The following is a 112,543-nucleotide window of genomic DNA, read 5'->3' as shown; positions in this document are numbered from 1 at the left end:
TGTTCAGCTCTCAATTTAAAGGGGAAGCCCACCACTGAACCCCTTCTTGCTCCAGCTGGGGTGGGTGAGGGGAACCCATCCCTAGTCACAGCCAGAGTTGTCTCTAGGCAAGCTCAGAGGGCAGTCTATTCTTCTAAGTTCCTGTAGCAGGCTATGTGTGTAGCCAAGGTGGATAATTCCACCTTGGTCCTATTGTTTGGTCTACTGTGGTAAACAAGGTCTTTCAGGCCTGCTCAAAGCTGGGGGGGAGGGCACAGATCTCAACTCCACTTCACTGCACTCGCTGCACTGACTCCCAACTGACTCTCTGTGCTGCTCTTAAAGACTTCTCTTTCCTGTGCCTGTTTCCTGAGAGTTGGGTCTATCTCTGACTCACTCTGTCAAATCTTTCTCTGACTCGTCACTTTGCTCCTCAATTAGACATCGCTTTCAAACATGGCTGCTTTCCTCAAGGGTGTGTCTGTATTCCAGCCAGAGGAATTAGAGGTATCTCTCATGTTTTCATTCCATCCAGATCACATGGTGTCTTTGGATGTGATTCCTTGCTGGAGTAGCCTTGTTGCTGGATTAAAATCCCTCTATACAGGGTAGCGGTCGTCTGGCCTGAGCAAACCCTGGCAGAGGCTACCTTTCCACTAGTCAGGCTTATGATGAGCCAGTTGAGATGACTAAAATATCCTTCACATCTTAGTGACAGAGCAAGGTCCCGAGACCAGGCTGACCACCACTGAGCCTAAGAGAAGGCCTCACCCACAGCACTGACACAAGTCAGACTGGAATGGAGAAAAAAGCTACAGAGCAACAGACATGGCAGTGAGCTGTGCCCAGACTGAGAACATTCCTCAGACCAGATGGTATCCCTGGCAGGCTCTTACTTTCCTTGGGATGCCCTGAACGTGTTCACACTAAACATCCAATGTCCCCAGTATAAGTACTTACTTATGTAAGTACAATGTCTTTACGGTCTGGCCTAAGAAATAGCTATCCTCACCTCTCTACCATTCTACTGGTCACAGAGGCCATGCACATCCTTGGATGTTATGATGGCTATTCCTAGTTGTCAGCTTGGCTACATCTGGGATGAACTACAATCCAGAAATGGAGGGCCTATCTGTGATCCAGATCTTGAGGCTGGAAGACTCAGGTTTCTGATCCGGATCTTGACATGGAGATCTTGAGGCATAGTGGCCTGGGCAAGGTAGTACACCTCTTTAATCCTAGGAGATTGAGGCAAGCAGATCTCTGTTTAAAGGCCAGCCTGGGAAAAAGCAAGTTCAAAATTCAGGCATACATTAAATCTGTACATACCTTAAATCTGGGCCACATCTTCTGCTGAAAGCCTACGTAAAAAGACATTGGAAGAAGGAAGTCTCACTCTTCTTTACCCGATTGCACTTACTTGCCAGGACATCTGTTGGACCTACTTCTTCAGGATTCCAGCTCATACAGAAGACCAGCTGAAACAACTAGCCTCGTGGGACTGAGCAATTACTAGATTTTTGGACTTCCCCTTCACAGCTGCCCATTTTTGGGTTAGTTGGCCTACAGACTGTATGTAAGTCATTACAATAAATTCCCTTAATATATAGAAACATTCCACAAGTTCTGTCACTCCAGAGGCCTGAATAATATAGAAGTGGAGAATATCTGGGGCAGTGTGGATTCTAGGAGACTCCTTCTGAACCTGGTCTACCTCCAGTACCTACTGCAGCCAAGAGGCTACAAACATTCAAATGTTTCTATCTATTTTGGTATCAAATGTACCAAAAACAAACAAACTTAATAGAAAACACTTTATAAAGGTATGTATTTAAGCTCAGTGTTCCACAGGATACACAGTCCCAAGGAGAAAAGGCATAGCAGGAGGATGTGGCAGCTGGTCCCGTCATATCCCCAGTCAGGTGGCAGAGAGATGGACTCTACTCAGATCATGTTCTCCAATCCTAAACCATGGACTGGGACCACCCACATTTAAGGTTCCTCTCTCCACTTGGATAACCTAATCTAGAAAATCCCTCACAGACGTGCCAAAGATTTGTTTCCATGATGATTCTAAATCCCATCAAGCTGACGATCAACACTAACAATCACACTGACAAAGCAGCCTTGTCCCCTGAACTTGACCAACTCTTCTCTCAGGCTACTCTGGCCTGTAGGGACTGGCTTCTTCCTGGCTTTGGGTGCCCACTCACATCAAAGGAAAGACCAGGGGGAGAGCATGCAGCTTGGCTTTGAAGGGCTCTGTCTGGAAGTGTTCCTTGTTCAGGCATTAGGCTTGTTTGTAGCATTTTCTCTTGTAGCCCAAGCTGGCCTTAAACTCATTATGTAGCTGAGGATGGCCCTGAATTTCTTATCCTCCTCCACCTGCTAAGTACTGGATTACAGGGTGTACACCCACTTTGGGCGGTGCTAGAGGTAAAACTAAGCCTTGTAAAACTGCTAAGCCAGCACATTCACACTCACTAGCAGCTGAGCTGCATTCCCCGGCCTCTAAAAGCCTAAGTCTCTGGACAGTTCAGTGTCTCCTGAATGGTGTATTGTAGAACCTTTGCATCATTCACAATCTACCAGACAGAAAGTTTACTTCCCACAAGCCCCAGTGCTCTGACCCATGGAGCAAAGGCAGGAACCTGGCCAGAACAGGACAACCAGCCCTTTCAAATGCCCTCAGAAAGGGGTTGAGCCAACACCCAGGCTGACCCTTGAACAACAGTGATGCTGCCACATGGCCACCTTTGCAGCGGGACAGAGCCCACTGACATTTTGTTGTCTCTCACAAGCCCCATTAACATTTGGGTGGGGGGTTGTTCATTGCAGTGTCACTTGAAGAGTTAGAATGGATATCCATATCCACACACCGTATGGTGATTGTGTCTCATCTGTTCCAGAGGCTCACGAGGCTCACCATCCCTGTGCAGCCAGCAAACCCACATGATGGTCAGTGTCACGTGGCCACTTGACACAGACACACATAGACAGACAGACAACCCTCCCCAAGAAGTGAAATACTTTTAAAGCCCAGCACAACAAAAATCCTTCTGGCTTCTCTAGGAGACAGAACATACATCCCAGGGACCACAGTAAGCTGAGCTTAGCCACAGGTCGACTGTGTTGCAGTCCCCACAGCTTCCGGCACTGGGGCTAAATGCCCATCCACTCTGTATGCACCCTGCACTTCACCAAGCCCCTGAAGAAATGTATCTGAGAGAAGCTACAACTCAAACGAGTGGCTGACTTTATTCATCCAGCTCTTGACAGATCCTTCTGGTATGGACAGATGTTGCTGCAGCTTCCAGCACTGGCCGAGGCAGAGGGTAGTTTGGGGAAAGTCCAGAAGGCATGGCAGACAAATTCCATGTTTACTGGACTCTTCTTGAAAACGAATGTGGAAGATTAGACTTACGTTCTCACGCCACCAGCTCAGCTTAAATACTTCTCTGACAAAAATAATAATAATAAATTATCTTCAACTCAGAAAATAAATTGTGTTCAGCAGGGTGACAGGAGGGTCCATTCGTTGCATTGCACCACAGGGCTACAGGAGAGGACAGACAGGCAGGACACCAACACAGGGGTCACAGGGCCCAGGGCCTGCCTGAAGTGAGTGAACATGTGCCTTTGTCCCCAGGCAGGTGGCAGCCCTGGCTGTGTCACCCGCAGGAAACGGGCCTCCTTCCTCCTCACGTGCGCCTGGTCTTCTGTTTCTTGGTTTGTCTCTTCATGTCTTCTGGGCCGCTGCTGTCAGAGGCCACCTGGCCAAGGGCTCTGACTCCCTGAAGACGACTCGTCAGCTGCAGCAGCAAAGGAATGATCTGGAATGAGAGAGACCATGAGCACCTGGAAGGCACTGTGCATCTCCTTATGGAAACCCAAATGCCTGCAGAAGGCTGGCAGGGAGGTTTTACACGGAGCCTGTAACTCTCTATAGCCAACACCTCCCTAAGGATTAGAAATGGTGTCACTGGAGTTAACACTGGAAGAAGATGTAGGAAGCTGCCTGGTCCCCTCCAACCTTAACCTTCTATAGCTTCTGTGACACAGGGCACCCTGACCCCCGCCTTCCCATGAGGCCTTGGCTTCCCTACCTTGTCATGGTTGTAGCCCGCCAACAGGAGCAGCAGCGTCAGGGGCAGGGCAATGTAGGACCCTTGCGCAATGTCTTGTTCGGGCAGCTTCCTCTGTAACAACACAGCCATGACTCCCTTTAAGTTCTCACTCATCGACCACTGTCATCCAGAGCTTCATCCCAGTCAGTCACCCACACTGGCCCCCAAGGTTACCCAGAATCCCTTGATATCCAAAAAGAAACTAACTAGGGTGCGGGTGTGAATCACCTGAGTCCTCCAAACCCTCAAGACTCAGATCTGGAACTCAGGCACGAGAAAACTCCAGTGGCCAAGAACTCTCCCTTACTATCACAAATAAACTCACTCAGGCTGAGGATGACCTTGAACCTGTGACCCTCATGTCCCTACCTCCTGAGTGCTGAGAGTAAAGGTAAGTACCACCATGCCTGGCTGATGCATGCTGGGGATACAGCTCAGAGCTCTGTGTGTCTAGACAAGGGCTCTACCACCAGCGCTCCACTCCGCACATCCTTGATTCAGCAACTCCCCTGTCAGTTCCAAAGACAGACTGACAAACACTCAAAAGCTTGCATGCCAGAGGAAAAAAACAAGCAGCTAGCTGCCTGTTCACCACCTGGGAATGAACTGGATATACTGCGCTGCTGTGGTTATGAACACTGTCTTCCCCAAATTCCTCTGTTGAGACCTGTCATATTTGAAATCAAGAGGACACACTGACAGAAGGGTCTGGGGACACCTGTGAATGGTGTCAGCGCCCTTTTAAGTCAGGCTGGGAGGAACTGGTTCAGCCACCGGTGGTGCGAGGCACAGCTATGGGCATCACTGATGGAATAGAGTGGAGCTGGGCACTCACTCACCGTGAAATCTCCAATCCAAGGCGCCTGAACTGTGCGGAGCAGTTGCTGCTTATAAGTGGCCTGCTCTAAGGTGGATCTCTTAGCAGCCTGAACAGTCTGAGACACACAGTGCCTCCACACAAGAACAGTGCAACTCTGAAGTCTAGTGCTCCACAGACATCTCAAAGAAACATGTATTAAACTCTTACTTTTCCCAGAAGCAATGAACAACTGTAAGGCCTTTCTTTTTCTAAAAGAATTTTTTACAGTGTGCGTGTGCACACATGCACACGCGTACATGCACATGCAGATGTCTGCACATGCCACGCACATGTGTGGTCAGAGGATAACCTGTGGGAGTTCCAGGTCTGAACTCAGGTCATCAGGCTTGTTGGTGAGTGCCCTTACCTGATGAGCAACCTCAATGGCACGGCTTCTCTTTTGTAAGACAGTCTCTGGGGCTCCACTCTCAGCCCCGACCATGTTCAGAGTCAATGATCCTAAGCTTGGACCTGGAACCTGCCTCTCCCCCCAGAGACATCTGTTAAGTTTACAGTGGTTCCACCACACACAAGCTTCCAGAAAAAAGTAAAATGATCTTCTGAATGTGGAACCCACTGGTTTTGGTGGGAGCAGTGAAGGGGCCTACTACAGGGGCTGATAAATTGACCTGGTTGGTTCTTTACCCAAGGCCATCTTGTCAACCTGCTTCCTGTTTTCCTGTTTTCCCTTCCAATGCACTGGTCAAATTATTCAGGCTGCACCGCTGTGCCCACGCCTGCTGAGATGTACACGCTCCCGTGTCTTCTGCATCGCCATGACGCTGCAGTTACTGCTACATGTTGGAGTCCTCATGAAGGAATGTAATGCCACCGGTCAAAGGGACACAGTGTACCTCTTCCTCAAATCCCAAGCCAGTGAATGACCTAAGCGATTCTGCTCGCACATGACTAGTTGCCTGACAGCGGGCATCAGTGCACAGAGGAAGAGGGAAGTGGTGCGGCAGGAGCAGATGCTGTGATCACAGCCCCCACCTAGGGTTTCCTTAACTTCCCACTCTTACTTACCGTGGGACTGAAAACCAGAGTGATGTGTTTGTGGTACCCTGCTGCAGTGAAAGATACTTGCGGCAGGACATAGTCGTATTGGGATCTGGGGAGTGTGGAGTCCAGCATCACAACGTAGTTCTGTGGATGTAGGACAGACAGCTCAGGCAAAGCAGGGGACAGGTGGCAGCCATGCACAGCAGTTCACATTTTGTAAAGAACCCATCCCCAGGCCCCAAGTCTGTGCATCCAGCCCAAGGTCACCAACTTTCAGGCTGTAAGAGACACGGCTTTCCGGTGGCTCTGGGCCTGCATCTTCTGGGCAGACTGTCAGGGCTGTGGCACATCTCTTTGAGCATATTAGGCCTGGGTGATTACAGTCCTTAAGGACCAGCTTCAAGAAACACAAGTTCTGACGAAAGAGGGTGTGATGGGCTGTGGGAGGCATCACTAACAGACAACGAGGCTGAGTGCTTGGGGTGTGACCTCACTAGCTCCTACGACGGCAAGTTCTAGAAAAGCAGCGTCTCTACAATGGTCATGGAGAAGATGGAGGTCTGTGTCAGATTCTGGCACCCTGGCTGTGACCATGGAAGCCTGCGGTGATCACCTCCATCTCACAGATAAGGAGTAACCATTATAAAACAGCATGTGGACACAGTGGGCAGCAACCTCAAGTTCCGTGGCAGCCTCCGCTAGTGACACATCGGGGTACCGTGCAGTAGCCCCAGGGTGGCAGGGAGCTCCAGGAGAGAGTACCATACCCTAGATTCATAGAGAACAGCCCCACTATAAAGCCATCAAAACCAAGTTCTCTGGCACGCCTGTCAAGTGAACAGTCAATAGCTGACATTGACAACAGTGGCTGGAAACCATCCGACTCTGGGGTGGAGGACAGACACCCAGACCAAAGCTCAGAAAATGCCAAGCAGGAGAACTCAGAGACACACTGTGATTGGATGCCGCTCAGTGTGACAGAGCTTGCCAGACATAGGTGAGACCCTGGTCCTATCCTTAGCAAAGGGGAAAAACAGAGTGGCAAGAGACTTGCTACACAAGAGAAAGAAGCACATCATGACACCAAGGAAGTCCAAGAAAAAGGTGGACAGCGGTCAGGAGAGCTAAGAGTCAGGGATGCCCGGTTCAGTCACACTTCCCTACACGGAGCCACAAGCAACAATTGGGCAGCATGTATTGAAAGAGCTGATGACAGGAAGCAGGTGAAGGACAGAACCATCCCTGAACAGCACTGATTGCAAACAGTGGACAGAACCGAGGCAGCTTTAAATCTGCACGATAACTGCACTTCTTAATACACACATGCACACACACAAATACATACATACACAGACACACTACATACACACAGAGACACAAACACACACCCTACACACACAAACACATATACAGACACACTACACACACACACACAAAGGCATACAAACACTACACACTGCACACACACATGCATACACATAACATATACATACACATGCACGCACACACATGTACACACACATTGAAAAAGACCCAAAGGAAGCCAATCAACATCCTCCCACTCCTTAGTTTGGATGCTGGCATTCTGTCTGACGGTTTTCATTTTTTTCACAAGTGTCCTGCTAGAAATATGCACTGCTTTGCAAACAGAAAGACAGTGAACTGAGAGACTCACCCTGCCCCCACTCTCCTTTGACTGACAGGCACTCACTTCTGGAGCTGTATTTAGCCTAAGGAGTGAGTCATTTGCAAAGCCAGCATGCCCCCAGCCTGCCTTACCTCGCCATCTCGGAGCAGCGGTGGGAAATGGAAGAAGAGAGACTGGCCCAGAGACACCGTCTGGATGGGGTTGTCGAGACTCTCGCTTTTGTACAGCTTCACCTGGGTGCAGAAAGGAAAGGGCCCAGCTTACCACACTGAGGTGACTTCATTGCACATGGGGCAGCCTCTCATGGTCAGAATTGGAGGATGTGACTGATGAGAAAGCAGCTGTTCCCTCCCAGCAGGCCTCAGGACACAGGCCTCACCCCAAGACTCCAGTGTGAGCAAGGCCAGCAGTCCATAATGTCTTGGTGGCAAAGAGGGAAAAGAACAGCTTCTGTGTGCCAAGCGTGCAGTAAGCACTTTCTCAACAATGTCACCCATCCTAAGGACATCACAGAGCTCCAGAGAGCTGAACACACCTGGGGTCACACAGACTCATCCTGAGGTAGCATACCCATGTGACCTAACTCACTGGGCCCTGAATTCGTGTGTGCTATAGCCTTTGAATCAGCAGCAGCTTCCGACAAGCTCCAGGTCTGCACTGATCTGCAGGAATAGTGGCCATCCTCTCCACCATGCACCGGGGCGCAGAAGGGAGCCACAGTCCCAGACCACATCAGAGGTTATGAGCCCATGGGACAGCTGCTCCTTATGCCTTAACCTGCAGCAGGCAGCTGTCCGGCCAGCTCGTCTTGTAGCAAGCTAAAGCCAGAGCCAGGTGGGACAAACATCTCTCCCGCCGACTCTGGGTCTTTTTCAGGACTCTTACCCACAAAGTAGACAGATATTCGGAGGACGTGATTACATTTCCACTCAAGTCAAACTGATTGATCTGCCGGAAAACTATGATGTTCACATCATCCACGTCATTGTTCCCAACCTGAAGAGAGAGGTGCACACTGAGCAGAGTGCAGGCTGCTTCCAAATGGGTCTGTCCCAGGCACACTCAGCAAGCAATGGGCAATAGCCCAGACACAGCATTATGTGAGGGTATTTGTTTTCTAAGTTTTCACTGCTTGCCGAAAACTCGTCTGGCAGCCCCAGCAAGGCAGAGCCCTGGCTGTCTGTGCCCACATCCCATGGGGACACCAGAGGGCTCACTGCTCTTTCAGACCTGCTTGACTACAGTCTACACTGTTGCCCAAGAACCTGGCCTGAGCATGAAAAGTAAAATCAAGAAAACTCTCTGGTGTGAGCAGCAGCTCAGCTATTTAAAATGGCAGAGACCATTGATCCAGCTCCCAGGTCAGCAAGCCGCACAGAGCCCACTACTCTGCTCCAAATGTCCCATTCTTCAGGCCTTGACAGGCAGTTCTGCACTCTGAAACCCTCCAGGCAAACCGGAAAGAACACTACTTTAGTGGTGTCTGGGCCAATTGCTGTGAATGGCATGGGCCACAAGCCCAAAGCTGAGAGGCTACAGGCCCTCGAGGGGAACTCACTATTGCTCTAAATGCGTATGTTTAGATACCACAGGTCTGTGCTACTCAGTGTGGCCAGGGCTTATTTTGCAGCGGACAATGGTCAGCACAGAGACGCACAGTCTCCCACTGCTGAGAACAGTGACTGTGAGGGCTCATGTCTAAATGGGACATCTGCATCAAGTCACCACCTCAGAGACCCAGAGGACACTGGAAAGAGGGGAAGAGAGTAGGAGGGGTCTGTGAAAGCTGCCTTCTGGACACTCAATGGCTGATGCTCTCACGAACTCACAGGAGCTGCAGTTACCCCAACATAACAAGCCAGTCAGAGCTGTTGCATAGATGAGGGGACAAGACCTAGCTCGGGAGTTACTGGCAGTGATGGCTCCTGGGGGAGGAAGAGTCGTTTTTCCTTTGAGGGTGTGGCCACCGGCAGGCAGCCCACGCTCCAGCAGATGGCCACACCCCACGCGTGTATAGACAGCACTGACTCAGTGGGTCACTGAAATAAAAAGGAGACATGATTTTGGGAGGGGCGTTGAGAAAGATTTGGAGGGAATCCATATGTACGTGACTAAAGTACATTGTACATATGTATGAAATTCTCAAAGAATAAATACAAAATGTTAAATAATTGGATTTTTGTGTTTCAAGGCAGAGTTTCTCTGTGTAGCCCTGGCTGTTCTAGAACTAGTTTTGCAGACCAGGCTGACTTTGAACTCAGAGATCCACCTACCTCTGCCTCCCGAGTGCTGGGCTTCAAAACATGCACTACTACCACCCATCTAAATAATTAGTTTTTTCAAAAGAACCTCTCCTAAGGGTTGTGGAGATGGCTTACTGGATAAACACTTGCTACACGAGTGTCAAAACTAACGTTTAGATCCCCAGAACCCATGTAAAAGGCAGGTGGGCACAATGGCCAGCCTATAATGCCAGCACTCAGGAAGTAGAGACAAGGGTTCCCCAGGATAAGCTGGCTGGCCGCGCTAGCTGAATCTGTGAGTTCCAGGTTCTGCAAGAGGCCATACCTCAGTAAGTAGAGGGCAATCAAAGAAGATGCCTGGCATCAACCTGTGGCTTCCACACACATCTTCACAAGTGTACACACCCATACACATACACATTACCACACATGTACACAAAAAAGACCACACCAAGAAAAAGCCCCTCTTCAGACACCACTCGCAAGGATGCGGAATTAGGATTTACAGCCCTACCCCGGAGAACACTAAGCGGAAGCCACAGCCCAGCCATGGCAGGAATGATGCTTACTTACCTCGATCACCCGATGGTGGGGCAGCGCCCGCTCGATGTGGTCATTGCCTTCTGCCTTCAGCTGCACGTGGTACATGCACCCTGGCTACGAAGATACCCGTTGTTACTTCTCTAAAGTCTGTCACATGTGACCTGAGAGTGACTTTGCTACAAGTGGTCACCCCCCCTTTTCCCAATCTGCACCATCCACTTTCCAAGGAGACCCTTTTAGAAGTGCACTGGTGACAAGACGCTGCCAGTGCTATAACCCTTTCTACCGCACTACACTCTCATTTCCTGAGAACAAGAATTTCCCTTATTCTTGTAGACTCTTCCTCCCTCCGCTCACCCCATCCTTGACCTGTTACAACTGACACATCCAGTTACAACTGGAACCACAATGACGATCCTTACAATGGACAGGATTTGAGGCTGTTTGTCTTTAAAAAAAAAAAGAAAGAAAGAAAAAAGAAAAGAAAAAAATCCTTAAATGTCCTTATTTATGTCTTTGTCTTATTACTCAAATTTAAAGGATTATTATTATGTACACTAAAAATACTATGGAAAAAACTCCGGTATCGACTCCCAGCCACCAACAGCACAGCTGTAAGGTCACGTTCTGAAGTACTGGGTTAAGGTCCCAGGTGTCTGTGTGCCTTTAGGAGAAGACCCCAGGGTGAAGAGTATTTTCCAGCCAGCACAGACTGGATAGCAGAGCTCTGATCTGCTGCTGCTGTGCAGCTCTGAGCATTGCCGCATGCCACGGGCAGAACGAGGGGCCTCAAGCATGGAAGGCGGTCCATGGGCCACGTTCCCTTTCAGGGTCATGTTACTTTTTATATGTTTCCTGGATTCTACAAAGGAGACACGAGATCTTTACAAGGACAATACATCTTTTACTTAAAAAAATAAAAATAAAAATATTGTGCCAAAGATGTCCCATAGACTTCCAAACCTTACAACATGGTCCCAGTGCTACTGGTCCCTGTCCACAGTTGATGGCAGTGCCTATTGCGAAGATTCCTCTTATGTCACAAAGCGGGGAGAAACACTGGTACTCGCCTGGAAGCGTCACTCTTGCTGCCTGGCTTATTAGAGCTGGAAGGTACCGTGCACAGTACCAGAGAGAAAAGCACTTACAAGCCTCACCTAACTGCAGAGCCTGCAAGCTGCAGGCTCAGCCTGTGTGCACGATGTGCCCGTTAGTGGGAGGTGGAGCAATGTCACAGGAGTAACCCATCACCGTTTTATCTTCTATAGTTTTGGATTTAGGGCCTGCTCCACAGAATGGAACCCATATCTGACACTGCTGCCGCTGCTAAGAATGTAAGTGTAGACGGTCGTGGGCCTGCAGGAAAGCCTACTACCACTATCATGATGGCACGTGAACACAGCAATACAATGACACAGAAATCCACAAGTGGACCACATGCAGACAGTAAGAGACTTGGGGTGCCCAGCCCTAAGGGAGTGTCTGTTGTCACACCCTTCCCTTACTGCCCAGGCGCCTGTGCAGAAAAGGTGTAGAAAGGCAGTAAGAGCCAGAGGCAGGAGATGATGTCAAGGAAACTGTTTTCTACATACAACCCTGCAGATGCACGTATGAACTCACAGAGTGTGACAGTGCCCACGGACCTTCAGCTTAAGCCAGACAAAAAGCTCAGCATGGAGGCATGGGCACAGAGACCCACCAGACCCAAGAAGCTACCTGTACCTGATGGTCTCTAGGAGAGAGAAGAATTAGTTTTCTTCAATTAAGTGACACTGAGGACCATCAACCACTCTAGAGCAGGCCCTTGCTCAGGAGCAGTCGGCCGGCACACACCCACTCCCACGCTGTACTTCAGCTCCCTTGTCCTTGTTTCTGTTTGCTTGTTTGTTTGTTTGTTTGTTTGAAGAAAGAAAAAGAACAGCGTTGGGCAAGTAAGAAGGTGGAGAGAATCTGGGAGAAGTTGAAGAGGGGAAAGGATATCAAAATATAGTGTGTGAAGCTCTCAAAGAATAAAACATTATTAAGAATAAGTAAAACACTGTGTCGCCTGTTAAAGGTGAGGCCACAATTAGACACATGTCCAGTGAGCCTGGACATTCCAGTTAAACAGTTGTTTGCTCCTTGAGGGGAAGTCTCTCAAAGAGAGGAGATGGTACAACTAACTCTGGAAATGGTGGCTACTGCCACTCATCCCAGTGCCAGGGCCAGCAGGCTACATCCTTGAGGAACCTTCTCAACTCTTAGCCAGCCGTGCCGAGGATTTACCTACAGCCGTTGGCAGCTGTGCTGGCCAGCTCTGCCAGCAACACAAGCTAGAATCATTTTGGAGGAGAAAATGCCTTTATCAGATTTGGTTGTGAGTCTGTAGGACATCTTCTTAATCAGTGGTTGATATGGAAGAAACTCACCCACTGTGGGACTGGTGGTCTTGGGTTCTATAAGAGAGCAGGCCGAGCAAGCCAGTAAGCAGCTCCCCTCCACGGCCTCTGCATCAGCTCCTGCCCTGTTTTTCTTGCCCTGTCGTCCTTTGAGGATAAGCAGGGATGTGAAATAAAGCCTTTCCTCTCCAACTGGATTTTGGTCATGAAACAACCATAACTGAGAGGGCAGTCATGCCTTGTCAGAGATGTCTCCACAGGCACCCCTGGCTAGCTAAGTGAATGGAGCAAAGGCAGCCAGGGCTCACTAAAGTGGATCGGAGATCTTTAATCTAAGAAGGCATCTGCAGCTGTGGTGGTTTGAATATGCTTGGCCCAGGGAGTAGCACTATTAGGTGTGGCCTTGTTGATGTGTCAGTGTCGGGGTGGGCTTTGAGACCTTCCTCCTAGCTGCCTGGGAGTCAGTCTTCTCCTGTTTGCCTTCAGAACAAGATGTAGAACTCCTCTCAGCTCCTCCAGCACCATGCCTGCCTGCACACTGCCAAGCTTCCTACCTTAATGATAATGGACTGAACCTCTGAACCTGTAAGCCAGCCCCAATCAAATGTCCTTTATAAGACTTGTCTTGGTCATGGTGTGTCTTTACAGCAATGGAAATCCTAAGACAAGTTGGTACCAGGGACTGGAATTGCTATGATAGGCTTGACCATGCTTTTGTTTGGAAGAATGTGGACTTGGGGACTTTGGATTTGGAAAGTGATGGAATGCTTTAAGTGGGGCCTAATGGGCCATCCTAGTAGGAATATGGGAGACGTTGGTGCTGAGGGTGATTTGAACTACAGATGCCTGCTGGTTCAAGAGATTTCAGCACTAGGCAAAGCTCTGCCAATCCCTCTTTAGGGGCCTTATTTTCCCACAGAACAAAAAAGGCATATTGGCTAAACATACATCCTGTCAGCCAAAATAGGGACATGGGAATTCCAGAGTCTCATCTCCAGCCTGTTGGCTCAGGCTATCCCACAAGGACACCACTGACAGCAAGAGGGAAATACCCAACAAATCGCACAGCCTCACCAGAAGTCCACGTAACCGGAACTTTCCCTCCTCGTCTGTCACGGTGTCTTCTCCATAGATGCTACAGTCCTTCTGCCCCACAGCTTCCACTGCGACACCCTGCTCTGGCTCTCCGTTTAACGAGGACACTGTGCCGTAGCAGCTGGTGTGACAAGAGAAGAAAGGGACTATGACACCTTCAGTCCTCTGAAGCACAGGGTGCTTGTTTACCAGCGGTTCCAAACCTGCTTGAAGGAATACTTCCACCGCTGGTACTTTGCAACTATGAAACACTGGATAAAGTAAATAACTCATGAGGATTTTCATCCCACAGAGTCAGTTGAAATGATCCCCTTTTCTACACCTAAGCTGATTATCTTCCATCCACAGTGCTTTGTAAACCCACACAAGCATTCATGTGTGTGTGCCTGCCCATAAGCACAGCTTAGTGGCCATCACTCAACTGTCTCTGAGAGTACTCTGAAGAAATGGAAATTCTGGACACCTCCTGGAAGGGGAGCTGGGGGGGGAGGGTCAAGGAGGCAAGAATAGAAAAGCTATCTATCTATCTATCTATCTATCTATCTATCTATCTATCTATCTAACTATCTACTTACCTATCATCTATCCATCAGTCTATGTATGTATGTATGTATGTATGTATGTATGTATGTATCTATCTATCTATCTGTCTATCTACCTACCTACCTATTTGGTGGAGTTTTGTTGTTGTTTTGGATTCCATTTAATTTGTTTGGTTTTTGTTTTTTTAAACAGGATCTCTCTGTGTAGCCCTGTCAGTCCTAGAACTCACTATGTAAATCAGGCCTGGCCTCAAACTCACAACCATGCCTGCCTGTGTCTTGGATTAACGGTGTGCACCACCACATCCAGCCAGAAAGCTAACTTTCCATTATCAACACCTGCAAGTTCTGTTCGTTATTATGTTTCCTCCTCTTAAAAATGTAATCATATTTCAAACATTTTTAAAACATACATTTTTTTCTTAGCAAGGCACTAGGCTGCCACAGACACGTTTTCAGAGCGAATGCTGGTGAGTGGGCAGCAGGTGACATACTGGAAGGAGGGCAGGAAGTGGGGGGAGGAACAGTGGAAGGAAGGTAGTAGTTACCATCGCAAGAAAGAGCAGAGTCACCTTTCTGCCCTCTACCTTACCTCAAATTCCCACCCCCAAATTCAGTCAACATGTAACCTTGGGGCACATTTCTACATCAGAGTCCCAGTGTGGCCCACCAGCAGCCTGTGGGAGGGCACACACCTGCAGCCTGTGGGAGGGCACACACCTGCAGCCTGTAGGAGGGCACACACCTGCAGCCTGGGGGAGGGCACGCACCTGCAGCCTGAGGGAGGGCACACACCTGCAGCCTGGGGGAGGGCACACACCTGCAGCCTGGGGGAGGGTACACACCTGTACGCAGTTCGGAAGCCAGTGATGGTGATCCTCAGGTTCTGCCCCTCCTGCACTTCTATCATCTGCGAGGATGGCTCAAAGCGGAACTCCTTCATCATGGGTTTAAAGTAGTACTGACCAGGACTCTGCCAAGAAACAGGCACAACTGAGATGGCTGCCACACTTCGAATGCCTACAGTCAGGTTACAGAGCAGCAGAGCCTCTCAGACACACAGAAATGGCGGCTCTGTTCCTACATATCGTAAACAGGGAGTTGTTACCACCTTTAACACAGTGGAACAGAAGCCACGCCTCTTTTAAGAAGAATCAGAACCAGCATAAACAGCGGGAAAGGACTCAGCAACAAATAGCAGGGGTGAGCAGACGCTGGGCGTGTGAAAGCTGTGCCTTCTATGTGCAGCAGGCCTATGTCAGCTCAGGAGTGAGCAACTGTCAACGCATGTTCCTGCACTTCTGAACCCCACTGCTGTGGCCTTGGATGCCACATCAGATGAAAACTTTGCACCTCACCCCCTTTATACATGGAGTGGACCTTGGCAAAGAAACACAAGTAAGCCAGCCTCTGCTGTACTCCCCTACACACAAACACACACACACACACACACACACACACACACACACATACATACACACCAACAACCCCAAAAACAGGGTCTGTGGAAAACAAAGGGCTGCCTAAGGGAGGAGCTGCTGTGGTCAGGCAATTAATTATACTGCCTTGGTGTAAAAGAAAGCATAGGTCAGAAGCATCAAGTCCTGAGTAAGAGCCATGCTGTGACAGGTGCATCCCTAGAGCCTCGGCATGGTTAACTGTTCTTACACTGTCTAGCTACACATCCAGTCACCCGTGCTGTGTCCCCACTGGGGACTTGTAGAACATGGCCTTACCAGGTTTGAGAACGTCAGAATGCCATTGTCTTGGGTCAGGAGGTTGGACCGAAACACGCCACCACTGAGAGATAAGAGGACCCCAGGGAGTGGCTGGTCATCTTCAGCTTTAATCTGGAAGAAAGAAACTGATCAGAACATTCTAGGACTGAGACCAGCAATCCACAGCAGGCTGGCCAGCTGCACACTTCTGTAGTACAAAAGGGGAGACGAGCAGAATGTCCCCAAACATGTGGATCTTTCCTTGAGCAATCAGCCACTAGGACTTGCTGTACCATTTAGTCTGGTATGGTCTGAATGTAAACGTTGTCCACAAGCTCACAGGCCTGAACACTTGGTCCCCAGCAGGCAGGTGACGTTTTAGGAGGATGAGCAAACTTTGGGAGGAGCCTTGCTGGAGGGAATGGGTCCGGATGGAGGATGGACAGGACTTGCCTGCCTTTCCTCTGCCTCCTGCTCTATGCAGTGTGAGCACATGGCCCCCTGCTCTATGCAGTGTGAGCACGTGGCCCCCTGCTCCAGCTGCTACAGTGGCTCCCACCAACATGGACTTGAACCCTCAAATAATGAACCTAAAGCAACCCTTTCTTCCTTAATGGCTTGCACTAGGTAGGCATTTTGTCACAACAGTACCATAAATTATCTTTGCATGGCCAAATAGGTTCACCCCACAAATATCTCCCTGGCGCTTCCTTAATGGCTGCGGAATCAAGAGTGTGTCCATCTTCCATCTTCCTAGCCATTGAATTGCTTCCACGAATGGCCGTCCATCTGTGCTGTGTTCTCAGTGATCTAGGGGTATCTTATAAACCACGGTATCATCTGTGGTGCACACAGTTCTTCCATGTCTGCACCTCCTCTGGTCTAACACACGCTCAGCAGTGACATCTCCATCTGCATGTGAAGTGCTCAATAGAGTCACTCACTGCTGTACCACACCCCACACAGAAGACAAGAGGGACACTAGGCACCACCATGGGGACACAGAGCAAGTGAGAGTGACAGCCTAGGACATAGGGAGGGCGCTCAATTGCTTGAGTGCCTGCCCAGCACACACAACGCCCTGGGCTCCATCCCCAGTACTGCGTATACTGAGACTGTGTTTTGGAATTTGGTAGAGAGAGAAAGGAGGATTAGGAGTTCAAGACTACACTCTGTACTACACAGGGAGTTAGAAGCTTGGAGGCCAGTCTGGGCTAAACACCCTCCTTCCAAAGTCAGGGGAAGACAACTGACATTCAAATCCACAGGAAAGTCGGTATCTCTCCAAGGGTTACCCAAATAAAGGAAGCCAGCTCCATTTACACAATAAATGCTCTGGGACATGGAAAGAGGAGGAAAAAGAGTCCTTCAGTGTGAAGGACTATGCTATTTTGACTACGCTGTATGGTGTTCAGCCATGTGTAAAACTGACTGTGTACTTCCTGTGTGCTTCCTCATCATGTGCATTACCTCAGGGAAGTGGCCTTTCAAACACCTTACCTCGAAGCTCACACCGGCCAAGGCATAAGCCTTGAAGTCTCCCACAGTTCCTTCCACAGCAGTCAGCACATAGCCCTCCTTCTGTGAGGTCACAGTGTACTCCAGGTCACTGTGTAGGGGACCAACACTGCGGGAAAGAGAGCCAAACGCTACAAATGGCTGTGTCCCACTTTGAAGGAAACAAAGCCCTCCCCCAGGAAGCCCAACCTGCCTCAGGAGGTTCCCTGAAGCCAGCAAGTGGTTTCCCTTTGGAGACATACCTGTAGGCACCTTTGTCGTCAGTGAAGACAGTGATCAAGGGTGAACTTGCTCCCTTCTCACTGATGACAATCTCGACTCCCTCCAGCTCTGGATGGATCTGGCCTTCCAGGAACAAGCCCGCCTTCCCATGGATTTCAATCAACTTCCCTGGGCAGCTTTCTGAGAAGGAGAACAAGAGGGAAGAGAGGCATCCAGCTGGAGTTTTCTGATCAAAGAGAGACCTAAGATTACTGATGAGGAGCTCAGGCTGGAGAGATGGTTCTGTTCTGCAAGCATGAGGACCTGAGCTTGAAGCCCAGTACACATGTAAAAAGCCAAGTTTAGCCATGTGCCTGTTGCCTTGGCCCTGGGGGATGGAGGCAAAAGCATGGCTGTGGCTTGCTGGCTGCCAGTCTAGCTTAGGTTCAGTGAGAGACCCTGTCTCAAGAGTAAAAGCAAGCCACATGAAATCTTCTCAGGGAGTGCTGTTCCACCTCAGACCCAGTGTGAAGATGGCAAGGGGAGGGGAAGACACAGCAGAAACTCACTCTTCCAACATACTCAACTCTAAACACGCCATACAAATGTTCCCCAGGCAAATCACTGACAGCCCGTTCCTGGAAAAGACTTTCCCTCCACACCCGAGAACAGGAAGACCTCAACCATCAGAAGCAACTAGCTCAAGCAAGTTTGGCAGCCGATGGTGGGGCTCTTCCTCTGCTTTCTGGACTAACAAAATCAAAAGAAGACTAGTCCTCCAGAAAACACCACTGTAGCTGTCTGCTGCTTTGTGGGTTCTTGTTTCTTCCACCCCTTCAACCTCCCAACACTAGATCAAAGAAAAGAAAGGATAGAGAGGAAAGGAAAGAGATCCCTGAATAAAGTCAGGCCAAGTTAACACTGGACTATTCCCTGCTGACTGAGGGCAAGTTTGATCTTCACCTTCATGATATCCAATTTCTTCTTGTTGTTTCTGCTTTGTGCATAACTATTTAACAAACTATGACCAACAGCAACCAACAACCAACCAACAACCAACCAACAACCCACTACTACGGGCCCTAGCATTTATATACCCCCACAAAAGTCCCCAGAATTTCAAATGTCACACGATCACAGAAACTATCTGCAGTTGGCAAAACCATGCCTCTGTTAGAGCACGAGGCAAATCATAGTCATCTGCTGTGGACAGTCTGAAGCAGCCCCATATCCCATACCTGGGATTAAAACAAAAACATTCTTATAGTATTTCTGTGGGTTTTTTTAAAAAAGAAACCAAAACTCCAAAATTCTCAGTACACACCACCACACCTATATACAGACGTTACCTGTACTTAGACCATTCATTTATCCATCCATGCACTCGTCCATCCGTCCATTCATCCATCCATGCACCCATCCATCCATGCACACATCCATCCATGCACACATCCATCCATCATCCATGCATGCACACGTCCATCCATCCATCCATCCATCCATCCATCCATGCATGCACACATTCATCCATCCATCTATACATATATACATGCATCTATCTACTGGTGACATCAAGCACCAAAAGGCTTTTGGGTAGCTTACAGACATGGCTGCACAAATATAACACAAAACCCATCTAAACACAAAGAGAAAAACAAAGGCATGATAGCCGTTCATGGAGTAGACACGTACCTCCGCTGACTGTGGCTTCCATGGATGGCGGGTAAAAGAGGAGCTCTTTGGACGAGGGTGTAACAGTGATTTTCTCTCCAGACCTGAAGGAGTGAGAATGGTTCAGCTGGGCTGGTTGGCTCTGTCCCGGGAAGACAGAACACAATGGAGAGCCCAAGCGCTTACCGGGCCCAGTAGGAGAAATCGTAGGAGAAGGGGCCCTGTAACTCGTCCACCATCTCTTGCCCAGGAGGTCGGGCCCTGCCATCTTGGCCCTCTTCTTGGCCATTCTTCTCCCTCTCCTGCCTGCGCATCTCGATCTCTGCCAGCTGCTGTTCCCTCCGCAGCTCCTGTGCAGACTTCAGAGGTCCCAAGACCAAGGCTGGCTCGCTGTCGATGGAAGACCTGGAGGACACAGGGTAGGCTATGGGACGTGGTGCTCATTCTGCGTTAGATGGGAACCTGACATTTCCATCTGGGGACTCATGAGCAAAAGCCAGACACCTTAACAACGACATCACAGTGGCATAATCTTTTGTTCTAGAAACACAAATTAGGGAGCTGGAGAGATGGCTCAACAGCTGGTTGCTCTTCCAGAGAACCTAGGTTTGATTCCAGGACCTCTTCTGGCCTCTGCATACACATAGTACAGACATAACATGTAACATGAGGATCTTAACATGTAACATGAGGATCTTAACACATAAACATGAGGATCTTAACACGTAAACATGTCCCCAAACCCACATTTTAATCAAAGCCAGTTTTGGTGGCAGTGTGTTTATAATCCCAGTGCTGGGAGGCAGAGACAGGTGGACTCCTGGGGCTCCCACCAGACAGCATAATCTGAGCAGCAAGTTCCAGGCCAGTCAGAGCTCCTGACTCAGACAAAGTGTCTTGGAACAACACCCAAGACTGGCTGCTGATCTCTACACACACTTGCCGCTGCACATACATGTGTGCACATACATGTGTGCACATACAAATTTTAAAATAAATAAAAACTGAACATCAGCTGCAACATAGCAGCAGATGCAAAGAAGGCCAGAATAAAAGACCCTGCAACTTGATGGAAAGCCGCCAGCATGCACACGGTTCCTGGATGCGTGGTCCAGTCCTCTGCCCTTTCACACCACCTTTTACGAATCTGAAGAAGCAGGGAGCTTGGCAATAGTGGAGCACACCTTTAATCCTAGCACTCGGGAGGCAGAGGCAGGCGGATCTCTGAGTTTGAGGCCAGCCTGGTGCACAGATCAAGTTCAAGGATAGCCAGGGCTATACAGAGAAACCCTGTCTCAAAAACAAAAAAGAAGGAAGGAAGGAAGGAAGGAAGGAAGGAAGGGAGGGAGGGAGGAAGAAAGGGAGGGAGGGAGGGAGGGAAGGAGGGAGAGAGAGAAGGAAGGAATGAAGGAATGAAGGAATGAAGGAAGGAAGGAAGGAAGGAAGACAGGGAGGGAGGGAGGGAAGGAGGGAGAGAGAGAAGGAAGGAATGAAGGAAGGAAGGAAGGAAGGAAGGAAGGAAGGAAGGAAGGAAGACAGGGAGGGAGGGAAGGAAGGAGGGAGAGAGAGAAGGAAGGAAGGAAGGAAGGAAGGAAGGAAGGAAGGAAGGCAGGCAGGCAGGCAGGCAGGCATGCATGCACGCAGGCAGCAGCTGTGGGCACAGTGAGCAGAGTGCCACAGTGCTTGGTCAAGGTCCTTCTGGGACAGTGACACTGGCAAAGACCTGGCCTAGCTAGGAGTCAGGGTAGAGAGAGGCCTCAGGAAAGTGGATCATGGTGGGGTGATGTCCTCCAGGGGAAAATTCACTGGGTGTTCAAGAGACAGCAAGATCAGAAAACCAGGGGCAGAGGACTCATCGGAGTGCTGACAGGTCAGAAGGGGCCAGACAGGAAGCAGGGTCACACACCCTTCAAAGTCCTGTGTGGGCTCTAGGTGTGTCTGGAGTTTTCAGTGGAGCAGGACTGACCTCCACAGCAGCAGAATCTGGCCACTGTGGAGAGCACTGAGTCATGAGGCACAGGCAAGGCAGGGAAGAGGGACAGGGGGCTGCTGCAAAGGACCAAAACCACAGTGAGGGGAACGGTGCAGACAGTCAAGCACTGGACCGGGAAGAGATCTGAACGTATTTTTACTGTAAACACTGTAAAGCCTTGGTTGGGTTGGCTGGACCAGGGGGAGCAGAGGACAATGACCAAGGGGCAGGAAAAGGATGGGAGCTGCCATTTCTGAACAAAGGGAGACTACAGAGCAGGTCTACTGGTACAAGAGCCAGCAGCTGGGATAAAGCCTAGTGCGGTCAGTGTCCCCCAGAGGATACAAGAGGTAATGTCCAGCCAGAAACACAGCTCATAGCATCTGTCAGCACAAGCCCGTGACAGGAAGACACCTCCATCCCACTCCCAAAGCTGTACAAGTGAATAAGGAAGACGCACACTGGTGCCCCAGAGTCACTGTGGCCAATGATGACTGCTGAGCAAGCAGGACAAAGCCAGGGCACCTGCAGAGCCTGCACCCAGAGAATCAGCAAGGGACCCTCCCCACACACAACCTTGTTCCCACCCATCCAGCCCTGCAGTCAAACCGCTGGCAGCCTTCCTGTCACAGGCTCAAAGGTCAGACTCAAACACAGACACGGTCATACACTTAAGAGTTGTGTGTTTGCTTCCCCGTGAGATTGTCAGTACCATAGAGACATTTACAGCCTATGAAACCCGGGCTGCAACCCCAACAATGCTCAATGCTATTTTCTGGGTGCGAAGTCACAGGCTGGGCATTTCAGCTACAAACAATGCTGAGAGAGAAGGATCGATCACACAGCAAGTTCAAGGCCCGCTTGGACAACCTGACGGAAAATGAATAAGGACTGTGGGTGTGGCTTGGTGTAGAGTTTGCCTAGCATGTGTTAGGTCCTGCATTCTGGGTTCAATCCCTAGGACCAATTAATAAACACTACTGTGTTTGTGTTTGGATATGTGTGTGGAACGTGTATACATGAATGTATCTGTATATATGTGTTTATCTGTGTGTGTGTCTGTACATATCTGTGGGTATGTATGTGCACATGTATGTGTCTGAGTGGTGTTTTCAGCATCCGTGACATTGGGGCAGGAATCCGGCTGGAGACAAAGCCAACTTAACCAGAGGAGTGGGGTGAGTCCCTCAGAGTTCCTCTGTCAGACAGCCATGCCACCCAAAACTCTGTCACTTCCTAGAACACTGGGGTGTCAGACACACCTCACCAGCAGGGAACATCCCTTAGAAGGCCTGCCTCTCAAGGACCTTCTCCAACCTATACAGGAGCCATCTCTACCCTCAAGACCTCAAGAAAAGAGCTAAAAAAAAAAGAAACAATTTTTAAGTCACTAAAGCACTCGAAGTACAGCAAACAAACCCTGGAAGAGTTTTGTTTCCCCTGACGCCAGCTGTCAGAAAGCCCCTCCTCATGCAGTGGTGGCCGGGACCCTGCTGCTGTGTTTACCCCACTGTGTCACCAGAGTGAAAGAGAAGGAGGCCACTGTCGTATACACTTAGAGCAACCCCCACTTCCCACCCACACAGGACACTCATCTTACTTGATAGTCACTGTGACATCCATCATCTTGTCAGTGATGATAGTTCCAAGAACATGGTGACGAATGGCTGTCAGCGTCAGGATACTGGGTGAAGACCTATAAATCAAACAGAGAAGCCACTAGCAGCGACCCCCAAACAGACTCCAAGGGGTCGCATTACTGCCTTGGACCCTCCCAGACACACTGAGAAAACAGCCCACAGGTTGGGGTGGGTAAACTCAGGGTGCCTCACAGCACAATGCCCTAATTAGATTTTTGTCGCTTGACACAAGATGAAGCCATTTGGCAAGAGGGAACTTGAGTTGAGAAAATGCTCCCACCGGACTGGCTTGTGGGCAAGCCTGCGGTTCATTTTCTTGATTGATGACTGACATGGGAGGGCCCAGCTCACTGAGGGCGGAGCCACACCTGGGCATGTGATCTGGCGTGTGTAAGGAGGCAGGCTGAGCAAGCCAAAGGAAGCAAGCCAGTCAACAACACTCCTCCACGGCCTTGGCCACGGCTCCTCCAGGTTCTTCCTTCAGTCCTGCCCTGGCTTCCTTCCCTTCATGATGGACTGGGATTGAAACATGCAAGCCAAATAACCCTTTCCTCCCCAAACTGGCTTTGGTCATGGTGTTAACAACAGCAACAGAAACCTAAATAAGACATCCACCAAAGACGCCACACCTCCGAGCCCTCACTGATGGGAAGGAATGCTGGCTCTGGCCACCATGTTTTATACTTTTACAAGCGTATGTGGGATCCACTGAGGATAAGGGTATGATATTTTGAGAGTGGAATTAGTTCAGACTGTGTAAAGCATTTTGCAGCATGGCCTTCCAGAACTCTATTATTATCATTATCGTCGTGATTCTTATCAGGAGGGTGGAAGCTACAGAGAGGACAGCTGTGTGACTCCATTCTCTCCTTTCCCCTTGACACGGTTTCCAGGTTTGGAACTCTGGTCTCCAGGCTGGCTCAGCAGACACCTTTACTCAATGAGCCCTCTTGCCGGCCCGTGAATTACAGAATCCTCAGAAAGAAAAGTCTGCCTCCATTTCCTCGCTAACATCTTAGGATAACATAAAACCTATATTGAGAATTTCACTCAAAGGCCTAATCTTACCTCTTCCAAAAGAAAACAAGCAAACAAAACCCAACAGAAATATATGGTGTGTTCAGAAACAAATGAAGAGACAAAAGAGGAAAGCACACGCCCACACAAAGCACTGTCCCCAAGCTTACGTGTCATAGGTGTAAAAGGCTTGCTCAAACCGGTGGCAGGAGCGAGGAGTCACTTTGTACACACCTACAGAGAGAAAACCAAATGAACTGTCTGAGACTAGAAGGCACTTCCAACACGTGTGCCCGGGAGGCAGCACGCCTCATTTGAAAACTCAAACTCATCACAGACCGGAGGTAATGGGACTGAGAACACCAGGCAGGCTGCTCTCCGGTGCCACAGACCCCTCCCTTCACCCCCACTCAAGAGCGTTCTACCATCGTCGGGAACTTAATGATTCCCGGTGGCTGCACCTGCTCAGATGCAGCTAACATGCAAATGGTTACACACAGAGAATGTGCTTCGTACACACAACGGAATATAACTCGCAACAACAACAACAAAAAAGCACTGTTATACTGCAATGTGGCTCAACTCCAAAACCATGCCAAGTGTAAGAAGCCAAAGGCTGGGATCAGGCCACGGCACAAAACGTAACTAAGCTGCGGCCAGGGCTGGGTCTGTGGCAATGACTGAACACCCCGGTAAGCTTGCTAGCAATCATGTATCATATGTCTTAAGCGCCTGAACGTTGTTGTTTGTGTGGTTCTGGGGATAAGCCCAGGCTCTCCGTGTTCCACCACTAAGCCCTGAAGCAGGTGAGCTTCATGCTGTGTAAACTGTATCTCAATAGAGCTAGAGCGAGGCCGTGGAGAACGAGAGGCAAGGCAGGACATAGCTGCGAGGACAGGCCACTGGCAAGCAACATCATCTGAAGGTGAAAGGACCCTCAGGCCCAGGCTGGTGCCACACTCCCACCTCCCAGGCTCACCAGGCTTGGACAGGCAGAAGCGGTTGACTCCCCTGGAGAGATTGTAAATCCCCACATTCTCAGGGCCATTTCCATCCTGATGGAACTCCTGTGGGGCCATAGACAACACAATTCAGATTTTAATGTAGAGACAGCGTACTACAGGGCTTAGGGAGAGGGATGTCTAGTAGCTTATTCTTGACTGCATAGCAACCCAGCCCTGAAATAAAACGGGTGCTTCAGGGTTTGTAGCAGCTGAGGCAGCAGCCTGGCCTTGGAGACACCAGCTCAGGTCATACCAGTGTCACAAGCAGCCACACTGTGATCATTTGCCCAACTCTCTGCTGGGATCCAACAGTGACATTTGCTACTGCCCCTAAGAAAACTACAGAGAGAATCCTTTCCCCGAAGACTGCGGCCAAGCAGGCAGGCACTAGCCTACATTCCAATGACTTGGGAGGGAAGCAGGGCGACAGAAAGTGCGAGGCCAGCCTGGCCAACTCAGCAAACCTCAGCCTCAAAAATAGAAAGTAAAAAGGTGGGGGGTAAGGGGGGTGGAGAGATGGCTGGGCAGTTAAGAACACTGGCTGTCCTTCCAGAGAACCTGGTTCTGATTCCTACATGGAGACTCACACCCATTTGGAACTCCAGCCCTAGAGGGATCCATGCCCACTTCTGGTTTCTATGAACACTGCACACAGGCAATATAGACATACACACAGGCAAAACGCCCATATACACCAAAGAAAATAATAATACTCTAGGCTGGCCGTGGTACTGGCATCTTTAATCCCAGAACTAGGGAGGGATGTGAGTTTGAGGACAGCCTGATCTACATGGTGAGTTCCAGGACAATCAGGGCTACATAATAGAGAAAGCTGATCTCAAAAAATAAAATAATAAAAAATGGTTTAAGGACCAGGCATACAACACCCAGCATGTCTGAAACCCTGGATTTAGTCCCCAGAACTACAAAAAGAAAATAAAAGCAAAACAAGAGTAAGCGTGTGAGTGGGCTCTGCCCACAGGACGCAGCCTAGAGAATTCAGCTGCACCAATAAACAGCGTAACTGTGCACACCAAGAAAATGTCACATACAGCACAGCTTGCTGGGCCTCCCCACAGCCTGAGAAGTGGGCAATGTGATCCCAACACTGCAGGAAAACGCAAGGGAGCTTCTCAAACAGCACCACACGCACCGCACGCACCACACCACCCCAGAGCTGCCCAGCTGCCCTCGGGCTGAGGAAGGCCTGGAACACTGCAGGTATGAGGATGCCTTCCCTGGCAGGTGGAGCTCAGGGTAGAGAAGGGAACTGGGCTTAACTGTCATTACAAACTCTTGCTGTACCAGGGTCCAGCAATTGCGATAAGCCATTTATTTTCATCTGTGTGTGTGTGTGTGTGTGTGTGTGTGTGTGTGTGTGTGTGTGTATGTGTGTATGTGTCCATGTCTTTGGGGGAAGGGCACGTGTGCATTGCATGTATGTGTAGGTCAGAGGATAATTGCAAGATTTGGTTCTTTCCTTCCAATGTGTGGGTCTAGGAAGCTAACGCAGATCCGCAGCTTGGTAGCAAGCTCCTTCCTGAGCTGAGCCGTCCTGCCAGCCCCGTTGGGCACTGTCTCTGAGACCCTTCAGAAGCAGCACGTACCAGAGTGATGGCGTGTGAGAGCGCGCAGCGCAGCATGTAGCCGGTCTGCCTGAACTCCACCGCAGACACGTCGTCCTCCAGCACTTCCACTTCCAGACTCTTGTTCCTCCAGCACCAGTCCTCGTGCACGATGCTAACTGCAAAGCCAACACAAGGGGCTCAGGCCTTGCAGCACAGAGCAACTGGGGACCTGCTAGCTAACTGCAGAAGAGTACATGTGCTGAACACAAAAGTGTGCACTTGTAATCCCAGCACTCCGAAGGCTGCAGTACAAGGATTAAGAGTTCAAAGCCAGCCTGCGCTGTAGAGTGAGACCCTGTCTAAAAAGAAAATACACTTTTCATAAAAATACCTAATCAGGCAGCAATGTTCAGGACAGGTCACTGCCAAAGAAAAACTGACACCAGTGGCCACTGTCACTACCAATAAAGAAATCCGTCTAGGCCAAAGATGCCAGGTTACAAGATAGCCACGGGCCACTAGACTCTTTGCAGTTACTTTTCACTGTCTGTCTGATTTTTGTTGTTGTTTTGAAATGCTGCTTTGGCAGGTCTCGAACTCCTTGGCTCAAAAGCTTCTCCCTCCTCAGCCTTCCTGGGCTTCCAGTCAGCTTTGCGGGTCTGGGCTTCTGGACTCTACAGTGAGCTGTGAGCAGCAACAGTCAGTGTGTGCTCACGGGCGTGACAGGACTCCAGAAACTACAGAACAAGCCGGCGCTCTGCCAGCTTTCTGAGTCAGAAAGACACAAGCCCTCAAGAGAGGAGTCTACTTTCCATTAGGTACAAGTCTAGTCCCTGCCTCCAGCTATAAGCTGCTCCTCAAAACGGAGTCTAGAGCTGGCTTACCGAGGGCAGGAAGGGCACCAGCGTGGGGCACTGCCCTGCCCACCAGGCCTGTGCTTTGCTTCTTAGTCTCTCTTTGAGAAAGGCTATTGTACCATTTCACAGGTGACGTAACAGTCAGGGGAGGGGAACAATGACTGGCCAAGGTCACTCTAGCTAGACCTAAGTGACAGACATGAGAACAGAACAATCATGCTCTCTCTGGCATTTAGAAATAAAATTATTTGTGCCAGGGAACCCTCCCAGAGCAGATGCAGAGTGGGACCTTTGTGACAAAGGGATCTAACTTCGCAGGTCAAGGTCCCGGAACAGAGTTCCCTGGGAAAGGCCTACAATAAGCACAAAGTGGGGTGGAAGGAGAGGGGAGGCTTGGGATAGCTCACGAGAATATCATGCCCCATCTTACTTTTGTATTTCCCAGGCAGAACTCTGTCAAAGGTGAAAGTCATGGAGTTGACCTTGCCAGAGAGCTGGAGGCTACGCTTCTCACCCTGGCGGCTCAGGGACTGCAGGGTCACCAACAGGTCACCACAGGTGTCTGTAGAAGAGAGACAGGAGGACTTCACATGACTGCCGTCACAAACCCTGACAAGCTTCTGAGTGCTTAGCCTGAGCATCAAGTCCTGGAGGGAAGTTCAGAAGAAAGCCTGGAGGCCCCACTCCTTATGGTCAGTATAGTGAGTGACCCAGTTCCCAGCACCCGGGCTGTGGGCAGCAGCAGACAATGACACTCTGGCAGGGAATCAGGCCCCACCTCTGCTCGGCCCCTGTAGCCTCCCTACCAAGACAGGATAGGATAGACCACCTTTACCCCCACCCCATTCAGAACCGCCTGGTCCCAGCTCCTCCCACTGCGCACTCTGGCCATTGATACCTTACCCAGACAGGAGACTTTTCCTGAAACAGACGCCAAAAACTGCACGAAGGCCACATCCATCACAGGCCTGTTGGTCACAGTGAGAGGAAACGCCTGTGGCTTCAGCATCAGCCCGGCTCTGGTCTCGGCCTCGGGCACCACCACCTGCGAGCACACGAGATGCTGCAGCAGCGGTTCTCAGCCCTCCCAACACTGCGACCCTTTAATGCAGTTCCTCACGGTGTGGCGGCCCCAGCCGCAAACTCACTCTCATTGCTGCTCCGTAACTGTAATGTGCTGCTGTTAGGAGTCATAATTCAAGTCTCTGTGTTTTCCAATGGTCTTAGGTGACTCCTGTGAGAGGGTCATTCAATACCCAAAGGCATCCTGACCCACAGGTTGAGAACACTACACCAGAGATTGCAGGGAGCAGCTCTCCCCTGCCTATGAGGTACTAGAAGCTTCATCTGGGCCTCAAGCTAAGCAGGGTAAAGGTGTTCTTCCAGCCCAGATGTGTGATCACAGCAAACCTAAGAAGTAATATTTTTAGAGTAACACAGTCCTAGTCAGGCACAGCAGCACCAGCCTGTAACACCACACTCAGGAGGCTGAGGCACAAGGAACACCCAAGGTCTGAGTCAACCTGGGATGTGTAAAACCAAGTCTCAAAGAGAGAGGCTGTGTCTGATGTCCCTCAGAAGTGCCTGTAGAATTAGGTCATTCTCTTTTTCCATGTACTTTTCTTTTTCTTTCTCTTTGTTTTAAAGATGCTATTTATTTTATGTATATGAATACACCGTCACTCTCTTCGGACACACCAGAAGAGGGCATGGATCCCATTATAGATGGTTGTGAGCCACCATGTGGTTGCTGGGAATTGAACTCAGGACCTCTGGAAGAGCAGTCAGTGCTCTTAACCACTGAGACATCTCTCTCTAGCCTGTACTTATTTTCTTGTGTGCTACTTTAAGACAGAGACTATGTAGCCCAGGCTAGCCTGAAATTCACGGTCCTCCTGTTTCAGCCTCCCCAGTGCTGGGATTGCTGGTGTGTGCCATCACACTTGGCTCCTTTTTCTGTGTGTGTGCCTTTCCCAAACTCGGAAACAGACGCAGATTACTCCCAGTATGGAACTGCCCAACTCCAACCGTCTGACAGAATCTCAGAAGGGTGCTGCTGTGGCATCTGTCCTTCAGACTAACAATGGCAGCTGTCATCACAGCCCATCTCCACTTGTTCCTACAGAAGGAAGGACCCGCTCTAGAAGACCCAGGCTTAGGGAATGCTCCTTGGTCTCCCTGAAGAGAGTTAGGAGCAAGGGATGATTTGATTGGCAAGCCCTGCCAGCTACAGATACTCAGTCTTTCCCAAGTGCATAGGGCCGCTGCACCAGAAGGTGAACAGGGCAAACCTCTGGTTGTGTTGTCTCTCAGCCCAGCTGTGCTCGGGCCAACTCCCTTGTAGCGAAACTCCAGGCCAGGGGCTTCCCTGCTTCTCCACCTGATTGGGCAAGCTCCCTGGGGCCTGTTAGCTGTTGTGGAGTCAGGGTAGGGAAGCTCTTCCCTGGTCAGGCTCTCAGAAGCCGGCACCAGGACATTCTCAACTGCTTGAAGAGCTGGCTTTGCTCTGCTCTTGACCTCGTGGAAGTCCTAGAGCAGCCAGAGCCCAAGAAGGTACAAGAGGGCCTAAGCTCACTCCCAACCCTGCACACACACCCAGTAAGAAAGAACAGGCCTCTGTCTGTTCACGGCATCTACAGGCAGGAATGAGAACAGGTCGACATCAGGAGCCAGAAAATGAAAGGCTCCTTCTTGTGCCCTGCTATTGCTCCTAACACTCTGGAAAACCCTTGCTTTTTCAGTTTGGGGGCGGGCATGCGAGTGTGTGGAGACCAGAGATCACCTTGGGTGTTGTTTGCTCAGAAGCTACCCAGCTTGTTCTTTTAGATGGAATTTCTCACTGGCCTGGAGCTTACTCCAGTGACCCCAGGGGTCAGCCCGTCTGCTCCCAGCACCAGAATGATGAGCTCCTGCCAGCACATCTGGCTTTCTATATGGACTGTGGGGATGGAGGAGCCTTATCTGCAGCCGTCCTATTGCCCAAGCCACCTTCCCAGCCTTCCGACACTTTAAACCAAACACACCATGTACCTGGACTTTGTAGATCCCTGGTTTTGCTTTAAAGCAAAATGATCCATGAGCGTCAGTCTCCACAGTGACCAAAGCCTTGTCCTTGTCTTGAGAGGACAGGACTACTTTGTATTTACTCATCTGCTTGACGGTGTCGGGGGCGCGGATGATGGCTATCTGACCACAGATGCTGAACCTGTAAGGAGAAGCCTGGTCATTCCAGCAAGACTCAAATGTAGCAACCCTGAGACAAGTGCCCTTTGCACCCGCTGCAGACTTTGTGACATTCACTTTAGAGAACCACCTGCAAAAGTCTGTGCCTGGGCCCAGGGCAGGGCGGTGGGTGTACTGGATAATATACACCCCCTTCCCAGCTTCTGCAGAAGCCATGTGCAGGAAATCTGCAGGTAAAAGAAATGTTTTGGGTAATCAGATCACTAGGGTAACTTGGGTTAACTCTCAAAAAGGAAAGAGTTGTTAGCTGTTTGCAAAAATTGTGCCATTAACAGACCATAAAACTACCAAAGAGTCTTCCTTATTTATGGTTAGGTGCCCTGTGTGGTAAGACCAAATGCAAAGTTGAAACTAAACTCCTTAGGAGTTGAGAGCCACAAATGCCTCTCATAAAGGCAGAAGAACCCCACAAATGGAATGACTTGGATTGCAGCTTCTGGATGAATAGTCCCTCCGAGAAACACCGCAGGCCATGCTGCTTCGGACAGAATGATACTGAAGAACTTTCTCCTCTGACAGCCATGGGCCAGACTAAATGCTGGAGAAGCATGTCTGTCCCAACTGGCTAATCAGGGAAAAGATAAAGAAATGGTTTCGGTGCTGGAGAGATGCTCAGTGGTTATGAGTAGAGGACACCCGGCCTGAAACTTCTTTTGGTCCCAAAGAAACTCAGGACAAACAGCTGAAGGCAGATGCTGACGGCCAGGCTCTCGGCCAGGCTCTCCCAGCTATCCCATAGTCCTGGCTCCTCTCAGCACTCCCACCCTCCCCTATCCTGAGCTTTTTGGCTCCTCCAAACCCCAACTTCTCTTTCCTATAACCCAGCCATTTGGTTAGATGAGAGCCCAGACTCTCTTGGTTCTCTTGGCCCCTTTCTATTCTCTCTTCCCTCCCTCTTCCCCACCATGGCCTGATCTATTCTGCTGCCTATGTTCAGTCTGGTCTCTTCCAGATTCCCCTGACTGCTCTCTCCCTCATATCTACAATAAAACCTTCCATTTAACCAAACGTAGGGGTGGTCATGTCTTCATTTTCATTCAAGTCCAACTCCAGGAGGCCCGGTACCCTTTTCTGCCCTCCACGGGCACCATTTGCATATGTGCATACATGTGTGCATGTACACACACACACACACACACACACACACACACGGAAAGAGGGAAACGAGGAGAGAGAGAGAGAGAGAGAGAGAGAGAGAGAGAGAGACTGACTCATGCATAAATGAGTAAATGTAATAAAATTTAGAAAAAAATAAAACAGGGGCTGGGGAGATGGCTCAGCAGTTAAGAGCACTACCTGCTCTTGCAGAGGACCTGCAATTCCTGGCACCCACAAGGCAGCTCAAACTGCCACTCCTGTTCCATGGGACAGATGCCCTCTTCTGGCCTCTGCGGGCATGGCACAAACATGGTGTATAGACATACATGCAAGCAAGATATACTCACACGTATAAATAAATGTTAAGTATTTTTAAAATGTTTTTATAAATAATTTAAAAATAAATAAAAAAACACCAATGCATTAAGGAGGTGCATCTGAAGCTCAGAGATAGGACATCTGCCTGTACACAAAGGTCTAGGTTTGATTCCCCAACATCATCCAAAAATAAACGTAAATGTGCTTGGTTGGTCCCTGGGTCCCTCTAAAATGTAACGAGCTCTTCCAAACATACTCAAATGTCTTTTTTTCTTAACTTTGGTTCAAATACTACACTTTAAATAAGAAAATTAACAGATACACACACACAGGTGCACACATGCATGCACACAAACACACACACATATCAGTTATTGAACTGAGAGGCTGAGGCCTGACAGTACATGCTGATTGGCTCTCTGCATCTGATCATATATCAAATCCATCTGTTTCTCCTCTCCTCCCCTGCCAGCCCCTGGCTCTAAGGGTACCCCCGACTCTCATCTTCCAGATAACTGCCATGAGCTCCTATCTGCACCTCTGCCAACACCCTGGCTTCCCACCAATTCCTACTCACCCTCCCAGCAGCTAGAAAGGAAAAAAAGATTTTAAACGCCACATCTCCATCTCGCCCTTGCTGACCCAATCGTCAAGTGGGAAAGATTGTCCCTGCACCACAGGTACATGGTCAAAGGCTTCCTGCCCTTAGCAGCAGCCTCTGCCACACTGGCTCAGCTCCTCCTAACAGCCCCCTCCCATCTGAACTGCTGCCTTCCTGCCTGGGAAGCCCTGCACTTCCTCCCCTGGTCCTCCAAAGGCCTCAGAGTCACCACCCCCACCCCACTCGACCTAAGGTCTTCAGAGCTCCAATCTCTTCCTGGCACAATTCAAACTTGCGGGCCTTTCTCTTCAGCCATCCTCCCGGGGCTGACAGCCCTGTCCTTACTATTTTGTTCGATTGCTTGTTACACCTCTGTAGCCTTTGACACAGTGACCCAAAGCACCCACAGAGAACCGCTCATGGGAGTCCACAGGTAGCTCAGTGGTTCAGCTGCTTGCTTACCTAGCGTGGATTTTCCAGCACACAAGTAGTGAAGGGAAAGGAAAAGGACTTAAACCCAAGAATTAAGCTGACTGGCACAGCGGATCCCTGGTGACAGGTGGACTGAGTCTGCTGGGGCTCCGCTCCCTAACTCTGGTGTTGGTAGCCACCTTGTCACACAGTGTCTTAGTTCCTGTGCCCTTACCCACTTATGTTCCCCAGGCCTGCCCTGCAATGCTGGCAGGCCACTCTCAGTTGACAGGACACCTATGTGCCAATCATCTGGATGTACACAGACCCAAACATCTGGGAGAATGTGTGCTACCTAGTGGTCATGTGACACCAAACTTGAACCCTCATCACCTATCTGTAACACCACCTCTCACAGGCTGGGAGCCCTACATGTCTGTCCATTCTGTCCTTGATGTGCGTATCAGTGACTAAGTGATGAACTCTATCAATGACCAGAAATGCCTCCCAGCACACCCCACATCCACCACCGTCAGTGCACCCCACAAAGCCTTCCAGGGTCAGACAAGGAAAGTACTCACAAGGAGGGCTAACTTGAAAGATCTTTTGCCAACATAGACAGACAGACAGACAGACAGACATGTTTATTATGTTTGTACATGTGTGAAAGTCTGGGACAACTTGTCTGAGTCTGTTCTCATCTTCCACCCCGTGTCCTCCAAGAATCAAATTTAAGTCGCCAGGCCTGGCAGAAAGCACACTCACCATCTCCCTGCCTCTTCTCTTTCTACTTTAACAAATCCATTTTAACTTGAAAGCAAGAGAAAACAATTTTGTGTCTGACATGTAAGTGCCTGCAGTTATTAAGGCTCACCGCTCATCTTTCCAAACGGAAGCCAGCCCGACTCTCCACTGCCTTCTCAACGTGACTCCTGGGCAGAGACAGTCAGACCAAAGCTCACTTTCTTCTCCACAGCTGCCAAGGGAGCTGGGACGGACCCACGGCTGGCTAGTTTTATGTCCACTTGACACATGCTGGAGTCATTTGAGAAGAGGAAACCTCAACTGAGAAAATGCCACTACAAGAATGGCCTGTAGGTAAGCCAGTGGTTCATTTTCTTAAGTGACTGATGCGAGGGGGCCCAGCTCACTGAGGGCAGTGCCACCACCCACGAAGGTGGTCCTGGGTTGTGTAAGAAAAGAGGCTGAGCGAGCCTACCATGGCCTCTGCTTCAGTTCCTGCCGCCACATCCCTGCCCTGCCTTCACTCAGTGATGGGCTGTGATATGGATGTGTCTCAGTCCTAGTCACCAGGGATCCGCTGCGCCAGTCAGCTTTTAAAGACCAGCAAGTAAGTCATCCTTAGAAGATAATTCTTGGGTTCAAGTCCTTTTCCTTTCCCCTCTCTACTTATGTGTGCGGAAAATCCACACTAGGTAAGCAAATAAACCCTTTCCTCCCCAACTTGCTTTTGGTCACAGGGCTCCATCACAGCAATAGAAAGCCTTGGGCGGCATACTTACCCTGTAGCGATGAGGTCGGCCAGCTGTGGGGTGTTGGGTGCAATTTTGATGGTGACCATCTCAAAGTAGAGGTGCTCCTTCTGAGCATGGATGGTGTATGTCCCTGTTGTTATGTTCTCCAGGCGAAAGGAGCCATCAGCTTTCGTTTTGACTGTGAAACCAAAGCACGTGAACAAAAGATGAGCTGCCAAAGCTTGCACCCAGCAGGCACGTGAGGACACAGCGGTTGTATAAGGCCACTGAGCTTGTCCCTTGTGTCTATATCCTTCCATGAGGCAAAACAAGCCCTTTGAGCAAACTCAGGACCACCGTGCCGGCCCACCTTTTTTTTTTTTTTTTTTTGGTTTCTCGAAAAACCAGGGTTTCTCTGTAGTCCTGGCTGTCCTGGAACTCACTCTGTAGACCAGGCTGGCCTTGAACTCAGAAATCCGCCTGCCTCTGCCTCCCAAGTGCTGGGATTAAAGGCGTGGGCCACCACCGCCCAGCGTGCCGGCCCACCTTTAATCTGGTTGTTCAGGGTGACCACAGCTTCCGGGACACCTTCTCCATCAGGTCCATTCAAGACTCTCCCAGTGACAGAGAAGCCCATGACATGAAACACAGGCTGCAAAGTGAAAAGCAGGTGTTCACATGAGCATGCCACCAAGACCCCCTCCTGCCCAGCACCATGGCTCCATGTGTTGGCCCTGCCCCCTCTCACTGCCACTAACCTCTTGGCTGCATTTCCCCTGCATGAATGATCAGAGCTGAATTAAAAACAGCCTGCAGACTCACTTCCCAACTCACACAGGTCACTGCCTCTGGCTTGGGGGGTCTCCCCGGCAAAGGGCCCTCTCCTGCACCCTGTCCCCTGCCTCACTTATATATCCCCACTTGTCTCTAGCATCTCAAACACAAACTGCATGGCCTAGGACACCTGACCTGGCCCCGGCATCTCCTGGGAACCCAATCTGTCCCCTAGCATCTCCTGGGACCCCTCACTTGTCACCCCCAACATTATTTGGGACCTATGGCTTTTCCCTTCATCCGCAGCATGTTCCTCCAAGCATCACCTGAAACTCCTAACCCACCAATATCACCTAAGACCAATGGCCTGCCCTTTCCTTACAAAGTTCAAGAGCCCACGCCTAACAGTCAGAACCCAGGCCTAGACAGGTTCCTTCCAACCCACCCTTCCTCTTAAAAGTCGCTCACAACACAGCCTGGTGCCTTGTCTGTGTGTGCCCTGCTCGCTGAAAGCATCAAGCCTGGGCTCTCCCAGGAGGCACTGGGCTCCAATCTCCCTGAACTTTGGCTCCTCAACTGAAACACCACTAACTTAATTTCATATCTTCATCAAACTCCTCAGGGTCTGAAATGCCATTTGATTTCCTATACGTTATTCCTGTTTCATTAAAATGTAGATTTGGTAAGCTCAGTGAAGCCTATCCTGCCTCAGCTACCTGCTACACAGCAGGTACTCGGTAAGTGCTCCTGGATGAACAAATGCAGGCACTATGAAAGAGAGCTTGAAAGTGGTAAAATTTTAGCCTGGCATGATAAGACATTCACACTCTTATAATACAAACATCAGGTGTGACTGTGCAGGGCATGGTGATACACACCTGTGATCTCAGACTCAGGAGACACACATCTGTTATCTCAACACTCACAGGCACACACCTGTGATCTCAGCACTCAGGAGACACACATCTGTGATCTCAGCACTCAGGAGACACACATCTGTGATCTCAGCACTCAGGAGACACACATCTGTGATCTCAGCACTCAGGAGACACACATCTGTGATCTCAGCACTCAGCAGAAACACATCTGTTATCTCAGCGCTCAGGAGACACACATCTGTGATCTCAGCACTCAGCAGAAACACATCTGTTATCTCAGCGCTCAGGCAGCACACAGGAGGATCATAAGTTTAAGGCCATCCTGGGACACACAGTAGAACTGTCTCAAAACAAGAAAGGGAGCGTGTAGAGGAGAGACGAGGAGGAATAAGAAAGTGTATTCCTTTTTATTTAGGAATAATCCTTCTGAGAATAAGTGGTAAACCAGCTAAGGGTCCCCTTATTAACTCACATATCCAACAAACATTGTTCTTAGGCACTTACTATGTGCCAAGTGCTAAAGCACACAGGTGAGACAAGGATGCTTCCTGGCCTGATGGAGCGCTCCAGGCCCTCACTTGAAACTCCATGCTTTACTGGTTAAGACCTGCACTTGACCTCCATCTGGGTACTTTGCCCCCCAAGTCCCTGCCACACCCTTCCTGCAATGTTGTACAGGCAATAAAGGCTCAAGGCTCGTCCTGTTCCCACAGTCGGATGCCCTCTGCAAGCCTGGGAGGAGGGGCCAGCTCCTTTGACTCTGCACTATTTTAGCAGATTGCTTTTCAGTATGGTATGAACAAAGAGTGACTTTTCACTAACGCTATGCCAGGTGCCCCTGGGTGCTTCCTCCATATTGCAAGCTGCCAGCAGGGACCACTTGTCATCTGTTCTTAAAGACCCAGCAGGATGATGAAAACACATTTTACTGTGTTCTGAAGATCCCGCCACCCCTTCCTATCACATGGTCCATGCTCTCCTGTGTTCATGTGGCTATTACTACCCTGGCCTTGTAACTGGCTCCCCGATTCCACACTGGCCCAGGCCAGCTCTCCTCATCTCACCTCTCCTCAGTAGTTCCCAATACTCAGCAGTGTTAGAGGAAAGTGGCCACCAGGCTCTGCGTCATCACTTCTCCAAACCTCTGTGCCCTTCTCCTCCCTTCTCTTCTCCTCTCCCTCCTCACCTCCCTTCTCCCTTCTACTCCAGTCTCCCTGGCCTCCTCAGTGCCTCAGACTCTCCAGGCACACTCCTGCCTTGAGACCTTTGCATTCACCACAGTTTAGGTATAATTCACCTGCTCCCCTTCAGACTATAACTCAGTCACCTTCAGAGAGAACCTATATGAGATGCGGCCCTGCGGCCCCACCCTGAGCTGCAAAGCACTTCTTCTGTCCCAGAGAGCACTTACCACCTTCTAACACACTTGCTAACTTGCTCATCTCAACAGGCACTGGCTCCTCCCATCACTAAATCATAACTTCCAGGAAGACTGTTGCCTCCTTAAGCCCCTACTGCACAGACAATGTGGAACAGAACTCAAGACATCTCACTGAAAGAGCAGCCCTGACCAGGATCCCAGCCAGCTCCGCAAGATGAAGATGCGGTGTAAGAGGGAGTTTATCTATGGTACCCCATGCTACGGCACAGACTCCCACTTCCTCTGATAGCCATTCTGAACAGGCATTGATGTGGACATGTCTGCAACATCTGTGCCCTGGGCTGGGAACCCAAACACCTGTATAGAGCACTGGGAGGTCTCACCTCGATCCTCAGGCTGTCGTGCTCCACGGTGAAGTCAAGCCTGGAAGGCGCCACATCGAAGGTGATCCTTTCCCCTCTGTAGAACGGCACCTAGAAGGAGCAGCCTGGTGAGTAGGAAACATCTACACCACAATGTGGCAATCAGTGTTCGCCAGTCCTACTGTGACAGAGGAGCCCACATCTTGTCTTCAGTACGGGCTGTGACCCCCAGTGTAAACACGCTTGCAACCATAAGTATTTCTTACTTCAGAGCTGTTCAGGTGCCGGAGTACCTGCACAGTCATCGTGAGACACTTTATGAACAGGTCTAAGTCTGAATCCAAGATCCAGTACATTTCATACACACCTTATAGAGACACAGGCTGACAGCAAACTTAACAGTGTCCTTAGATTTTGGTGTCTCTTAGGTCTGGGGTTTTTAGTTTTAGGGATTCTTAATCTATCCTTGCTAGGCCGAGTGTTCATGGATGGCTGGCCCAACATTTGGTCATTCAGTATGTATTACTGATTAGGACTTTAATCCCCACAAAGTCCATGTTGCAGGAGAGCTATGGACGTGCCCCAAGACATCTGGGGACAGCAGGGTCATGCTGCAATGTCAAAAGGCTAGCCATTCCTGGGCTACAGGCAGGCTTATCAGCACTGCTGGGAGGTGCTGGCACCTTCAGGAACCAGGGCCTGACTGAAGGAGGTCACACCACTGGCAGCATGCCCTTGATGGCACGTCAAAATCCCAGCCCATCTGCTGTCCCCAGTCCTGTGCACTCCAGCCTCCATGAAGTGAAGAGGTTTCCCTACCAGTCAGGAACTGAAGCTAAGATCCAAGATAAGCTCTGCTCCTGTTTGTTTACTTCATCATACGCGTCCTCACTGGAAAGCTGACTCCCACCGCACCCAAAAGGCTGCCTCTTATCAAGCCACGGTGTCCCGAACAGACAGAGACCTGCCTACTCACCACAGTGTAGCCCCCGCTCGGCAAGGAATAGAAAGAAAAGGAGCCATCTTCTTTGGAGACCACATAGCACAGATAAACCAGGCTCTCATCTGGGGGCTGGAACCCGGACACTGGGGACACATTGCAGCCCAGGACATCCTATGGAAGGGAAGAAGAGATTTCCATTTCCATGTTCTGATCGCCACAAGCAAGGCCAGGCCAACTTGTAGAGATCAACGAACGGCTGGGTTTCTCAGGCCAGGTGACCCATGCAGGCAAACGGAACACAACTCTTTACACCCAGCTTCAGAAGTTAGAAATGAGCAGTCTTCTTAGGGACAGCAGTGAGGCTCCTCCCAACAGTAAGAAAACTGGCCAAGGACAGGAAATGATGCACCCAAGATGCCACAGAGCAAGGGTGTTCGTTAGAACACGATACTGTGTGAGCCTCCCCAAAGCCTGAGCATCCAAACCTCCATGGCTTCAGGGCGCCATCACTGGAGAAACCAACCACCATTGGTTTGATCAATGGCGGCCCTGCCTGCCGCTCCCCAACCTGATCCTGGTTCTTGACTTTTGTATGCTTACCTCCTTATTCACCAAAGAAGAAAAAAGAATAAACTTCACCCCTTTCATGGGCTCCCCGTCACTGCGCACAGAGCCGGACACATTATAGCCAGCCACTATGAGGGGACCAGCCGCGTTAGCATTGGAGTTTGTCACACGCACCGTTGTGCTTGCCTAGAAAAGAAAAAGGTCTTAGCTTTAATAGCACTAAATCCTGCCGGGCGGTGGTGGCGCATGCCTTTAATCCCAGCACTTGGGAGGCAGAGGCAGGGCAGGCGGATTTCTGAGTTCGAGGCCAGCCTGGTCTACAGAGTGAGTTCCAGGACAGCCAGGGCTACACAGATGAAACCCTGTCTAAAAAAAAAAAAAAAAAAAAAAAAAATAAATCCTGACAGCCCAACATAGTGGCTTACACCAGCAATCCCAGCACTATGAAGCTGGAGTGGGAAGATTATTGTGACTTAGAGGCTAGCCTGGGCTACATTGTGACAGTCTCAAAGAGAACTAGAAATCAAACTTTATATGATAGTTCAAACACTTAAAATCTTTTAAATATTCTTTGGGCTGTTTATTTGTTTGTTTGTTTGTTTGTAGACAGGGGCTCACTCTATAGCCAAGGCTGGTCTAGAACTCACTATACATAGCCCAGAGTAGCCAAGAAACTTACAACAATCCTCCTGCTTCAGCATTCCAAGTACTAGAATTATAGGTATGCACCATCACTCCCTGCTGCTAACATCTCAGCCACTTTTGATTAAAAGTTCAGATACAAAGCAGAAAAAAGTTGAAATTTTAAACCAAAAAGGAAATCACTGCTTTTTCTTTCCTTGAAATAAAAGGTTTTCTCTGGCTCACACACCAGCCTGACAGTCAGGGTGTGGCGGCTCACAGCCCATCCCCCTTCTCCTCCCCTAGGGTGTGTGGATAACAGGCCTTTAGAATATTTAGCACATTTATAGATTTTTGGTTTTGACAGGAAAACAACAAAAATTCACTGAGATCTTCTGATGTTGCCTTTACTCAAAGCAGTGACAGCGGTTTATAAAAAACCGCCACCCACAAAAGGCAAACACAGCAGCGGCACCACTGCAGCAGGGGAGTTTCCACTGGTAACACCGGCAGCTTCAGCACCCTGGTTCTTCCAAGACATCAGGAGAAACTGTGACTTCATCTCATGTCCTAAATCTTTCCCCATATTTGGTCCCAAACTGGCAGGCATGGGTCAAAGGTTACCTCCTTCAGCGCCCAGGTTGGGTGAGTTGCAAGGATTTCATAATCTCCGGGAAGAACTTTGAAAAACGCAAACCTGAGAAACACAAAACAGCACTCACTTAGCCCAAGTTTTTGACGGGGATGGGTGAGGATTACTGAAAGTCTCTAAGAGCTACTCAATCCAGTTCCGTCCAAACCCACTCACTGAACACTCCCCATGTGGCGGGAAGAAGGAAAGCTGCTGTGTGTACTCAGAGGGCCAACACTCTGGTGTCTCCTGGCACAGGCTCGCATCAGCAGGTTTGATTGACATGGACAGGAAGGAAAGAGGAGAGGGAGAGAAAAACAGCTAAAAGCTGAGAAGTCGGAGGAGGAGGAGGAGCTGCATGGCAGGAATCGAGCAAACCCCAGGCAGAGAGCTAGCACAGCTGACACCATGCCAGACATGGTGACGTCCACCTGGAATTCCTGTATTCAGGAGGCTGAGGCAGGAGAGCTGAAAATTCAAGGATGGGCATTAAGAGGTGTCTCAGCCGCTAAGAGTACTGACTATTCCTCCTGGGGACCTGGGTTTGGTTCCTTAACTGTAGGTGACTTCAGTTCCAGGAGATCCAATGCCCTCTTCTGCCTTCCATGTGCACCAGGCAAGCAAGTGCTGCACAGCCAGACACGCAGCAGAGGCACCCATACACATAAATTAAAAAAAAAAAAAAAAAAAAATCAAGGCTAGCCTGTACTACACTGTGATGCTGTCTCCCAAAACAAAACAAAAGCCAAATTAAATAAAAAACAAAAGGCCGCTGTTGAGGTAACAGGCTCTGGCTCCCTTATAAAAGGGTGAGATCTGCAGCCACCTGTTGCTGAACAAGCCATCAGTGGATAAGCAGAATTCTAGACACTCCAGGTAAAATAAGGCCACAGCTGGCTGAACTGGCAAAGCAAACACTACAGCCAGAGAGAGTCCTAGCAGGCTCAATCTGAACAAGGCCCCTGCCAATCTGAAGCTAATTCCAGCACAAGGCACTTACTACAGGGAGCATGTGTGTTCTCCCATGGTCTGCCAGATGCTGGTTGCACAGAGCTTGGGAACCACTGGCTTCTGGGATTATTAAGATTTAGCCTTTCTACTCCCTGTGTCCACACATGTGCTCTAAGCACGGCTTAAGACAGACCAGTGCAAAGGAGCTCAGAATGATTACGGTGACTCCAGTAAGGTCTGCAACAAACCACAGCTGGGACATCCCTCATTGTTAACATCAGAACTCCAAAACCCAGAACTTTTTGAGTACCAATATTATGCTACAAAAGTGGAAAACTCTAGACCATAAAATGGTTTCATGTAATACTGATGTAAAATTCAGCCTGCATACTTAAGATGTGCACCAGACATAAATGAAGTTCATGTTCAGACATGAGTCCCATCCCTGAAGGCTCAGGTGTTGAAGTCTTGGTTCTCCAGGGCAGAGTTCAGAGGTGAAGCCCTGGGAAGTGAGTGTGTCAGAAGGGCTTTGGCCTAACCAACAGATCAGCCTGCCGATGGACAGAGGACTGAATAAACTATTGGGAGGTAGTGGGGACCATGGTGGGAGGCGCCTCACTGCAGAAAGTGTGTCACGTGGGCCAGGGACCCAGAAAGATGATGGCTAAGTGACCATGGCCTGAAACCAAGAGCCAGATAGAGTACCAATTGTGCATATCAGCACTGAGAAACTAAGACAGTGCATGTATGAAAACATACCAAATTCTAGAAAACCTACATCAGAGGTCCTTCTGGTCCCAAGAACCTGGCTGAGGGACACTTGGCCTAGGCTCCGATCAAGGAGAAGCCATCAACAACAGTAGTTTTTAGGTTGGCTAAGACACCAAAGCTGACTAGGAACTTCAGCTACGGCTTTGGGTGGATTTTGTGAACTTAAGTAAACACGATCTGAACGGTTCCAACAGTCCCAGCTCTAATGTGCTAGGACGAATCCTGACACATCTCCCCACCTCACAGCTCAACTAAACAGCCCTTCACATTTCACTCCACATGGTTAGCTAAATAACCGTCAGGTCCAACTATAAATGGTTTCTGTGTAGATAACAAAATGTTCTCTTTAAATCCGAACCGTGTTAACCTGTGGTCAGCAACCGTCCAGTAAGCAGCAGGCTGGAACCTCTACATTATCTTCATCAACAACTTAGAGAAACAATGCACACAGAGGTGACTTGTCCCAAGTCCAAGAACGAACAGAGGCGCCCCGATTCAACCCTGGCAATTGGGCCCCAAAGCCAACCCCGGGTAAGCGTACCCCGGGTCTGGAGCATGGCCTTTACAGTCAGTAGCTGATAATCAATCGCCCACCTCCTGCACACCCGACACATGACCCCACTTCAAGAGGAACTCAGGTTCAGAAAGCATGAACTTTCTAAGAGGTCAGATGAGGGTCCGAGCCCAGAATCCCTCAACCCAAACCTCCCCACACACCTCCACAGCCCGGTCCAGCTGCTACTCACTTTCCGCCAGGCTGTGTGACCGTGGACTGGATCTTCGAGTCTGCGCCGGTGCTTCTCAGGGATACCTGAACTCCTGCGGGGCCCAGGGGCTGCCCTTTGCTGAGGACCTGTGAGGAGGAGGAGGACATTAGGACCCAGCGGGCAATTCAGCCAGCCAAGGCCCCTCCTCAGGAAGAAGTTGAATGCATGCTTCTGCTCCCCAAGAGGCACCTAAAACATTTTTCTATCAGTCAAGGGCCTATCTGAAGTGGAAGTAGTCAGGGAACCTTTGTGGGAGGCTGGGTGGAGAGGGGACAGTGACAGTGAAATACTGCCCCACTGAGTCTGAGATGGGGTTGGAGGCTGCTCAGGTGCACTCTCTGCAAAGGCCTGGCGTTAGGTTCCCAGCACCTTTATCAGGCAGCTTGTAACTATGGTAACTAACTCCAGCTCCAGGGGGATCCCATGCCTCTGGTCTCTAAGGACACACACTCATACACACATATCCACACATAGTTTAAAATAAATCTTGAAAAAAAAAAAAGTATCACTATTTTACAAATCTCTAAGAAAACATACCCAAGATCCCCTCTTCCAGTAAGAAACCCACACATGAAACAGAGCTGAGGGCCTCCTCACTCTCAACATAACGGAGGACCTGTAAGTCTACACATTGGTACCCACATTGGTACCTACTTGGCACCTGGGTGGAAGGAAGAAGGTGAGCGCTAGGGAAGCTGGAACGGGAGCAGACACTCATACAGCAGCACACACTCCAGTACCTCAGGGAGCTCTCCCCGGACTGGTTCTAGGGAAGGAGGTAGAAGACAGAGCCTGGGGAGGAACCACCTCTGGCAGGAACCTCCCCAGGAGCTAAGGCTAGCTCTAACATAGCAAGCATAACAACTCAGATCCTGGGCACGCGGCACCCCCACCATAAGACATTCTCCACATTCAAGCTGACTCCCACATACCACAGACCCCTGAAGCTCCCTGTGGGTGACCTATGGGCACAAGAGCCCCCCACCCCCACCCCTACAAGGCTGAGAGGAGACAAGGTAGAGCTATGGGGACCAGCAGAGAGCCTGGAGCCAAACCTTTCCATTCACAGAGAAGCCAGTGAACACAAAGTTGATGTCCCCGCCCTTTGTGCAGATGTCGCTCACACCGTCCACGTGCAGCTCCACGTTGGTTGGCTCTGGAGGAAAATCGGGAAAGGAGAGGTAGGGACAAGGGACAAGACAACATGTGTGCTGGGAACACACATCCCAGTCAGACTCTTCTACGTATTTCTACACGTAATGCCCTCATATGGCCAGAACTACAATAAAGGCAGAAGCTCAACAGGAGTCTCCTGCCACCCTGCCCAGCCACCTGGCGTCCATCACTGAGGGTTCACTGAGAACCACACTGCTGTGCTGTTGGTGTACGTGTGTGCTTGTGGTACATGTTCCTGTGGGTGTATGCTCATGCACGTGGAGGCTAGCTGCCAATGTTGGTTGTCTTCTCTATAGCTTGTTTTGGAGCAGGGTCTCTCACTGGACCTGGAGTGCATCCACCTGCCTTGGTTGAGTGGCCAGCAGCACAGAACCCTCTCCTCTGACCCTAGCTCTAGGTTACAGATACAAGCCACTATGCTTGGTGCTGGCATGAATCTGAACTCAGACCCTCAGCCCTACACAAGAAACACTTTACCAGCTGAGCCATTCCCCAGCCCCAAAGCATCCACTGTGTACAAGGAACCAATGCCAGTGCATCCAACTCTTCGAGAGATTCAAAATTTTACTCAGGCATGAGCTGAGTCATGAAAAGATGGGAAGATCTTTTCCATAGAGCACGTGACCCAGGTCTGATGTGATCACACACACTGGCTCCATATGGGGAGGACTTGAGCAGAGCAGGGTAAGGAGACAATGACAAACGGAAGAGGTGGCCCTGACTCAATCTTGTCACATGTGTACACACACACACACACACACACACACACACACACTTGATAGAAACCCAGACATATCTGGAAAGAGGGAATCTTAACTGAAAAGATGCCTCCATCAGGTTGGCCTATAAGCCAGTCTGTAGAGCATTTTCTTAATTAATGATTGATGTAGGGGTGGTCCGGCCCCCTGTGGGTGATGTCATCCCTGGGAGGATGTAAAAGAAAAACTGTATAAAAAAAAAAAAAAAAACTGGCAAATAAGCCAGAGAGAACAAGCTACTATGTCTCTGCTTTAGTTCCAGCCCTAACTTCCTTCAGTGATGGAGTGTTGACCAGAGAGAGTGAGCTGAAATTAATCCTTTTCCCTGTCAAGTTGCTTTCGGTTACAGTGCTTTATCACAGCAACAGAAACCTTAACTAAGACGCGCACGTGCACACACCCCAGGAATGCTAGACAGTGAAGGAGATGACTGAGAACCACACACAATACAGATGAGCATCAGAAACAAGACTGGAAGAAACCAGACACAGAAAGCAGCCTGTAGGATTTCACTTAGTTCAAGTTCAAAACAAACTGCACCTATACAGAGCATGGTGGCTCAGGCTCTATTCAGCTATGTAGGAGGCTGGGGCAGAAGGGTCATAGGATCAAGGCCAGCCTGGACAACTTAACAACACCCTGTATCAAATGAAGAAAATCCAAAAGCAAACATGTTAAGAGGGCCGGAGACATCACATGCACAAGACCAGAGGGTCAGTCCTTAACACAGAAAGAAAACCAGCCAGTCATCTGTGCGCGCTACAGGAGTTGAATGAGCACAGTGGTGGGCTTCCGTGTTGCTAACAGTTCTACCACATTATCTGCCAGTTAGCCAGGTGTGTACACTTTGTAAAAATTAGCTTCATTAAAAGATCTGCATGACTCTGTTACATTCACTGCTTGTATCCAGAAGTTTAGTTCAATGAGAAGGGCTGGCTGCAGGGAGCGGAAACAAGAGGCCAGGCAGGCCAGAAAAGTGACCCATGCTCCCAGGGGGTCAGTCAGGCTGGCCCCTTCCAGCATCTTGGGTCCCAACCTTGCTGAAATAGGGCTTCTCTGGAGAAAAAAGCTGCAGGGGCACTTTTGTCATGGTAAGGAATCCATCTTGTATCCAGGCTACAGACAGGATAAGTCTTCCCTCCACAGAGCCACCATCTCCAGCCCCCCATAGATCAGAACTCTACTACCAAAGCTTACAGTGTTCAAACGCTTAGCTTAGAGGTGGGCGGAGCCAGACATAGTAGCACACATTTGCTCAACAGCGAGAGGTTGACACAAGAAAACATGGAGTCTGAGGCTAGCTTGGACTACACATGAGACCCAAAACCACAAACAGCCCTGGTCCTGGTACCAGAACCAGAAGAAGGCCCCGGGTCTTGTGTTTAGCTTACCCAATGAACCGTGGTCCCCTGAAAGAGCCCCATTACTCAGCTCACTTACCAAAACTCCAGCCTAGAGGAGGCTCAATCTTCAGGATGAAATCCCCCTACAAGGAAAGCCGGAAAGGTGAAGGCAGGAGACCAGAAGGCCCTGGGTAGACAGTGTAGTGTAGTTCACTACCCAAAATAGCCCCGCCAGAAATAAAATCCTACACCAGGCTCTTCTAAATGGTGGTGGCTGGATTCCAGGGGCTGAAGCTGGGCACCCAGAAACTTCCATCTAGCAGCAAGGAGATGGCCGTGTGGAAGCCCACTTGTGAGTGCTAAAGCCATGGGTTGGCGACACATCACAGTGGATAGAGGGCTTGCTTTGCAAGCATGGTGACCTGCATGCCATCCCTGGAACCCACAAAAAGGAAGGAGAGAACTGGCTCCCAAAGGTTGCTTTCTGTCTGTCTGTTCCTCTTTCTCCCTCGTCCCTCACCCTATACACATGTACACGCACCCATGCACACACGCACCCTGTGGCAGGCAAGCTGTACCCACTCCCACTCTTCAAACAATAAATAAATAAATAAATAAATAAATAAATAAATAAGTGCTTTTGAAATATTTCTTAAAAGAAAACATGAGATTCTATGGAATGCGAGTCTTTCAATGGTGGCACACGTGACATCTGCAGCAAACGGTGCAGTGCTGAGAGCATCTGGCTCACCCCGGCTTCCTCTTGCTAAACTGCCTGCCTGTAGCATCCCCTCTGAGGCTGTGATGGGGAAATGTTTGGAGACACTGCCTAACGTGCCAGAGACATGCAGCCCCACGGAGCCCACTCAACCATTGGAGATCTGCATTCCACTGATCTTTACAAGAAAATGTTTGCACATGGGAGAAAGGCCAAGCTCCTGGCCACCACTGTCACGTGGGCATGCTAATTATTTCCTATCATAAAAGTCACTCACAGAGACTGAAGTCCCTCCGCCTCTTACCTTATCATACAAGGGGATCATAAAGTAGCCGTTGTTAGGAGCACAGTCCGTCTGATATTTCAAAGTCCCATGCTTGGTGTACAACTTTATCTGGAAAGTAAGGAGAGAAAAAACTCTAAAGTTTTAACACTGACTTAGAGAATAAGTTACCACGTGACACCTGCATGCAGGTGGCCATGTTAGCTGAGCACCTATTACGGACTAGCTGCTAAAACAGATTTGGGGACATGGGGAAAGAAGACAGAGTACCCCAGAAAAATGTTATTTATGTTTTTCTTATTGAAACCACCTTCAACCTACCCCTAAAGTCTTGTTCTTTGAAGCTTTTCGGTTTGCTTCAGTAGTTGTCTCTATTTTGCTTATGTAAATTTCTGAGTCTAAAACTTTCTAATTTTGCTATTAGCAAGGCACTTGTGAAAATCCAGATTCCCAGACCAACAGGAAGCTAAGGCACTTGCTGCACAAGCCTAGAGACCTAAGCTCAAGTTCCAGAGCCACCATCAGGATGGGAGGAAAGAACTGAGTTCACACAGTCATCCTGTGGCCTCACGCAGAGCGTGCCCCAACACACACAGCAATATGGTTCTAAATCCGTGATTCCCGTCCCTCAGCTCCACACCAGCACAGTTTAGGGGCAAGAACAAGTCAGGAGGCAGATTCCTGAGCGGGTCTGGATGAGCACTGGAGGCTGCATCATTAGCACCAAATGACTCTAGATGCTTAGAGAAATATTCACCTAAAACCCTTCACTGCCATCCTCGGAACAAAGACTGATGTGAAAGACACTCAATGCCTCCGCTCTCCCTAAGGCCTGTATCCTGCAACTGCTGCATCTGGAGCCCCTGAAGGCATAAACTGCTCAGCAGAAAGGCACAAAGCCATACCAGGGTCTCCCCTACAAAGGTGAACTTGACAAAGCCATGATACCTTCAGGTGCTGGGCTTCTCTGTGGTAAAAATGGAGACACCTTGCTTCAGCATGGTGGTAAGCGCCAGGCCCAGAGTTCAGACTCCAAAAGAAGCATCTTCTATTTAATCTCTCTCTGAAGGAAAAAGCTACCTCACACCATCAGCCAGAGGGTTACAGGCTGACTCCCTAAGCTGTCCTGAGTGGCTCAATGACTCCGAGTCTCAGTTTCCCAATCTGTAAAGACACATGCGGGTCAGATTACATCAAAGAACCTGACCTCTAAAATATGAATGTTGGGGCTGGAGAGCAGACAACAGTTAAGAGCACTGGCAGCTCTTACAGAGGACCAGAGTTCATTTCCAGCTCTAGGGGACCCAGTGCCCACTTCCAGCCTCTAAGGGCACGGCCCTCATGTGCACACAGCTACACACACAGCTACAGATACACATAAACACATGTTTTAAAAAGTGATGTTCTGTGGCAAAAATAGAGATATGATCCAAAGGCGTCTTAGGAAACACATAAGCATCCAGGCCCAGTGCGCACTCTGGAAGAGCATCATGAGGCAGGCCATGCACTGCAACGTTCATGGGCAATAACTACGGCTTACACTCCACAGCCCAGACAGCCACTTATTTGCTTTAGTACCCAGCTATTCAGTTAAGCGTAAAAACGAATTTGCTCTAGGCCATAAAGAAATTCAGATGCATGGCTGCAGATGCCCGGCACAGAGGACCAGAAGGCTGCACCCAAGGCAGTCACTGGCTCCCTGCTCCCAAGCCACGCCCTGAAGCTTAAAGATGGCTGCTTATCAGGAGAAATACTGTGTCTGTGTGTGTGTGTGTGTGTGTGTGTGTGTGTGTGTGTGTGTGTGTGTCTGTGTCTGTGTCTGTGTCTGTGTGTCTGTATCTCTGTGTGTGTGTGTGTGTGTGTGTGTCTGTGTGTGTGTGTGGCTGTATGTGTCTGTGTGTATCTGTGTCTGTGTGTATCTGTGTCTGTGTGTGTGTCTGTGTGTGTCTGTGTCTGTGTGTGTCTGTGTCTGTGTGTCTCTCTGTGTATCTGTGTGTGTGTGTCTGTGTGTGTGTGTGTGTGTGTATGTGTGTGTATGTGTGTTAAACCACAGGACAACTTCAGGTGCCACTCCTTAGAAGCTATCCACCTTATCTGTTGAAACAGGATCTCTCAAAGGCCTGGAATTCACCAAGTAGGCTAGGCTAGCCTTTTCTTTTTAATCCCATGGGCTCTAGGGATGGGCCTTGAGCCCTCATCCTGCACAGCAAGCTCACCAAACCATCCCCCAAATCCAAGAACCCAGTCTTGATATGAATTCTGACTGTTACACCACTGGGACCTGTAATTCTTTTTTAAGAGTTATTTACTTTTATGTAAATGAGCATTTTGCATAGGTGTCTGTGCACCATGTGGTTGCCTGATACCTGCAGAAGTCAGAAGAGGGTGTCGGATGCAGACGGTTGTAGTTACAGATGGTTGTAGACCATCATGTGGGTACCGAGAACTGACCCCAGTCTTCTGCAAGAGCAGCATGTACTTTTAACCACTGAGCCAAGCCACCTCTCCAGCCCCTAAATTCTTCTTTTTAGCTATACAGGCTACTATTAAAGGACAAGACGTCAAAGCCCAGAGCTTTGTCTGGTCCTTTTACTGCACCTAAAATCCCCTATCTGGGACAAGTCTTCAGTGTGTGCCGGTACATAGTTGTTGAAGGAAGGCACCTCGGGCAGAAACAGGGAAGACGGCTAAAGAGTGATGTAATGGGCTAGAGAGATGGCTCAGTGGTTAAGAGCACTGACTGCTCTTCCAGAGGTCCTAAGTTCAATTCCCAGCAACCATATGGTGGCTCACATTCCATCTGTAATGGGATCCAATGTCCTCTTCCTGTGTCTGAAGACAGAAACAGTATACTCATATACATAAAATAAATAAATCTTTAAAAAAAAAAAAATTGCTGCCACAACCTTTCAGGCCTGGCACCTGGGAGGCCAGGCAGGAGGATCACAAGTTCCAGACTGCCTGGGCAGCATGTCTCAAAAGAAAAACAAAAAAAGAAGAGAAAGAAGATGAGGAAGAGGAGACGGAAAAGGAGGAAGAGGAAAGACTGTGAAATACCCATATTATTTACATGTTATAGAATACACTATATTGGTAAATTGTCACATGATGTTTGAGCTCACTGAGAAGCTGCCTCTGGGAACAGTGATGTCCCTTCTCCATGTCAGACCTAAGCAAGCTTGTTTTAAAGAGTCTTCCAAGAACTGGCTGGCCCCATCCCTGTGACAGGGAGGAAAGAGAACAGCAAAATACCCCAAAAGTAAAACATCACTGAGCACAGCTGGAAGGTGGACCATTCCCAACAGATGTTACTACTGTTCATTCCATGATATAAAAGTACCTGGGGAAGCTACAAGTTCAGGGGTGGGATAATCAAACATGGAGAGAAAGCTCAATCAGGGCTCTTCAATTTCCCCACTCAGTCTTTGCTAGATGTTGTAGGCAGCTGGTTTGATGGCATCATCTCCATACATTGTTACTTGTTTGTGAGGGGACAACCTGCTCTATCCAGGGCTCTCTGTATTGAGGAGTCCAGCTGACTTCTTCAGTCAAAGGATGTTTTGAACACTCAATTTGAGGATGCACTGTCACCTGTGTATCTGTTAGTTGCTATTTATTCTTTTACTTTAGGTTGTTACATTGTAACCATACCTTTGGCTACTTTGTGGGTTCTTTTTCTCCCAGCCTTTTCCACCCCTTTCCCTCCCTCCTTTCAACCCCTAACACTAGATAGGAGAAAAAAAACTGAGAGGGGAAAGAGGGCAAAGTCCTTGTTGGACTACTTCCTGCTGATGAGGGGTGACCAACCAGTTCCTTGGGGCAAGTTTGATCTTCACTGTCAGGATATCTAAAACAACCAAACAACAACTCACCTCTCATGGCCCTAGCATTTATACACCCTCGGGAGAGTCTCCAGAATTCCAAATGTCACACACTCACAGAAACTATCTGCAGCTGGCAAAGTTTTCCCTGTTAGCACATGGGGCACATCAGTCAGATAGTGGGGACAATTTGAAGCTGCCCCATAGCCCACATCTGGGATTAAAATAAAAGCATATACTTTTTGTGTTTTTTTTTTAAAACCAAAATTCTCACTATACTGTATATTTAAGAAGCCCACTCGTTCAAAATCAAAAGCATGGCTACCATGCTTCTCTCTGGGCCATATAGTACCAGTCTTTGGTAAAGTACAGATCAGAACAGGACAGCATAACTCTGTGTGGAGATTACATGCATGAAATGTCTGATGTTGTAAATAGAGATTACAAAAGGATGCGTTGCTTCAGAGAGGAGGACAAGGAGCCCTAGGGCTGGAGCAACACAGTTCACAATGAACCACAAAGCCAACTCTCTGCGCTCTTAATCCCTGCCAGTGCTTTGGGGTGAGCGCTCCCCTCATTAGGGGTGAGAGCTCCCCTCACCACCCTCTCCTTCCTCCCAAAGCTGCATGAAGCTCAAGCTGAAAAACCTTCCAAGGCAGCTTCTGAGATGCCCAATGCTGCCAAGCCAGTTGGTGGCATGGCACCTGGTGACATGTCCCCAGCAGTTCCCAGGGTCCCTTAAGAGAAAAAAAAAAAAAAAAAAACAGGTAGAAGGAACCAGGGCATCCTCCTGAAATCCAGCACTGTGGGAAAAGGAGGCAAGAGTGTCCAGAGATTACAGCCAGCCTATATTGTGAATTTGAGGCTAAACCTTGTCTCAAAAAAATTAGAAAATAAAATATCAATCAGTCAACGAGGTAGAGGGGCAGTACACAGAAAGCCTGGAAGACGACACGATTCTCTACGTTGGGACTCATGCTTCTGGGTTCTACTACCTCTAACACCATCTTACAGGTACAGACTAGGCTTTGGAGAAAGGCTAAGTCCACAGGAATTCAGGGTAAGGACGGCTTCTCACCTTTTCCCCCAATCACAAGTGACATGCTAAAGGTGGCTCCTGGGACAGCTCAAAGGGACCTCGGGTGCCCTTCTCTTTGGCACCCCCACATTTCTCCTCCTTGAGCACCTGTCTTAACCTCTTCCCATCTCCCTCCCTTCTCTGGCGTCACTATCACCCTCCTTGGGAAAATCTGGCCTAGCGCTCTCTCCAGTCCCCCGTGTCTACTTCTGCCCACCCCCCACTTCTCTCAGGCTTTCTGGGTCAGAATCCCACCGGGCTGATAACCATTTCACATTAACTTTCGACTCAGTCAAAAATAGCTTCACAAATCTCTAGTGTAATTCCAACAACCATGCAAGGTGTCTGGCAACTTTAAAAAGGAGAGGTGGGGAAGGGGAGGCAGCTTCGCAGCCCCAGAGGTTGTTACACTGTTCCATGTCAGGACTTAACAATGGGAATCCATCCTCTTTAAATGCATCCCAGAAAGGATGGAGGAGCTATGAGTCCGAACCTTGGGGTTTGGAATACGGAGAGTGACACGTGTGGTTTCCAAGTTCTGCAATATGGTTTGGGCAGATTAGAGTTTCAGGAGTCCTGGTATGGGGGGAGCCGGGATCGGGCATACCCTCTCGGCCCCCGGCTCCTCGGCGGGGCTGGGGAAGGGTGCAGAGCAGCCGAGAGCCTGGCCAAGGGTCACACAGCCCACCCGGCCACGCGCAGCAGCTCACCTCGATGAGCGAGTAGTTGATCTCCACGTCCGACTTCACGAAACCCCCGCAGCCTACCACGATGTCTTCGGAGCCGATCGCCCGTCCCGCGCCGCTCAGCAGCAGCAGCAGCAGCGCCGCGGCACACCGGCCCGCACGCATGGCCCGGCCTCCGCGTGCCGACCCTCCGCAACCCGCCCGGTCCCGCCCCTCACACCCCACGCAGCCGGCTCCTTCCTCCTCCTCGCTGGGCTGACAAGCCCAGGACACGCCCCGGAGCTGCTCTGCGCAGGCGCGCCGCGGCCCTGCGCCCACGCCCCCAAGAAAGACCGACGTGACACGCGCTCCGCTGGGAATGACAGCCGCTTGCGCCTCTGGCGTCCTGGAGGACTCTGCGCAGCCTCTAGAAGAAACAACCCAGGCAGGCTTCCACTTCAGATTCAGTGTCAAGGCTAAGAGCCTTTTTGTTGATAATATATTCAACAAGTCCCAAGTCTCTTTGACTTACATATTTCATGCCAGATGTAATTTCAAAAAGCCCTTTAGAAACGTGTTATTTAGTTCTTCCCAGGGCTCCATCCCCGTCTCTCACCAGTGCTTGCCTGTATATTAAAATCTCGTTTTAGCCAGACAAGGCTAAGGCTTGCCTGAACTACAGAGCAAATTTAAAACCAACCTGGACAACTTTAGACACTGTCTGAAAATAAGATGTAAAATATTTTAAAGGCTTCGTCAATAGCTCAGTGCTTGTCTAGCAAGGCCCTAAATTTGCTCCCCAGCATGGGCACACATGTAAGTTGCATGTGACTTATAATCATCCAGCAGGCTGAGGCAGGGGGACTTCCATGAGTCCTAAGCCTGCTTGGGTTACACAGGGAGTGCTAGGGTAACCAGAGAGTAAGGGTGGGGCTGTCTCGGGTTGATGGCAGTCAGTCAAGTGTTTGTCTCACAAACATAAGAATTTGAGTTTGGCCCCCAGAACCATGCCAGACATGGTGGCCAGCAGCGGCAGCCTCAACACTGGAGCCTGCAGGACCGGTGGGCTCACTGTCTAGTCTAAGGGGAGAACAAAGATGTGGATCACCTTCCTTCCTGACAATACTCCAAGCGTCCTCTGAGCTTGACATGCACGTATCACTGTGAAGGAAAACTCCGGAGGAGACTGCGTGGCTGTGAGCCAGGCCGTGTGTGCCTGTGACTGAGGCTGTGTGTGCCTGGGAGGAGTCTGCTTCGTAAGGGATTGGCTGGTTAGAATCGCAATACTGCGGGAAATCTGGAATGCTGCAGGTCCAGAAGCTAATCACCTTATCTTGGGCTAAATTCTGGCCTTCTGAAATAGCCACCCCACCCTCTGTGTTGAAACCTCTTGAATGAATGAAAGAATGAATGAATGAATAAAAGGGAACATGACTAGTCCTAGGGTTTGGCACCAAATGAAAGAAAGAAGGAACCGGGCGGTGGTGGCGCACGCCTTTAATCCCAGCACTTAGGAGGCAGAGGCAGGCGGATTTCTGAGTTTGAGGCCAGCCTGGTCTACAGAGTGAAGAGAAACATAGAGAAACCCTGTCTCAAAAAACAAAAAAAAAAAAAGAAAAGAAAGAAAGAAAGAAAGAAAGAAAGAAAGAAAGAAAGAAAGAGGAGAGAGAGAGAGAGAGAGAGAGAGAGAGAGAGAGAGAGAGAGAAGAAAGGAAAGGAAAGGAAAGGAAAGGAAAGGAAAGGAAAGGAAAGGAAAGGAAAGGAAAGAAAAGGAAAGGAAAGGAAACTTGACTGCTCCTAGGTGTGGAGGAGGAGAAGTTTATTTCAGATATCTGGTAGAGCACAGGCAGGGGCAGGGAAACCAGGTGCAACAGCCTGGAGGCCCAGAGGCCCAAAGGTACAGCCCTGGAGAGTTCAGGGTATGGGATGGGGTATGCCAGCCAGGAAGGCTCCCTAAGAGGTATGGGCTGAGGGATGCTGAGAGAACCTGGGGGCTTTGATATGTTAAATAGGCACCTCAGTCATTCAACCGGCCTCACTTCCATGTTGGAAGACAGAATTTGAGGTAACCTGAATCTGTGTTCCTGCGCCATGGCTCAAAATGGCTCCAGAGTAAACTGTCTCTTATTCCCTTGACACACACACACAAACACACAGGCACATAAAGAAGTTACATCTGTGATTTGGCTTCTTTATTACCAAGATGTATTTCTGTTAGCATGGTTTTTCATTACTTGTTTTTGAGACAATGTCTCACTAGGTAGCCCTGGCTGGCCTCAAATTCACTGAGATCCCCCTACCTTTGCCTCCTGAGTGCTGGCTAAAACATATTAATTCTTCAGCAAAACATATTAATTAAATTCATAATTATATTTTAAAAGATATTTACATTTTATTTTGATCCCAACTCTAACTTGTATAGAAACACTTTGAGGGTTTTTTTTCCTCTTAAGCCTGAAATTCATCCAGTTAAATTTCCTTTCAATTCATTCTCTCAAATGAATTCACACACTTGAATAAATATTTTTTTTAATGCCAGGAAATAAAGCTGCTGCAGGCTAGAGCAGTCAATGCCAGGAGCAGGGTGGGGGAGAGAGCTAGCCGGCACTTACAGGAAGAAGGGCCATGGTTTCTCTGTCCTTGCCACCACCTCCCACCAAAACTGACCCAAATAAACAGAGAGGACGTGGACGTTCCACTGACACCAGGCTTGCCGCACACAGCTTTCAGACACATTTGGAAGTCTTCGAGAGTTCACTCCTGCCAAAAACTCAGAAGAAGACAGCTGAAAGAACACTGCACATCATGCTGCAGGCACAGGCACCCCAAAAGATGGGGCAGAGCCAAGCTGGAGAACCCATCCCACCTGGGCCCTGCCAGAGAGGCTGGGGGAGGGGGGGAGGGGGAGACCAGAGAAGTGACAGGGTGGGGACAGGGTAAAAGTCTGCCTTCCTCCCTCACTGGAGCAGAGCACTTGGGTTGGACTGTCTGGGGGCATTTTTTCTTCTCTACCTTGGAAGGAGTACAAACCCGTTACACAAAGAGAAAAGTGGTAAGGAAAATGGGGTTCCCTGCAACCTTGACTTTAGTACAACTCTCACTGTGTATCTATGCAAACAGGATGCTACAGCTCGGAGTCACTTGTCTGCCAGCCTGCCTGCCTGCCTGCCTGCCTGCCTGTCTGTCTGTCTGTCTGTCTGTATTGCATCGCTGGGGCACAACCCATGCTACCCTTAGCCACACTCCTTGCTTTAAGACTTCTGCGACACTCCTTTTCCGGGGACGGTGCTTAGAGGCACTCAAGATGGTCCAGCATTTGACCTACCGTCCGTAGGCTTTCTTACAACACAGCCTCTAACAAAACTAGGCTGTCTCGAACCCCTGGCAACAGGATTATTTACCTTTACACCAAGAAGGTTGGGAAAGCTCCTAAATCCGCATGTGGTGTGTGCCCAGGCAGACTGCGAGGGGTCCGTACTGCAAGACCCAAAGTCCTTATGAGATTGTCTAAGACAAAGAAGCATGTCAGCAGGGCCTATGGTGGGTCCATGTGTGCCAAGTGTGTCCGAGACAGGATCAAGCGGGCTTTCCTTATTGAGGAGCAGAAAATCGTTGTGAAAGTGTTGAAGGCACAAGCACAGAGTCAGAAAGCAAAATAAATATGCAAATTTTTTTTAAATAATAAAAATCAAGGCTTGGGTCTAAAAAAGAAAAAAAAAAGACTTCTGCGACAGAAAAGAAAATGACCTTCTTCTCCACTCCCCTCACACCCTGTTGGTGCTGTAATCTATTTCATAGCACTGAGAGGCCATATGTCCATAGTATTGGTTTTTGTGGGAGCATCTTAAGCTGCTTCTTGCTCGGTAGCTTATGGACTGAGTGGAGAAAGCAATGCTAATAACTAACTTACCGAGCCATCACTGTGTGACTTGCACTGCTTAAAACCACTCCAAGGGTCGTTTTAGTTTTCATCATTTGTACGTGGGTGGGGGTGCATGCACGTGCATGTGGAGGCCCAGGAGAGGGTGTTGAATCCCCTGGAGCTGTCATTACAGATGCTTGTGAGCAGCTGGAAGAGAGTCATGGCAACCCAACCCCAGTCCTTTGCAAAAGCAGTGGGAGTTTTGAGCGCCTGAGTCACCTCTCCAGCTCATGCTAAGGTCTTTATTAAGATGGTTCTTAATAAAGCACACAGAAGACTGAGGCAGCAGGGGCTTGAGTTATAGGCTAGCCTGGTCTTCATAGTGAGACCCTTTCTCAAAAACTAATAGATAAATAGAAGGACAAATACACACAAAAACAAATATTTTTCAAAGTAAGGCACCTCTCACTCTTCCCAGCGCCTGCATTTAGACAACGTCTGTCCCACGTTGCTGGAGGCCTAAGTTACTAAGTCTCCTCGTTCTTTCCACAGGATACCTTCCTGGGGTTGCTAGGTCCAAAGCGTGCAGAGAGGAAGCATGGAAGTGTCCCTGCACTTTTCAGAAATTCCAGAATCACCTTCCCAAGCACCCGCTCCACCTCTGTGTGCAGCTGGACCTTGCCCTGAAGCCTCTGCTTTCCAGCTCCAATCCCAGTCAAACCTGCTTGGTCCCGCCTCTTCCTCAGCTTGGAGCTGGGCTCTGAAGGCTGCTCTGTGACAGACAGACTCAGACTGACCAACGGAGGGCACTCAATGGCCACGCCTGGAGAGCCCTGCACTGGCCTGAGGGTGAGTCCTATCTGCCCCACTCCTTTCTCTGGTCCCGAGCTGCTGGGAAAAGCAGTAGCCGACTTCAAATTCTTGACCTCAGGAAGCAGTAAGGCCAGTGAGCAGCCCGGTGACAGATCAAACCCCTCTCACCAAACCAGGGCACTTGCAGAACCCCTGCCAGCCACTGGGGACTTTGTTATTTGCATAAAGCTAGTGGACTGGACCTCAAACCTTCCCATTTTTACGTTTCTTCTGTCCCCACCTTACATTATTCTATGGCCTGGAGTCCAGCAGGTCAGGGCCAGATTAGCAGTAAAGAGATGGTGTTCACAGAGAGCCGGTTCTGTGTTTAGCACCGCACTCCAGCATAACTGTTTAGGTGACTTCAGGCAGCACTCGGAGGAGATTCTATTATTCCTCCTTGACAGAAAAGGGCACAGAATTGACTCTGTCACTTCCTGTTTGTATGGGTGCAAATGGGGCAGTTCCCTCTTGGTACCTCAGTCTACTGGTCTGTGAAATGGGGACAGTAGCACCAGCGGTCTTATAATGAGTAACAGCCAAGCCAGATGTGGTGTCACTCATCTGTAAGCCTAGCACTTGGGAAACTAAGGCCAGAGAATCACAAGTTCAAAGCCAGCCCCAGGACCACTGCTTCCCAGCTGAGCAGCATTAGGCAAGTTTCTTACCTTCTCTGGGCCTCTACTTCCCCATAAGCTAAGTCAGGATAACTTCATCTGCCTTATGGAGTTGATGTTAGACTGAAAAGCATTAGGAATTAAAAGACACCAGGGCTTGGAATGTTTTCATGCAGTCTGTCCCCATGGACAGGTAAGATTAGGACTCAGGTGGCTAACATCCTAAAGGTGTCCCCATGTTCTTTTCAGGTCTGGAACCAGACAGAGCAGGAACCTGTGGCCTATCACTTTCTCAGCCTGTGCTTCCTGCGAACTGCTGGGAGCTGGGTGCCCCCCATGTACCTCTGGGTCCTCGGTCCCATCTACCTTTTCTACATCCATCGCCATGGCCAGTGCTACCTCCGGATGTCCCACCTCTTCAAAATTAAAATGGTAGCCATGGGGAGCCTGAACCAGGGAGTGGGGAGGGTAGCAGGGTCGGGGGCAGACTAGAACCTGGCAGAGACCCCATGCCTCCCATCAGCAAGAGGCAAGAAGGGAAGGGGTTAACCAAACAGATCAATAGTGAAGAGGGGACAGAGATAAACCCATGGGTCAAAGTTCTCACAAACAGATGTTGTGATTGTGCAAATCCACACTCACTTTCACACACAAAGAAACACATAGCTATAAGTGGCCTGGCATTTCTCAATTGCTGTGGGAACTTTGGGGGTACAAATGGTAACTTTAGAGCCACACAAGAATGGTGGGTGGGTTGCGGGGGGGGGGGTGTGTTTGTTTGCTTGTAACTTACTTTAGCAGGTATTTTGTTTGTGTGTTTTGGCTTTTTTTTTTTTTTTTTTTTTGACAAGGTCTCATGTGGCCCAGGCTGGCTTCTAACTCACTCTGTAGCTAAGGATGACCTTGAGCTCTTGGTCCTCCTGCCTCCTCTTCCAGTTTCTGGGATTACAGGCATGACCACAATATTCTGCTCCTTACTGTCTTACTCCATTTTATACTGGGGGTAGATCGCAGAGCCTACACTACAGACGCTCACTGCTGAGCCACACTTCCAACCAGTCCCATGCATGTTTTCATGTCTTCTGCCTGATAGTCCCCACTGAACATTTTCAAAGTTGCTCTACACTTGTTTTACTGTTTGATAAACACTGACATCACAAGCACAAGCCTTTGCATGCCTTCATCGAATCCCCCACTGAACCATCCCACAGCCCTGCCCTCTCCTGGACCTACGACTATTAGAGACTACAGCTGACCCTGCTTATGAGCGTGCATTGCCCATAGCCATTACCACAGGAAAACATGCAGAAGTAGAGTTTACTGGATAAGCTGTAGTCCGGCCACAGCAGAGAGTCAGGAATCTTAGGGGCAGCTTCCCTTGGGGGAGGTCTGCAGAGACAATCAGACCAAACTGTAGTATCTCGGAGCTGGTGGTCGGCAACAATTTGTCCTTGAGCCCGTGATGGTCATTGTGACAATGGCTCACTGTTTCCACCCACCCCAAACTGGCATCTACACTTCACCCTCCACACATGGGGCCATGTCAAACCATAAACATTGGGGCGAATGTCCCATCTTAAGTGGCTTCTTCAAGCTGAGCAGAGGTGATGTGGCCCTGGCTATTGTTGGTCAGACATGAGAGGGACAGAGCTGAGGATGGCCCATTCTGAGGGACAAGGTGGTGAAGGCTCCTCGGGGAGGGCTTGGAGACTCTGAAAATCACTTCCTATAGGTGATGTTGTGGATCTCATGGGTGCAATCGCCTGCCATGTGTTTTGGTGGGATATTAAGGCTGATTAGGTTGGGGATGTGAGTCTGTCAGTGTAAGCAACAATCAGTTTACTGACAACAGGTCATCTGGAAGATTTGTTCAGTTTGATCCAGTATAAAAGTTGGAGTTGGACAATGGTAGCTAGCACACACCTTTAATCCCAGCACTCAGGAGGCAGAAGCAGGTAGATCTCTGTGAGTTCAAGGCCAGCCTGGTCTACAGAGTGAGTTCCAAGACAGCCAGGGCTACACAAAGAAACCTTGTCTTGAAAAACAAAACCAAAAAATGAAGAAGGAGGAGGAGGAAGAAGAAGAGGAGGAGGGGGGAGAGGAGGAGGAGGAAGAAGGGGGAGGATGAGGAAGAAGAGGGGGAGGAGGAGGAAGAAGAGGAGGAGGAGGAAGAAGGGGGAGGAGGAGGAAGAAGAGGGGGAGGAGGAGGAAGAAGAGGGGGAGGAGGAGGAAGAAGAGGAGGAGGAGGAGGAAGAAGAGGAGGAGGAAGAAGAGGAGGAGGAAGAGGAAGAGGAGGGGGAGGAGGAGGAAGAAGAGGAGGAGGAGGAGGAAGAAGAGGAGGAGGAGGAGGAAGAAGAGGAGGAGGAAGAGGAAGAAGAAGAAGAAGAAGAAGAAGAAGAAGAAGAAGAAGAAGAAGAAGAAGAAGAAGAACAACAACAACAACAACAACAACAACAACAACAACAACAACAACAACAACAACTTGGCACTTCAGAATCCAGTCCAGAAAAGATAGGCTAATATCTTTGTTATACAACTTTTCTTTTCCTTGAAACAGGTTCTTTTTCTCACTATGTAGCCCTAGCTGAACTAGAACTTGCTATGTGGATCAATCTGGCCTCGAACTCACAGAGATCCACTCACCTCTACCTTCCCAGTGCTTAGATCAAGAGCACACACCACCATACCCAGCATGTACAACTATATAAAGTCAGATCTGTTGCATTTGGAAAAACACAAACTTGATTGGCCTTTGGAAGACTGAAAATACAAAGCAGTGTTTGAAACCTGCTAGAGGAACAAGAGGCTGGCATGGCTGCTCTCACCTAAGAGTGGGGGAAAGAATACAGTGGTCAGGGAAGGCAACCAGGAGGGATTAAAGGCATGTGCCACCACTGCCTGGCTCTTTTTTAAAATTACATTTTTAAAATTTATTGTGTGTGGGCTCACAAAGCAGGAGTCCCTTTCAGGAGTCTGTCCTTCCCTTCCTGGGTCCTGGGCTCAATTCATTAGGCTTGGCTGAGCCACCTCACTGGCCCAAGGGATATGTTTAAAAGTCTGGGGTAAAGTATGGGCTGTCTAGGTTAAGCCTGGAAATACATATAACAGATCCAGCAGGAATGGAAGAATTATTTTTTTTAACTTAGATACTTTTTTTTTCAGTAATAGAAGGCACCCTAAACAGAGGACCCTAGATTTTAATTTATTCAGAGCCAAACAGATTTGTTTTGACTAAAGAACAGAACATCCCAAGAAGATCTCCATGGCAGTTAAGAAAGGGTCTGTTTGATAGGACACTTGGGAGGCAGAGGCAGGAGAATCATTTCAAGTTTGAGACCAATCTGGTCTACCTAGTAGGTTCTAAGATGATTAGGTCTACATAATGAGACCTCTCTCCAATTTAAAAGGGAGAGCAGGCAAGATGCATCATGGGTAAAGGCACTTGTCACCACGCCTGACTATCTGAGTTCAAGCCTCAGAGCTCACACAGGGGGAGGAGAGAAATGACTCTCCCATAGGTTGCCCTCTGACCTCCACACATCTGCTGTGGCATGTGGCACCTATACACACACACACACACACACACACACACACACACAAATAAGTATGATAGAAGTGTTAATGCTTTCTGTTTCCCCCTTGAGTGACTTTAAAACAGGAGCTGTGTATCACAGACCCACAGATTTACTTCTCTGAAGTTGGCTGGCCTACAAGATCTCTTTGGCCTTGTAATAGTGTAAACCCTTTTATGTGTGAGCCCTCAGTTGGCTTGTCATTCCAGCATGGCCTCTCATCTGGAAGGCTTTTTGAAAAATAGGGTGAAGTGGAAACTTAAGGGTTCTTTGGAAAGTCAGTTGGATGGTGTTTTTCTGGGGCAAACAGGTGAAGGAATACTTAGCTGAAGTGGACACAGGTGAAAGACTAAGGCAGACTTGTGAAGGAATGTTTGACTGAAGCAGACACAGGAGAGAGGATGTTCTGCTAAAGCAAGCATGTGAAGAACACGTGATGAAGGAAGGATTCTTTGCTAAAACACACATGAATTGGTCCACCTTACATTACATAGTTGAGCTGCATTTGTCGGGACCCCATAGAGAGAAACACACCAAAAAACTTCCGCAGACTCAGGCTGATTGGCAGAGTGGTGTCAGCTGAGACAGACACATGTGCTGATACATGATGTTTGGAGGCATAGAAGTAGGACCCGACAGTGATGGAGGCTGAGCTTGCCTGCTTATAGAGCTAGCTGTGCAATGCTTGTCCCGCTCTTCTCTGAGATAGGCACAGCTGAGAACTTCTCCTGGCATCCTTCCTGGTCCCTCCTGTTGACTTGTGCCAAGGCTGAGGCCTGGCTGTCTCTGATAGGTCGAGTCACCAGTGCTGATTCATGTTTGCTATCCCGACTCTATCTAACTGGTATATCTATCTAGCTGGTATATCAGTGAAGTGTTTGTGAGTAGGATAGATCGAGCTGCCACTGCTAACCTATAAACTGAACTGCCGGTTTCCAGACAACACAGACAAGAGTTACTTCAAAGAACATTTCTAAACAGGCCCACCCACCCCCATATCCTGTCTTTTCCACTGCCTCTAGTGGGCGGTGGGCTAAAAGGGAGGTTAAAGTGTTTAAAGAACCATTAAAAATAAAATTTGAAAAAATTCAAGTTACAATAGGGCTTTGTCTCCCTGGGACTCATGTACTCAATAAGACCCTGGACCTGAAGCCCAAGCCCTTGGGTGGCTCTTTTAAAACCCTTGAGAGTACCAGATCCCTAGCTAAACTGGATTTGGATAGGAATTCTGGTCAGGATCTGGTGGAATTGTTTTATATCATTATGTCATTAATGATGGGGACCACACATTAACCCTTTAATGTTTGCTGTTAAGGTCATCCAAAGGCTCATGGGGGCTGCTCTTACTTTTCTCTATACTGGTCACGTCACCTGTGGATGGAACATAGTTCTGCTCACCATGTGCCTTCTCTTAGACGCGCAGCGGACATCTCTCCCCTAATCATTTGCCTCTTTGCAGAGTGTTCCCTGGTTTGAGCCCAACCTCTTGCATCCGTGGCCTGGCTGCTCAGGAGGAGAAAGTGGCTCCCAGAGTTCCTGGGCCTTGTTAGAGGAGGGATTTCCATCCCCGTGTCCTAGCTGACCTTGCGTTGGTACTTCCTGCCTGTCTTGATCCTTATTGGCTCTGGTCTCTAAACGCTGGTTTATGACTCAGGAGAGTTTTCCCAGGACTGTTGAGGAAACAATAGGTTTTATTTTTAACTTTTGTTTACTATTTAGGCAATGTGGACACCAAAACAAACAGCTTTCTAATAAACTTTTTTGTTTGTTTCGTTTTGGGTTTTTTTTTTTTTTTTTGGTTTTTTGAGACAGGGTTTCTCTGTGTAGCCTTGGCTGTCCTGGAACTCACTCTGTAGACCAGGCTGGCCTCGAACTCAGAAATCTGCCTGCCTCTGCCTCCCAAGTGCTGGGATTAAAGTCGTGCACCACCACCGCCCGGCTCTAATAACTTTTATAAGACCATTTTTTCAAGTAGTTAAAAGCCAGGTAAGAAAGTTCCTACAAAACGTAAGATTCTCGAGCAAACATTTGTTCTTTAAGTTCGTTTTCTGTAAGGTCGCCAAGAGCAGTTCAGTTCTGAAGAGCCCCTCTCAGCTCTGCCAAGCAGTGTGTTTCAGCTGTATGCCCGTGTCCTGGAATTTGACGGTGTTTCACCATCATCCTCCCTCCATCTTGAAGGCTCACCCTTGTGACTCACCCTGCCCTTCTGCAGAATGCTTAAGCTGTTCGGTTTGTCCTCAGCTTTCACTTTTTATTTTGGAAGCAACAAATCATTTTTACCTCAGGGGAAAAAAATCTAATTTTATCACACACAAGGCTTCCTGATCCAAAGCTAATATTCGTTCTTTAACCTTCCTTACCCAAAACATATCCTCACACTTAGATTCTCTCTCACATCTTCTTCTCTTCTGCCTATTGGTTTTCTTTTTTATTGCTTTATTCCTCTTATTCATATCATAATTAGAGCATCTTAAGACATTTACTAACTTACTAAAAGGAGGTTGAATTTAAATTACATTTGTGACATAATATAACAAATTAAGATTACCTACTTATACTTTTTGCTTTGTTGGGTTTTTTGGTTTTGTTTGTTTGTTTGTTTGTTTGTTTGAGACAGGTGTGTAGCTCATGTAGCCCCGGCTGGCCTGGAAGTTGCTAGGTAGCTCAGGCTGACATTCAACTTCTGATCTGTCTGCCTCCACCTCTCCAGCGCTGATATTGCAGTCAAACCACCCCTAACCCTCAGCCCCGACACCCCACCCCTGCCATTTCCACAGTGCTAAACTCTAAGGTTCTTGCTTGTTGTGGTTCTCAGGAGGACTTTATTGTTGCTTAAATTTTTTAAAGTCTTTCTTTTTCAGCCAAATGGTGGTGGCACACGCTTTTAATCCCAGAACTTGGGAGGCAGAGGCAGGTGGATCTGTGAGTTCAAGGCCAGTTTAATGTCTTCTCTGTAGAGTCTGAGTGTAAAATTTGCTGTTAAGCACACAGCACAGTGGGGAGTCGGGAGGAACAGAAGATGACTGTCCTTGATGGGTCTGCCTGTGAATGGGTACTTCTATGAGGTGTCCTCTGTGGTAAACGAACCATTCTGCTCACCCACAGAACTGGGGCACCCCTCTGTAGTGACACCCCTCCTACACAGGGCCATTAACACATGGTCAAACTGTCTACAGTCATCAGGCTAGTCTACAGCCCAGGGCCAAATTATCCAGATGAGCAGTCTGGGTTCACATCAGGAAAGGAGAGATTCCACTTACTGAATGGGAGGGAGGCAGAAGATTTAGCAGGGGCAGTCTCAGGATGGAACAGGACAGCAAGCCTTAAGAGTACTGCCACAGGGTGTGCAGACTAGCCTAGGAGGACCTGCTGCCGCCAGCCAGACACACATCACGTCACGCTGGGAGTCAAGAACTGGAAGATAGCCAGGCGTGGGCAGTAGTGGTGCACACCTTTAATCCCAGCACTCGGGAAGCAGAGGCAGCAGATCTCTGAGTTCAAAGCCAGCCTGGTCTACAGATGAGGTTCCAGGACAGCCAGGGCTACACAGAGAAACCCTGTGTCAAAAACAAACAAACAATAACAAAAAAAAAAAAAACAAAAACAAAAACAAAAACAAAAAAACAAGAACTGGAAGATAAGAAAGAGAAGTGTGCCTGGAAGCCTGGCCAGGAATAGGAAAACGTGGGCTCAGGCACTGTCAGCCCTGTATCCTGTCCCCTCTCCTCCCTGAAGAGCAGCAGTAGCTAAGAGGACAGGGAGGAGAGAGAGGGGTTCTCACAATACCTGTGGGTTTATCAAGTCCAGTTACTGCTGCCCACCCACCATGACATACACGGAGTCAGGAGAGGTGACATCTGGAAGGAGGGGGAGTAACCACCACCCTCTCAGATTCCAGCTGGCCACCCTCCTTTTCCTGCCCCTTCAGTTTCTATCAAAGTGTAGCCTTGACCAGGGTCCATCCATTGCAAACAGGAAATAAGGCTTTTCACGGGGTAAGGTAGGGGGGTGGGGAGGCAGAAGGAACTTCTCAGTTTGTACCATGATGGGTGGTGGTGGTGTGGAATTGCAGCCTGCAGACCTTCAGTCTCACTGGAAAACTGACCTAGCCAGAGACCTTTAGCTGCTGGTGGGTTGGTTGGTCGGCTGAATGCCACAAATATGCCCCAAAGAAGCCAAGTCAAGAGAGGAGAAAGAGCCCCATAGAGGCCACCAAAATACCATGCCAGGGGAGACAGTACAAATCTGGGTGCTGAAAGAATTCACCAAAAAGACAGAAGCAGAGAGCTAATAGCTGCACCATGGCACAGCTGTAGCTGGCTAGCCCGGGAAAGTATCCCCAGAGAGCATGCTTTAATCAGTGACTGTCTACTGGGGCAGTCGGGTGGCTTTCGATATCACCTTCCCAAGAGCAATTGAAACAGAGGCTTGTGTTTAGCAACAACCTGGCATTTAGGTAGTGTGGATCTCCTGCCTCAAGGCAGAAACGGCCCAGCAGGACCATTCATCCCACAGGGACATCCATGGGAAACTTCTTCACCTAGCTAGAATCTCTCACCTCACATCCTAACTCACCCCAACACACACACTTCCAGCTTCCCTGTGGCCTGGGAAACACTGGATCAACTCAAGCTACCGAAGAGTGTTTTGACGTGAGAGTTGAAGGTCAGGATGGGTCTCAATGCCTCCCAAGCCGGGATAACAGCACATCAGTGATGTCACCGACAGAGCCCCCCAATCAGGCAAATGAGGCCTTCTCCAGTCTGCCTTCACTTTTGCTTTCCCTGCAGGTGCTTGGCTTTGCCCTCATCCTTCTGTACACCTTCAACGCGGCCATCCCTCTGTGGAGGATCCACCAGGGCCTGTCCCAGGCCCCAGAGCTTCTCATTCACCCTACTGTGTGGCTCGCCACCATGGTAACCAGTGCCTCTGCAGGAGCCTGGCTTGCTCCCAGGAGCTGCTCTTCCCAGCGGTGTGGGAGTGTGAGGGAGGTGGGAACCTGCCCTTCTGCCCACCACCCTTTCTTGTCTAGAGCTTTGCCACCTTCCTGATCCACATGGAGAGAAAGAAGGGAGTCCGGGCATCCGGGGTGTTGTTCGGGTACTGGCTGCTCTGTTGTCTCTTGCCAGTTATCAACACTGTCCAGCAGGCCTCTGCAGGGGTGAGTGTGACCTGGAGAAAGGTATATGGCAGTGTCAGGCCTTTTTCCACACGTAACACCCTCCCCTATAAGTACTGCCAGTCCCATGTACCTGATTTTGTTTTGAACTGATACATGATTATTATACCCATTTGTTGGATGCAGTATGCTTAGTGTGTGCTATGTGGGTGTGCATGGCTGTGTGCAGAGGCCAGGGGAGGATGCACTGTGTCTAGATCTGCCACCCTCTGCCTTATTCTCTTGAGTCGGTGTCCCTCAGTGACCCTGGAGCTAGACTGGCAGCCAGCAATCTGAACTTATCCGGTCTCTCCACTCCACAGGACTGGAGCCACACCCACATTTTCTGTGGTTGCAGGGATTTGAACTTGCAGGCTCATGCTTTTCAGCAAGCACTGCTGAGCAGTCTCCCAGCCCCCGCAGCGTGATATTTTCGTTTTGTTTTGTTTTGTTTTGTTTTGTTTGTTTGTTTTGGTTTTGGTTTTTCGAGACAGGGTTTCTCTGTGTAGCCCTGGCTGTCCTGGAACTCACTCTGTAGACCAGGCTGGCCTCGAACTCAGAAATCTGCCTACCTTTGCCTCCCAAGTGCTGGGATTAAAGGCGTGCACCACCACCGCCCAGTTAAGTTGTTGGGTTTTTTGGGGGTTTTTTGTTTTTTGTTTGTTTGTTTGTTTTTTTAGTGTGATATTTTCATGTGTGGGTAAACTGAATAATAATCAAATAATGGCTGCCAGTCCCCCATCACCTGGGCAGTGCTAATTCCTTTGTGGTTTAAAACATTAAAAAACCTTTCTCCCAGCTCTTTTGAAATAGTCAATCCAATACTGTAATTTTTTTCAAGACAGTGTCTCAGATGGCCCAGGCTAGCCTCAAATTCACTCTGTAAAGGAAGGTGATATTGAACTTCTGATCTTCCTGCCTCACCCTCCCGCTTGCTGAGATTAGAAGCACCACTGTGCTTGGCATTCTATTATCGTTAATGACAGTCACCCTCCTGTATGACAGGACCACAGGACAGGGTTCTTTTTACACAGGTGGTTGACCAGTGCCTCCTTGCCCTTCCTGCCTGCATCCCCTCTTCATTTTCCAGTAAGACCCCTTCCACCTTCTGCGTCTAGAAGGTACTGTCTCTAGAGTCCACCTGTGAGTGAGGTCATGTCACAGCTATCTTTCTGTGCCTAGCTTATGTCACACAACGGAAGGACAGCATCCACATTGTCAAATGTACATAGGTTAGCAACACAAATTTCCATGATCTTACATCCCCATATGGACACACACACTCTGATGAACACATCAGAGTGTTTCATTCATGTATCATGAGACACAGAAGAACAGACACTTGCACATATCCATATATGCATTCTGTACACACATCACACACACACACACCACACACATCTTACACACACCACATACACATCACACCACACACATCTTATACACACATCACACCACACACCATTCTACACACACATCACACCACTCACACATTCTACACACACATCACACCACACACATTCTACACACACCACATACACATCACACCACACACATCCTATACACACACACACACACACACACACCATACATATACATCCTACACACAGCCACAGATATACAGACACTGACACATTGCACACTGACACAGGACACTCCACAGGTACATGTACACTTACCTTATATACTTACACAGGGTACACTTCCCTCTTCTTCACACTGCCACCCTCCCCCATGTTCCCATGCCTCTGTATTTATTTCAAACATCTGTAATAATCGGTCTGCTGACTAGAAAGCCTCCCTCCCCACGCCCCCTACCTTCTGTGCTTTACCCACTCCTTCCTTCATTCCAATAGAAACAGTGGCAAAAACAGCACTGTGGGGGGGGAGGGCCATGGGAGAAGGAGGAGCCAGTTGTTCCATCTGAAAAACAAAGACAACAGACCCAGAACACAAGCTGGATGGGCTCACACCTGAACTTCCTGCATGCAGGAGGAGCATCATGAATCCAGGCTAGCCCAGACTACAGTATGAGACCAATCTCAAAAACAGAAGCCCGGTGGAGATCAGGGCAGGTTGGACCTTGTGAGATGGCAGAGAACCTGGTGCAGAGTAGATATTAATTAAATCACCGAAGGGGAATAGAATGGGAGGTCAGGGCTTGTCTTAGCCATTATTGCTGTGAAGAGCCCAAGGAAACTCTTAGAAAAGAAAGCATCGCATTGTAGGCTGGCTTGCGGTTTCAGAGTCAGTCCATTGTCACCATGGTAGGGAGCGTGGGGCAGGCAGACATGGTGCTGGAGAAGGAGCTGAAAGTCCATCCTGATCCATGGGCAGACAGACAGACAGACCCTGGGCTTGGCATGGGCTTTTGAAGCTCAAAGCCCACCCCCAGTGACAAACTTCCTCCCATAAGACCACGCCTTTTAATCCTTTGAATCCTTTGAAATAGTGCCGTTCCCTGGTGACTAAGCATTCAAATGTGTGAGCTCACGGGATTCACTCTGGTTCAAACCACCACAGGGTGGAAAGGAGAAAGGACGAAAACCTAGCGCCCCTTTGTGTTATTGTCCCAGGAACTGTGACTCACTCGGACAGTCTGGAATATGCAGTGACATCTTGTGAACCAGGAGGACCAGGAATGCTAGGACCAGGCTTTTACGCACCAGGGCTGGGTCTCCATCTAGAAACTGCTCCAGGCCTCGGGAACTATGTCCAGCCTCAGCCCAGACCTCTGGAACCCCTTCATATTCTGACCCCTGACTGTCTCTTGGGCTGAGTGGGGCTTCTCTGTCCCCCACAGAGCTTCCACCAGGAGCCCCTCCATCACCTGGCCACCTATCTGTGCTTGACCCTGGTGGTGGCAGAGCTGGTGCTGTCCTGTCTGGTGGACCAGCCACCCTTCTTCTCTGAAGAGTCCCAGCCATTGGTAAGTCAGTCACGGTGTCCTTTATCCCCAGACCCTTCTGATGTCAACAACGGCATGTGACCAAAGGGAGTTGGCCTAGGGCACAAGTCATGTCTTCCTGCTGTTACTCATTCAGCCATTTAGCAAAATCTGAACCTGCACAGCCCAGAACGGGGGCATCTGTAATCTCAGCACTGGGAAGGCAGGAGGACTGCAGAGTCACTGAATACGTCATTCTGGTGGATTGGTTACTGTCTCATCACTGTGACAAAGTATCTTGCCGCGAACCCCCCACGCTTGGGCACCAAACTGTTGTGCTTACTGGAGCCCCACTTAGGCGCCAAACTGTTGCGCTTACTGGAGCCCGATGTTGGACGCCAAACTGTTGCGGCCCGTACTGCCCGCTCCGGTCCGAGGGTCAGGGTCTAGCGAGAGAGAGAGTGGGGATAAAGGGGAAGAGACGCGAAGAATGGAGACAAGACAGAGATTCTGATCAAGTCTCTTTTATTGAAGGGAATTCTGAGCTATTTATAGGCTTTTGCCACGTGCCTTGTAGGCGCGTGGATACCACGTGCCTTGCAGGTGTTGATATGACGTAAGCCTTACAGGCGTCTATAGCGTGGACAGCACGTGCACCGCAATGCCTTGCAGGCGTGGATAGCACGTGTGCCTTACAGGCATGTATGGCGTAGATAGCACGTGGACAGCACGTGAACTGCAATGCCTTGCAGGCGTGACTACCACGTGCACCTTGTAGCTGGGGCCAGTAAACAGCAACACAAAATATGTGGGATATCAGAGTGTGCTTCAGCTGTTGTAGGCTATTGAAAACCAAATCTTTCATCAGGGTATATGGTTCCAGATGGCTGCAAAGTTGATCTAGCCGCTTTCTGTTAAAGTCGGCTCCCAACAGTATCTGAAGGCAGGGCTTATCTTGGCTCACACTTGGCGAGATTGTCAGTCCATCAGGATATGGTAGCAGCTCAGTTGGGGGGGGCGTGAAGGGTGAATTCCTGTGGAGGGAATTCCTTACAGTAAAGGGGGACAAACAGGAAGTTCTCAACCTCAATGCTCCCTCCTAACACACACACACACACACACACACACACACACACAACCCGTTACACACACTCCATCACTGGGCCCCATTAGCTCATATTCATAACATGGTCCTTGCTTTGAGTTTTGTTGTTGTTGTTTTGTGTTGTTTTTAAGGTAGGCTCTCATATTGAAGCCCAGAGTGGCCTGGTATTCACTAGTTAAGTCCAGGCTAGCCTTGAACCCACGGCAATCTTCCTGCCTCCAGAGAGCTGGGGTTATAGGCACGAGCTACTCCCACATCCGGCTGTTTGAGAACTTCTTGGTCTCAGTCAGGTACCGGCTGTTCTTCTGGGTGACTCGTGTTCTTGGTTATTGGCACCGTCAGCCCCTCAGTCTCACTACGTATCCTGGGCTGGCCTGGAACTTAACTTGTAGACCAGGTTGACCTTGAGCTCATAGCAATTTGCCTGCCCCACTGCTGGAATCAAAGATATGAATCACCATGCCTGGCCTTCTGGCCCTTTTTGCCTTGACTACCAGGAAGCTCACTGGTGTCTCTTTCTCTCTGGTAAGGAGACATCAAGCTTTATCATTCTTTTAGCACTAAACTCATGTTCACTCTCTCTGGCTCTCCACCCTTGGCCTGTGAGGCCAAGACCAGCCTGTCTTTTTCTTTTCTTTTCTTTTCTTTTCTTTTCTTTTCTTTTCTTTTCTTTTCTTTTCCCTGAGATGGGGCCTTGCCATATAACCCAGGGTGGCCTTAAGTTTTCCTGCCTCAGCTTAAGTACTGAGACAACAGATGGACACCATCACATCTGGCTCCAAGACCAGCCTGTCTTTTTCTTTTCTTTTCTTTTCTTTTCTTTTCTTTTCTTTTCTTTTCCCTGAGATGGGGCCTTGCCATATAACCCAGGGTGGCCTTAAGTTTTCCTGCCTCAGCTTAAGTACTGAGACAACAGATGGACACCATCACATCTGGCTCCTCCTGGCCTTTTTTCTTTTCCAGAATCCCTGTCCAGAGGCCGAGGCCTCCTTTCCCTCCAAGGCCATGTTCTGGTGGGCCTCTGGGTGAGTGAGGTATAGGGCTGGGGTGGTGCCCCCTGACCTGCATACATTACGCTTTTGCTTGTCAGCCCCACTCGTCTCCACAGAATTCCCTCCTGGCCTCACCCATGCCTCCTTTGTCCAGCTCGGCACTGCCTTCTAGAAGATCCCTCTCAATAAGTCCCAGTTCACCCCTCAGAGAAAGATGTGACCTTGAACTCTGGCTCTGCCTCTTAGTGGGCTTGTAAGGCACACCAGAGCCTCAGTCTTGCCCTCTGTAAAATGGGGACAATTCTACCTCTATCAACTAGAAGGTACTCAGCGTGTACATAGCAGGTGCTGAATAAAATCACATCTATTATGCAGCTCCAGTCACTTAACATGGTAAAGAAACATCTACTGCATGCTAAGCCCCAGGAGTGAGATTTAAAAGGCCGAGTCTCTGTCCCCTATGGGATCCCAGGCCGAAGGAGAGAGCAAGCATCTTCATAGTGTTAGTCTCCCAGGCACTAACACCACAGTCACCCATCAGGACCCTGCCTGCTCTGACACAGTCAGACCTCAGGCAAATCAGACCACTTTGATTTGAGAGACCGACAGTACGCTTAAGGCACCTGGCGCAGGGCAGGACAACCTGGTGGCTATTAAGCAGATGAAGGGCACAATACTCTGGACCCACAGGGGTTCTACAAAAAAAGGATTTCCTAAATAGCTCTACCTTGAGCCTCAACCCTTCTCCCAAACTTAGCCACCAATCAGCTGTGCTGTCTTGTGACTCCTGGGATGTCACCCAGACTGTCACAGAACCCCCAGGCAATTAACCATTTGCAGAGTGGCCAATTGCTTGCTTGCCCTCATCTGCTGCCTCTCGGGGACACTTGGCAGGACCTAGAGAGACAACCAGCACCGATTGAGAGCTTCCCCTTCGAGTTGTTGGAAAGATCAAAGATCTGAAACAACTTTTGGACCCTGAACTTCTGACTCCAGAGAGGGTCTGTTCCCCTCGTGTGCCAGGTGGCCCTGAAGCATTCGGTCGTTTTTATTTCCCATGTCTTTAAAAGGGGAGCTTTAAAAAGTAGCTGAGATCCCCGGGGGAGGCTACTGCCTTCAGGACCCAGCAGAGGTGGCTTCCCAGGGGTCACACAGCTACCTGCAGGGATCAAGCTGGCGTGTGGGGACCACAGGAGGAGCTTGCTCTGGTGTTCCCTCTCTTTCACAGGCTGCTATGGAAGGGCTACAGGAAACTTCTGGGGCCAAAAGACCTCTGGTCGCTTGGGAGAGAAAACTCTTCAGAAGAACTTGTTTCCCAGCTGGAGAGAGAATGGAGGAGGAGCTGCAATGTGCTGCCAGGGTGAGTGGGAGGTGAGCCTGGCAAAGAGCACTCACCATCACTTGGCGTCTAGAGCACTCAGCAGCAGGCTTCTAGTACCGCCTGCTCTTGCTTTTGCTCCCCCCGAATGTGCCCAATCCGTCAGGTTTTTCCCACCAAGCACCAACTGATCACTGAACTCAAGGTATACTTCTTCCCAGAGTGCTTTGTGTGCCCTAAACAGAGATTCTAATGGGGGTTCTCTTCAACACCCTAAAAGGAGGGATCATGAAGGAAAGGCCCCAAGCAATGCCCATCTGAGACCCACAGACCCTACAGTGCTCACCTGGCATCCAGGGCCCCTACGTCACCCCCACACCCTAGCAGTGCGCTGAGTTCAAGGCCAACCAGGGCTTCAGAGTGACCTTGTCTCCAAACAACAACAATAAGTGACCAGAATTTGTTGGTCTGCTACAGCCTGAGTATAACTCCGGCCCCGTGCCCATGTTCCCTCTCTACCAGGCACAAAGGGCACAGTGGTGTGAGGGCCCCTGAGACAGAGGCCTTCCTGCAGCCAGAGAGGAACCAGCGGGGCCCGCTCCTCAGGGCCATCTGGCGTGTGTTCCGGTCCACCTTCCTGCTGGGGACCCTCAGCCTGGTCATTAGCGATGCCTTCAGGTTTGCTGTCCCCAAGCTCCTCAGGTACGTTCTGGCTCCAGCTGAGATGCCTCAAGGACATCCCGGGAGGAAGAACTCTGCCTCTGTGTGTACATCTGGGACTCAGGACCCCAGAGCATGGGCAATAAGTCTGCGGAGGTGGGGGACACATGAGGGGGAAAAATGACTGATCCCAGGAGGGCAGAGGACTGTATCAGTTAACTTTTGCTGCCAAACAATCATCCCCAAGGTCAGAGTTTAAGGTCACAGAGTTTAAAGTTTCACTCACTCAGCTGGTCAGGATGTATGGATGGGCAGTTTGGGCTGGATCCCACTGGGTGGGCTCACTCAAGTGTTTGTGGCTCATGGCTGAGTAGGCCAGAGACGTTTGAAATGGTCTTGCCTAGGCTTTGCTCCTTGCAATTTCCATCCTCTAAGAGACTAGGGCAGGCCTGTTCAAGAACATGGCGCTGGGACACAGGACAAAGTCACATACATACACAGACACACAGACACACACACACACACAGAGCAAAGCCTGGTGTTGGCACAATACCACCTCCCTGTGTCTGAATAGCCAAAACTGATAGCCAGTCCAGGTTCAAGAGGTGTTTTGTAGAGCCAGGTCTGGCAGTAAAGAGCTGTCATTCTTACTCAAGAGGTTAAAGGAGAAAGATTGCAAGTTCCAGGCCAGCCTGGGCTACACCATGAGCTCTAGGCCAGTCTATGTCACTTACTTAAACCTTGTCTCAAAATAGAAAGTAAAGCCAGGCCTGGTATTGGGATTTGTAATGACAACACCCAAGAGCCTGGGGCAGGAGAATCACAACTTGAGACTTGAAGCACAGAATGAGTCCTATCCCCAACTAAAGCCAAACCAGGGCTTCAGTTTGGTTTGTCAGTCAGTTGGTAAAGCGTTTGTCAACCAAGCCTAGGTTTGATCCCCTAGCACGTACGTACCCATATCCTTAGCACTCAGTAAGCAGGATCAGAAACTCAAACTCACAGTGAGTTTGAAGCCAACCTGGGCTACATGATCCCCACCCCCCCATCCCCACTCTGTTTCAAAAAGGAAAAAAAAAGTCACAAAGCAAAGAAACATGGACAGAGTGGAAGTGATTGTGGCCATTTGTCCGTTTGGTCACCGCCCCGATGACCCTGCACCGGGATGGCTTAGGTCTCACTGCCGTTTCTCTTCCTGCATCCCAGTCTGTTTCTGGAGTTCATGGGTGACCGCGACTCCTCAGCGTGGACAGGCTGGCTCCTGGCTGTGTTGATGTTCTTGTCGGCCTGCCTACAGACATTGTTTGAACAGCAGCATATGTACAGAGCCAAGGTCCTGCAGATGAGGCTTCGAACAGCCATCACTGGGCTGGTGTACAGAAAGGTGAGCTCCAGGGGCAGGAGTGTGAGCATCTGCCTCCACCGGTCTCCTATCCTCCTCCCGGTTAACAGGATGTCTGATCTGGCCCTGAGACCTCTCCAAACATATCTCTTCTATCTCTCATCCCTTCACAGACTCTTGTCCCATAGCGAGAACTCTGAATGATGTCTGTTAACTACTGCACTGATAGTGGCTCCTGGGGCTCAAAGAGAACAAGTTGTTACTAGAATTATCAGGGTGGGACCTGGCCCTGTGCCCTAACAAGCTGGGCCGAGTACCTTCCCCAATCAATCAATTAAACAGGCAAGGGACAGTGACTCCCCCTAAGTCCTTCTCTGGAATCCTGAGGATAAGAGGTATGCATGCATAGCTTTGCAGTTCTGGCTGGGGGTGGCCCCAACCATCTTGTCTCTGGCAAGTTGTCAGGACACTGTGAGATCTCTCCCAAAGACAAGTTCCTCTCTGGCACCAGACTTCCGGTCTTTTCCTCCTTCCAGAGTGGGGCTCCTGGGAAAATGGCAGTTTCCAGGTATCCATTGTTTCTATAGCCTGTCAGTGCAAGGGAGGGACACAAGATAATCTGCATTCCCGCCAGGATGCTTACTTTCATCCCTTGTGAGTCTCCCCAGCGGACTGCCTTTGAGCTCAAGAGGAAACACTGCCTGCCACCGCAAGGCAGCCTTTGATCCTCAGAAGAGGTCTGACTTGGCCTGACCTCCAGGGAGACACCTTCTTGGTTCTTGGCATGGCTGCTATTGAAATGAACTATAAACAACTTTGAGCTCTGCTTCTGTCACTCAAACTCCAGCTGTGCCAACAAGTCCAGCTCCACTGAAGTTCTCAGGAGGCAGCAGGGGCGGGGAGTCCCCGTGGGTGGGGCTGCAGCAGCCCTCTGTGAAGACTTGCGAGTGGAGAGTTAGTTCTACACCGTGGATCACACAAACTCTCACACAGTACAGAGCAGGCAGGAAGAGCCAGTGTTCATCATGCTGAGGGTCCTGTGACCTCAGCAGCAGACAGATCAGAAGCCACAAGAAAAAGGCATGGGGGGGGGGGAGGCTCAGGAAGCTCTGTCTGGGAGAATCTAACACCCAGTCCAGCCTGTGTTGTGGCTCAGGGTGCCTGAATTCCTGGCCTATGGGTCTCTTGCTCTGACTCTGACTCAGGGCAAGTTGCTTCGCTTCTCTGGGCCTCAGTTTCCTTAGCTGTAAAATGGGCACCACATCGATTCTGGAGTCACTTTTCACTTTTTAACAACTGTTACCATGCAATGTACCCACAGACCTAGTTACAGTCACCAGAGTGGCCCCAGCATCTGGAGGAGAGCTCAGCGCAATGTAGCCTGCTTCTGCCCCTGACATCTGGGGAGAGGAGACTGCTCTCCGCACAGACATGGGCATCCCTAGCATGGGGCATATGAGCCCAGATCACCCCGGGTCTAGCTTTTTGTAATTTTCACTAATGTGCCCCCCAGATCCTCATGCCCAACCCTGGGAGGTTAGCTTGGGAAAGTTTACAGGGTCACTGCATAGGTGGTAAACTGAGGCTGGGCCTACACTCAGTGCTCATTCCCAGTCTTCCCTCTTCACGTTGTCCCTCCTCACACCTGCCCAGGTCCTGGTCCTGTCTAGTGGTTCCAGAAAATCCAGTGCAGCAGGGGACGTGGTCAACCTGGTGTCAGTGGACATACAGCGCCTGGTGGAGAGCGTCATCTACCTCAACGGGCTGTGGCTGCTCTTCCTGTGGATCATAGTGTGCTTCGTCTACCTGTGGCAGGTGTGACGGGGGAAGTGGAGCTGGGCTTCCGTGTCCTCCTCTTCCTTCCGGCTATTCTGCTTCTCTTCCTTTCCTCCTTCTCCTCTCCTCCTCCCCTTCCTCCTCCTTTTCTCCCTGCTCCTCCTCCTCCTCTTTCTCTTCCTCTTTTCCTGCTCTTCTTCCTCCCCTTCCTCCTCTTCTTCCTGCTCCTCTTCCTCCTCTCCCTCCTCCTCCCTAAACCCAGTCTCCATCTGCACAGTGCAAGTTGACCTAAAGTGAAGAGTCTTAGAGTGGCCCTGGCTTAAGTTCAAGCCAAGGCTAGCCCCCTCCAGAACTTAATTATTTCTCTTTCTCAAAATGTTGATGATAATGTGGATGGATTCACTTTGGGTTTTTATTTGGTTCAGGTTGGGATTTGGGTTTTTTGAGGTAAGACCTTGTGTAACCCTGGCTAGCCTCAAACTCACGAGAGAGCTGAGGCTAGCCTTGAGCTTGTATCCTAATGCTTCCACCTTCTGAGTGCCAGGATTAGAGGAGTGTGTCCATCCAGATGGGATCTTACTATTACCAGCTCTCAGTGGGTTCTCGAGGGCCTCGGGGCCGAATCCATTGTGTTTTGGAGTGATTGGTGACGCTGAAGCATGCTCACCTACAAAAGGCTGAAACACAATGCCAGGGAAGAACTGCCACATGTGCAGAAAGCACAATATCACAGCATCAGCCGGGACACTTTTTCTTTCTTTTGCTTCATGGTACAAAAGCATCTGCTATTATTACTGTTACTATTACTGTTACTGTTACTATTACTGTCACTATCATTATCATCATCAGCATCATCAGCATCTCTGGCTGTGTATGGACTGCTACCTGGGTTTAAATCTCGCTCTTACCATTTACTTGCTGTTAAACTTCACACTACTAACTCACCCTCTCTGTGCCACAATTCCTTAGTTCTAAGAACAGAGGATAATTAGAAGCAGGCTCCTGGTCCTACATGGGTGAGACCCAGACAAGCTGGCAGAGGTTGTGCAGCCTCTGTCTGGATCGCTTGGGTCCAGTGGGGCTTTGGGTTTGGATTCAGGAATGGTAGAAGTGCGTTTGAGAGCTTGAGGATATAACCTGAGTTTAATGAGACAATCATATGTGGTTTGTAGGCAGCTTCTTGGCATAGCCCAAAGGTCATTTTGAGCAATGTCTTTAACAGGCCTGTGTTTTGCCCATGTCCCAGGGTGAGATGAGGCACGAATTCCCCCCTGTGGCATCCATCATGTTGGTGCTCAAAGCCTCTCAGACTCTGGAGCACTTAGTTCCCAGCTTTTGGACTAGGGATGCTAAGGCGGTGTATCTAAGGCACCTGCTTGCTATAGCATCGTCAGCTGCCATCTGATGTGCAAGGGCAGCCATCACCATGATCACTGACCACCATTGAATGTTTCCTTATTTATCTCTGTGGTGCCTCGTGTACACCACGCGAGTAGTTTTCCACTGAGCTACAGCTTTGGTCCTTTAAAAAAAAAAAAAAAAATATATATATATATATATATATATATATATATATATATATATATATGTGTGTGTGTGTGTGTGTGTGTGTGTGTGTGTGTGTGTGTGTGTATGTATATTATATATATGTATATTATATATTTATATTATATTCTATATTCTATAACATAAATATATTTATATACATTTATATTATATATTTTTTTTTTAAATTTTGAGGCAAGGTCTCACTAAAATGCTGGCCTTGACCTTGCTGTATAGACAACCTGGGGTTTGTGATTCTCCTGCCTCAGCCGCAGAAATAGCTGCGATTACTAATGTGAGCTGTCATGTCCAGCTAAAATTCTATTTGTGAACACTGACATTTAAATATTCCAAGGCTTACACACAGTAGGTGGTCAGCAGGCATGTGCAGGCATTCAAGTAGTGCCTGCGTGCAGTGTTGAAAAGCTGGCTGCTGTTATAGGAGAGACAGGGAAGGAGGATGGCCTTCCTGAGTAGGCCAAGGTTGATAGCGATCAGAGGCCTCAGTATCCCCAGGAAATGCCCTGCACACTGCCTCTGCCCCGGCACCAGAGGGCCACCATGCTGCCCCAGGCTACGGCTAAATGAAAACAACCTGGAGGGTGACCTTACTTTCCAAATGAATGTTCTTAACGGCTGTCGGTGGCTTTCAGGACAGTTCTCCATTGAGCCACTAGGTGGCGGAATAGACGCATGAATAAACCAAACTGGCCTACTTTGGTCCAGAGATTAGAGACCAGAGTTCCTGTGGGCTGAGAGAAACAGAGACTGGAGTTGGGGTGGAGGAAATCTCAAAAAAGCACAATAAGACTTTATTTTTAAAAGCATTTAGTCGGTCCCCACCACCACATCTCCCAGGTAACCAGACCAAAGACACCAGCCATTATAAACCTGGTGGGAGAGAGTAACAAAACACAGGGGTCCAGTTAAATGTGACATTTTAAATAAACAGAATAATCGTTCAGTGTAACTGCGTCTTCAATATTGCAGGAGACATTCTTACACTAAACACACACACACACACACACACACACACACATCCATCCAGCTCAGAAACCTCAACTTTGTGCATTTGTTGTTAACCTGGTGACTCCCTGGTGAGAGGTGAGCTGGAGGATAGATTAATAGTGAGCCCTGAGAGGTGGGTGTGGCGGCGTGTGCCTGTGATAACTGAATTTGGGGGTTGGGGAAAGAGAATCAGGGGTTTTAGGTCAGTCTCAGCAACATAGAATGTCCTGGCAAAATATCTCAGGGGGACAATTTACAGTGCTTGTTGTCAGCCTGAGGACCTGAGCTGTGCCCTGAGGACCCGTATAAACATGGAAGGGGACCTGACCCTACAACAGCATCTCCTGACCTCCACATGCTGTGACCATGTCACTTCGATAAACAATCATTTAAAAGGGCAGGGAGAGGGAGCCAACAAAGTGCTTACAGAGTAAACATGCGGACCCAAGTGCAGACGCCCGTGACCTATATAAAAAGCCAGGCACAGCGGCACATGCCTGAATTCCCAGCCCCAGTCTCATGATACCCTGCCCTCTGTCCCCAGCTCCTTGGACCCTCTGCTCTCACAGCCGTTGCTGTCTTCCTGAGCCTCCTCCCTCTGAACTTCTTCATCACCAAGAAGAGGAGCTACCATCAGGTTTGGCATTTGGGAATGCAGACACCCTGGGCAGAGAAACAACCACGGGGTTCTGGATGGTGACAGAGATAGGGACAGGCAAGAAGAGGCTGTAGGTCTGTCCTTGTCCTGTGTTGTCAGACCCGTGTCCCTTGGACACGCTTCCATTCCTTCTAGAATGTGGCCCCTTCCTACAGTAGCCCCAAGCTATTGTCCTTCAATGACTCCTGTCTCTGAGCCACCTCCAGCCCCCACTCAGTCAGAGGGATGTGTGGCAGCCGTAGAAACCACACCTCCCTTGCTGATGTGGCTCAGTGTCTAAGCCTACGACCCCTCCATGGCCTCTGTCACCTAACCTTGCTTCCTTCTTCTCTCCCTTGCCCAACTCTGCTTCCTCACACAGTCTTTCGAGCCTGGTCTCCTCCATCTGCAGGTTTTCTTTCTATAGCACTTTTAGCAGAGAGCACAGGCGTACGGCAGAGGCAGGCTCAGCACCTCAGCAGTAGGTGGTGTTTAGGACATAAGGGCTGGTGCGATGGCTCAGCAGATAAAGGCACTTGCTCACAAGCCTGACCAATTGAATTTGATCCCACGACCCACGTAGTGCACAGAGAGAACCAACTCTGGCAAGTTGTCCCATGACCTCTAAATGTCCCCTGTGGCACGCACATGCTTATTCGTGTACAAAATAAGTAAATAAACATGACATCAAAAGCGGCTGAGCCAGGTGTGGTGGCACACACCTTTAATTCTGCATGCAAGAGGTCGATATGGGAGATCTTCATGAGTTCAAGGCCAGCCTGGTCTACATAGCAAGTTCCGGGCCAGCCAGGACTACTAATAAGAAACTATCTCAAAGATAAATGATAGATAGATAGATAGATAGATAGATAGATAGATAGATAGCACAAACACATCATCACAGTATTAGAGAGGCTGAGACAGGAGGATAGTTAGTTTGAGGCCGGCCTGGACTACACAGCAGACCCTGTACTAATGAGAGAAGAGGAGAGTCTTTAGAAAAGAGGTAGATGAACTCACCCCTCTTCACTGTCCCAACCTCCCTCCGCTGTCACCCACCCTCCCTGTCATCTATCCTCCCTGTCACTCACCCTCCACTGTCACCCTCACTCCCTGTCACCCACCCTCACTGTCACCTGCCCTCCACTTCTCAGTACCTCACTCCACTCTGTGCCACCCCTACCCCTCAGCCCTCCCGTCCTCTCCATACAAATGCTCCACCTCCCCGTGTTTGCTTCTGCAGATACCTGGATACCCTCCCAGCAGATACTCATGCTGTCTTTCCCCTTGCTAACCAGGTTGGCCACTCCCTGAGTGGCCTCAAAGACGCTGTCCACACAGTTGCCCTACAGCCTCTTGCGTGGAACATGAAACCCCAAACACTTCTGCCTGACCTCGAAGCCCTGCCTGCTGCAGCCTCCCCTCTCCCTGAAGAACCCAGCTCACTGTCTCCCTTTCCTGCAGTCTCCCTGAATTTTTTTTTGAGTCATGCTGTCCCCTCTCTGAAGGTCCCCCTCTCGTGTCCATATCCACTCCAACTGCCTGTTCGCTATGCACTGAGTACCTGCAACTTCCTGTTCTCATTAAGAGCTGTTTCAACTGACACCCGCACCCCCAGAAAGCCTTCCTGGTAGCACCATCACGCCCACTGGTGGCTTCTGATTGGCACAGTGACAGCAGGCTCAGGTGGCTGAGACAGCTCTGGGGAGGAGTGAAGGCCCAGGGAGAGGGTGAGGGCTGGTGTGTGACTTGCAGAAAAAGTCTGCAGGGTTTGAGGCAGGGGTGGCAGGGATAGAGAATTACAGGCTGGTGTCTCTCTTGCCTCCTCTTTCCTGTCTCAGGAAGAACAGATGAGGCAGAAGGCCTCCCGGGCACGACTCACCAGCTCCATGCTCAGAACTGTGAGAACCATCAAGTCCCATGGCTGGGAGTGTGCCTTCCTGGAGCGACTCCTTCACATCCGGGGCCGGGAGCTGGGCGCCCTGAGGACATCCACCCTCCTCTTCTCTGTGTCTCTCGTGTCCTTCCAAGTGTCTACATTTCTGGTGACGTCATTCTGGTCTCACTGCAGATGCCAGAGGGTTGGGAGAGGGCATGCTTGGGATAGAGAGCTGGTGCCAGCAGCATTGCATCTTATGGGCTCTGCCCACTGGAAAGGGGCAGCAGGCTCAGTGCCACCCTTGTGCTTCAACAGGTGGCGCTGGTCGTGTTTGCTGTCCACACCCTGGTGGCAGAGGACAACGCCATGGATGCAGAGAAGGCGTTTGTGACCCTCACAGTGCTCAGCATCCTTAACAAAGCCCAGGCCTTCCTCCCCTTCTCAGTGCACTGCATCGTTCAGGTGAGGTGTGAGGAGGGTCAAGGAGTCGGAGAGCTGGGCCTGGATTCAGCACACCCGGACCACTGTCAGCAAAGAACAGGAGGGAAGGGGCTGGAGAGCAGCTGGACGCCATCAGGGGTGGGTCAGAGGGTGCAGGGAGACCTCAGCAAACATCCTGGAGAACATGTCACTTTTACATTCAGGAACTCATCCTGGGTCTCCTCCTAGAGAGGGGCCCTTCATTTCTCTGCCTTTATCTTTCCTGACACATAGCCTGGGACCTGCTGAAAAGGAAGATTGGCTGATCGAACTGTTTCCTCCTCCTCCTCCTCCTCCTCTCCCTCCTCTTCTTCTTCTTCCTCTAATCCTCTTCCTCCTCTCCTCCTCCTCTGTCTTCCAGCATGTGTGTTTGTTCATGAGTGTCTGTTATATGTTGTTTGAGTGTGTTGTATGAGTGTGGTACATTTGTGTGTGTATGTATGTGTGTGAGTATGTATGTGTGTGTATATGTATATATGTGAGTGTGTGTGTGAGAGTGTATATGTGTATATGTGTGTGAGTGTGTATGTATGAGTGTGTATGTGTGTGCATGTATGTGTGAGTGTGTTTGCATGTGTGTGAGAGTGTGTATGTGTGTGTGAGTGGTATGTGTATGTGCATGTGTGTGTGAGTGGTATGGGTATGTATGTGTGTGTGTGTGCATGTGTGTGTGTGTGTGTGTGTGAGAGAGAGAGAGTGGTATGTGTGTGTATGAGAGTGGTGTGTGTATGCATATGGGTGTGTGTGAGTGGTGTGTGTGTGTGTGTGTGAGAGAGAGAGTGGTGTGTGTGTGTGTGAAAGAGTGGTATTTGTGTGCATATGTGTGTGTGTGAGTGGTGTTGGGGGCCAACTTTTAGCAGAAAGCGGCTATCAGCTTTGCAGCCATCTTGATCCATATACCCTGACATGAGACTTGGATTACAATAGCCTACAACAGCTGAGCACACTCTGATAATCTTGGTTTAGATACCTTGGGTGTGTGAGATTAAAGGTGTGTAACTTAAGAGTTTGACTTAGAAGTGTAGAGATCAGATTTAGAGACAAGACCTAAGGGCATGATTAAAGGTGTGACCAAAAGGCATGGCTTAGAAGTGAGAGATGTAAAAGGCAGAGGCAGACAGTAGATAATCAGACTCTTTAGAGAGAACAACTTGGAGTTAGTTATTAGACATTAGGCACTTGGCACTTTGAAGAAGTAACTTGGAACTTGGAGGCACTACGGACTGGGAGCTAGGGACTAGGAACTCAAGACTTGGGACTTGGAGAGAAGAAGAGAGACTGAAGAGTAAACGGGATTGAATCACACTCTGTCTGGTCTCCATTCTTCGAGTCTGCCCTCACCCTCGCTCTTGCTGAACCCCGACCCGCAGACCGGAACGGCAGCTTGGACCGGGATACAGTGGCCGCCAAACTCGGGGCAGCCCGGGCCTCAACATTTTGCTCGGGCCTCGACATTTTTTTGGCTGCCCGAACGTGGGGCTAGCTCGGTCGTCAACAGAGTGGTATGTATGCATGTGTGTGTGTGTGTACACACGTGTGTGTGGGAGAGAGTGGTATGTGTGTGAGTGGTGTGTGTGTGAGAGACTGGTGTGTGTGAGAGAGTGGTGTGTGTGTGAATGGTGTGTGTGAGTGGTGTGTGTGTGTGAGTCACTGGCTAGAGGTCAATGTCAAATTTCTTTCTCTACCATTCTCCAGCTTATTTTTTAATATTAACTTTTTCTTTAAGAATTCCAATCAGTATGCTTTGCTCGTGTTCACCACCACTCTTTCCTGACCCCTTGCAGACCCATTCCCTATCTATTCCCAACTCTGATTTCTCTCTCTCTCTCTCTCTCTCTCTCTCTCTCTCTCTCTCTCTCTCTCTTTCTCTCTCATAACCCACTGAGTCTCATTTGCACTGACCATATGCTGCTGATGTGGGGCCATCCTCGGACCTCCAGAAGCCACACCCTTGAGTAAACTGATCACATCAGTCCCGGTTTCTGTTGCTGGTATAAAGCACCATGACCAAAAGCAGCTTGTGGAGAAAAGGGTTTATTTCAACTGCCAGCTTGTGAGTCTGAATCTAAGGAAGTCACGGCAAGAACTCAGGGCAGGAAGTGATGCAGAGGCCATGGGGGAGTACTGCTGACTGGTTTGCTCAGCCTGTTTTCTTATACATCTCTGGGAATTACCTGGCTGGGGTGACACCAACCGAAATGGGCTGGGCTCTCCCATATAAACCATTAATCAAGAAAATGTTCTGCAGACTTGCCTGCGGGCCTATATTTTCATAATTATTTTACAATTGAGAGTCCCTCTTCCCAAATGACTCTAGCTTATGTCAAGGTGACATAAACTAACCAACATCCCTGCCCTCTCTCAGAAGCTATTAACTATCCATAGCTCCTTGGCTAGACATGGGGACTCACAAGTTCCTCCCTCAGCCATGTTAGAAGGCTGACCGGCTAGATCTTGCTCAGGCAGCCCGAGCTGCTATGAGTTCACAAGGGCAGTGGTCATGTCCACCAGACACTGTTTCCCTCTGTCCTTCCTGACCTCTGACTTCTGACCTCTGACCTCTGACCTCTGACAATCTTCCTGCTCTGTCTTCCATGATGTTGGCTGTAGCCTTGGAGAAAGGGGGTGTGGTACAGAAGTCACACTGGTAGCGGAGCTCTTTGCAGACCGTCATTCTCTGCACTCCGACCAGCTATAAGTTTCTACGTTAGCCAAGGCCTGAGAGCTGCACTAATGTGAGGTACAGAGTTACACACTTAGAAGACAGTCCACTTGGCAACATGATAGTTGACTCCTACAGCTTACGGACTCCCCAACCATGGGTTATTGGCCAGATTTATAGCACCAGACGTGCATTTTCACCTGTGGAGCAGGCCTGAAATCCAATCAGAAAACCAATAGCATGCATACTGCCATTGCACACGAGCGTATCTTTCCATAATAGTCATCAGAATTCGTAGCTAGGTAAGAGTCGGTCGGTATCTTCCTCCTCCAGCAGCCTAGATAGCACCCAACTGGGTAGCTTACTGGGAGGAAGCTACCCAATCAGCACCAACTTGGTTTCTCCATGCCCTATGACCAAAGTATGTTGTGCCTTCAGCAATAGGGTCTTACCATCAAACTCTGGTGGGCATCGAAAGCAACTGTTGTTTTAGGGATCTCACTAGGTCAGAGGCGAGGTATCCCACATCTGACATAGGTATCTTATTAAGTCATACATGGTTTATGAGAGAAACATTATCCCTTGTGTAGGGTAACTCCAGTTAAATACATATACATATATACCTGCATGCATATACACATGGGAGCTTCTAAAATAGGTTTTCCATTGCAGAACACTTAGTGCTAGTTATTCCTTCCACTACCACACTTTAGTTTTTGAGACAGAGTCTCTCAAGGAACCCAGAGCTTATCCATTTGACCAGATTGCCTGGCCAGAGAACTCTAGGGAGCCACTCTCCAAATGGGATGACGGACATGGACTGCCATGACCAGCTTTTACATGGACTCTGGGGATTTGAACCCAGGTCATTAGACTTGCACAGCAAGCACTTTACCTCGTTGAGCTATCTCCTCAGCTCCAAGTCATCTGTATTGCAATGATCACCTCCAGTCACCAAGCATAGGTGTGCAATGGGTGCTCAAGAGCACCCCCAGTGGACAGAGTTGGAAGTTACTCCACATCATTGTTGGGTGCTGTTGGAAAAGACTGTCTCTTTCTTAGGCCTTAGTTGGAGGCAGCTGGTTTGTTCCATTCTTTCTCTTTTGAATTAAGGACAGAGAAATGTCCTCACCCATCTCAAGGTCATTGTTTCCCATGATCTACAGATATTCCAGCACCTAGCAAATGCAAAATATTGGGCTGAGTCCTCAGGAAGTCATTCCGACGGAACCCCTTCTAGTCTGATGACTAGCCCACTTTGTATCTCCAGGCTCGTGTGTCCTTTGACCGACTGGCGGCCTTCCTGTGCCTGGAAGAAGTAGACCCCAATGGCATGGTCTCAAGTCCCTCCAGATGCTGTGAGTGCTGAGATGGGCAGGGGGAGTGGGACGAAGACACCATAGGCAATATAGATCTCACCGTCATGTCACTTGGTACCCAACATCTTCGGCTTCTGCCAATGTACAGTGATGACTAGTGGAGCACTGTGGGATGCTACCTAGGTGCTCAGAAGCACGTACCCCGTCAAGAACTTACTCTTATGTAAAAGTCTAGAAAGAAAACCATGAACATATTGTTAAGCTAAAGACTCAAATCAGAGCATCAGTGTAGGGACTCATAGACTCTAGTTAGCCAGCTCACCCCACCTCCCCCTCCCTTGCCCTATCCTCCCAACCCCCATCCCCACCCCCTCTCAATCCCCTCTCCACTCTTCACCCGACCTCACCCCCACTCCCCCACCCCCCGTTCAATCCTGCCACTTTCCGCCACTGCCTATGTGACTTTAATTAATTGCTGCAGGGAAGAAGGGAAGAGAATGGCCTGTCACCAGATGAGAGCTTCCCACTCAGTTAATATAATTGAGACATCTGGTCAACCTGCTTATCTTGGAAAATGTCCACTAGTACTTAAAACCTTGCCCTTGGGATGATGCCTTACCCCAGGGATACATCTGAATCCCAGCTCTGACATGTCAACCTCTTAAAGCCTCAGTTTCCATCTTCAGGGTCCAAGCACCTGCTTTGGAGGCTGGGGAGGCTGTCTTGGAGGATACATTAATTTAAGTACAGCTAGACTAGAACATTTGCAAAATTAATGCATTTATTTACTTATTTAAATTTTTGGCTTAAAAATTAGAAGGGGTAATTTATTTTTATTTTACATGTATAAGGGTTTTACTTTCATATATGTCTGTGTAGCTGTAAGTGTCTGATGCCCAGGGAGGCCAGAAGAGGGTGTCAGATCCCCTGGGACTGGAATTACAGATAGTTGTGAACTGCCATGAGTATGTACTGAGAACTTAGCCTGGATCCTCTACAAGAGCAACCAGTGCTCTCAGCTACTAACTCATCTCTCTGGCCCCCTTTTTTTTTTTTTTTTTTTTTTTTTTTTTTTTTTTGCTTTTTGAGACAGGGTATTGTAAACCAGATTGGCCTTAAACTTGCTATGTAGCTAAGGTTAGACTTGAACTTATGATCTTTCTGCATCCACCTCCCAAATACTGGGATTGCAGGCACAAACCACCACACTGAAATAACTTATTTATTTATTTACTTAAATACATAAACAAATAACTTTATGGATGATCTTCCTATATAGCCCAGGCTGACATCACTTTTACTCTATAGCCCAGGTTAGCCTCCAACTGATTACCTTCCTGTCTCAACCTCCCAGGTGCCAGGATTATAGGCATGAGCCACCATACCCAGTTCAAACCTTTATTTTTTTTTAAAGGGCAGAAGGCAGGATTTGAACCCCTGGCTGAGGTCACTTGTCCTTGAATTACAATGTTATTGTGATAGGATTACTGTCAAGTCAGTAAGTAGCAGGGCAAGAGCCTTGTAATACTTCTAGCTGAAGAAAGGTTTTGGGGATGGAGCCTTTGAGGCCTTGAACATTGAACACTGGGATGCTAGGAGGACAGTACCAGCCCCTGTAACTGTCTTCCTGTGTCCTGTAGCATCGAAGGATCGAATTTCTATACACAATGGAACCTTCACTTGGTCCCAGGAGAGCCCGCCCTGCCTGCACGGGTATGAAACCCCACATAGATATGTTCTTGGCTTATGAGAAAGTGTCCCACCTGGGTCTGCAGGCTAGGCTAGGCCAGGCCAGGGTTCTGTGTAGGGAGGCAAGGGTTCCTGCATGTCATAGCTGTATAGAGGGGGCACGGGGTACCTGAGCATCTCCATCAGCCAGGAGACACCCCTCTGTTTCCCACCTGACCAAGAGGAGCCTTGAGGCCCAGCCTTATCAGCTGTGACCTCCTTCTGTGCCTCTTGTATCAGTTTCAAGGTCATTGTCAGCCTGCCCCAAGATACTTCAGAAAGAGAAAGTCTGGCCATGTGTCTCCACCTCTATCAGGAGTGGTTACTGAGTACTCTCTTGCTATGCACAGGCTCTGTTCTGGATGCTGGGGACAGAGGGAAGCCGGGGCTCTGCTCTCTTGGGGTAACATTTGGGTGGACATGGGACACAAGGGCTTGAAGGGACAGAGCTGGCGGTGTGGGTAGGTTAGCATTCAGCTGAGGGCATAACAGGGGAAGGCTCTTTGAACAACAAGGAGACCAAAAGCAAAGACAGGCAGAAGCATATGAGTCGCAGGCTCTCTCAGTCTTATCCTGTTAATATTTGGGCTGAGAATTCCTCACTACAGGCTGTCCTGGGCCTTGTAGTATGTTTGAAAGAACTGAGAGCTTCTGAACACCAACCCCAGTCAATTGTGGGATATAAACACCTCTAGATGTTGCCAAATGACTCCACTCAACTAAGGCAAAATGACCCCTGCTGGAAGCCACTTGGACTATGCTTAAGAAGCGCTAAGCTTAAGGCGGTGGCGCTCACCTTTAATCCCAGCACTCAGGGGGCAGAGGCAGGTGGGTCTCTGAGTTGGAGGTTTGAGGAGACAGAGTGAGTTCCATGACAGCCAGGGTGACACAGAGAAACCTGTCTTGAAGAAGAAAGAAAGAGAGAGGGAGAGAGAGAGAGAGAGAGAGAGAGAGAGAGAGAGAGAGAGAGAGAGAGAGAGAGAGAGAGAGGAGAGGAAGAAGAAGAGAAAGGAGCAGAAGCGGAAGCACTAAGAGCGTGGCTGGGTATAACTCATATTCACCAGAACTTTGCTTTTGATCCTCGGTCAAAGCTTGGAAGAGTTATGAACTCATTTAGTTTTTTGAAACAGGGTCTCACTGTGTAGTCTTGGCTAGTCTAACACTCACTCTGTAGCCCAGGCTGGCTTCAAACTCAGAGATCCAGCTGCCTATGGCTCTCTAGTGCTGGGAGTAGAGGTGGACATCACCACACCCAGCCCTGACTTGATCTTTAACAGGTCCCCGTGGCTTCTGGGCTGACTTCATAAGATAGGCAGAGGTAGGCTGGGGCAGCGATGGGCAGAGCAGCAAGGCACATATTACAAAGGCCTACTACAGCCAAGCCCTCATGCCGTGCTCCCCTCTGTATGTGTATGTATGTGTGCGTGTGCATGGATATGCATACGTGTAGGCACACACATGTGCTTACATCTGCATACTGGCTATGGGTGTGACTGTGTGTACACTGTCTGACATGTCTGTAGGCGTTTCTATGGCAGGCACATCTGGTGTGCTCAGATGGAAGAAGAAAAGCAGATCAGATAGCCAAACAAGGATCAGGCAGGAAAGGCCCTGTGTATCCTCTTAATGGTCTCCCCAAGGCCTGAGGACCAGGATGGGGTGGGTGTGTCTGGGGTTCCCTGCTTTTGTACACACCCAGGCTGGGCCTTCAGAGCTGCATCTCCCCTGGGTTGCCAGGATCAACCTCACCGTGCCCCAGGGCTGTCTGCTGGCTGTTGTGGGTCCCGTGGGGGCTGGGAAGTCCTCCCTGCTGTCTGCCCTGCTTGGGGAGCTGTTGAAGGTAGAAGGGTCTGTGAGTATTGAGGTAAGGCTATCCCCATTTCTCCCTGCCCCAGCTGCTAAGATGTATCTTCAGAGATGCCACACGTCTTTCCCTCACAGCAAGAGCCCTCCAGTCACTGGCTCAGCCTCCCTCCCTCTGAGCACCCAGTTTTTCTACTCTCATATGAACTACCAACAGTAAGGAGTGTTTCAGGGTTCCGTGGCTTACGTGCCTCAGGAGGCCTGGGTCCAGAATACCTCTGTGGTGGAGAATGTGTGCTTCAGGCAGGAGCTGGACCTGCCCTGGTTGCAGAAAGTTCTAGAAGCCTGTGCCTTGGGGTCTGATGTGGCCAGCTTCCCTGCAGGAGTTCACACCCCAATAGGGGAGCAGGTGAGGAGACCCTGGGTTCATATGCTCCCTGACCTGAGGGCAGAAAGATGGGGGACAATAGGGACAGAAAGGGGGGAGGGGAGAACATCCCAGTTAAGGGCCAAACATACAGCACTGTTCAGTCATTGAGGAGAAACTAATTTTAAAAAATAAAGCAAAGACAAAGGGAAAGCCGTGTGTCTGCTAGGTGATGTTAATCAATCTGCTTCTCTCTGGACCTCCCCAGTGTATCTGAGCAGAGAGGTTCCCACACAAGACACAGGCATCTGAAACTATAGAACCAACAGACTCTGAAAGCTATGTGCTAAAGACCAAATCTGGCCATTACTTGTTTTTGTAAATAAAGTTTTATTGGCACACAACCATCTATCCAGTGACTTACAGTCTATGACTACTTTTGTTCTCAGAGGTCATAGCTGGGCAACTGGGACAGAAATCAAATGGCCCTCAAACTTTACAAGAGTTACTCCCTGACCCATCCTAGAAAATGAAGGCTGACCCCTGGATTAGGGAACTGGGAATCGATGCTGGGATCAAACCTAACCCTTTGCAGATTCTGAGCAGCTGCTTCACTTCTGAGCTACAGCCCCTACTTTGTTTTTGTTTGAGATAGGGGTTTAGGACTTTGGGAGGGGGGGAAGTGTGTCTTTTTTTTTTTTTTTTTTTTTTTGGACAGTGCCTCTTTGTGTAATAGTCTTGACTGTCCTGGGACTTACTATGTAGACCAGGCTGGCCTCAAACTCAAAAATATTCACGGGCCTCTGCCTCCTGAGTGCTGGGATTATATGCCATCATGCCTGGCTGGGGTCTAGAACTTTTGATCCTTTTGCCTTAGCCTCTTGGGTGCTGAGATGAGGAGCACGTGCTGCCACGGCTGGCTCAGGCCCCCTAGTTTCCATCCCTTCTCCCTTTAGACAATCCAGCCCAGCGGGTAGGAAGCACTGTGCCAACAGGTCCTCACTCCATCCCTCTTCCCAGAACTCTCAGGTTTTCCCATTTCCCTCAGAGTCAGAGCCAAAGTTTTGACCATCCCCATAAAAGCCTCCACGTGAGCCCATTTCTCTCTCTACTTCCTCTCCAGTCATACGTCCCCGTTCCTGCTCTCTCCGGCTACAGGGACCCCATCATGCACACTCATAGTCCAGGGCCTGAGTACATGCTCTTTCCCAGCAGGAAAGCCATCTCCCTGGGACACACAGGGCTATGTCCCCTCCTCCTGTCACCTTCAAGGACAGGCCTGCCCTCATCACCTTTCTCAGTACATACTCATTAGAAAAGGTCAGAAAAGAAGGAACATGGTTGCTCACTGCTAGAGCCCCACAGCCAGGTATATCCAAGTAGAGCAGCCATGGGTGAGCACTGGCTGAATAAATGGATGAGTGAAAATAAGGGCTGGATGTGTAGGCGACAGAGAGCAGGTGGTGTCCTCGGTGCACATCAGCAGTGGGAAGAGGGAAGAAACACCGGGCAGAGAGGGAGGGAGTCATAGCCTGGAAGAGAGAGGGGAAATGGAGCACAGAGCCACAGAGCACACAGAAGAAAGGCTGGGAAGTGGGGTAGCAGGCTCAGGCAAGCAAGGGTTCTGGCTCAGTGTTTACAGCCAAATGTGACCCAAGGCACCGGGAGCTGCCCCTGGCTGAATGAGCAGGGGTGTCCCTTGCCTATGTCATTCTGTTTTGTTGTTGTACTTTGTTTCTTGAGACATTGTTTCACCCTGTAGCCTTGACTGTCCTCCAACTCAGAGATCCACTTGCCTCTGCCTGCCAAGCACTGGGATTAAAGGGTTGCGCCACCACTGTCCCACCACCCGGTCATTCTGATGTCACCGGCAGATGTGCATCCGAGTCGCTGTCTCGCTCATGTTCCCAGGGCATGAATCTTTCTGGGGGCCAGAAGCAGCGACTGAGCTTGGCTCGGGCTGTGTACAGAAAGGCTGCCGTGTACCTGCTGGATGATCCCCTGGCGGCCCTGGATGCTCATGTCAGCCAGCAGGTCTTCAAACAGGTCATCGGACCCAGTGGACTGCTCCAGGGTACGGTAAGTGAAGCTGAGGAAGTCCTGAGAGTTCCGTCCTAACCACGGGCTGTATCTTCAGCCCTTCTTGAGTCCAGTTTTCTTCTTGTATCAGTCAGCTTTTCCTGCAACAATGCTGTGTAACAAACAGCTTCCCAAACCTCGGTGGCTTACACTTATATCTTTCTCAGGAAATCTGTGGTTAAGCTATTCACAATGTTTCAACTTTATGATGGTCTAAAATTGGTACGTGTTCACTTGTTTAAGATATGTAGATTTGGATCCTTCCCTGGGGTCCCAGTACGTTCTCATAGTGCTAGTTGTGGCTACAAACTGTGGCTCCATATGCTGTGCCTCTTGAGGAGGAAAAAGCAAGCTCTGAGATGTACCTGTGGCAGAGCCTTGGTGCTCGGTGTAATGTACATTAAGTGTAATGTATTCCCAGGATGGTGTGTGGCTCAGTGGTAATATTACATGCACAGAGCCCTGAGTTGCACCCCAATATTCATGAGCCGGTACCATGCTGCGTGCCTGTAATCCTACCTGCTGGGAGGTAGAGGCAGGATGATCAGAAATTTAAGGTTACCCTTGATGTCTTGGCTAGCTTTAACTGTTAGTGCAGCCTAGTCACCTGAGAGGAAAGCCTTGATTGGGGAATTTCCTAGATCGGACTGGCCTATGGGCATGACTGTCAACTGATGTAGGAGAGCCCTGTCCACTGTGAACATCACTACCACGGTCTCCAGGCGCGTGGTCCTGGGCTGTACGATGAAGCTAGCTAAGCACGGTCTTTTGAAGGAGCCACCCAACAAGCCACACCCTCATGTCTCCTGCTGTACTTCCTGGGCGGGGAGTGAGTTCCCTGGTTGGAGGTAATACCACATGGATTAGGAAGCAGGCCTGCCTTCAGGTTCCTGCCTTGTGTTCCTGTCTGGACTTCCCTCAATGAAGGACCGTGACCTAGAAGGGTAATCCAAATAAATCCTGTCCTCCTCTAAGTTGCTCTTTAGGTCATGATGTTTGTCACAACAACAGAAAGGCAGTTAGAACACTTAGTCACAGAGTGAGTTCAAGATCAGCCTGGGCTACATGAAACCCTGACTCAAAAAAAATTTTTAAACGTATTTCCACTTGTTATATTTTGAACCAAAGATGAGATTCTCAGATGACCCCATAGCCCCATTAGAATGAGAAGCTCTCAAAGATTGGCCTTAAGCCCACAAGTCTTCTGAGTTTGAGATACCCCCCACTGATCTCTTTGGGTATGTATGGTATTCTCCTGAAGAAGTGCTGGTGCAGAGGAAGGGGCATTCCCACCCCCTGACCTGGGGACACTCCAGCATGTGTAACTTCTGCCCTTCCCTGCCCAGACTCGGATCCTTGTAACACACACGCTGCACGTCCTGCCCCAGGCTGACCAGATCCTTGTGCTGGACAATGGGACCATCGCAGAGATGGGCTCCTATCAGGACCTTCTGCATCGGAACGGAGCCCTGGTGGGCCTTCTGGATGGAGCCAGACAGCCTGCCAGTGAAGGAGAAGGAGGTATTGGCTGGGCATCGCTGAGTCTCTGTGCCTGGCTCCCTGTGGGAGAAGGCTGCAAGTGTCCCACTGGTGTGGGTGGAATACCCTAACCACACCCATCTTGAGAGCCCACCTGGCACTGCAGCCCTGCACACGGGCCACCCTGCCCCCACAAGGAGCGAAGGACACTGCCTGGGGCTCTCGGTATCTCTCATCATACTCTTGGCTTTCTTTGCGTGTTTACATGTGTAGACGTGCATGTATGTTCCAGCGTGCATACATACATGGTTAGAGGCCAGAGGTGAATCTCGGCTGTCAGTCTCAGCAGTTGTCTATCTTGCTTTCAGGGTCTTTTATTGAGATCTGAGGCTCCCTGAGTCTGGGGAATGACTGACCAGTGAGCTCCAGGGTTCCCACCTTCCCAAGGCTGGAGTTCTAAGCATGCACTACCATGCCTGGCTTTTTATGTGGGTTCAGGGGGGTGGAGCTTAGGTCCTCACATTATGAGACAAGTGTTTTACCAACTTGGCCATCTCCTCGGCCCTATTGGTACAATATTTCACTTGACCCTCACCAGAGCCCTCTGAGGTGGGGGCAGCCACTTGTACAGGTGAGGAAAATGTGGCCCCAGAGTAGCATCCAGTGTCTATGCTCAAAGGTGCTAAGAAGACACTTCAGGGAGTGTTTGCTCCTAGGTCCCTCTGCATACCAGAGGGCAAATACCAAACTTCCAGAGGTAACATTGCCCACGAGTACAGTGAGAAATACCAACTAAGCCACTTCCCTTATTTCCATTCATTGAGTCAGCATGAGGCCTAATTGTCTCCATTTCACAGATGAAGAAACTGAGGCCTGCAAGTTAAGAAATCAGCCAAAGGTTACATACATATGAGGTTTGTTAGCAACAGGGCTGGGCCAAGAAGCCAAACTGCTAGGTGCCAGAGAACGTGTTTTAGAATTGGTAGGACACGCTGTCCTCCATGTCCCCCATGTCCTCAATTCCTGCTTTAATGTTACCCCTGGCCTTGGGCCCTGCCTTGTCTAGAAACATCTGCTCAGCATTGGCCCCAAATGATAGGACAGATAGATGGCTCAGTTGGCAAAGAGCCTTGCAACAGAGGACCTGAGTTCAGTCCTCGATATCCATGTAAAATGCTGGGCATAGTAGCACACACATGTAATCCCGGCTTTGGGGAGACTGAGGCAGGAGGACTCATGGGACTTGCTGCCCAGTCAGCTCAGCCTCATGAGTTCTAGGCCACTGAGAGACTCTGTCTCACAAATCAAGGTAAACAACACTCAAGATTGTCCCCTAGCCTTTGCATGCATGCGTACACATATACACATGCATGCACACATGTATACCCATGAGTGCGTACACATGCACACGCACACATATTTATACAAAAAAGAAAACACGTCTTAGTTATTTTTCTATTGCTGTAATAAAACATCAGGACGAAGACAACATACAGAAGAAAGAGTTTATTTGGGGCTTACAGTTCAAAGGCTGAGAGTCCATGGCTATCATGGTGGGGAGCACGGCAGTAGGCAAGTAGGCATGGTAGCTGAGAACTAACATCTTGAGACACAAATTACAGGGCAAAGAGAGAGACTTTCGGAATGACTTGGGCTTTGAAAATCCTCAAAGCCCGCTTCCAGTGACACACCTCCTCCAACAAAGACACACCTCCTAATCCTTCTCAAATAGTTCTAACAACTGGGGCCACGTGTTCAAATGCATGAGTCTCAGGGGGTCATTCTCCTTCAAACCACCACAGCACGTAACGGTTGACTCACAGTGTCATTGCTTTTGAACTTAAAGATGGTACCTCGAGCACAGAACTTGCCTATTTGCATTGGACAGCTTTTGCTGTGACAGGGCTGCGTAACAAGCATCACCCATATCTCGGTGGTTTGTAATAGCACTTACTTCTTGTTCAGAGGTCTGGAGCTAAGCTATTGTATTTCTGCTCAGATTTCTGGCCCAACACAGGAAACATCAGATGGGAGTCTATTCCTGGGGTTCTGACACCTGAGGGTTCGTGTGAGTTAGCAAGGAAAGAACATTCTAGGCACAGTGCACTACCTGAGCACGTGTGTTGGTGAAGCAGAGGCAACTTGACTTTATGCAATATTCATGCTAGTTCCCGACTCTATAGCATGAGCTCAGTGTTTTCTGAATGAATGAAAACGGATGAACCAGTAATGCTTCTGAGTGACCCCGGGGGAAGGGCTGAGAGCAGAGGACGGTTGTCAGAGCAGGAACTGTGCTAAGGAACCATTTGCTCAGAACGATTAGAGCACCACAGCTGTGAGTGTCAATGCCAGCATCTGGGCTCTACGCTGTGGCTTCACTGACATCCTTGACCCTTGCAGGAGCACACGCTGCAGCCACCGGTGACGACCTTGGAGGCTTTCCTGGAGGTGGGAAGCCCACACACAGAGCAGAGAGGTGAGTTCACTGGTGCTGAGCAAAGGGTGGGCAGGTTAAGGTCAAAATGAGATCTGCTTGTGGCTACTGTGCCTCAGGCAGAGGGGGCAGCCAAGATCATTTACGGAGTGCCCGTTTAGTACCCCTGTAGGCTCGGGGATGGATGATTCATTCACCCCATATGATCCATCAGTCAACTGACAGGGTTAAGCCTCCACTTCTAAGACAAGTGCTTGGAGTGGGCCAATGCCAGTCATTAGAGCAGAGAAGGTTGGCTGCCAGGAAACTCCTCAGCATGACTGGACACGGCTGTGCAAGACTGCACTGCTCCCGTTTTGCCAGACAGGCCACGCTGGAGTCTGGCCAGAGCACACAGGTAGAAGCACCAAGAGGGAGTCCACTGTCCCCCTTATTACCAGTCCTCTGCACCCATGGCACGCGTGGACTCACCATGGACCTGGACTTTGACAACAGGTCACTGTGTACCAGGCTTCTATACCAGTTGAGGGTCTTTGGGCCTGGGGGATACTGAGGATGGGGACAGATCCTCTGACATCATGGCTACCCCGAGAGTGCTCCTGAGAAGCAGGGACGTGCACAGGAACCCGAGTAAGATCAGGTGGACGTGCACGTGGATGTGGGCGTGGATGTGTGATGGGGGAGGGAGGGAAATGTGCATGCAAGAAATGACATGCCTGGATGGGAAAAATGACGGGAGTGTGGAAAAGCAGGTGGTGGATACATGAGTGGCCGCATGGACTGAAAGATGAAAGGAGGGACAGACGGATGGAAGGATGAATGGTTAGAAGCACGGACAAATGGGGTAAAATGGCATCAGGGAACAGGCCTAAACAAGACTCTAGAGTGCTGGAGCTGAGTACCATGTAGGAGGAAGTATGGTGCCTGGATCACCCACTTACCCATGCATCGATCCATGCACCTACCCACCCATGCAGTCACATCCACCTATGTGTTCACACCCACCCATTCATTCACACCCACCTGTGCATTCACACTTTCCCATGCTTCACACCCACCTGTGCATTCACACCTACCCATGCATTCACACCCATCCATGCAGTCATATCCACCCATGTGTTCACATCCACCCATGTGTTCACACCCATCCATTCTTTCACACCCACCCATGTGTTCACACCCATCCATTTGTTCACACCCAACCATGCAGTCACACCCACCTATGTGTTCACACCCACCCATGCGTTCACACACACCCATGTAGTCACACACCCATGTAGTCACACACCCATGCATGCACACACTCTTCTTATCCACCCATGTGACCACCTCCCCTTTTGTTCTATCCATCCACCCTTGCACCTATCCATCTACCCATGTGTCCATGAATGCCACCCTCCCTCCCTCCTGGGTGAGTTAGTGAAGAGTAGAAAGAACCCCAAAGAGCTGGCTGGCTACCATGGGAAGGAGCTCACAGTCCCCCATGGGAAGAGACACTAACAGCCTGATTTCCTCTAAACACTAGGCCCAGACCCACTGAGGCAGGCCCTGTGAAGGGCAGCACCACTTCAGAGGCACAGACAGAGCCTTCTCTGGACGACCCTGAGGCCACAGAATTGATAGCAGGAGAGAACAGCGTGCGGTATGGCCGGGTAACGACCAGTGCTTTTGCTTCGGCTCTAACATGCCAGGGAGGGCGCTCGCCTTTCTCGAGTACCTACTGTGGGCCAAATGGGATTGTAATCTCCCTGATCCCTAATCCTCACACTATCCCACCTCACCTTGGTCCCTCAAAAAAAGCCAACAGGCAATAGCCTCATTTTAAAGATGAAGGAGCCAGGTATACAGGATGATACTTGTCTCTATTGACCAACGCTCAAGACCAGGAAAGCCCAAATCTGAAATCCATGGTGTCATCCCTCTCCTTCCATACTGCCTCACTCTGTCCTTCAGTCTATCTTTTCCTGAACTCATACGTGCACCCCCTCAGCCATCCTTCATTAACCCACCCACCCAGACATGGCTTCCTGTAACCCACAGGAGTCTCTAGTAGGAAGATCCTGAGGCAGGGGTCTGTACGGGGAGATGGCATGCCCAGAGGCTCTGCTAATGTTGCGTTTGGGAATTTGACCTGACCTACACCCAACTCACTCTCCTCTCATTCCCTTCTCTGCCACCCCTCCCTTACATGTCTCATAGGTGAAGACCACCACATACCTGAGCTACCTGCGGGCGGTGGGCACACCCTTCTGCACGTACACCCTGTTCCTCTTCCTCTGCCAGCAAGTGGCATCCTTCTGTCAAGGCTACTGGCTGAGTCTCTGGGCCGATGACCCGGTTGTGGATGGGCGGCAGATGCATGCAGCCCTGCGCGGCTGGGTCTTTGGGCTCCTTGGCTGTCTGCAAGGTACCCCGTGTCAGTGAGCACTGCTCAAGCCCTGCCTCCCACCCCACCTCTTCTGTCTTTGAATGTCTGCTCAGAACATCCTAGGACCAACCATCCCTGTGTCCTTAAGGTGCGGCTGAAGGGAAGAGGGGCCTGGGGACAGTGCTTCCCTGCTAAGGTGTCTGTGACCTAGCTGATGACCTCCATCTCCTGCCAATCCTCCAGGCACAACCACGTTCGCCACGCCACGCCCATGTTCGCTACGCCCCCACCCATGTTCGCCACGCCCCCATCCACATTCGCCACTCCTCTGCCCAGACCACACTCCTTACCCAGAACAGGCTCCAGTTCTTTTGATGCCCTCACTTCCCCCTTTCTCGTTTTTTCTGTTCCCTTAAAAAAGCTTCTGTTCCTTTACTTACTCATTTTCGGTATGTGCATGGACACATAGACACCGCAGCGCATGTGTGGTCATGCCTGCTAGTGTGGGTTTTCTCCTTCTACCATGCTAGCCCAGGGTAGACATGCTCAGGAACACCAGCCATGGCAGCAAGTCCTTTTCCTGTTGAGCCTTCTCACCAACCCAGCTTAACTTATTATTTCAATCAGAAGCAGTCTTTCCTTCCAGTTCAGGCTGACCTCAAACTCAAGATCCCCTGCATCAATCTCCTACATGATAGGATTATATGTCTGTATCACCACAGATACAATAATAAATATTGTAAAGATGCCACTAGCCCAGGCTAGCCCTAGCTAGGCAGCCAACATGAAGCTGAATGCCACCCAAATGGTTCATTCGGGTGAACCATAATGATAATAATTAATAAAATAATGATGATAAAATTATATTTTATTATATAATAAAATACATATTATATGACATATTATATATAATATAGCATGTTATATATCATATATTTTATACTTTATATTATTATGTAATATAATAATAACTATTGTTATTATTCCTGAAGTGATTGGAGGTTCACCTCTGCTACAAGGCAAGGTGCCAAGAGCTCCCATGTGGCCTCTGCCAGGGACACCAGGCTGCAAAGTGATAGTGTCAGATTGCAGCATGGATATTGACTAAGCCAATCCTGTGACCTTATGTGGAATGGCCTGGTTTATGGTTTATGTAGATGTCCCCACCATCTCCACACTCCGGCTACTGAGCGGCCATGTCCCTGCAAGGACAGGCTATGGTGTCCTTGAGTAGAACACACCAGCCTCCCCACTCCAGTGCCCCGTCCTTACCCCATCCTCCTACATTTCAAACATGGCCACAGTGAAAAGACAATGCTTCTGGACACATGGGTTTGGACCCATCATGAAAGCTGTTTGAGTTAACCAGAAATAGCAACACACTCCTGTAACCCCAGCTACTCGGGAGGCAAGTTAAGACTATCCTGGGCTCAGCGGGCAGTGGTGGCACACGCTTTTAATCCCAGCACTTGGGAGGCAGAAGCAGGCGGATTTCTGAGTTCAAAACCAGCCTGGTCTACAGAGTGAGTTCCAGGACAGCCAGGGTACACAGAAACCCTGTCTCGACCCCCCACCCCCGAAAAAAAGACTATCCTGGTCTCAAGGACAGCCCAAGTAACTTGGTGATATACCATCGCAAAATAAGTAAAATCGGGGCCTGGGGAGATGGCGTCACGCAAAGGCTCCTGCCATTGACTAGAGTTCAACTCTTGTGAGCCACGTGGTAGAGACCTGACTCCCACAGGTTGTCTTCTGACTTCTACACACAGGCTGTGGCAGGAAACAAACACAAGTACGCATGCGTACACATGTACAAAATACATGCGACTTTTAAGTGAGAAAGGGGGACTGTCTAAGGATATAGCTTAGTGCAGAGTGCTTGTGTGTGACGCCCTGGGTTCCTTTCGTAGTGCTGTGACAAAAAGCAGCCTCAGTATGATCTACTAGGACAGTAGCCACATCAGCGAGATGCTGTGAGCCTCTGTCTCCTTTGTAAATAGGGACCCTTACAGTTTGTAGACCTGTCTGCCACAGCTGGGAGAAGTCACTTGAATGCAGATGGTCGTTTAATCCAGACTCTGAGCTAGCTGTCAGTCAGCCATGCTGGAATGAACCATTTGTGTGGCACCTAACTGCATGTTGACAACCTAGCTAGGGCAAGCCTTGAAGTCTCATCACAGAAAGATTAAGCATTCAAAGTTCTCCTCTGCTACATCACAAGTTCAAGGCCAGTTTAGGCTACATGTGCGACCATGTCTGAAAAGAAACAAAACTTCTGTGAACTAAGCAGTCTCTAGAATCACAGAAACCTATTTTCCCACAATACTTAGGTGGACCATCTTAAACCCAGCCAGCAGCAAAGCTGGTTCCTGGAGAAGACTGGGGGAGCTCCTTGGAAGCAGGTGCAGAAGACTCAGTAGCACCCAACTTGCAACAGGCCACATCAGCATCCCCAACACTCCACACTCCACTTCAGCTCAGCCTTCACATCAGGGAAGGTTCTGATTGGCCTCTTTATGAGTCTGGCGACCACCACGAGCCAATCACAGTAACCCCCATGGCTGGTGTGCTCTGACTGGCTAGTTGAGTCATGTGACTGCCCACCCTGTACTATGGAGCTGACTATTTGATTGACAGGAGGGTCACCTTGGCAGTGCCTCCCCTTGCAGCCTCTTTCCTAGCTTCTGGTGGCTTCTGGACCCTTGTTTACCTTAGCTGCTACTGCTACTCCAGTCTCTATCTGTGTCTGTGTATCTGTCTCCTGCCTGTGCCCAGTTCTTAGAAGGATATAAAGAACAGGAAAAGGCCTCACTCTAAATCTAGAATATTCTTTTATTGTACCTATGAACCTCGTATTTCTAAATAAGGTTGTATTTAGAGGTCGAGGTTGGTATGAGTTGGGGAAGACACTATTCAACCCTCCAGCAGTGGGTCTTTCAATCACACCATGGTCCATCCGGGTGCTGGGAGACCTGACCCAGCCCAGCAGCGGGTTCCACTCCAACTCTCCCTCTGCAGCTATCGGACTGTTTGCCTCCATGGCTGCGGTGTTCCTGGGTGGGGCCCGGGCCTCAGGCCTGCTTTTCCGGAGCCTCCTGTGGGATGTAGCTCGGTCTCCCGTTGGCTTCTTTGAGCGCACGCCAGTCGGAAACCTGCTGAATCGCTTTTCCAAGGAGACGGACACAGTAGATGTGGACATCCCGGACAAGCTGAGGTCCCTACTGACCTATGCCTTTGGTCTCCTGGAGGTCGGCCTGGCAGTGACGATGGCCACGCCCCTGGCCATTGTGGCCATCCTACCTCTCATGCTCCTCTATGCTGGGTTTCAGGTATGGAAAGGTCAGGGCTAGCCGAGGTCACTTCTGTCAGCCCCTTACTTCTGGGCAAGGCTCCGTGGGAGAGGGTCTGCCATTTTCCGTAGGATGGAGAAACTAGAAGCCCCACCCCCACCCAAGAGCTCCTCGTATCTAACTTTGGGTCCTACTGCTGCAACATCTCTCATTTGCAAACTGCAGGGCACAGCACTGCATGGGCGGGATTATATTGTATTAAGATATCTGTTTTCCTGTGCCAGGGCCAGAGGCCCTCTGAAATTGGCCTAACGCAAAAATCAGCATTGTCTGTGATACCAGCTCTCTGGGAAGCAGATGTGGACCCCAGAGCTTTGCTGTCTGAGTGGATGCATAGCCTGGCAGTCTGGGCTGCATAGGATGCTCAGCTAGCTGGTCTTTGAGAAGCTTAAGCTAGCTCAGTCAGGCCTCAATTTGTACATCCTTCTGCCAGGGGACAGGCAGACCTCAGCTGCCCTCAGCTCTGCCTCACCCCAACACCAAGGAAGTAATCATCGATCCAACCCAGGAAAGATTTTGATTGGCCTATGATGGGTCATGTGCCTGTCCTAAACCAATCATGCTCTGATCTGTGAGGCTGAGCAATGTGACTATATGTCCAAGGCAATATTGAAGGTACCCCCATCCCATCTCTCCTGTTAGCAACCATGTCTGCTGGTGGCCCCAGCTGCCCACGTCATCTCTCAGTCCGCCTGACTTGGGGCAGAGGCTTTGGAGTCGGGCAGAGGTGACTTTGAACGAGGTCCTGCTCCTGAGAAGGCAAGCAAGTGGCTCCTGCTGCTCCTTGTGTGCTCAGAGCCTCCTCTCTGTGTCTCTGCCTCTCCTCCTCTCTCCCACCGCAGAGCCTCTATGTGGCCACATCTTGCCAGCTGAGACGCTTGGAGTCGGCCAGTTACTCATCTGTATGTTCCCATATGGCTGAGACCTTCCAGGGCAGTCTGGTGGTCAGGGCCTTCCGGGCCCAGGCACCCTTCACGGCTCAGCACGATGCCCTCATGGATGAGAACCAGAGGGTCAGTTTCCCAAGACTGGTGGCTGACAGGTAGGAAGAGCCTGGGATCAGAGTAGATAGAGCCCCCTCCCCACAAGAGCTGTCCTGCATAGTTAGAGGGGTCACATGGCTTGACCACAGTCACACAAGCTAGGGACCATCTGAGGCAGAGTCCCACTCAGAACATCTGAACACAGAGAACAGCCGAAGTCCCTGATAGTCAATGGGTTGGAAGTACAAAAAGAAGGATGGTTGCTAGGCAATCATACCAACCTCTGTTTCCCAGATAACAGGGAGCTGGTATCCTTAATCCTTCATCACCTTTAGGGACTAAGAAAGAGCAAGACAACTCCTGGTTCTGCCAGTTTCAAGCTGGTAGACCCTGAACAAGTTACACAACCTCTCTGAGCCTCATTAACTCAACTGCTGTCACACTCAAGGTGGCATTAAGGGTTAAATCGTGACAGGGAGTGCTTGCCACACTCCTGGCACTGCTCCAGCCCTCCCTGGGCCTCAGTTTCATCAGCCATCGAATGGGAGCAGTGTCTTCTCCCCTCCCGGGGATACAAGAGCGCTTGTTCAGGCTAGGTCCTGTGAACATGCCCAGTTCATAACACATGCTCCCTAGCTGTTAAACAAATGAATGGTAGAACAGGACTCAGCGAGGTAGACACACTGTACCTATCCTTTGACTCAGCGAGGTAGACACACTGTACCTATCCTTTGACTCAGCGAGGTAGACACACTGTACCTATCCTTTGACTCAGCGAGGTAGATACACTGTACCTATCCTTTGTTGAGCACATACTTCATGCTGAAGTATGGGCTGGAGCTCGAGCCAGGAATGAGAAAACAAGATCCTTGTCGCCATGGAGCCCAGGACTCGTAATGGTGACAGTAGTTGCTTACATTAAATGATTTGGCTGGGAAGAGAAGCATGGGATGGAGGTCAGTGCATGAGGAGGAGAAACTCAGGGTGGGGCCCCGGGAGAGGTAACGTCAGAGCTGAGTGCATGCGAAGATGAGAACATGGCCTAATGAGGCGGCAGGCCAGGACTGGGAGACGGCGCAGGGGTGGGACGTGGGGGGGGGGGTAGTGCTTGCCTTGCAGGGGGGAGGATGAGCTCATCAGAGCTCACTGTATAAAGAATCAAGGGGTGGTGGCATAAGCTTGTTGGGAGAGGGGGCTTGGGATGGAGGCATGTCAGTTCCTGAGGCTCACTACCGAGCCAGCCTAACTCTCTTGACAAGTTTTAAACCAGCCAGAGACCCTGTCTCACTGGTAGAGCCACTGTCTTAGTTAGGGTTTTACCACTGTGAACAGACACCATGACCAAGGCAACTCTTATAAGGACAACATTTAATCCGGGCTGGCTTATAGGTTCAGAGGTTAGGTCCTTTATCATCAAGGAACATGGCAGCATCCAGACAGGCATGGTGTAGGAGGAGCTGAGAGTTCTACATCTTCATCTGAAGGCTGCTAGGAGAATACTGGCTCCCAGGCAGCTAGGATGAGAATATTAAAGCCAATACCCACAAGGCCACACCTCCTCCAACAAGGCCACACCTCCTAACAGTGCTACTCCCTGGGCCAAGCATATACAAGCCATCAGAGCTGGGTAGTGTCAATGCACGCCTTTAATTTTAGCACTCAGAAGGCAGAGGTAGGTGAATCTCTGAGTTTTAGGTCAACCTGGTCTACAGAGTAAGTTCCAGGACAGCCAGGGCTACACAGAGAAACCCTGTCTCATAAATAAATAAATAAATAAATAAACAAACAAACAAACAAACAGGTGACAGCTGAGGAAGGACAGTTGAGATTGTCCTCTTGCTTACACACACGTGTACATGTATTTACATGCACACCAGGGAGGTGACTGGTGGGGGACAGTCTAGACCAGAGATAGAAAATACATATCTGTAAAACAGGAAGCTCTATGAACACTCAGCATGTGTCAGGCCTGCAGTTGAGTCACCGGGCAAGACAGAATAGTGTCACCTCTCCTCCCACAGTTAGGTCCCACTGCGGGGGGGGGGGGCAGTGGGTGGTGAGCATTTACCACGACCAGTCCACTCCATGCCCACTGAAGTGGGCCCTGCTGGTCCTGCTGAGCCCTGTTTCCCTTTACAGGTGGCTGGCTGCCAACCTGGAGCTCCTGGGGAATGGCCTGGTGTTTGTGGCCGCAACATGTGCTGTGCTGAGCAAGACTCACTTGAGTGCCGGCCTCGTGGGCTTCTCTGTGTCCGCTGCCCTGCAGGTATTTCAGCATCTGACCCCTGGCTGGAGGTCAGATCAGAGATGGGTAGACCCCTGCTGGAGTAGTTCCAAGGACTCCTGAGTCTCAACTGCCCAGAACTAGGGAAATATTATTCTCAGGGAACTTTGAGTGACTTCAAGAAGCTCAAGACCCTCTGTGTGCCCATCTGAATAATGGGCCAGCACTGCCATTTCGGACAGCCTGTAAATTAGCTGAGACAGGCGAAGAGTGTTGAGAGCCAATTTCTAGAAGTGTGTTTGTTGTTAGCTCTTGGAAATATGCAGTGTTGGTCACAATATCTGTGTCCACAAACACACACACTCTTACACATACACATTCTCCTCTGTCTTACACACCGCTTACACACTCCCTCAGACACTCTTACACACACATTCTCTCCTCTCTCTTACACCCCCTCCCCCCATATCTACACAGGCAACATCAGACAAAGAAGCTGTTGCCCTGAGAGCTTCATAAATCTCCTTTAGTGGTCAGTGCTCAGGGCAGACCAGCAGCAGGAAAAGCCATGGGGGCGGGGGGGGGGCAGTCATTTGGCAACTGCCCCTGCTGTGTCAGTCTGGCACAGGTGGAGAGGGCAAGCCAGAAGGAGTAGAGACGAGGCAGGGCCAGCCATGGAACTGCTCATAGATCCTGGCAAGGCACTTGGAGGCCCAGAGTGGAGATCTGGGGAGGCCTAGCCCCTCTGTGGAAGCTGCCCGAATGAAAACCAAAGACCCAGGTCTTGCTGGGTGTTCCGGGAAGGGCAGGCACATACTCTGATCCTCGCTCTCTGTTTTGGGCCAGTGGATTTGTGAGAGTGTCACCTGCTTGCTCTACACACTGTCTTATTAGCCAAGCCCCACCTCTGTTAAGTTGAGTCCAGGTCCTCAACTTCCCTTTTCCCGCAGCCCCCCTTTCTTTGCCTCCCCTGGCACCTGGGTAGGGAGGAGGGCTTGTGGGAGCCCAGAGGATCCCAGCTGAGGTGTCATCTCAAACCAGGTGACACAGACTCTGCAGTGGGTGGTCCGCAGCTGGACAGATCTGGAGAACAGCATGGTGGCCGTGGAGCGCGTGCAGGACTACACTCACGTCCCCAAGGAGGTGAAGATCGGGAGATGGAGTGAGGGACCCTGGGTCCAGGGTGGTGCCTGCCCCCTCTTTCCCACAAAGCAACATTCATGCGGGCTGGAGTCACAGCCAGGGCAGCAGTGATAGTGAAGAGTTAAAACCCTGCTTTCTTGCTCCACTGGGCAGGTCACGCATCTGAGCGTCAACCAGTAGTGTAGTGACAGTGTCCCTGCAACAGCAAGGGGAGGGGGATGTTCCCTCACCTTAGTGATGACCTTACAGTGACAGCCATAGTCCAGCCATGCAGCAGGGCACAGGACAGGACAAGACCGTCACTCAGGCAGAGAATAATGCAGCTACAGTGACATCTTAACCAAGCAGCAAGCCAGGGAGGGACAGGACAGCTTCACAGCTGCAGTGTGCCAAAACAGACCAGTGATGTGTGAGACTTCAGGAGTGTGGCAAAAACGCCACAGGAACAGAACAGCGATGTAAATGGCGTGGTGACAAACTGGGTGCAACAGCTCACAATTAAACCCTAGCAGCTAAAGGTGAGGCAGGAGTGTTGTCGCTAGGTGTATGTGGTGCGTGTGAGGCGGAAGCTAGTCTGAGCTAAATAGTTAGAAGCTATGCTGGGTGGAAAATTTGAAGTTAATCTGGGAGACATGCAAGTTAGGGGCTAACCTGGGCTACATAGTAAGTTAGAAGGCAGTCTTATTTATATAAAGCAAGCAGCAGCTACATAACAAGTCTAGGCTACATAGAGAGTTGGCGTGTGACTGGGATAAATAGTGATTTGGAGGACAGCCTGGGTTAAATAGTGAGTTGGAGGTTAGTCTGTGTTACAGGAATGTTAGAAGCTAGCTTGGGCTACATACGGAGACCTTGTTCCAAAACAACAACAAAACAGTGCTAGGATGACCTGGACTGATTTCCAAATGAAAGGTATAGAGGGAAGCTGAGGTTCTGAGAAGCAGACCACCTGTGAGAAGCTTGCAGGATGGCTCCTCTGATCTGTGCCCAACCTGTTCCTTGACCCAGGCTCCCTGGAAGCTGCCCACCTGCACAGCCCATCGTCTCTGGCCTTGTGGGGGACAGATTGAGTTCCGGGACTTTGGGCTTAGACACCGGCCAGAGCTACCAATGGCTGTACAGGGTGTGTCCCTAAAGATCCATGCAGGAGAGAAGGTGGGCAGCCCTCCATTACCTCCTGGTAGGCACCAGACTCTAAGTCTGAGACCCTGCCCACGTTTCTTAGATTCCATCTCACACACCCTGATCTGCCTCTAGGGGTGGCTTCCTGGATCTCCCTTGTGCTCCCTGTACGAGTGTCGTGTTGGGCTGCATAAAAGGATGGATAAGGGACAGATGAGAGAGGATGGACTGTAGGAAAGAGTGAGACCTGTGGGTAGTGTCAGGGATGACTACACAGAAAGATGGGGAGTAAATGAAAGAATACATGGACAGACCGAGGGACGGGTGGAAGGAAGGCCAGGGGCTGGGAGGAGAAGGTACGGGTAGCACAGGATGCAGGGGAGGACAGGATGCAGGGGAGGATGCGGGGTGTGGGAGGGACTGCCTGGAAGGAGGGGAGTGAGTAACATAGGGAGAGGAGACGGGAGGTGGGATGGAAGGATGAACAGCTGTGTTCAGGGAGCATGCTTAGTGGAGGGTGAGCACAGCGACAAGCCCTGTGCAGGGAAAGAATCTTTCAGATAGGTATCCATGCCCCCCATGGCTGGGGCAGACCTGCTCCGTGTGGGTCTTAGTCTTCTGTTACCTGACAGGTGGGCATCGTGGGTAGGACAGGGGCCGGGAAGTCCTCCTTGGCTTGGGGCCTGCTGCGGCTTCAGGAGGCTGCTGAGGGTGATATCTGGATCGATGGGGTCCCCATCACCCATGTGGGACTGCACACACTGCGGTCCCGAATCACCATCATCCCTCAGGTGAGGCCTAGGACCCTGGGAGAGAGGTGGTGGAGGAGGGAGCAGTGGTATGTCCTTGTTCTGACCCGATATCCCTCCGGCCAGGACCCTGTCCTGTTCCCAGGCTCTCTGCGGATGAACCTGGACCTGCTTCAGGAGCACACAGATGAAGGCATCTGGGCAGCGCTGGAGACAGTGCAACTCAAGGCCTTTGTGACCAGCCTGCCCGGCCAGCTGCAATATGAGTGTGCAGGCCAGGGAGATGACCTGAGGTATGGCCACCCACCAATGGCAGAGCCAGAAGGAAGTGGGCAGGGGCAGGGACAGTTTGGACTCTGCACAGACTCCAAGGGACAACCCCCTTCTGCTACTACAGGTCCTGATCCTTTCCTGCAGTCCTAACCCTTGGGATCTCTGGGCCATGATCTTTTTTCCATGGCAAACCCAGCCTAGACTCTTGATCCTACTCCGTATTTATTTTTGAAAGGAAAAGTATCAGCTCAGGATGCCCAAGATCAAGTTTTCAACACAAAGGAGATTTATATGCCCCAGAGGGGCAGAGGGCAGTGATAAGGGGCTGGAGGATAAGGGAGAAGGGGAAGGGAACGGGGAGGGGAAGGGGTGTCTGTCCCAGAGGGACAAAGGACTGCCTCTGGATAGAGAGGAGACAGATATGGCACATAGGAAAATGGAGGTTTATAAAGGTATCAGGGGTACCCCTGTGTTGAGTGTTTAATTTTGACTGGGCACGTTAATTAGAATGGCCAAAGGGGGCTTTTGATTGCCCACTTCAATATTTTGATAGCTGGCTCTTGGTAGTCAGCCTCAGAAGGAGGAAGTGACCAAATAAGAGACTAGACCTTGGCAGCTAGCTCCGGGAATGTAGATTATGGTTTTGTTGTTGTTATTGTTGTTTTGTTTTTGTTTTTGTTTTTGTTTTTGTTTTTTGAGCAAGGCTTGGAGGAGTGGGAGGGAAGGGCACAGCCTGCCAGACCCGCGCCCCCATGCTCAAGCTGGCCAGAGTGCCCTCAACTTTACAACAAAATACTATGCTTGATGTTGGCACTGACCCCAGATTTGTTGTGGCTAATTGATACTGTGTGCTCTTTCCATAAAGTGTGGTGTGTGTGTGTGTGTGTGTGTGTGTGTGTGTGTGTGTGTAGAGACCAAAGGTCAACCTTGGCTTCTATAGCTCTCCACCTTATTTCTTGAGACAGAGTCTCTCACTGAACCTGGTGCTCATTGCATCTCCTAGGCTGGTGGGCCAAAGGCTCCCAGGAGGGTCCTCCCGCCTCTGCCTTCCCAGAGCTGGGATTACAGGAACATGCCACCATGACCAGCTTGTATGTGTATGTTGGGGATCTGATCTCAGGTCCTTATGCATGTAAGGCAGGCATTTTCCTGCCTGAACCATCATCTCTCTAATAATGCCTTTTGCCACAATATTTTAAGGATGAAATACACAACATAAACAGATGCTGGGGAGATACATTGTACTGGTTTTTTTCTAGCGTAGGACAGTTAATGTAGGGCCTTGAGCATGCTGAGCTCTGGTCTTTCCTGAGTGTGAGATTAGCAGCGTGGAGCATCACCATGCATAACTGGTCGTGGTGGTGCAGGCTTGTGATCTGGCTCAAGGGCTGAGCCGTGGAGATTTCAAGTGTGAGACTAGCCTAGGCTACATAGTGAGATGAGACATTGTCTCAAAAAAAATAAATAAATAAAAATAAGGCTATGTTCCACGCCTTTAATCCCAGCATTCAGAAGGCAGAGATCCGTGAGTGTGAAAACTGGTCTACACAGTGAGTTTCGGGCCAGCCAGGGCTACATGGCACAATCCTGTTTCAAACAAAGAAAACACAAAAGAAACAATAGTTACCTTCTGCAGCTGGTGTCCACTTAAACACTTAGCACGTTGTGATGGGGGCTGGGAGACAGATGCTCAGTGGATTAAGTGCTTTCTGAGCAAGTGGGAGGACCAGAGTTCGAATCCCCTGAGTGCATGTAAGACGGCTAAGCAGGTGTTCGTCGTCTCAGTACTCGGGATGCAGAGATGGGAGGTCCCTGGAGCAAGCTATCGAGGCAGACTAGCTAAGTCAGCCTGGGTTAAAGAGAGACCGTCTCTGTTGGTAAGTGGACAGTGACTGAGGAAGACACGGATGCAGCCCCTGGCCTCCACACACACGCACACGCATGTACCTGCAAAAGGAAAGGAAAAAACAGCCTGTTCAAGAGGTGGAGATCCCAAGGCCCAGAAGGTGTGAGTGACTTGCCACAGTCAACCTACACCAAGACAACAGGAATGAAACCGTCCCACCCCTAAAGACTTGGGCCCTCATGGTGGGATAGGGACAATACACACAGACTGTCCATCCGCAGCTGTCCCTAGGGCCATCTTATAGACAGGCCTATACTACCTCATGACCCCTACTTAGCCTAACCATGCAGTCCATTCACAGTGTGGGTCAGAAGCAGCTCCTGTGCCTGGCACGTGCCCTTCTCCGGAAAACCCAGATCCTCATCCTGGACGAGGCGACTGCCTCTGTGGACCCAGGGACAGAGATGCAGATGCAGGCGGCCCTGGAGCGCTGGTTTACACAGTGCACCGTACTGCTCATTGCTCACCGTCTGCGCTCTGTGATGGACTGTGCCAGGTAAGATGTCCCTCCTGACAGTGGTGCACAGCGCCGAGAGGCATGGGAAGACATGTAATGTGTTCATCTGCAAGTGTCCTGGGGTGGATCCTGAAGTGTCCATTATGCAGGAGGCATGACCAAGACCCCAGGGAAAGGCACTTGGTCCAGGGCCAAGGCATCCAGGAAGCTGAGGGTGTGTGCAGGGGGGGTAGGGGGTTCAGGTCAGGTAGCAACTTGGGAAGTCAGACATCTGGGGGAGTGAATTGAAAGTAGAGCTGGGCTCTCAGTGACAAGCCTCGACTACTGTCACAAGAACTGCCCCATGTTTTCCTTGCAGGGTCCTAGTCATGGATGAGGGGCAGGTGGCAGAGAGTGGCAGTCCAGCTCAGCTGCTGGCCCAGAAAGGCCTGTTTTACAAGCTAGCCCAAGAGTCGGGCCTTGCCTGAGTCAGGACTCTTCACAACCTCGTGGATCCAGCCATAGAGCCTGCAGTGGCTGGAGATGCCAGAGACTCAGAGGCCACATGATGTCCAATCTAAACTCCTCTTTGGGAGGAAGATGGGAAAGAAAGTGACAGAGTATTGGGACACCAGACCCAGAAGAACTCGGCATGCCCAGGTTGGCCTGAGCGAGGCCACGCCCACCCCAGGCCAAGTGGAGGGTGACTCTCAGCCCAAGCTGTCTACGTCAAGGCCACACCCACCCCAGGCCAATCTGATTGGATGCCCTGGACCCAGGTGATGGTGTGCACATGTTCCCTAACTCCTTATTGTGAAGTCATTGTAGATTTCACACACAGTTTTAAAAAATCACATGCAGAGAAGCCACGAACCCTCTGCTCTGTTTATTCCAGGGTGTGACACTTTGTCCATCTCTGGGACAAGGTCCTCTGTTGCTCGTGTGTCTCTGTTTGGATTTGGTGCTTTGTGTTCTCATTGGTTTTTGAAACAGAATTCACATAGCCCAGGCTGGCCCTGAACTCTCTTTGTTGCTGAGGATGGCCTTGAACATCCAATGCTTCCCTCCCAAGTGCTGGGATCACGGGCCAGTGTCACCACGCCCTGTTCGTGGGGCCCAAAGCTTTGTGTGTGCTTGGCAAGCACTCTAACAACTGTGTTGCATCCCAGCTCTGGATTCAGTTCTACACCTGTTTAGAAATTGAAGTAGTGA

The 112,543-nt window shown here is 49.8% G+C and overlaps 2 protein-coding genes and 1 pseudogene across 13 annotated transcripts; 2 read left to right on the top strand and 1 right to left on the bottom strand.

The window, feature by feature from the left end:
* Positions 1-3,212: 3,212 nt before the first annotated feature.
* Positions 3,213-53,489, bottom strand: LOC117704368 (BOS complex subunit NOMO1). The gene is made up of 31 exons (XM_034496498.2): positions 53,262-53,489; positions 47,674-47,763; positions 46,749-46,794; positions 44,430-44,530; positions 43,354-43,460; positions 40,879-40,951; positions 39,667-39,819; positions 39,100-39,237; positions 38,145-38,234; positions 35,275-35,380; positions 34,777-34,927; positions 30,613-30,787; positions 28,486-28,627; positions 28,013-28,144; positions 26,765-26,901; positions 25,133-25,220; positions 24,324-24,387; positions 23,097-23,192; positions 19,711-19,929; positions 19,546-19,628; positions 17,895-18,054; positions 17,635-17,761; positions 16,153-16,266; positions 15,262-15,389; positions 13,854-13,995; positions 10,432-10,515; positions 8,501-8,611; positions 7,747-7,848; positions 5,992-6,111; positions 4,086-4,178; positions 3,213-3,812 (listed from the first exon to the last, which is right to left on the bottom strand). The coding sequence occupies exons 1-31, from the start codon at positions 53,400-53,402 to the stop codon at positions 3,681-3,683; spliced, it is 3,645 nt and encodes a 1,214-aa protein (XP_034352389.1). The 5' UTR covers positions 53,403-53,489; the 3' UTR covers positions 3,213-3,680.
* Positions 53,490-55,734: 2,245 nt separating this feature from the next.
* Positions 55,735-57,135, top strand: LOC143442383 (large ribosomal subunit protein eL34 pseudogene; annotated as a pseudogene).
* Positions 57,136-57,784: 649 nt separating this feature from the next.
* On the top strand, positions 57,785-112,204 carry Abcc6 (ATP binding cassette subfamily C member 6). Of its 12 annotated transcripts, none has more exons than XM_034485205.2 (31): positions 57,786-57,927; positions 58,797-58,979; positions 66,910-67,035; positions 67,152-67,280; positions 70,081-70,206; positions 72,233-72,294; positions 73,490-73,621; positions 74,102-74,281; positions 75,446-75,623; positions 77,235-77,396; positions 80,455-80,547; positions 82,389-82,592; positions 82,742-82,888; positions 86,839-86,926; positions 88,528-88,600; positions 90,353-90,479; positions 90,651-90,827; positions 92,697-92,864; positions 94,211-94,385; positions 96,744-96,819; positions 98,303-98,429; positions 98,977-99,184; positions 102,164-102,474; positions 103,338-103,537; positions 105,618-105,744; positions 106,744-106,845; positions 107,854-108,000; positions 108,600-108,758; positions 108,843-109,009; positions 111,197-111,391; positions 111,711-112,204. In XM_034485205.2, exons 1-31 carry the CDS (start codon positions 57,892-57,894, stop codon positions 111,817-111,819), a joined length of 4,494 nt encoding a protein of 1,497 aa, XP_034341096.2. In that variant the 5' UTR covers positions 57,786-57,891; the 3' UTR covers positions 111,820-112,204. The 12 variants fall into 12 exon arrangements, 9 of the variants coding, with proteins under 9 accessions (XP_076790552.1, XP_076790556.1, XP_076790562.1 ...); XM_076934426.1 differs by lacking the exon at positions 57,786-57,927 and adding an exon at positions 58,434-58,585; XM_076934437.1 differs by lacking the exon at positions 108,600-108,758 and having other exon boundaries at positions 57,785-57,927; positions 107,854-108,025; positions 108,862-109,009.
* Positions 112,205-112,543: the final 339 nt, after the last annotated feature.

This window comes from Arvicanthis niloticus, chromosome 1, assembly GCF_011762505.2.
Source record: "Arvicanthis niloticus isolate mArvNil1 chromosome 1, mArvNil1.pat.X, whole genome shotgun sequence".
NCBI classification, from domain to species: domain Eukaryota; kingdom Metazoa; phylum Chordata; class Mammalia; order Rodentia; family Muridae; genus Arvicanthis; species Arvicanthis niloticus.
Note: the sequence above shows the minus strand (reverse complement) of the source record. Positions and strands in the feature narration are given on the sequence as shown.

Excerpts from the sequence above, each read along its gene's own strand:
- LOC117704368 (XM_034496498.2), bottom strand. The coding sequence starts at position 53,402 with ATGCGTGCGGGCCGGTGTGCCGCGGCGCTGCTGCTGCTGCTGCTGAGC. Across the intron at positions 39,820-40,878 it reads CAACCTGGGCGCTGAAGGAG|GCAAGCACAACGGTGCGTGT; the intron begins GTAACCTTTGAC and ends TTTCTTTTCTAG. Across the intron at positions 18,055-19,545 it reads GGAAGCCACAGTCAGCGGAG|AAAGCTGCCCAGGGAAGTTG; the intron begins GTACGTGTCTAC and ends TCTCCTTCTCAG.
- Abcc6 (XM_034485205.2), top strand. The coding sequence starts at position 57,892 with ATGGCCACGCCTGGAGAGCCCTGCACTGGCCTGAGG. Across the intron at positions 57,928-58,796 it reads AGCCCTGCACTGGCCTGAGG|GTCTGGAACCAGACAGAGCA; the intron begins GTGAGTCCTATC and ends TGTTCTTTTCAG. Across the intron at positions 102,475-103,337 it reads TCCTCTATGCTGGGTTTCAG|AGCCTCTATGTGGCCACATC; the intron begins GTATGGAAAGGT and ends CTCCCACCGCAG.